The sequence below is a fragment of the Chanodichthys erythropterus genome, chromosome 24, assembly GCF_024489055.1.
Source record: "Chanodichthys erythropterus isolate Z2021 chromosome 24, ASM2448905v1, whole genome shotgun sequence".
Classification (NCBI taxonomy): Eukaryota; Metazoa; Chordata; class Actinopteri; order Cypriniformes; family Xenocyprididae; genus Chanodichthys; species Chanodichthys erythropterus.
This window is the reverse complement of record NC_090244.1, coordinates 9,508,602-9,638,113: the sequence shown is the minus strand read 5'-3', so window position 1 is coordinate 9,638,113 and position 129,512 is coordinate 9,508,602. Positions and strand designations below refer to the sequence as shown.

Here is a 129,512-nt window from a genome sequence, read left to right as displayed (position 1 = left end):
GACTCGAACCCATGAATTGACTCCCCCAGATGGGCTTTCTTTTATAGAAAACCTACTGGACATATACTGAATGAATTTCTAACATATAACATACTGATACATATCAGTATGTTAGATCCGTGCATTAGGTCTTAAAGTGACAGCAGCCTAATATTCTTGCTGCTGTGTTTTCAATGTTAATCAAACAACAAAGGAAAAAATAATAATACTGACTATTTAGTTGACTTTAATAATGTTTTAAATTTAGGCTAGTAGTTTTAGCTGTGGTATCGAAATTGGAATAAAAAATTGTGAATTTTCTTTGGTATCTAATATTTTTTATTTTGTTTTTTGTCATTACTGCCTGTTACATTACTGAGAACAGTGAACGAGACTCTGCGTTCAATCATGCATTGGCGAACTGTCACTTCAAAATGCCAAGAATCACAACACTCCAATCCAATTGGCCGGCGACAGCCTATGACGTCATACGGCGTGAACCGTGATGTATAAAGGGAGCGCCTGAGGAAGCAGTCAACACCTACTCGTCTTTGAGGGACTGTTCAGCAGCCAACCCAAAGCATGGCAGGGAGATGCATAGTCTCGTTCCCTGTTCTCAGGGAACTATGGTTACATACGTAACCTGAGACGTTCCCTTTCGAAAGGGAACTTCAACTCTGCATTCAATCATGCCAAATGCCAAATGGTTGGACAAACGTCCGGCAGTTCCAGAGAAAAGCCGAGAGCAACTCCCCCAAAGGCTGTCAGTGAAAGCATTCCCTATGGCCAACTGCCCGAGCTGAGCCTAAAAGAGACCTTCCAAAAAAAGACTTCCAAGGCTGCTCAAGGCATCTGGGACCAGCAATCCGTGGAAAGAGGTCCCTTAAAGGGAATGTGGTCAGGAAACCCAATGGAACCCCGGCCAGTCACGAGAGGGGAACAAAGTCACCCTCAATGCCACCAAGGAGGCCGCACTAATCTAGAGAAAGCCAAACATAGTCTGGGCCAACCCTGTTTGATATACAGAATCTCCAAAGCGCATTCTTCAAAGAAGAGAGCAGATAAGAGCGATTGCAGAAGAGCAGTAAGCAACTCAAACCCACATGCAGAGATGGGCATCCTGGAGAGCAGAACTCAGCTGAGCGCTATAAACCCTCGTATTGAGGGGAGTATATTCTAGGATCTACACAGCAACTGATAAAGCACTGAAGAGGCTGTGCGCTAGAAAACCCTGGTACAAGGGAGCACAAACCAGCCTAGGGCTAGTCTGAACAGGAGACTTGATAGAAGTCTACAACCAATGACTAGCTTAGGGAGCTAAGCACAATTATGCAGTTAACCCGGAGGGAAGTACGAAGCTCAACCTAACAGACAGACATCTAGTAGGCACATAGTAATGGAGGCCGACCAGAAGAGGCCTACAGCATAACTAAAGTTCTTACAAATGAACTACCATCACACAAGAAACCCAATATAGGTGGTATTCAGGATGGCCCATAAGGCCATTCGACTGAAAACACAGCATGCTGGGTGCATGACCACCCAAGCAATTAGGTATCTTTGAGTGCCCACAAAACAGCCCACCCAACACAATCCAACGAGCAGTGTACTCAGTAAAACACCTTTCTACTTTTTAAGCAAGAGGAGTACAGCGTAGGCCATCATACACTAAGGAAGACCTCAGCAGACCTAGAAGACCTATGACCTCAGCAGACATGTGGCATCAGCTCGTGGCAGTGTTATTATGCTCCAGGCAGAACAAACCATCTACAGAGGAGGTTAATGAGTCAGCCGGAGCCCTGGCCAGCCAGTGACACAAATCCCTTTACTATTTCAGTAAAATAGTCAGAGAGAAAAATCTTGAGAAAGGTAAATGCCAGCATGCTCCCAACGAGCTCACCTGCGAGCCCTATGATTGCAGCCACTGTATTGCCTCAGCACACACGGGGCAACAATCACCAGGCACAGATGCAGACACCTCCTCCCTTGGGAAGAGTGTCAAATGAGAACGGAGTGTCCCAATAGGAGAGACGCTCACAGTGAACAATAGACAAACACACGTAGACAGCGCCCTCAAGCACCGTCTATGCGTTCGCTCCTCTGCAGACAGAAAAACGCCAGAAATGTGTAAATCAAAACCCCTGGTATACGGATGAACAAATTCTCCTGAACGTTTGCAGACATAAAAGGAGTCATTTCCTTCCAGAGTTTGAGAAACAATGGCACGAATAAAACGATGAGAAGATGTGGGATGCGTCCGAAAACCTAGGTAGCTGTCTTGCTGCCTCGCTGTCTTATAAGAGAACGACTTGTAAGGCAGCGTTTGTGCATGAAGGCACCTCACAAAAGTGATTTCGGACAGACTTCTGAGGCAGAGTAACAGTTTAATGATCTGCAGCAATATAGCGCGAGCTTTGGTGAGAACTAAACAAATATTTAATTATTACAGTAGTAATTTCTTGATAGAAATGATATCAAAATTGAGCAGCAAACACAACTTTCAGACGCCATCTTTATTTTTCTAGCTCTACTGTCACAGAATGGAAAGCACAGGATTGTGGGATATCAAAGGCAGCTAAGGATACATCCATGCTTCCTTCAAAAATCGATCATATGAAGGTATCTCATGAGACAGGAAGGGAAGCTAACATTGGATTCGGACTGCCTTGATGCCTTACTTCCTTGAAATGTGTCCTCAGAAGGCAGCATTTTCCAGTTTTTGGACACAGCCAATGACTGCTTCCTCAGGCACTCCCTTTATACGTCATGGTTCGCACTGTATGACATCATAGGCTGTCGCCGGCCAGTAGGATTGGAGTGTTGTGATTCTTGGCATTTCAAACACCTGTCATGAGTGACGGTTCCCCAGTGCGTAATTGAACGCAGAGCTGAAGTTCCCTTTCGAAAGGGAACTGCCTTGTGTGTAATTTACATGCTTACAATACATACATTTTTATTTTTATTTGAGTGGTGATGATTATGTCTAAAAATAAATAGCAACTGGATTTAATAATTTGGGTTCTGTTGTTAATTGTAGCCTTTAGTAATGTGCAAGTAAAGGCTCCATAATAGTTTACAGCATTAGCAGAGATAAAAAAAAAAAAATTATCCTTAAGAAAATTGTAATTATAATTGAATAAATTTAAAGACAGAGACAGAGTTGGTTCAATAAAACATTGTTTAATAAAAAAAAGAGAAAATTGTTTTGTTTTACCTTATTTATGTATTTATTTATTTATTTGTTTGTTTGTTTGCAAGTTTTGTCCTCTATATAGTGAATGAAGAGCATGGAAACTTTAACAGCAAAATCGCTGAGCAATAAATAGCCACCGCAGAATATTTGTGAAATGAAGGCGAGAGTTTCAGAAGGATATGTTTCTCAGAAAACAGATGGTAAGTGTCTGTTCCACTGAACTAAAGGTTCCGCTCTGCTGTGGTGAAAACTGGTTAAACTAGGCTAATTCTAATTTGAAGCGAAAACATCTTATATTTACAACATAATGTGAATTTAGATTAAGTGGGTTTTATACTGTGATTGTATGCAGTAACATTAAGAGAGCATTATATTAAAATCTTAAAGCTGAAAAACCGAGAAGAACAATATACAGAGACAGTTAAGTCTCTAAACAAATGCCTGTGTGACTAACAAGGGTTTGGTACATTGATTTCTAACCTCTTACACTTTGAATGTGTAGGCATATACTTGACAAAGCTCATTCTGATTCAGATTCTTCAAAGACAAAATGAGTCATGCTTTACATTTACAAAGCATGTCAGTTTTTTTCATGACACTTAAGAAATTAAATATATCACACACTGTTGGTAGTTCCTCAGGGGTTTTGATGTTCTGCTGAATCAGTTATGGATAGATTAATAATATCTTATTTTAATTCATTATCAGACATTTCCAGATTTATTGTTTTATATGTCAGGATAAACATGAAAACTGCTGAAAACATATATACATATACCGTTTGTGAGGTAAAGATGATTTTGTGATTGATATACATATGAATACATTTACACATCCTAGTACAATATTTGCATATATGCCATTTGCTGCATATGAAAATGAGGGTACATATCGTAAAACAAACCACAGGCTGAAAGTACAGAACTAGATCTTTATCAGGCTGCGCAGATGCTTGCTAAGGTGCATCACTTTTTCTTACAACTTAACACGACTGTGCATGGTTTTGAGAGAACGACCATGCATGTAAAAAGTTTAACTGTTATAAACCAATCATGATTTCTAAAAAGAAAGTTGAAAATTAATATGGACGGCGTGAAATGCTAACACAGAAACATCTTAGTGGAATAAACCTCACCAGATTAATTCTAGACAGAACGTAGATGACACCGTTTGATAATAGGTTTTTTTTTTTTTTTTGGTTTTGATTTTGATTTTTTTTCACAAGGGCACTAAATAAACCACTACAAAAACACATAAGAAAACTTGTGTGGGATCTTTATAAAAATGAAATATCAAAATAAAAAATAAAATCAAATGTGATATCATCTTAAATAATCTGATAAAACTTGTGGGGGATCTTGATAAAAATTAAATGTACATTTTAAAAAAAAAATTAAATATGTGATATTTAAATAATCTGATAATCATCTAAATAAGCAATTTTTTCATATAGAAAATAAATATATTATTTATTTAAAATTATTAGTACTATATCATAATAATTATAATTGTAATGAGCGGTCAACTGAATGAGGATCCATTTGCAGCTTAATTTAATAACAATCATAGTTGTACAATACAGGGTCGAAGACAGGGCAATGGAGATAAGACAGTAATCAGAGTAGCAAGGCAGGTGTGGGGTCGAGGCAGGTGGCAGGCAGAAAACAATAGTCCATGAAACAATGCAAAGGGTCAGAGGTAGGCAGTAATAATCCACAAGAGAGAGCACAGTCCAAGGTCAAACACAGTAATCCAACCAGAGAAAACGGAACGCTCAGAAATGTCAGCCAGGGCAAGAACAAGACTTCGCAATGTGTCTGTGTGAAATGGCCTCTTAAATAGTTCAGGTAACAAGGTGCAGCTGGGCTCGTGATCAGAGCCAGGTAAGGGGCTTCTGGGAAATGGAGTGTGTGAGTGAAAGTCAGTATTCCGGTGATGGCGACCACTGGTGATGATCGGGGGGGAACCACAGAGGCTGGATTCATTACAATAATAATGCTTAAATAAAGTTTAAAATAAAATCATTATTGTTTTTCATAATTGTAATTATTAGCAACATGGAAAATAGCATAAGATTAAATAATTATAGTTACATACATGACTATGTATATTCCTATTTGCTTTGAAACACCATAATTCCACGAAACATTGATGCATACAGTTGCTGGTCATATTATTAGAATATCATCAAAAAAAAGATTTATTTCACTAATTCCATTCAAAAAGTGAAACTTGTATATTATATTCATTCATTACACACAGACTGATATATTTCAAATGTTTATTTCTTTTAATTTTGATGATTATAACTGACAACTAAAGGAAAATCCCTAATTCAGTATCTCAGAAAATTAGAATATTACTTAAGACCAATACAAAGAAATGATTTTTAGAAATCTTGGCCAACTAAAAAGTATGAACATGAAAAGTATGAGCATGTGCAGCACTCAATACTTAGTTGGGGCTCCTTTTGCCTGAATTACTGCAGCAATGCAGCGTGGCATGGAGTCGATCAGTCTGTGGCACTGCTCAGGTGTTATGAGAGCCCAAGTTGCTCTGATAGTGGCCTTCAGATCTTCTGCATTGTTGTGTCTGGCATATCGCTTCTTCCTCTTCACAATACCCCATAGATTTTCAGGTCAGGCAGGTTTATTGGCCAATTAAGAACAGGGATACCATGGTCCTTAAACCAGGTACTGGTAGCTTTGGCACTGTGTGCAGGTGCCAGGTCCTGTTGGAAAATGAAATCTGCATCTCCATAAAGTTGGTCAGCAGCAGGAAGCATGAAGTGGTCTAAAACTTCCTGGTATACGGCTGCGTTGACCTTGGACCTCAGAAAACAGAAAACAGCTCACAGTGGAGCAACTCCAGCAGATGACATGGCACCCCAAACCATCACTGACTGTGGAAACTCTGGGACCCTGATTTCCAAAGGAAATGCAAAATTTACTTTCATTAGAGAACATAACTTTGGACCACTCAGCAGCAGTCCAGTCCTTTTTTGTCTTTAGCCCAGGCGAGACGCTTCTGACGCTGTCTGTTGTTCAAGAGTGGCTTGACACAAGGAATGCGACAGCTGAAACCCATGTCTTGCATATGTCTGTGCATAGTGGTTCTTGAAGCACTGACTCCAGCTGCAGTCCACTCTTTGTGAATCTCCCCCACATTTTTGAATGGGTTTTGTTTCACAATTCTCTCCAGGGTACGGTTATCCCTATTGCTTGTACACTTCTTTCTTTAAAGGCCTTTGCAGGTGTTTTGAGTTAATTAGCTGATTAGAGTGTGGCACCAGGTGTCTTCAATATTGAACCTTTTCACAATATTCAAATTTTCTGAGATACTGAATTTGGGATTTTCCTTAGTTGTCAGTTATAATCATCAAAATTAAATGAAATAAACATTTGAAATATATCAGTCTGTGTGTAATGAATGAATATAATATACAAGTTTCACTTTTTGAATGGAATTAGTGAAATAAACGTTTTGATGACATTCTAATTATATGACCAGTACCTGTATTCATATCTGCACTGTAAACATAATTCTTAAAAACCTAAAAAGTGTAGTTCTACCTTAATTTTTTAGCAACTCTTTTCAACTTTATATATATAGATAGATAGATACCCAAAAGTGCTTTGATCTGCCTGCATTGACACTATTCTTTATACTTTAGTAATCCTTTTATCGATGGTAACTGCAATCATGAACATTTTGGTGCCTTAATCTATATTAGTCTTAAAAATTTGAATCTCGTATAACTTTTAAAAAAGGTTGAAATTGTTAAAATAATTTTGATGAGTTAAAGTAATGAGAAAACATTAGTTGCCATGACTTACGGTGTGTCACTTTTTGGTGTGAATTAACTGTTGATCTGTTAAGTGTTCTTTTTGTTAATGAATTATACATGAAAGTTTTTACACAAAGTATTACTTCAACATGTTTCCATAATGCAATGGGCATGTACTTTTTTCCTTTGCAAATGCTGACTGGTGGAAAAAGTCGAATTGTGAATTTACCACATGGAATAGATGAATTTATGTGTAATGCGTTTTGGACATGAAGGACGGTACAAGAGTAATACAGAAATGATTTTACACAAAATGTTAAACAAGTAGAACATACATAAACTAAATAAGTATGACACTTTCTGGTAAGGGCATCTGCTAAAAACTGTACTGTCTGAAGATGTGTATCATTGCTGTAAACTTGTGACATCTGCATTTTATCACCTCACAATCTCTTCTTGCAAAAAGCAGAAAGCCAATATAGCAAATGTGATCATCCGTGTAGGCATTGAAGAAGAGGTGGGGGCTGCAGTACATGTCCTTATCTAACCACAGATCTGAGTTTCTATTTTGCTTCACGTCCGAAAGTGCTTAAAAATGTGAAGCAGGCTCGGGTTGTCTCAGACATCTACAACAACTATCAAGTTAACAGATCAACTTCAGATCAGAAATCATGAGGGCATCTTCTTTGTGTTTGGTGTTCGGGCTGGTCCTGCTGATGGCCTGGACTTCTGAGGCTCAACGTAAGTTCTCTTGAAATGTAGTTTTGCTCTTGACTAAATTATTATGTATATGGACATATAGGCCATAATAATTTCACGAGTTCACATATACATATAATTAAATAAAGTAAAGTTACGCATATTTGGCGTGCTGTCTGGGGAGAGGGCTCTGAGCTCGGAATTTTGGCCCGAACCCAGAGTACTCCCCCCGGTGTGGTAAAAGTAGATAGAACTAGAAGTGAGGAGATGGGGTGGAGGAGCGATGCTGATAAACTCTCAGATGAACAGAGGTAAGTCTGCTGAATTTATACCTCTTGACAATGGTTAAGTTGATTAACTGAATGCTCTCCAAGTTTCAAAGAAAACAATATATGACATATGATGCATAAAAGAAACCCAGAAACCAATATGATGATCTGAAGATTCTGCAAATTAACATCAAGAACTACAAATGACATTTATTTTGAAGGATCAACACATTAATATTTAATGTATATTGAATAGGTTTGAATATGGTCCAATTCTGTCCTAGAACAAATATATATATATAAAGATATACACTTTTTTACAGTAAAATACTGGCAACACTGTTGCCAGTAATTTACTGTTGATTGTACAGTTATTTACTGTAATCTACAGTATGTTACTGTAAAGATACCATGCACTAAATTAAAACTCGTGTTGCCTCATTTCATTTGCAGAAACCAACTGCCTCAAATGATCAGAGTGCCATTTAAATTTACAATCTAATTTTTATTATACGCTAATAATATGAGCATATCATAACGATGAACTTATTTTTTTAGAGTTCAATAAAAACATTTTAAATAAAAAGATTAAACAGTCACCATCTGTTAAATAAAACAACATGCAGCACATCATCAATGTCTCTAGATCTTCTCCTGAATCTAAGCACAGGTATAAAACTGGCAATAGTGTTGCCAGTACATAACTGTTTTTTTAACTAACAGTTTGTTACTGTTAAAATACATTTTGTGGGTGTGTCTTTTTATCTTACACCTTTAACCCTTTCAACCATACAGGAACATCCTCTAGTGTCCACGCTACAGAGTAAAAGTAACAGTGATGCTGTGTTGCAGTGAGATAATTAAGTTTATATTTAAGTGATGATTGAACTTTAATGATGAACACCTGCTGTTAACAAGCAGAACCACTGAAAAGAGGAACAAGAACGGAAAAAATACAAGCAGAATTATTACACTTATTACTGACCAGTTTAACTTTACTTCTACAGAAGATCTTATTGAGAATTAATAGAAGTTTATATGTTGATGTTTTGTTGAAAATGTTTGGTTTGATGTTACCATTGAGGAGATCAGCGTTTGCTTTAGATGAGCTCTTTATCCATGACTTTTAATTACATAAGTTTTTTTTTTTTCTCTGGCTATTTAAACTATTCATATATTGATGGCAGAAACAAATATGTGGAGAAAAAAAATTGTTGAGTGCTGATAGTTTTGTGTTGGTGAAGACATAACCTCACATAATCTCGATTCACTGAATTCATACTGTGTTTTGTCCATTGTTACATTATTAAGAAACTAATATTTTACATTATCACCACTGTGAAACTACAGCAAGAGTTCCAACAACAATCAGCAAAAAAGAGTTTATTTTTATTTTAAACGCCATGCACTAAAAACAGCCGCAACATTATTTAGACACACACAGATATCAAAAATCTCAACAATGGTGGCAATAAAGCTGCATAATTTATTCATTCTGCAGTGCATGCTGGGAGTTTTGTACTATACATTGCAACATTAAACTTTTGAATGTCACCATTGTTGAGATTCATATTCTGATTGTTGATGTCTCTGCTGTCCAAGTTCTGCAGGAGCTCATAGTATTTTATGCATTATAAGATTTATGTGTTGTCCCAAATAACTGAAACGTTGCTGGTTCTCATGCTGTTGAACCACAGATATAGTACAGTAAATCAAAGACTAGACAGAAAGAGATCAGTGAATAAGACAAGTCCAAGATGATTACAGAATCATCTCAACAGCCAAACACCTGATCAGCTTTACGTTGACCATTTCCTGCCATAACAAATGTGTTTTATAAACACTCAGTTACAGCAGCCAGAGAACACTAATGTAAAAGAGTCACGATGGTGACTGCAAACTTCAATAAATTTTTATTTTCAATAAAACATCAACATCCATATCTGTTCATTCTCAACAACAACTTCTGTACATGTATGAAAAAAAATAATGTCAAACTGGTTTAAGAATGAAGTCAGTAGTAGTTTTTGTGTTTCTGCTCGTGTCATTTTTCTGGTCTTGTTTCTCTGTCCTTCAGTGATTCTGCTTATCAGGTGTTCATAAAGTGTCTGAATTCACTCACTTCTTTTTATTCTGTCAAGTGGACTATATAGTGAACTAATGTAGGAAATAGTGAATGAGGGTACAGGGTGTGATTTAGAACTCAGCCTCTGAGTGTCGACTTTGAGCATTGTTAACTCACAGTATATTCCTGTAGGCTATTTTCTCGAAGATGACAAATATTACCCAGAATTCTGTTTTCTACAGTATATTACTGTTTTAATGGAAAACGGTTTGTTACTGTCAGAATTTGGCCATTTTTCTACAGCAAGGTCTAACAGTGTACATTTTATCTCACCAACAGCTAAGGCTCCTGCAGTTCCTATGGTGTGTTGCTTCAGTTTTATCGACTTCCCAATTCCAGACAGTAAAGTTGTGAAAGCTGTGAGGACACAATCATATTGTCCTGGCGCAGGCATTGTGTAAGTATATTTAACGCCAAAATATAGGTTATAATTTAGAAAAATTGTCATATGCTAATTTTAAATTGTAGACAAATGATAAAAATGATTTTGCATATATGCTAGCAATAACAACAACAACAACAAAAATGTGGTTGTGAACTTTCCTCCCCCTCAGTGTTACGACACCTAGAACCCAATTCTGTGTGAAACCAGATGAGGCTTGGATAAAGAAGCATCTTTAGAAATGAAAACACAACACCTGTTCACAAAATAATACTGATACTGCTTTACACAACTGCCTTTTCTTATTAAATGTATTTTTTTTTTAAATCTCCTTATCAATACTGCAAAATACTGAATTTTAAACCTGTTGTCATTTCACGCTCAATCTATGCAAATGAATAATAAAAAGCACAGAGATTACCTGGTGTCAGACTCACGTCAATGTGTGCATAAAAAATGATAAAAAATAATGTAAAAGTCTGTATGACTCTCATCAGCAAAACATCTCATGTATAATAATGTCGATAGGCAGAAAGAATAACAGAAGATAACATGGAGGGGGGAAAAAAGAAATTAACTGCCTAAATATGCAAATAAAGAAACACGTTTGCATAAATATAAAGCTGAAAAAGTAAGAGTTTGTGATTATAAAAGGTATACTCTTTGTATAAAATAAGATATTTTTAATATAATGAACTGAGCCCCATCAGCTAAAATTCCAGGTCTAATCTATTAAAATGAAACAAACTGGTTCCAGATCAGCTTAGTAATAGATTTAAACATCTTTTAAATACTTTTTGTATTAAAACAACAAACATTCAACCAGAATATTCTTGTGAGGTTGTCATCCAGGAAACTAGTAGAGGTGGTGTTTATCAAACGTGAATCTGAATTTCTTTAATGTCAGAAAGCATTTAAAGGTGCCCTAGAACTTTTTTTTTAAAAGATGTAATATAAGTCTAAGGTGTCCCCTAAACGTGTCTGTGAAGTTTCAGCTCAAAATACCCCATAGATTTTTTTTAATTAATTTTTTTAACTGCCTATTTTGGGGCATAATTAGAAATGAGACGATTTCAGGTTGTGGCCCCTTTAATTCTCGTGCTCTCCACCCCCAGAGCTCACGCTTGCCTTAAACAGTGCATAAATAAAGTTTACACAGCTAATATATCCCTCAAAATGGATCTTTACAAAGTGTTCATCATGCATACTGAATGCATGCGTCGGATTATGTGAGTATTGTATTTATTTGGGTGTTTACATTTGATTCTGAATGAGTTTGAAGCTGTGCTCTGTGGCTAACTAGCTAACACTACACTGTTGGAGAGATTTATAAAGAATGAAGTTGTGTTTATGAATTATACAGACTGCAAGTGTTTAATAATGAAAATAACGATGGCTCTTGTCTCCGTGAATAAAGTAAGAAACGATGGTAAATTTAACCACATTTAACAGTACATTAGCAACATGCTAACAAAACATTTAGAAAGACAATTTACAAATATCACTAAAAATATCAAAACAGCCATATACATAAACATAGTCTCCTCTTGTGGCCATTGTGTGCACTGCAGTCCAACATTAACTATTGCAGTAAGGATACCACAATTATAATTTTCGGGAACCGAGTTAAACATAAATTGTAACCATTGATCTCTAAGTACAGCGTCCCTGGGAAGGCCAAACAAAGGTGACTGGACTGCGGGATGAAAATAACACCGTTTCGACGACATGGCGACAAACACACTCTACAAACGCAACTCTTGCTCTTCTCCGTGGGAGCAACAAGACCACGCCCCCTTTTTGTGTATTCCTGGTTAGTCAAAAAACTGTTTTAGTGACGTCATTAAAGAAGGAAGTAGAGGGATGTAGTCCAAACTGGCCGTTCGATGAAGGCGACTTCTGTTAAATAAAATATCTCGCTTGGCATTGAACTTTGAGCTTTAATATTTTACAGATTTTATTTATAGGCCTACTTTGAAACATGGGAACACCGAATATCACCAGCAATAGATCGCCAGCAGATTTTGTGGTTAAGTAGAAGCTGTTTGCTTACTATTTGCACCTTATGATTAAAAATAATGTATTCACCTATTTACATAGGAAGTACGCGAGCAGTTGCATTTAGGCGATTATATCTGGGCATACAATTTAATAAATATGGGACGAACAGCGATTTATATGATGACATATTTGTCAGCATTGTGACTCACTGCTGTCACGTAACGTAATATTATTTTTGCAGAGTGTGCTGAGGCAATTCCAGGTAGCCTATTCTCAACGAAGCAAGAGCACAGTTGATGCTGTAATCATATCATTTGGCAAACATTTTACTGGTTCTTTGGCTCTGGAGGATGTTTCATTTGTGGTCATCAGGTTCATTATCATCAGTCACTTACTGCTAAAACGTGCTGTTTTTTCTTTTAAACAGAAATGGGAGATTTATTGTATATGGACCATAGTGACTCTGAAGCTCTGTTGCAGTTTTCAAAGCACTATCACAACAAAAGCTGTAGATATAGGGACTTTTATCACACGCTGTGCCGCAATACCACGTGATTGACTGACGTTTTGAAGCTTCGAACGTCATGCAGTATCAGAAGATCAGGACAGCTGGTTTAAATTTTGAAAATGGGCGCTTTGTTCTCACGCTTTTTCAAACCGCAACTGCTGCAATGATTTGTTAGATAAGGTGGAGAAAACAAGTCTGACCACAGGTATTGCTTATGCGCATTAAGTCAAGTCACTTTTATTATATAGAGCTTTTTACCATGCAGACTGTCAAAACCGTGTTAACATGAAACATTGGCTACACAGCAGCCCTAGATTGTTCATTGTGATAAAGCTTCGAGTTAGAAGCTTTTTCAAAAAAAAAAAAAAAAAAATAGCTTCAAAGGCTTCAGAAAGCTTTGTTTTCTATCATTAATTTCAACAGCTTATTGATGCAGCTGCACTTCCTTAGACCGCTTGGGCTATAAGATTGAGCTAGGGGACTTTGCATGCTCTCGTGGCCATATCACGAAATTAAGAGTTCATACTGCTGTGAGGACCGACAGTGTTGCACGCAGTGTTTTGAAGTGACATCTACATTTACGTGGGATTAAAGCAGTGCCCAAGGAAGTCGACCGGAAGTTGAAGTCGGCCGCGTGCTGCCATCTTGTAGCAGAACTCATAGACAGTAAAAGAAATGGACACAGCGACCCCATTGGAACTCAATTGAGTCAAGTGAAGCCCATTTTTAGCGATTTTTAGCACTTCCTTTTCTGACGCGCAGACTCAAACTAAGCTTGATGACGTCAGCAACCTGTCTGACAGATGTAAATCTTCTAGTAGCTGTGCGTGAAAACTGCCATCGTTAATCTTGCAGAGACGGCGAGCTTGAGCGGGGAGTTCTTTGGCGTGAGTGAGCTGGAGTGATTAATTATTTTGTATAGTATTTTAAAATGTAACGCCAGTACGGCATATTAAGATAATCTCCCCGATTGCCTGCGAGCTTCTCCTCCTGTCTGTACGGTAATTTCTCTACTGTGCGACAGAGAGTCGAGTGGTTATGATGCAATCGTTAGCTTATTTTTACAAAAACTGTTTCTACGGGGCCATAATGTAACATAGAAGGTAATGGAGCCCTTTATACATTGTCGTGTATCTTTGGAAATAAATAATGGACAAATGGAGTCTTTAAACGCCTCAGATGTAAAGTTATTCACTGTCAAAGTGACGCCAAAATGAATGGGGGTCAATGGGATGCTAACGCAAGTGAAGTTCTGCTACAAGATGGCGGCACCCGGCCGACTTCAACTTCCGTTTGACTTCCTTGGGCACTGGCAGAACTTTACTTGCGTTAGCATCCCATTGACTCCCATTCATTTTGGCGTCACTTTGACAGTGAATAACTTTACATCTGAGGCGTTTAAAGACTCCATTTGTCCATTATTTATTTCCAAAGATACACGACAATGTATAAAGGGCTCCAATACCTTCTATGTTACATTATAGCCCCGTAGAAACAGTTTTTGTAAAAATAAGCTAACGATTGCTTCATAACCACTCGACTCTCTGTCGCACAGTAGAGAAATTACCGTACAGACATGAGGAGAAGCTCGCAGGCAATCGGGGAGATTATCTTAATATGGCGTACTGGCGTTACATTTTAAAATACTATACAAAATAATTAATCACTCCAGCTCACTCACGCCAAAGAACTCCCCGCTCAAGCTCGCCGTCTCTGCAAGATTAACGATGGCAGTTTGCACGCACAGCTACTAGAAGATTTACATCTGTCAGACAGGTTGCTGACGTCATCAAGCTTAGTTTGAGTCTGCGCGTCAGAAAAGGAAGTGCTAAAAATCGCTAAAAATGGGCTTCACTTGACTCAATTGAGTTCCAATGGGGTCGCTGTGTCCATTTCTTTTACTGTCTATGGATTAAAGGTGCTAAATAGGATGTTTTGTTTTAGGGATGTCCTGATCCGATCACGTGATCGGAAATCGGGCCCGATCACGTGGTTTCAGACTCGATCGGAATCGGACGTTACCTCCCGATCAGGACTCGGATGATATATGTATTAGGGGTGCAACGGTTCTCGGTAAAAAAAAAATAAAAAAATCGAACCGTATACTGTTCTCCACTTATATGGTTCGGTACGCACTTGCACCGCGGCCCATCTCGAATGATGACGCATCTATTGGTTAATATGGTTTGTTTAAAATAGCAACGTGGAAAACAGACAGAGTTCAGATAATGTATGTTTCAGTCGATGGATTCGCAAAACGTTACAACAACGATAATCAAAAAGCGTGGACAAAACAGTCACTCTTTGTATACTGTTGACTGCGAGTGCTGCTAATGTCCAGTCATTTACGCCGTCATCTCCCGGGTGTTGATACAGGTGAGACCTCAACAGCACACGTTGCTATCTGTGTTTAAACTAACTAATTTAAGCCATGCTTATTTAAACCTTCAAGAACAAGACGCGCGCTGTGAGAAGATTTGTGTGCGCTCATCCGAAGCGCGCACACGCTTATTTCAGTCAGCGCGCAAATACTGAGTTCTCTTTCAAGTCTTGCGCTTCGGCGGACAAATTCATACAAAAATTATGTCAACATGCCCGTCTTAGCGAGTATCCTAGCAAACATAGTCGATTATGTCTTAAGTGAACGTATATTAGTCGAGAAAGACAGCACATGTGTAACATATGTAGGGTGAATTGCCCTAATGTGGGACATTTTTTGCATTTCAGACTTATGTGACATATTGAGATTTGTAGCCAAAACATTAAATTCAAACGCAGTACCATTTAAAAAAAAAAAAAAAACAGGATGTCTCCTGATCAAATCAAAAGAGAAAATGGAGATAACACATTCATAAAAGAAATTATAGACATATTAGTGTTCTTAGTGCAAGTCGTCTAAAAATATCTGGTGCTTCCTAATGTGGGACAGTTGTGTCCCTAATGTGGGACACTGAAAAATCTATGATAAAAGGCCAAAATTTATGATGATGATAATAAGAATAATGATAATAATGATGATAATAATAATGATAATAATAATGATAATGATGATAATAATAATAATCATAATAATAAAAGGTCTATGAAAAGGTCAAAATCTATGATAAAAGGCCAACATCATTTGATTCATGCAGAATAGTAAAAATCTTCTTAAGTTAGTAGTTCTCTTGGTTATGGATGGATTGATTGATAATTGAACATTATCAGAAAAATAATACAATATGATAGTTTTGATGCATTTATTGTAAAGACATTATAGGCAACTATTTTCATAGGCTATGCTGTGTTATATATAGAAAAGAGTTAAATGCACAGTCAGAATTCTTCACTGTTCTCTTTAACAGGCATAGGCTTATTTGTAGGCAAAATATAAAATCATGCAACCTGCAAAAAAAAAAAAAAAACTTGAACAAACTTTAGGCTAGATTTCACCTTGAGTCAAAATTCATAAAAATGCTGTGAACTGCATAAATGTTTATTTGGCATAATGTTTTCTATTTCACTAAACAACAAACACACACAATCATTCTATTATTGCATAACAACACTAAAACACTGTAAATAACCATTTTTGTCCCACAAACCATGCCCCAACACACATTTTTGACTGACTAAAGTACTGTCCCACATTAGGCAATCATACTGTCCCACTTTTTGAAACCACATTTCCTAAAGTGGGACACTAGGAAATTTGATAAAAATATAAAATATATAGCTTACACATACATTGTTATAGTATTTTTTGATGGACATACATTTCATAAGCACATTAGGCAAAAAGATATCATGATTTTTTTTGTTTAAAATTAATTTATACTCCTTAATGTCAAGTTTGTCAAAACTCTATGTCACTGACCTTTGGGTGGCTTTCACACAAGGTCCTTCCTTTTTGATGATTGCTACAGTCTCATATATGACTGGACATTTGAGAAGCTATGTGATTTTGATCACATGGCACCACAGCTTCAGATAACCTATAGTTTCACTGACATTCATGTATTCATGCGGGACCTACAAACACTAAACCTTAGGTGTCCCACATTAGGCAGTGTCCCACTTTAGGGCAATTCACCCTACTGGATCGTGCATGTTTTATAATTTAGAAAAATTGTCATTTGCTAATTTTAAATTGTAGACAAATGATAAAAATGATTTTGCATATATGCTAGCAATAACAACAACAACAACAAAAAATGTGGTTGTGAACTTTCCTCCCCCTCAGTGTTACGACACCTAGAACCCAATTCTGTGTGAAACCAGATGAGGCTTGGATAAAGAAGCATCTTTAGAAATGAAAATGCAACACGTTCACACAATAATACTGTTATTGCTTTACACAACTGCCTTTTCTTATTAAATGTATTTTTTAAAATCTCCTTATCAATACTGCAAGATGCTGAATGTTAAACCTGTTGTCATTTCACGCTCAATCTATGCAAATGAATAATAAAAAGCACAGAGATTACCTGGTGTCAGACTCACGTCAATGTGTGCATAAAAAATGATCAAAAATAGTGAAAAAGACAGTATGACTCTCATCAGCAAAACATCTCATGTATAATAATGTCGATAGGCAGAAAGAATAACAGAAGATAACATGGAGGGGAAAAAAGAAATTAACTGCAAATATGCAAATAAAGAAACACGTTTGCATAAATATAAAGCTGAAAAAGTAAGATTAAAAGTAAATTACTAAAATTCCAGGTCTTATCGATTAAAATGAAACAAACTGGTTTCAGATCAGCTTAGTAATAGATTTAAACATCTTTTAAATACTTTTTGTATTAAAACAACAAACATTCAAGCAGAATATTCTTGTGAGGTTGTCATCCAGGAAACTAGTAGAGGTGGGGTTTAAACATACTAGTGTTTATCAAACCTCAGATCTGAATTTCTGTAATGTCAGAAAGCATTTAAACATGAAGTAAATGTGACTCACTCAGACATCTCCAAAAACTCATTATCAAAGCCTGAAGATCAACTTCAGGTCAGAAACATGAAGACATCTTGTGTTTATCTGGGGATCTGGATGGTCCTGCTGCTGGCCTGAACTTCTGAGGCCCAAAGTAAGTTCTCTTGGAGTCTAGATGATTTATTTATAGATTTATTAAGGTGCACAAAACTTAACACAAGGATACAGTTGTTCTGCAGAGAAATAAGTTAATGTAAAATCTGTTGTTTTCTGAAGATCAGTGTTTATTATTTTTTTTATCTCACCAACAGCTCAAGGTTCTCTAATCTCTGAAAGGTGGTTTCTGTTTCAAAGACTTACAAATTCCACACAACATTATTTTTAACACATTTTGTCAGAGCAATTTAAACAAACTTGTGGCAAATGTGAACTTTTCTCCCTTCAGTGTTTCAATAGATAGAGGCAAATTTACTGTGAAACCAGATACGGACTTGAAAAACAGCGAAATGTGAGTTTTGTCGTTGCAACTCGCAACATTTGTAACACAACATTTGTGTCCAAAACAGTTTATTGTTCAGAACCATCTCCTTTATAAATAAATGAATTTTTGTTCTGTCTCATTAACAGGGGTGGTGTTACAGGATCGACGACCCTTACCTCAACTACTGTCCAAAATCTACCCTGGCAATCCACCCCAGTCCTTTCCCTAAGACCATAACAGCAAATGATTCCCAAAGCCGACCCTGCCGAAGAGAACAGCTCAAACCCCCGACACAGCGGTGATAAACTCATTTCATTTGTTGCAGTGGAGTGTGCAGTAAACATTGGTGAAGAAATTCATTTACCAATAGGAACCATTTCAGGTATTAATTTGATCAAAACAGAGTCAAATATTAGATTTTGTAACTTTATTGTAATAATATTATTTTCCCATTTCAGTTTTTAGAATTAATACTATATTTTTATTTTTCCTATATTATGCCACTGCTTTTGTTTTGTGTATTGATGCTTTGGCAATAATATACATTACCCTACAAAAAGGTTGTAAGATTTTTTTTTAAAGTAATGAATACTTTTATTCAGCATGGACACATTAAATCGATCAAAAAGTATCAGTAAAGACATTTATAATGCTGAAAAAACTTCTAATCATCAAACATCCTGAATAAAAAGTATCACAGTTTCCACAAAAATATTAAGCAGCACATCTGTTTCCAACATTGATGATGATTATATAAAAAAAAGTTTTCTTGAGCATCAAATCAGCATATTAGAATGATTTCTGAAGGATATAAGTTGCATTTAAAATATATTTAAATAGACAAGTCATTTTAAATTGTAATAATATTTCAAAATATATTACTGTTTTTTCTGTAATTTTAATTAAATAAATGCAGACTTAAAAAAACTTACAACCGCAAACTGACCCCCGTCCTCTGTTTTCTAAACAGGATATCACCCTTTGACTATTGTTAGTTTGTTGAAAGCCACGTATACAGCAGAAAGTCTGTCACCTAAACAATTACTGGACATAGGTTCTCACAACTTGAGACAAAAACAAGGAGACAGAGAGCCAAAAAATACTTTACACATCACGTCCGAAAGTGCTTTTAAAAACGTGAAGCAGGCTCGGGTTGTCTCAGACATCTACAACATATCAAGTTTACAGATCAACTTCAGATCAGAAATCATGAGGGCATCTTCTTTGTGTCTGGTGTTCGGGCTGGTCCTGCTGATGGCCTGGACTTCTGAGGCTGAATGTAAGTTCTCTTGAAGTGTAGATTTGCTCTTGACTAAATTATTATGTATGTGGACATATAGGCCATAATAATTTAATTGCAAATAAATGTAAAGCGATATTTAACACTTAAAAATGGATTAAATTAGAAACAAAAGAATTTTACAATCTTTGCAAGTTCCTCAATGAACTTTATATTCTCAAGTTTCAAAGAAAACATAATGAAAACCCAGAAATCAATATGATGATCTGAAGATTCTACAAATTAACATCAAGAACTACAAAGGACCTTTATTTTGAAGGACGTATATTATCAACACATTAATATTTAATGTATTTTGAACCGGTTTGAATATGGTCCAATTCTGTTCTAATATATATATATATATATATATATATATATATATATATATAGATATACATTTTATCTCACCAACAGCTAAGGCTCCTGCAGTTCCTATGGTGTGTTGCTTCAGTTTTATCGACTTCCCAATTCCAGACAGTAAAGTTGTGAAAGCTGTGAGGACACAATCATATTGTCCTGGCGCAGGCATTGTGTAAGTATATTTAACGCCAAAATATAGGTTATAATTTAGAAAAAAATTGTCATATGCTAATTTAAATTGTAGACAAATGATAAAAATGATTTTGCATATATATGTTAGCAATAACATAAAAAAAAAAAAAAAAAAAAAGTGAATGTGAACTTTTTCCCCCCTCAGTGTTACGACACCTAGAACCCAATTCTGTGTGAAACCAGATGAGGCTTGGATAAAGAAGCATCTTTAGAAATGAAAACACAACACCTGTTCACAAAATAATACTGATACTGCTTTACACAACTGCCTTTTCTTATTAAATGTATTTTTGCATCTCCTTATTAATACTGCAAGATGCTGAATGTTAAACCTGTTAAACCTGTTGTCATTTCACGCTCAATCTATGCAAATGAATAATAAAAAGCACAGAGATTACCTGGTGTCAGACTCACGTCAATGTGTGCATAAAAAATGATCAAAAATAGTGAAAAAGACAGTATGACTCTCATCAGCAAAACATCTCATGTTTAATAATGACGATAGGCAGAAAGAATAACAGAAGATAACATGGAGGGGGGAAAAAGAAATTAACTGCATAAATATGCAAATAAAGAAACACGTTTGCATAAATATAAAGCTGAAAAAGATAGTGTTTGTGATTATATAAGATGTATCTTTGTTGCTTTGTATAAAATAAGAATCTTGAGAAACAGATCAGTTTAGGAATAGATTTAAACATCTTTGTAATGCTTTTTTTTTAATTAAAACAGCAAACATTCAAATAATGTCTAGATTTTTTTGTCTATTTATTTATAGATTTATTAAGGTGCACAAAACTTAACACAAGGATACAGTTGTTCTGAAGAGACATCTCAACAAAAAAATTCTGTTTTCTGAAGATCAGTGTTGTTTTTTATCTCACCAACAGCTCAAGCTTCTCTAATCTCTGAAAGATGGTTTCAAGAATGATCATGGGTTCAATGATATATATATATATATATATTTTTTTTTAATTTTGTTATATTAAATATATTTTTCGTATCAGATGAGGCTTATATTTGATCTCCTCTCATTATATATATATATATATATATATATATATATATATATATATATATATATATATATATATATATATATATATATATATGAAAATAAAAGAAGACTAGCCTAAATGGCTTTGTAAATGCAAAGTATGCTTCATTTGACTCATATGCGTACAGGTGTTAGACGCATGCTCAATCTTGAGCAATCTCTCGCCACAAGTTACTACCCATATAAATATATTTGAATTTGTATTCTTGTACTTTCTAACCTCTTTGCACAATCTCTCATGGGTCTGTTCTGTTTATGCAATTTGTATTCGACTAACGTTACCTTGTGAATCGACGCCCCCATGTACAGTTGCCACCTTGTGGATATACCAATTACTGCAAAAAAAAAATAAATAAATAAAAAAAAATAAAAAATAAATGCGCATGTGCGAGCCCAGTTACAAACATCTGACAATGCATGTACAGTACGCGCATACTCTTCTGATGACGATGACACCCTCGCACGTAAAAATGAACTATACTTTGGGCTTAAAACTGCAGTAAAACCAGAATACTAAAACCGTAAAGAAACTATATATGCTCAACAGTCAAAAATGCAAATTAACATTAAAATACACAGAGATTAAAGGTGTCTCGACATGGTGGCATACCACAAATACTGATAAGATAAGAAAAGACAACACAACCATCATCAGCATAACATCTCATGTTTAATAATGTACAGTTAGGCAGAAAGAATAACAGACGAAGATAACAATTGGAGATTGAAAACCGTATACATGTACAAAAAATAATAAGAAAAGAAACATGTCTAGAGCCATGTTCAGGTCTACTATTGAAAAAAACAAAACAAAAAAAACAAGTGTAGAGTGGTTAAAGAAAAGAGTTTTTCCTTTTTTTCCCAAAAAATACTGTTCTACTAAAAATCTTAAGCCAAACATGTACTTCAGAGCGTCTGTGTGGCTTAGCGATCCACGACAGGAAGAACTGAGTGTTCGAACTTGCATAATGACAAACCTGCAAAATATATAATAGTGTGTGAACACATGAGGCATACAGGGACTCTTTGCAATGGGTAGGTTGAGAGTTTTGTGCACGTTGCAGTCTATACACTGTTTGGCATGTGATCGAGCCCGCGTGCCGTCAATCTAAACTATCCAACAGAAACAAAGAGCGCTTCGATTCTCATCAACAACTGGAATGTGAAGTGAGTTTATTATAAAGGGGTGTAAGTATGGCTAAAATAAGATCAGTTTAAATATACTCAACTCGCTTAGGGTTAAAACTGACCACCAAGCCCTGATCCAGGACCAGCCCCAACAACTAAAATGGTCTCGGATCAGTTTAGGGATGAACTGAGGGACACAATAAAAATTATAATAAAACAAAACATGAGCAGACAAATGCCGAAACAGTCTGCAATTTTAAGGCAGAACGTTCGAGCAACATCCTAAAATATTATTGTAATTATTTTATATTCATCCATATCAAAAAATGACTTGCTTGTTATTAATGTTGACAATCATGCCATTTTGTATAACACCATCTATGGTAGGGACACAATTATCTACGTACACAGCCAGCAAATGCTTTAAAAACATGGAAAACAGTTATTGTCATCATTTAGCTGTGCAATAATGTTAAAACAGGTTTTCAAATGTCTATGACCTCAAAAGAAATGCACATCATCATGTCACGCACACCAAGATCAAACTGCATAAAACCATCTATTCATAACTTTGCTTTTCAGCACATACTTGCTTAACTCCAACTCTTTCTTCCAGCCGTCCGTCTCATTCTCCATCACATTCTTACAAACCTACTATGAGACCTTCATAACACTAAGGTGTGTGAATGATGTCTAAAAACGGCCTGTTCTGTTAGGAAATATTACAAACACAAAGTCTTGTTTGTAATAACCATCATTTAACGTTTCAAGGGAATGTTGGTCAAGTAAGATGAGATCATGCACTTGAGATACTGGGAATGGGGTGTAATGTTACAGCCAACCAGAAGATGGTGATAAACTCATTTCATTTGTTGCAAAGGAGTGTGAAATGTACCGTAGCACTTGTGCATGTGTTTCTTATGGGGTCATAGAACATCAGAGCATCAAAAGAGATGCAAGGAGTTTCTGGTTTTATAGAGGAATGGAGCTTCATGATGTCTTTAAAAGATTTTCCCTTTTTTCTTGTTCTTTTCCATTGTCCTGAAAACAAAGAAAGATGAAAAACATTGGTGAAGAAATTCATTAACCAACAGGAACCATTTCAGATATACATTTTATCAAGACAGAGTAAAATATTAGTCATAGCTATTGTAACTTTGTTGTAATCACTAATATTTTCCCATTTCAACTTTCATAATTCTATTTTTTCCTCTTTTTCTTATTATTTTTTCCCTTTTTCCTAATATTTTTCCCATTTCCTATTTCCTATTTCCCTTCAAAACTTTTATTTATTTATTTTATTTTTTTTAAAAAGAAAAGAAATTAATACTTTTATTAAATTGATCAAAAAGTAACAGTAAAGACATTTATAATGTTTAAAAAAATTATATTTCTAATAATCAAATATCCTGAATAAAATGCATCTCGGTTTCCACCAAAATATTAAGCAGAACATCTGTTTTCAATATTGATAATAATAATAAAAAAATGTTTCTTGAGCATCAAATCAGCATATTAAAATGATTTTTGAAGGATCATGTGACACTGAAGACTGGAGTAATGATGCTGAAAATAAATTATATTTTAAAATATATTAAAATATAATTTTGTTCTTCAAAATGCAATATTTCACAATATATTACTGTTTATAATATGTTGTATACAATATATTTAATATATTACATAATACAATAAATTCTCTTATTTTAAATCTTACCTTTTTTTATTAAATTAGATGTTTTAATTAAATATTAATCAATTTAAAAACAGATTTTGTATTACTTTTTTTTTTTTTTTTTTTAAACTAAAACTATTACCTGGTAAAAATTTCATTTTGGCAAATGTGACAGTCAGCCTGCTTGAATCTGCTTCTATGCATGAGTGCAGTTCCTTATTAATAAATATATTTTTACCCCCCCACTAAATGAATTATTTAGTGACTGAAAGACTCTTTTACGAGAGAGAAAGCAGGGCACTGAGGAATTGAGATGAAAGAATAGAGAAAGTCTCACTTTGACGCATCAAGTTTCTGCTGCTCCAGGATGCGTTGCTGGGCCTCCCAGTTGACTTTTTCCTCCTCAAACTGACGTCTCTTTTCCTCTAGCTCTTTATATTGAGCTTCTAGATTCTTCTTCATCTGTTCGTGACGCCGTTCCAACTGCATCGAGGAAGCACAGGATGAACTCAGTTAAGTGTTTGTCATACTGCATGTTAGTCGTAACTAGAAACCGAACACATGCACACCTCTGCCTCAGAGTCCTTCAGTTTTTGCTTCTTTTCTTTGACCTTCATCTCAAAGACTTGCTCCATCTCTGTCTCCATCTTCTTCATCTTCATCACATGCTCCCTCCTCTCCTCCTCCATCTGGGCCAAGGGACTCCTAAGAGTGACATTGAAACAAGGAACTTTTTTAAATGTTAAGTCTAGACGTTTTTACTTAAACAAGAAATGGAAATTGCGATATACATTACATAGGGAAGAAAAGTCTGAGTGAAACTGAGAAAAATGTGGGGCGGCACTTGATTTTGTTCATGGGGAATTGATTGGATTGTTGGATCATTGTGGTTTTCTATTGCTGTGATCTCATGTGAGTGACAGGCAGGGTTGCCAGGTTTTCACAACAAAACCACCCAATTGCTACTCAAAACTAGCCCAATCGCATTTCAGGGGAGGTCAACCGGTAAGAATCATGTTCTGGATGCATTTTTGGCGGGGTTCCAGAGGCTAAATATCATGTTATTTTGGGTCGCTTCAACCCGCGGCAACAGTGTTAAAGTAGCCAAATTCCACGGGAAAACCGCGGACTTGGCAACACTGTTGACAGGTTTTACCTCATCAGAGAAGAGCTATTTTGATTTAATGAGGGCACATGAATAAATAAAAAAAGATGTGCATGAATTAGGGCTGTAACGATATGCGATATGAAACCGAAATCGCGATACGCAGGTCCACGAACCTGTATGGCGATGTGAGAAGGCAGAATCGCAACACACCCCTTCCAACTCTCAGAGTTATCCTTCCTGTCCAGATCCAATGCTGACACATTTTTAAATTACCATAAGTATTAGGGGTGTAACGATTTATTGTAGATGGTGTGTCTCAATCAGCTCTCTAGTTCAGTAAGTGAGCGCAAGCACTTTGGAAAGAAGGAGAAGCGGTGCGGCCGTGCCTTCCACGGGTTTTTAGACGCGATATGTGAACGACCCTTATTCATAATTCTAAGTTCATGTTAAATTTAACATTTTTTTTTCAGTGACAGACAGCCCTATTCAACTGTTAATTTGAATACAGAAGGTTTTTATTAAAATTTTATATTTATTTATTTTATTGAAATGTGATCTTGTGTGTACAACAAGGACAATTATTGAAATGTTGTTTAATAAATCCTGTTTGAATTTCAGTTTCATTTTGTTCAAAATATCGTGATACGCATCGTATCGTGAACTCCGTTTCGAGATACGTACCGTATCGTGACCTGAGCGTATCGTTACACCCCTAGCATGAATTAATTATTTAATAATATTCCATAAAAAAATAAGAATTGTCAATTTTGATTTCATGGTGACTAAGAATTTGTAACCACGAGGCTACAGGTCTGAGATGTTCAACATCGATGTCTTGGATCCCAAGAAATCCAGGATCTCAGTCACATTCACAATCAATGTGTTTCCATCAAAAGTTGACTGATTCAAAACAAAAGCTTCGAAGCTTCATGAAGCAGTGTTTTGAAATCACCCATCACTAGATATTGTTGAATAAAGTCGTTATTTTGTTTTTTGGTGCACAAAAAGTATATTCGTCATAACATTAAGGTTGAACCACTGTAGTCACATGAACTGTTTTAAATATGTCTTTAGTAGCTTTCTGGGCATCCGACTCACTGAGCCATCGGATTTCATCAAAAATATCTTAATATGTGTTCTGAAGATGAATGAAGGTCTTACGGGTGTGGAACGACATGAGGGTGAGTAATAAATGACAGAATTTTCATTTTTGGGTGAACTAACCCTTTAGTTACATGTTACAACATGTACTTACTATAGTAATACTCGTAAATTATGCATAGTAACTAACCCTAAACCAAACCCTAATTCTAACCGTAACTCTATAGTAAGTACATGTAGTTAATTAATATTACTCATTACTTATTTGAGGAAGTACAATGCAACTATGTCACCTTAAAATAAAGTGTCACCAGATGATCTACCTGAATTGAGCACATACGTTTTTTATCTGCATTATTAGAATTTATGCACATCTGATAACACAAAATTCACATAAAAATAGGTGGATGGAAACAGGCTTATGTTGTTTGGTAAAAAAATTGAGTGACATTGAAGTAAAATATAACTGTTTTCGTACTTTGTTAGCTGGCCCTTGTTCTTGGTGGCATCGACCCCGTTGCAGGTGACAGCTGCTAGTTTCTTGCTGCGGTAGTTTTCATAGTGAACATTATTGGTCACGTCCTTCAGGTCCTGCATGTGAGTCCTAGCAACAGAGTAGTTAGATGATAGGTTAAACTATAATCAACGAAGAAATGTAAATTATCTGCAGCCTCAGTATTTTACTTTCAATTACTTGATGCTGGAAACCTGTCAGGACACAGTGTTAATTCACAGCGATCTCATTGCACAGGCCGATTCTCACCTGATGAGCATATTCCTCAGAACCGTAAAGTCACAGTGCTCACCATTCTCCACTGAAACAAGAACAAATGAAGAAGATATTTTAGCCCAATAACATCATCAGAATGACTTCCAAACCCTTCAAAACTTTTGAATCTCTAAAATTTCTTTTTTTTTTTTTTTCTTAATTTTTTAGATTTCATTTAAAATGTCAAAATACAATGATTTAATAGAAAAAAAAAAAAAAAATTCACATGCAGGACTACAACATATAATATTGTAATATTGTTAAGTGCAACAATAAAAGTTGACATGAAATGCATTATTTTTGTGGATGTATACAGTTATGATGAGACTGGACTTCTGTTTTGATTAAAAAAACCCAGTCAACAACAATGTTCAGTAGGGATGCATGATATATCAATACCATATCAGTTATCGCCCCATGTTTTTTTTTAAATTTTTGTTATTATTATTAAATATATCAGTATCGAACAATATTGGATATTTGATCGTGCATGCTAACTTCCCCTATTTTCACATTTTGACAGTATTTGCCATAATTTAATCTTTAAAAACAACAATAATTTAATAAAAGTGTTCAAATCTCAAAACTTATACTGTACAATATAATTTTGTGATACCCAAAATAGCTTATGGATTTTTTCACTTAATTTATTTTAGTTTTTAGCATTTATTTAGAAAAATCATATATAATTATACGACTAGCCATTTATTAATTATCAGCCATAACATAAAAAATAATTAATGGGCTTATCATATCAGCCAAAATGAATATCAATGCATCCCTAATTTTTAAAATACATTTAAAAACAGACATAATACAGTGACAAATTATACATTTAAAGCAAACAGAATCAGACACTGAGGACGGAACATAAATTTAACATCATCAGACAAATGAAAAATCAAAAAACACATGTCAGGTGGTTGTCAATTAAAAGAACAACACATTTTAGTATTTAGATACCAAACAGAATATGCCAAAAGGTTAAACAGTCACAAAAATAAACAACAGGTTAGCAGTTCAGACCGCTGTAATGTGATCATACACAGTTATGTATGATCAAACATCGCTGTCGTCACATGGGATTCTGGAAAAGGACCAGAGACACTGGTTTCTGACAGATGGTTAAAGGATGAAACGTCTTCTGCAAGTCTAACCTGCACAGTTACAACAGTTATAGAGCCCTAAGATGCTTTACCAAGCAAGAACCTTACCTATACGGAGAACTGATTCTGATTGACTGACCCACGTGTCAATCATCTGCTACAACCACCTACCTGTGAGCAGTTGGAGGGGCGGGACTAAAGTCTCTCCTGTAGGAACCCCCACTCAACCTGTGATTTATAGGCTACTAAGACTAAAAATGGTGTGTTGTAGGAAGGGTTACATGGCATAGCGATGACAAGCAGAGATACCAGCCAAATGGAGCTAGGGGGAGGGGCAGGAGGTGGAGTCATGTCTAAAGGGATCATGGGATTTGTCATTTATTTTTTGATGGGACAGCAACAGCAAACTCCTGATGCCGACAGGTATGGACGGTGCCTCAAAAACGCGTCCCATATATCGGATCATAGGTTAGAATAGTGTTGTTCAGAGGTTAGGATGGAAACATTAGCACTCAGTCAACCCCGCATCAGAGTTCAGAGGCAAAAATGCTTATAAATGATGACGCCAAAGTACTTAAATTATGCACAGGGAAAAAAAATTGACCCCAGACTCGAGGCGCATTTTGTATCCCTCAACGTATTTAAATCCAAAATGGAAGTTGGAAATAAGTAATGGGAGGCATGCATGTCTGAATGCAAGGTTTTGTTTAAAAATAAGAGTAGGGCTGGATGATATGTTGAATATTTATGATGTATTTGCAATGATTTTGTTGGCAATATCAAATGAAGCAACATCATAAATACTGAGATATTCAGAGTTTTAATTTAGCCAGTTATGTTTCCTAGGCCTTGCAAATTGGCTAGCTTTGTGTTCCCTCCTCGTCTATGATTGACAAAATATCTGCAGGTAAACATGGCTCCTTATTAACACTGCAACATTAGTAAATATAAATAAACAATGAAAATTGTGGTATTTTCTTTATCTTTTCAAAATTGTTTATTATATTTATAATTTATAGGCTATGCAACAATGTTAAATAAATGCTATTCTTTTGAATTTCAAAACAAAAAATAAATAAATTAATTATTAAGCGCAACCAGAGCCTAAAATAAACACTCGCCAAGCACTAAATGTGAGTAGAAGTATAAGAAACTGTGTCACTCGCCAGTTGGCCGGTAACATTTTTATTATTTCGAACAATGCATGAACATGAACAAACCTGAACGACGCTCGGGACAGTTGACGGGCCAGCGGTGCATTGTCACTATAGTTTAAAAAGACGCAAAAGAGAACTCATTTCATTACTCGAGCGCTGTGTGGAAAGTTTACATCAGAAATGCGCACCCAGAAAGTCGCGTCTCAGACAGCGCACGGATACTAAACGGAGCTCTCCTTCATTTCATCTTGCACTTGTTTTGAGCACACAAATTCACAAAATTATATAAAAAAAAGCAAGTAAATGTAAAAGTAAAAATATGTACAGTATCAGTAGGTTAGATCCATGCATTCGGTCTTAAAGTGACAGCAGCCTAATATTCCTGCTGCTGTCTGTGTTTTTAATGTTAATCAAACAACAAAGGAAAAAAAAAAAAAAAAATCACTCACTGCTCTTGACTGATTAACTTTGTAACTTTATTCGGGATGTACAGTGAAGACTATGAAGTTTTTATTTTACATTAAATCTCTTTAGGCTACCTGAAAACTACTGTCAGACTTGCCTGAAATGCACTGTTTATTTCATTTGTATCTTTGCTCTATTGTATTTCTTTGTGCTTTTGCTTGTAATTTGATTATTTTATATATATATATATATATATATTATATATATATATATATATATATATATATATATATATATATATATATATATATATATATATATATATATATATATATATATATATATATATATATTTATTTTTTTTTTTTTTTTTTTTTTTTTTACTGACTATTTACTTGACTTTAATAATGTTTTAAATTTAGGCTAGTAGTTTTAGCTGTGGTAAAATTGTGAATTTTCACTGGTATATAATATTTTTTTTGTAATAACTGCCTGTTTTTGCAAAAACTGTTTCATGGCAGGTAAAAAATATTTATGGCCAGTAAATTTTCTTAAGTTACCGGCCACTGGCAGGTGTGGCAAAAAGTTACTTAGGCCCCAATCACAACTGTTTTCAACATAGACAATAATAAGAAATGTTTCTTGAATGGCGTATTAAAATGATTTCTAAAGCATGCTATATCGTCCAGCCCTACATAGAGAGTAATTAAGAACATATAAACATGTTAGAGAGCAGCGCTGCTCTATATTCTATTGGGACTGCAGCTAACAGGTTTCTCCATGACTATTTATAGAGCACATATCTGACAATCAGCAAAGTTTCAGAGCAGCAAAAAGGTGAAAGTGGAAGGAGGGGGAGGCCTTAACGAAGAGAGGAGAAATGAAAAATGGTTTTGTTTACCAATAATGCCCTCTGTCAGTCATGGAAAAGAGCAGACAGAAAGAAAAAAAGAGAAAAGAAACAATGACACATAAACAACCGAGGAAAAAAGACACTCGCTCACCAACACAACAACAATTCCAAATGAAAACGTTTTGCAGGGAGGAGAGCGCTTTGTAAAGAAAGAAATGTGGGGAAAGTAAAACCACAACAACAAGTCATTTGTGGCCAATGATGAAAAGAAGGGGTGACAGTTTTTCTCTCTGGAAAACCTTGTACCTCATCGTCCTCCCTTTTCCAGAATCCCTCAGCTGGGAGGGAGATCGTCCAGCCAGCGCATACATTTGTTTTGTATGCACTGGAACAACCCTATTCCCTTAAAAATGGTCCAGTCCTCATGTCAAAGGACGTACCTTCTGCCACACCCCAGGGGTATTGGCGACCTCTGACCTTCCTGCCATTGACTTCGATCACCACGTTGCTACCGACCACGGCCAGAGGCATCTTCTCCTGTCGGTACAAACCACAGTTAATTACAGAGTCTGTATCGACCACACACAGGGAGAGTGAACGGATGCAGGGGGTCTGACTTAGGATCACATTGAACTTTAGATCCAGATCAGGCCAGATCAGACGACTAAATCAGTTCTAGTCAATAATAACCTCAAGCTGACCTAGAGAAACAAACAACATTGTGGATGCTGTTGGGAAAAATAAAGACTTTGCATTTATCATTGTTTTAGCGTTTTGAAATTAAAATTTAAAAATGTAGGTAACACTGTATATGTTAACATTAGTTAATGCTTGAGGAGATTTTCAAGATTCTCCACAGTTAGACTTTTCCAGTTGTGTGAAATTTTTATACAATTACATATTGTCACTTCCAGGCGGAAACCTCATATCAAAAAATATGGAAGAGGATTAGGGCCAAGCAATAACAAAAAAATAAAGCCATCTCGAGATTAAAGTTGTTAAATTTCGAGAAAAATTTGAGATAAAATGTTGAGAATAAACTCGTTAAATTACGAGAAAAAACTCGTTAAATTCAGAAAAAAGTCGAGAAAAAAAATTATAAGAATAAAGTAATTAAATTACGAGAAAAAAGTTGTTAAATTACGAGAACAAATTTGTTAAATTATGAGAAAAATGTCGTTAAATTTAGAGAAAAAAGTTGAGATAAAATGTTGAGAATAAAGTCACTAAATTATGAGAATAAAGTAATTAAATTACGAGAAAAAAGTCGAGATAAAATGTTGAGAATAAAGTCATTAAATTACGAGAACAAATTTGTTAAATTATGAGAAAAATGTTAAATTTCGAAAAAAAAAGTCGAGATAAAATGTTGAGAAACTCATTAAATTATGAGAAAAAAGTCGTTAAATTATGAGAACAAATTTGTAATTTAACGAATTTGTTCTCGTAATTTAATGATTTTATTCTCATAATTTAATGACTTTATTCTCAACATTTTATCTTGACTTTTTTCTCGAAATTTGACAACATTAATCTTGAGATGGTTTTATTTTTTTATTATTGCTTGACCCTAATCCTCTTCCGTACAAAACAGCTACTTTTCAGGTAATGGAAAAAAAACTGGATTTTTTTTTTTTTTTTTGTAAATAATTTAACACTGTTGCTGCATCCGAAATCGAATACTTCCCTACTATACAGCAGGCGAAAAACAGTACACCAAAAGAGTAGTATGTCTGAATTCATTGTATTCTAAGCTTTCTTATAAATTTTTTCCAAAATCTCATGTTATTAAGAACGAAGTGCTGCACACAGGCTATTTAAGATAATATCGGCTATGACTTGACGAAAAATGCTAGACTATTGACTTATTCAAACAACCAGTTCTTCATTTACCTTTGCATTGCAAACAAGCATAGATGGTCCAAAATGCTTGGGGCACTTCATTCATGATAGAGGCAGGGTGGAGATTTTACAGACAGTTTAAGGATCCAATGGAGTTACGGGGTCTTTTTAATACTTTTCATTGGGTAAATAGTTGCGAAACTCACAGACCGACATGAAGGGTGACCGATAGTAATGATTTATGAAATGTGAAGGTATGAGGCTTCCACCTCTCAAGAAACATTAAATAATTTTATTAAATAATTTTAAATAAAATGCCATTGCAAAAAGAAATTTCAAGCAAAGTTGTAATCACTTTTCCAAGCCAGAAAATGAGAATTTTAAGTTTGGTCACACTTTAGTTTCCAATTCTTAGTATTAAGTAACTATGAACTATGACTTACTGCTTATTAATAGTTAGTAAAGTAATTGTTAAGTTTATTGAGTAGGATTAAGGGATGTAGAATAAGGTCATGCAGAATAAGGCGTTAATATGTGCTCTATGAGTACTAATAAACAGCCAACATCCTACTAATATGCACTCTAATAAGCAACTAGTTAACAGTGAGAATTGGACCCCAAGTTTTTTTTTTATACAAATTCCAAAAAAAGAAAAGAAAAAGAAAACAAACCCATAGTATATTTGTAAACTAACATTAACCAAAACTCAGGGATCTCACGGTCAAGGAAACCTTGTTTAATTTTATAAATATACTTTTGTTCATTTTTAGTTAATAATGCATTAACTAATGTTGTCTGTAATTATCTGCTGCACTCCTGGTTTAATCATTTTACTTAAAGTTTAGTACAATGTTTCTTTGACTGATGTTAATGGACTGAATCTTTACCTTTATCTTTCGGATCAGTTTGCTGTCCTCATCGTCCTCTGTGTCGGGAAACTCATAGATCTTGATTTTGTGCTCCTGGATCTCCTTCATAATCTAATGATGAGAGAATAGTAGTATACTTGAGAAAAATGGTAAAATGCAAATGATCAGCATTGAAATGTAAAATCACACAATAACACACACCTGTTTCTTGAAAAGCTGGCACTCTTCTGGTGTGAGCGTATCGGCCTTGGCGATGAGGGGAATGACATTGACTTTGTCATGTAGACGCTTCATGAACTCGATATCAAGAGGCTTCAGTCTGAAAAAAAGATTTAAAAAAAACAATTGAATTGCTTCTAACATTTTAATTTTGTGAAGCTGCTTGTGGTGCCAATACATTATTTAGATGACTAAATTATTGTATAACAAGGTGTAGTACAATACAGTACCCCATATTTTATATATATATATTATATACACACACACACACACACAGACATATACATGTATATATTTAAGAAAAAAGTTAGATTTATATATAATATATTTATATTTATATAAAATATATATAAATATATATTTATTTGAACATGCATATATTTCTTAAATTTATACATGTATGCATGTGTATTTATATATGCATAATTATTATACACAGAACACACACATATTACGTAAACACAGATTTTTATTTTGCAAACGATTAATCGCGATTGCATATCCCTACTTATGATATAGCGAAGCCTCATTTACTGAAATGACGTGACTTTGGCGCTCCGAACCACTGATTCAAAACAAAAGATTTGTAAATCTTCGAAGCTTCATGAAGTAGTGTTTTGAAATCGCCCATCACTAGATATTGTTGAAAAGTCATTATTTAGTTTTTTTTGGTGTACAAAAAGTATTCTGGTCGCTTTATAACATTAAGGTTGAACCACTGTCCTAACATGAATTGTTTTTAGTAGCTTTCTGGGCATCTGAAAGTGTTAATTATCTTGCTGTCAATGCAGGCCTCACTGAGCCACCGGATTTTATGAAAAATATCTTAATTTGTGTTCTGAAGATGAACGAAGGTCTTACAGGTGTGGAACGTCATGAGGGGGAGTAATAAATGACAGAATTTTCATTTTTGTGTGAACTAACCCTTTAAGGTTAAATAAAACCACTACAAAAATGTCCTTTGCAGTGATGCAATAGAACTAAAAACAAGTCAGGCACCAGAAAAGGGGATGAATAAACAGACCAGAGCAGAGAGGCCACTGTCAGCACAGAGCCACCACACAACACTGACCGTTTTCTCATCATTTCCTTCCAAACCAGAAAAATTATGTCATGGAGGGAATGAGGGCTTCACTCTGTCTCTCTTTGCATCACTTTCATTTGGGATTCCAAACAAAGAGGCTGTTCTTTACACTGAGCTGGGTTTGTGTGTGTTTATGTGGCTTTGGGGGCCAGCTGAGGGGCTGTTTATACATTTCAGGAATGTCGAGACTGAAGATGCAACACAAAGGTCACCAAGATATGAATGTTGCCTCATAGTGGCGTCTCAAAAAGGGCACACAAGAAAATGTGTAGGGCTGTTTGAACACACAAGACCGCGGGGTCACTGAATGTAAATTTGTAAGTAAACAGTGCTTTGTTTTTTCTATTCAGAGACTGTAGATGATGAACTATACACTAAAGGATTATAGAGGATTTTCCCACATGTTAATGCCTTTAAATCACAAAACAACGGACAATAAATAAAGATGAATAAAAAACAAAATTAAAGACTATGATTCAATGATGTACAGAAAGATCCTGTGATAAATACTCCCAAAGTATTCTTACATCACAAGAAATATGTCATATTTTAACCACAAATCTTATTTCTGTTCTTTTCCTTAGTAAAACTAAGCCAGACAAGCTAATAAATTTCAAAAATAAACAAGTCAACGCCTATCATACGTCAGGCCCAGTTTAGCAGGCATTATGTAATGCTTTTAGATACGGTGTGGGTAGCGTGCATCTCCATCTGTGCTCATACGTCCTCCGTCTCTCCATTTCACTCGTTAATGCATTTAAATCAGTGCACAGTCACATGTTCTGATGCCTTCATTGTACCACAGTCGTATAGTATTCATGTACAAAATTCCAACATCATCCCACTCCTGAACAAAGTGCAAGATGTGTAAATCAGGACATGTGTGTGTGGTGCTTCTATTTTAAGCTGGTTGATTCATGCCAAGCTTCATTTGTAGAGGGTGCAGTACCTACCCGTGACCAGAGGGGGCGATGAAGTACAAGCAGCAGTGCACCCTGTTGTCAGGCATCTGCCTTCTGTTAACACGAGATTCAGCATTCAGGAAGTCTTCAAACTTACTGTCGATGTAGTTGATGACTGGCTGCCAGCTGAAAAAGGGGAGGCAGAGAGATGAAAGGCAAAGTCAGAGGCAAAGCTTGAGAAGTCATTGCATCACCATCATATATAACATCCTGCATAAACTCCATTATAGTCAAAAGATAAAATAATTTTTTATGTCTCTGACAGGGTCTAAGCGTCTAAAGGCCCTTGAAATTAAACTCACCAGTTGCTGTTGTCCACCGCATCTCCAAAGCCTGGTGTGTCGACGATGGTGAGCGTGAGCTGAACACCCCCCTCCTTTATGAGCACTTTGGACTGTTCCACCTGAAAGAAGGACCAGAATTGTCACAACAGGATACGTGACTAAGCCGGAGACAGCAACCTTGCCTGTTTGTTCCAGATTCATGTGATTGACAGAACATCAATGCTAACTAACCCTAAGCCACAAACATTCATGTGAGTGGAGATTTTGGTTAATACAGTTTGTGCATAAGAGTTTCTACCTTTGCATTTGCATCAAACCAAACGTGAGCCTACAAAGGCCATAGATTACTTTAGAACATAAACATTAAAGATACAATTTGTACGATATTCGTAGTAAAATATCCAAAAACCACTTGGCTAGTGTTATATATTTTGTCCAGCTGATTACTAACAATATCTCTAATGTTTTCAACTACTTGTAAATCATGAGAAAATTCCCATTCTAAACAGTGACATGGGGCAGTGCAGTCGCCTGTCAATGACGTCAGTTACCCTTTGTTACCGCCTTTACTGACGTAGAAACCACATGACAACAGTATCGTGGACAAATGCGGAAGTAGTGTCTAGCGTCCAGCAAACCACTAGCTTGCTTCAAACAGTTCCTTATTTACTTCTTGCACGTTTTATGGTGGATTGTGTTACTTATTTATAGAACATAATTATTGTTTACCATCTGCCGCTGGTTCTGTCGACAAGGACAGCTCCCGTAAATGTAAACGTAAGCGTACGGGCCAACCAAACGACCCAAGAAGAGTTTGGGACAAGAGTAATATGTAATGATGGCATGTGAAAATTGTCTTTTTCAGACACTTACGAAATCCAGTATTGGATAGATTTTGTTACTTACTGTAGAAGCTACAGTGTAGTTATCATAATTTAACATCATAACCTCACAATAAAAATTGTGCTGTCAATACATATGATATGGTAAAGCGGAAGCAGCGCTGGCAATTGTGGCATAATAACTGCTCGTGAGGCGTGTGTTGCGCAATCGCTCCAGCGGCCTCGTTCAGCTCCCACAACACTCGGTCCTGCTCTGCTTCATACTACAGTAACGTTAATAATCGCATCCATTAACATGTTTTCTTCCCAAGTCCTATTGTACGGTCTGTTGAGGTGGATCATGTCCCAAGATTCCACACTCAAACTTGCCGTCATCAAGCTACGCCTTTGTTTTGAATAGGCCTCTAGCGACCTCTAGCAGACAAAATTATTACATACTGCACCTTTAAAGAACACTATAGCCATTCAGCTTATACAAAAGGAGCTAATGACAAATTGGCCTTAAAAAGTTAGTTCACCCAAAAGTGAAAATTCTGTCATTAATTACTCACCCTCATGTCTTTCCAAACCTGTAAGACCTTTGCTTTGCTCTTCAATATTTTTGATGAAATCCATGAGTTTTCTGGCCTACGATACAATGTAACCTTATTACCACTTTTAAGACCCAGAAAGGAAGTATAGACATTGTTAAAATAGTCCATGTGACTACAGTGGTTCAAGCTTTATGTTATGAAGCAACGAGAATACTTTTTGTTCGTCAAAAACTTACGAAAAAAAATAACGACTTTATACAACAATTTCTTCTCTTCCTATGCTGATCACATAGTAAACACAGTGCAGCGCTTCCGGGTTCTATGTCAGAAGGAAGAGAAGAAATTGTTGAATAAAGTCATTATTTTTGTTTGGTTTTTTTGTGTACAAAAAGTATTCTCCTTGCTTCATAACATTAAGGTTGATCCACTGTTGTCACATGGACTAATTTAACAATATCTTTACTACCTTTCTGGGCCTTGACAGTGGTAATAACGTTGCAGTCTATCGGAGGTCAGAAAGCTCTGGCATTTCATCGCAATTTGTGTCTTTCGGGTTTGGAACGACATGAGAGTGAGTAATCAATGACAGAATTTTCATTTTTGTGTGAACTAACCCTTTAACAAGAGATAGGCCATAATGGTCAACTAGTTGTCACACAAATATTGGCATTGACTAGTTTATTTTATTAAAAGTTCCATCTTTAAATTCACTGCTGCTACAGACATACACATTCATGTTTTAAAATAATGTCAAGTTAAAAATTGTTCAACATTAAAAACAAGTAGTCAGTATCCAATTCGTCTTCCAATTAGTCAGAGTAATTCAGGCAACAATGTGCATTAGTTTTCATTCTAGGTTAGGCTATGCATGAGACATCGAGTTGGGATGAGACACTGAAATAGTCATCTCCGATGTCACTATGATTCAGCTTCATCATCTCCTGAAGTTATTTCAGCTGCTTTCAGTAAAAACGCTTATTCTCACAGGCCTGGTTATTTTTGGCTGACCCTCTTTTTCTAAAACTGCACTCGCATTCACACATGCGCAACTTTCTCGTTAACAAAAACAACCACAACCTTTCTTAGTTCTTCAAAAAGAAGAAAGAGAGGGCGAGAGAGACAGAAGAGACTTAAGGAGAAAAAAGTGTTAGAAAGAGAAAACGAGGGAATTGGAGGAAAGAGAAGAGGAGTGAACCTTAATAAAGCTCTTCCATTCTCGCTCATGCTAGAATGTTTATGAGGCACATCGGGCCACTTCAGTTTGCAACAACATAGAAAAAGAAATAAATGAAAATGTAGAAACACAAAGCCACAAAAATGTCAAGACTTTCATTTGATGCAACCAGAGTGGCCCTTGTGTGGCTGCTATCACAAACACTGCAGATTGTTTTGGAATATAAATACTTTCACCGCTGTCTCTGTGTCCTGCCTGAACTGACCACAGAGGACTAGACAGCCACACATCACAACATGGCCTTTGGCCAGACTGACAAATTTATACCACGGGCATTCATGGTGGAACAGCTCAGACAAAGTGCATCACAAAGGCATCCTGCCACCCAGGAGAGTGCCAGAGAAGGTTAAATTGGGAATCAAGAGAAAAGCATGGACATGAGAAATGTTAAAATGTCAGTTAAAATGTTAAAATTTCATCTGTGAAAGTAGTGATGTAGGGAATGTGAAGTCCAAGTAAGATGAAGTAAGTTTTGTGGTAAAAACAGAGAGGTGGTGCATTGGATGAATCTTCCATTGAGTTCCAGTGGGAGCAAGCAAAGCCCCTTTGGTTTTAGATCATCTATCCAAACGAGAATGAATTTGTTTAGATGTTGGGTGACAGATGCCACAGTTGCATTCAAACTGTAAGATGATGTGAAGGTTGTGTTTGGTTGGTTTTTACACAGTGCTGAGAAAGGCAAATAACCCTAAACAAGATCCCAACAAATTATAATTGATGCGTACACATATAGTACGATGAGAACACAGGCTACTCATCTAAAAAAAAAAAGAGAGGAAAGAAATACCTCCTCCTTATTATCAGCACTACCCCATCCCTCGCCAGGTTCCCAACTGGAGTAGGTGAGAGAGAGGAGGGGCATGGTAACAACAAGGACTGGTGCCGTGTGATGAGGCACACCTGAAGATAATGAAGCCTTGTCACCGGCACTGTTAAAACGCTAAGAGTGCCTCTCCTCGGGGGAACAATCTGTTTCACCATGCCTGCATGCTGGTGTCCTTGCAGGTCCAGGAGGTGAGTGGGGAGAGATTCCCACACTACATAGAGCCACCAGAATCATTTGCCTATGCTGCGATGCACGCGTCACCACCGTCAGGTTAAGAATGGCTGTGCTGCCTTGCCACTCAAGCGCCGTGGCCCTTGGGAAGATGAGCCACTGGAGAAGCCGCCGCCCCTCGCTTCCCTAACCAAAGTGGGCAGTGCGTCCGGCTTCCGTGACCTGGTCCTCTTTACCTGGACCAACCCATCTGAACACTACCTTTCCTTCACGATTCCCAGCACTGCGAGGGCAGCAGATCCCCTGTTTATTTGGATACTTTTATACCCTTGGACACTATATTCTCCTTTTTGGACAGTTTATGTTTCTTTTTATGTTAATAAACACCTCTCCGAGGCCTGACGCCACACCCATTGTGTCTGTCATTTGCTCCTCCTGCCACAATAGTTAATTCCCAAATTGCACACTTAATGTGTACTTGCGGTCTTGTCACTGTGTATGTGAAGTCTATGAGGCTGTAGAGTGTCTCATTTGTCATTTAGGTTTCAGAAGGGTGCTCATGGGCCTTCACTGATGCTGTCTCCACAGCAGACTTCTACCCAACAGTCTATGTGGCATTATGTCACCAAAGTGTGGACTTGGAGAAGGACCACATGGACTTGGGGAGGCAGGGTTTGACATGACGGCTGCAGGACACACATGAATTTGACCACCCTATTTTGAGCAAAAGAGGAAAAATGTATGATACCAGTAAGATTTTATTGGTGCATTTGACATATTATTGCAGGGGTGCCCAATCCTGCTCCTGGAGGGCCAATGTCATGCAGAGTTTAGCTCTAACACACTTTCCTGGAAGTTTCTAGTAGACCTTGCAGTATAGTATAGCCCTCTAGAAGCAGAATTTGACATCCCTGTTTTACTGCAAAGTTCTTAAAATCTGGATATTTGACCATTCAAGTAGACTGGAGCTGTACTTGCATGCCTGGGAAGATTTTTTTCAAGATTGCCACCAAGTCAGTAGACTTGCCATGTCATCCAAGCACAACCAAGGTTCAAAACAACTTTGATCTGAACCTTAACTGTGAACTCTGTCTTGAGTGCAGCAAAGACACAGAGATTGTTTGTTCATTATTATGAAAGAGGAACGAGAGTGGCTGTACTTAAATACCAGAAAGGGCTGGGCCACCTCAGAACACGTCCCATCTCTAGGGTGGTGGGAAAGTCAATGCTGGGTGTTGGGTTTCGTGGGAAAATTCTTGACCTCCTACTGAACCCTACAAGCCTCCAGAGGAATCTAGACCCCTTCATATTGCCCCTCCTATCCTCTTTAAAAAACACTCCAATTGAGTCACTCCATCATACCGCAAGCTCTTTGCAGTGTATACTCCCCCATTTCTGATGTTCCAGCCTCAGCATCTGTTCTCAACCTGTTTATCAAATCCATATAAGGTCAAAACTCTGCTGTCTCTTTCCTCTGGTGAGTCTGGGAGCATTTGCTCTGGCCTGGAACTCTCAAAAGGCAGCAATCTGTTTGCGATTGCTTGAGCCTGACTGGTACTCCAGCTGTCTGAATGCATTCAGGTGTTGGCTGAATATGACTTGAAGAGGCAAAAAACAACATTGAGTGCATGAGTGTGATTAATGTGATAAGGCCCAAGGATCCTTCCTTATGGTCATGCAGGTAATCTTATGAGCTGCATAAGAAACTAAGCACTTTAAAAATGTTACAAAACTTTGTTACTCAGCAGGGGGTGTGGCAGGTGGTGGGTGGTGGTCCCAATTGTCTGTGCAACCCCTGGATAACGCAGAGTGGATTTGTTTACCTGCACAGATTGCTTAAAGCACCATGTAGACCATTTTTGACAAACCGTTCACCATGGACAGAGCACAAATTGGTTCCTGCAGCACAACAGTGGGGGCACTCAAGAAAACAGATCTATATTTTATGCTATTCAAAAGTATGCTCAACTGCACTGGTCAGTTAGGTATCGATTTACTTATACAGTTTCTCTTGAATGGTGCACTTTGATTATTAAAAAAGGTTGCCAAATCCTGGTCCAAGGTAAGGATGATAAATCATAATAAGAATAAAAAACCATGTGGTTTCTCTACATCACATTTGGCTGCAAGGCAGAGGAAGATAATGGTGGCTAGAGATAAAGGGTCAAAAGTAAGGGAAGAAAGAGAACAAGGCTAGGGATGTAACGTATCAGTATCAGTAGCAGGAGTTAAAGGTCAGCTAAAGAGGACATACCTGAACAGTCTTCTTGATCCTCTGAGATGGTCCAGGGTAGTCTTTGGAGTACAGGTCTGTCAGAAAGAGGGAATTGATGAGCGTGGATTTGCCCAGTCCAGACTCACCTAGAAAAGTGGCAAACAAAGTTGTGTTACAAAATGTTAAGTTGCCATGCTCAACTAGTGTTATTTAATGCACTAATATAAGCAAAAAAGAGGGAGAGGATGAAATGCCACATACAAGAGACTGAGACATCCATACTTAAAAACAGGAGGTGATGAATATGAGATTCTCCACAGATCCTCAAAAGCTTTCTCACATTTATCCACCCACACAGAAACACACAATTAGTTTGTTGTTTTTGAGCCAACCAATGGCACATGTGGGACCCTGGCCAGAAATTCAATAGTTTCTTCCTGAGGACAGCAATCGAAAGACAGCGGATTCATGGGTATATTGGGAAAATGTTGAGGACAAAAAGGAAGAGTGAGAGAGAGAGAGAAAGCTCTTTTATTCTGAAGGAATAAAACATTGCTTGCTCCATTCTTTCTAGCCAACTCCACATTTCTCTTTACAACTGATGAGCATTAGGCAGTGTCATTTGGAACATCTCTTGAGTTGGGGGAAGGGAACACTTGGGCTCATCTGGCAGAGCAGACCACCAATGCATCACTGAAGTGTATACCATCTTCACCCACTCAAATACACATTCTCACTCCATGTTTTTGACACAAGCTTGATCCAAGGCTTCAAGAGGGGGTGTTGAAAGCTCCTTCTCTCAATAAACAATCTTCCCACAGTCCTCAGCTTCTGAGCTTCCAATTCTTGTCTTATTCATTTACCACACCAGGCCCTACATGGGACAGGAGAAAGGCCTAAAAATGCCAGCCTCATGTATTTAGAAATACAATTGATCATAATTTGGATTTCTTGTTGTGTTCAAGCTTATCACGCAATGCAATTTAGAAAGTAACAAAATGCAGTTAAATTGGAAAATGAGACCCAGATGACCCAATGCTCCCATGATATCAGTTGAGAGTTAACCTTCGACCCTGACCCTGAACACCTCATTTGGATCCTCTCCCTCTCTTTGCCAAAGCAGGAGCAGTTCTCACCATGTCCTACGGAGCCAAAACAGTTTAAAATCTACACACACACTTAAAGATTCTCTGTGCTATGCCAGAGATGACACACAGACACCAAACCCACCCTCTGTCTGCTAAGTAAATTTACTTCTCCTTGCCCCAGGCTACGTTGACTTACCTAAACAAGACAGGGTGACTGGACTGTAAAAGCATCTATGTGTATGTGTGTATGGGGGTTGGTGGTGTTGTGGGAGGACATCAGGGACCAGTGAAAGAGAAGTAAAGGGGGAAGAAAGACAGATAAAGACCCTGTTTACACCTGATATCAAGATGCATTTTGGTCGATTGGATCACAAGTAGAATAAACAGAGACATACCCGTTTACACCTGGTGTCTCTTTTGTCCACTTTCAACCACTTCTCTCCTAATTTTTTCGAGGGGAGGGTCTATGGGCGAGTAAATGTATGGGTTTTTTTTTCCAGATCTTTCAATCTAATGGACAAAATAAGCTTGCGCAATTTACATATGAAATCAGGAATGGTGAGAGAAAATTGTGCTTGGTACGTTTTTCATCTTCAGACCAAACTTGGGTCTTCAGCCGACAAAGTAAATCCCGTCTGAGGAGTGCACTTCCCATAATGTTTACGCATTAAGTTGTTAGGTGGAGAGTAGGTAGGGCTGCAATATCACGTTCATTATCGAAGGCGATTCATCTGCGATATGAACACGATATTGCGTGGCTTGTCAGTGATCTACGGCTCTGTCTATTAAATGCCGCTCCATTTGAAAGCAGGATGGCGATTTAGCGGTAATCAGGGAACCGGCTGACGAAATGCGCGTGACAATCGCATGCGATATATCGCCCAGCCCTATGAGAAGTTGGTCTTTTGTGGGTGGTCTTTTGTGTGCATTTGACCACATGAGCATCCACACTACGAAAGCAATCCAGTCGAATTCGTTTTCAACTACCTCTGGATGTGGTCGAAAGTGGGCAATCACAAATCATTTTAGAGCCTGTTTACACTGTATTTAACGAAACAATCGGTCATTTAAAAAAATAAAAAAATAAAAAAAATAAAAATAAAAATACAACTGTATATGCTTTATAAACACAAATTACCGCCTTGCACGTGCTTCCGCTTTCCGTATTCTTCAAAAAAAAGCTTACGCCGTACGTCCTACGCCTTCCCTATTCAACTTACGGAAAAAAACTAAATCAAAAACCTTAATTTCTTTTCAACTGATGAAAGAAAGACATGAACATCTTGGATGACATGGGGGTGAGTAAATTATCAGGAAAATTTTATTTGAAAGTGGACTAATCCTTTAATACCAGGTGTAAACAGGACCTAAAAAAAGAGAGTGACTGGACTGTGAAAGCATTTATGTGTATTTGTGTGTGGGATGGGGTGGGAGGACATCAGCGACCAGTGGAAGAGAAGTAAAGGGGGGAGGAAAGAAAGATAAAGAGAGACAGAGTGTTGTTTGGTCTGTCTGCACTTACACTGGCATTTTAATGGAAGCCATGTACCAACACATAAGAAAGACCATGGGGGAAAAGCATCTTCTCTTCTCTTCTGCTAATATATGCAAGATGCAATTTTCCCTACAAGAGTTAATAATAGTAATAATAATAATAATTATTATTATTATTTTAATTGTTGTAGTTTACTTTTTATTACATAGCTTTTACTTTTTATTACATAGCTGATAATTTAGGTATGTTTTCACATAAAACTTGTGAAAACATACCTAAAATACGCAAACCACTTCCAGAGGTTAGCTTGTGCTTTAAAGGAACACACAGCAGAATTTGTTCATGAAATCCTGATACCACTGCTTTAATGGGTAAGAATGAGTAGATTAACAAGCATCTCCAGCTCCAGCTATCTCTAACGCCCTATTTCTCCCTCTTTTTCCCTTTTACCCCCTCAGGGTAAAGCCAGACCCAATTAGCCTCATCCCCTCTTTTAATTAAATATCGGTCCGCATGATCTCTGAAAACGAGACACTTCAGTCACACAGCAAGGATCCAGGTCTAGTTCACAGTTGGCTGACCTTTATCAGACCCATGGATGAATGGAGTGAACTCACCTCCCCATCTCATTTTGGTCCCTCTATCATCTGTCTTTTACTACTGCAGCACATGTGCCTCTTCAGCGGGAACAAACAGAGACACTGGAAAACCATTAAATTGAGGAAAAAGTCTATAGTAGTGCTAATAGACTGGCACAACCTCATAGCGCGGATAAATGGACCCTTTTTCCACTGGCTTTATATTGAACCAGACCCAGACAGGCTACCAGGGAAACAGACATTTCCAAATAAAAAGCTCATGCTAGCATCACTTCCTGACCCAGTTTGACACGGTTAGCGTTTAGCTTGAAAAAAAAAAAAAATGGGGCAAATGGTATTCAAAAGCATTTGAATAACCAGTGTTTTGTGCAGTATGCTGATAAAGTCCAGTACCATCATAATGTTTCATTTTATTACAGATTTATATATCAAAAACATCATTAAACATATTTTAGATAGTGTAGCTAGCAGTGCTTGTGGTGTCAAATTAGCATTACATGACATTTAAAAAGATAGTTCACTCAAAAATGAAAATTCTGTAATTTACCTAACCTCATGTTGTTTCTAAGTAAAACAATTAAAAGTCGCTTTTATTAGTTGAAAAATTATCAGATGAAAAAATTAAATGATGCTTAAATGAAAATTAGAAAATAGATTGATATAAAATTAAATAGAAATATTTCAAAGATAATAAAAAGCAAAGCACATAAAATGACTAACATACATTAAAATTATACTGAAAATATAAAAATTACAAATATGAATAAATACTATAATAGTATATAAATAATACTAAAATAATACTGATCAAAGCTGTATGACATTCTTATGCTGAACATAAAATATGATATTTTGAAAAATATCTGTGTTTTTTTTTTTGTTTGTTTGTTTTGTTTTGTTTTTTTCATACAATGGAAGTCAATGGGCTGCAATGTTGTTTGGTTCCCAAATGTTCTTCAAAATATCTAGAAAGAAAGTCATACAGGTTTGGAACAGCATAAGTAAATGACAGAATTTTTATTTTTGGGCGAGCAATAATTTGGAAGAGTCCTTTAAATGGACTTCCAAATATGTATGACAATCAATTTATCAATTTAGCCCTATTCAGATTTGGAGAGAGAAAAAAAAATGTCCTACTCTTATTAATTACTGCTACCCTGAATGGATGGGTGGATGGGAGGACTGGGACAAATAGACAAACTTTCCAGGAGATTCCACACATTCTTCTTGACTTTCATCTTTTTACCTCTTCCTGTCATCATGCTATGGGCCAGAAAACACCCCAGGGCCCATTACTGGGCTCAGATATCCTGACAATCCCCCACCTCCGCCCCTTTTCCACTGCCCTGCCCCCATCTAATCCCAGCTATCCCTTCTCTTCCTCACTCACTCTTTTTCCCCTCATAAAAGGGGCTCTAGTACAATTGCCATATAGTTGCTTAACTCTTTAACAAACAGATAGCAGAAAGAGAGCGAAAGAGAGGCCCACTACCCCAACACATAAACACAGCCAAACTCCTGGCGCAGAGAACAACAGGGCAAACTACTAAATTTAAACTATTTAAAAAAAACCTAGAGCTTTGGAAAACACACGGATCAAGGACTTACTACAGTTACTGATTTTAAAGGACGTGAGAATGCATGTATGGTAGTAAGTGTGTGTGTTTAACTGGTTTGCAGAGAGGGGCTCCTGTAGTGATAAGATCCATTGTTCGGCAACAAAGGTCAGAGTTCATCTCCGAACAGCCGGAGATAACAATCAGCAATGCTCTGTAAAAACCCCCATGGACACACACACACACACACACACACAAAAGTCACCCAAACAGGAAAATCAATTTGTCCTACATAGAAAATAAGATCTATGAGGTGACACATTTGATATTACACAGTGCATGTGCGCAATCAACATACACACTCTAATGTGTCAAACTTCACTCCTGGATGGGCACTGTCCTGCAGGGTGTAGCTCCAACCAGCTCCAAAATACCTGTCAGAAAGTTTCTAGAAGACCTTGATTAGCTTGTTCATGTGTGTTTAATTAGGGTTGGAGCTAAACTCTGCAGCACAGTGGCCCTCCACAAACTGAGTTTGACACCCTTGCTCTATATCAACTCATGCTATGTCTAAACCAGTGGTTCTCAACCATGGTTCTTGCGCCCCTAATGTCTCCCTAACCAAACACTTGATTTAGGTCATCAGCTCATTAGTAGAAACTTCAAGTGACCAGGGTTGAGAAGCACTGGTTTACATTTTGGTTTCCATCCACAAGGAGAAGGAATAGTTTTTCCTGCGAAAATTGAGCTTTGAAGATGCTCTCCCAACTGGAACAATTTGAAAACGACAAATTTGCATTGTGGTGTGGATTGTGAAAACGTAAGTATTTGAAAACAATGAGCCATGTTTAGTCACGTGATGCATACATTCCTGCAAATATGACAGAAAACTTATCGTTGTTGACCATAAATTAAATGGCGATTGAGTGCGACCCGGACATACCAGTGAGTGATGGGATATTCTGCTAATAATATGATCATTCCAGAAGAATAGTGGAAACACCATCAAATGTATCCAGAGTAAGAAGCCTCAGATACAGATATGGTGGAAGCAGGTTAGACGTTCCCTAATGGCAATGCGAATCCTCCACATACACAGCTGGGGTTGCTTGCATTGCATCTTCTGCCTTAAAGGATTAGTCCACTTTTAAATACACTTTTCCTGATAAATTGACTCACCCCCATGTCATCCAAGATGTTCATGTCTTTCTTTCGTCAGTCGAAAAAGAAATGAAGGTTTTTGAGGAAAACATTCCAGGATTTTTCTCCTTATAGTGGATGTCAATGGCTACCAACAGGCTGAAGGTCCAAATTGCAGTTTCAATGCAACTTCAAAAGGCTTTAAACGATACCAGATGAGGAACAAGGGTCTTATCTAGATTGGTCATTTTTGAAAAAACAAAAAAACAAAAAAAACAACCGTTTTTGCTTTATAAACAAAATATCGCCTTGAACGAACTTTCTGTTTCCGCATTCTTCAAAACGCTTACGCTGAATGTTCTACGCCTTCCCTATTCTACTTACCGAACGAATGTGGCACCAGTTTCGTTTTTTTCCGTAGGTAGAATAGGGAAGACCTTCAACCTGTTGGTAGCCGTTGACATCCACTATAAGGAGAATAATCCTGGAATGTTTTCCTCAAAAACCTTCATTTCTTTTCGACTGATGAAAGAAAGACATGAACATCTTGGATGACATGGGGGTGAGTCAATTTATCAGGAAAAGTGTATTTAAAAGTGAACTAATCCTTTAAGCTACAGTCTATGTTTCTGCGATGTGCATCATTTTCTTGTTTTCTGTTCTGAACCTGTAATATTATACACACAGCTTTAATAAAACAATAAGAAATGCTTCAACTGTTAGAATATTAGTTCTCCAAATGGCATTGTTCTCATTCATAGCTGTCTTCACACAAATAACAGTAGGGTAAGATACACCTTACACATGATATTAGTGGGCTGGTCATTTCTTAGAAGGTCCAAACAAGCTTTACAATAATCTACACTAGAATTTAAAGCACTTTTTGCATGTTCTCATTATGGATCTGAAACCTGTGGTTGAAATGACGCAGTTCGTTTAAACACGTCACTTCCCAAAATGTGACCGTGTTGAAATGCGGCTTTACAGTTTTTCTGAGTTGGATTGTATTGACATAGCAAAGCAGACTGCACTGGAAATGGAATAGCAAAATCTTAACTACTTATAATTTTTAATACTGCCAAATCTCTAATTATTTGTTTCTAAAACCCCATCTAAACACAAATCTGTCCAACACAACGAAACTCATCAATGGCTTCCGTAGAGTCTGAGAAGATTGGCATAATGGTGTTACTCTACTTCATAGACTTAAAGCTGTTGAGAGTTAAGAATAAGTCTGACGGAAAACGAAGACAAAAACAAATTCAAAATATTCACATATTCAACTTGAATGAAACTTTCTTTTAAAGTTTGTTTGAAAACCCAAAGATACTCTAGTGTTTGTGTTTGTGCATTGGCGGATACATTAGCATGTGTCGGCTAAGTCCGTCTGACAGGCTTAGCTCCATGACCGGGTTGTTAGATGACCTGTTGGCAGGCCAGAGAGGGGAAGCTTTGGCTTCATAATCCAGGGATTAAATATCCTCCCTGTGTGTTTCTGTGTTTCAGCCAGGGACCTTTCAAACAGACCTACAGCATGGTAATGTACGAGAAAAGTAGCAGCTCCTATAGCGGTAGCTACGCTAACACAGCCACACTAGACAAATTGCTGCCGTGTTGTAGAAAATATCTGTGAATGACATGGAATTCAACAACATGTCATGTCTGAAGACTTCAGCTACCATTTACCGATCACTTTAAAACATCTCAAGTTTTGTCCAAACACAGCTGTCGGAGTAGTTATTGTGAAGGAATGCAAAGAGCGCAATTAACGAAAACATGCGTGAAATCGTTATTTTTTTCTATTCGTTGCTTGTACAGGTGTAAATTCTCCCACACAGCTTGAGTAAGGTGAAAAAGCGATATTAAAAGAGACCGTAAAAAGAAAGCCATATTTTAAACAGGACTAGAAACTTCAAGGCCTGCTTTACCACCTCCAACAAGCTTTAGATAATTCAATTTGAAGAAGAAAAAAAAAAAAAAAAACGAATCTCAACATCTCTTCACATTTTCCAACTCTTTCTCCCTGAAGAAACATTTTGCCAGCTGGTTTGAGAGGGAAAGCTCAAGAAAGGAAATGCTTGTGGAAAAAAAACACAAGGGAGAGCGAGAGCGAGAGAAAAGACAGGAAACAGATTTTTTCCTCCCTGAAATTTTGGAGGGAAAATTGGAGTCGACAGCCAAAGCCCTGTAGTGTCTGTCAGGATGAGTGACAAGAGAACAAGATGATAGTTTTCAGTTTTGTTCTTTAAAAGGCCATTGAATGGACAGTTTTAAGTAGAGAGAAAACCCAGCTAGCTGTATTAGACACTGAGATAGTCAAGATGACATTACAGCAAATTCCGCATGTTAGGAGAGAATTTATGGAGGTGCAATCTTGCTTCAGAGGAAAAATGTGGCGGAAGTGCATTTTTTTATTTGAGAATGCAAACACTGTTAACAGAAAGACATATGATTTGCAGTGCTATTATTTAGTGTAAAAAATACACTTTCAAATGTTTTTGGTAAGTAACATTAAAAAAAAAAAAAAGTAATTAATACTTTTATTCAGCAATGATTAATTAAACTGATCAAGTGACAGTAAAGACATTTACATGTTACAAAAGATTTCCATTTTAAATAAATGCCGTTTCTTTCCATAAATGCATAAAACCTTCTATTTATCAAAGAATCCTGAAAAACAAAATGGTTTGAACAACATCAGAAATAGTAAGCCACACAACACTGATAATAATATGAAATGAGCAGCAAATCAGCATATTAGAATGATTTCTGAAGGATCATGTGACACTGAAGACTGGAGTAATGATGCTGAAAATTAAGCTGTCATCACAGGAACAAATTACATTTTAAAAGGTGCTGTAGAATGTCTTTTTAAAAGATGTAATACAAGTCTAGGGTGTCCCCTGAATGTGTCTGTGAAGTTTCAGCTCAAAATACCCCATAGATTTTTTTTTACTAATTGTTTTAACTGTCTATTTTGGGGTATCATTAAATATGAGCCGATTTAGGCTGCGGCCCCTTTAAATGCTCACGCTCCCCGCCCACGGAGATCGCGCTTGCCTTGAACAGTGCATAAACAAAGTTCACACAGCTAATATAACCCTCAAAATGGATCTTTACAAAGTGTTCGTCATGCAGCATGTCTAATCGCGTAAGCATAGTATTTATTTGGATGTTTACATTTGATTCTGAATGAGTTTGATGGTGCTCCGTGGCTAAAGCTAACATTACACACTGTTGGAGAGATTTATAAAGAATGAAGTTGTGTTTATGAAACACAACGATGGTATTTGAGACTCACTGTATGTCATTTCCATGTACTGAACTCTTGTTATTTAACTATGCCGAGATCAATTCAATTTTTAATTCTAGGGCACCTTTAATATTTTATTATACAAATTGAAATATTTCACAACATTACTGTCTTTACTGTATTTCTGCTCAAATAAATGCAGACTTGGTGAGACTAATTTTGAAAATATTTAAAAATCTTACTGCCCACAAACTTTTCAATGGTACTGGATACAGTATTTGAAATGTGACCAATCAGTATTCAGTATGCAAATATAGTAAAAGATAAGACTAAACCCAATTCACTATGCAAATATATGTAAATAAAAAGACCAATTGCAATTCCGCATACAAAATATTTACATTTTCAAACTGTTATCTGACATTTCTTAAAGCATGATGTTCACAAAAACAATGAATAGCCCAACTAAATTGAAATTAACTACAAAAGAGTTTGAATAATAGTTTAGGCGTGGTCCCATTTACTGTGTTGTTTGGCAAGATTTTTCATGGACATTATCCAGTCATTTCAATTAGAAATTCGGGTGGAAAGATTTTTTGCAGATTTCGCTTGTGTTCAACCTGGTAATTCAAATTCGCCGTGCTGACCAACAGAAAGCTGCTTTCTAAGTAAATAAGACTGCTGTGCTTTGTCTCCTGACACCAGTAGCGTACAAGCATCTCAATAGGCCGCATTATCAAACAGGAAACCCCAAACTAGACAACTAGCCTATAAACAGAGGTAGGGAATGAGTTGACAGACACAACATGAGTAACAACTTGGAAGAGGAATTGAGGAAGAGAGAACTAAAGAGGATATTTTGCACCAGAGCTCGAAAGCAAACCCAATGCAAGCGCTAACAGACACACACCCGGTTACTATGGTGAGGCGCTCCACAGCAGTTATGTCACAGAGATCCATATTTCCAATATGTCTTTAGTAACAGCATCCAAACCACAGAGAGTATTGATCCACTAAACACTCATCATCCATCTACTCTTGTATGTGGGAATAAACTCATTCGTTCATCAGCAAAAAAACAACAACTTTTATTCAAAATCACAGATTATTCACTTAAAGTAAAAACCCAAAAAACAGAAAGCTCATTTGATGCCATTCTACCATTTGTGGTTCTCATGTATGCAAAATAAGACTATCAATTATCATTGTCATCTTTACTGTGTTAAAGACACTCTTTAACATGTTTCATTTGCATTTTATTTTTATGAATTTGTAGGCCTGTTCTCACTCCTGTTTCTATGGAAGCTTGTTTCTGCCACAGAACAAACAAAAAAAGATAATTGCAACTTTTTATCTCACAATTGTGACTTTTTTCCCCTCACAATAGCGTAATATAAAGTCACAATTGTGAATTATAAAGTCACAATTGTGAATTATAAAGTCACAATTGTGAATTATAAAGTCAGAATTGTGTGATATAAAGTCCAATTCTGAGGGGGAAAAAAAACTGACATTTTTTTCAGAATTGGGCATTTATATCTCGCAATTCTGACTTTTTTCCGCACAATTCGGAGTCAGAATTGTGAGATATAAATCTGCAATTGCGAGTTATACAGTCCAATTCTGAGGGAAAAAAGAATTGCAAATTTCTCAGAATTGCAAGATAGAAATTCACAATTCGTAGAAAAAAGTCAGAATTGAGAGCTATAAACTTTTATATTTAAGCAATTTGTATCTCACAATTCAGACTTTATAACTCAATTCGGACATCATCTCACGCAATTCGGACTTCATCTCACGCGATTCGGACTTCATCTCACGCGATTCGGACTTCATCTCACGCGATTCGGACTTCATCTCACGCGATTCGGACTTCATCTCACGCGATTCGGACTTCATCTCACGCGATTCGGACTTCAACACTCGCAATTCGGACTTCATAACTCGCAATTCGGACTTCATAACTCACAATTCAATTATATAGTAAAAGATTATATAGTTATATAGTAAAAAAACAGATAACTGTTTATAAAACTTCATCATTCATTTTATCAGTAATGTATTCTAGTTTCACAACGTCAAATTGAAATGTAAACCTGTCAACCCTGTTAGCATTAACTGAGCATTTCCTGAGCATTTCCTGAACATTTCCTGAACATTTCTTTAATGTTTCCTGAAGGATTAGTAAGTCATGGGAACGAATTGTTAATTTGTGGCCACGATATACATATTTTTTTCCTGTGTCTCATGTGCGGGGTCCTTAGAACGCAATTGATTGACCCACTTTTTTTTTTTACTTTTTTTTTTTTTATTGAAAGGTATAAAGTCCAATTCTGAGAGAAAAAAGAATTGTAATTTTTTTCAGAATTGCAAGATATAAACTAACAATTCTTAGAAAAAAGTCAGAATTGAGAGCTATAAACTCACAATTTATATCTCGCAATTCAGACTTTATAACTCAATTTGGACATCATCTCACACGATTCGGACTTTATCTCACAATTCGGACTTCATCTCACACAATTCGGACTTTATCTCACAATTCGGACTTCATCTCACACAATTCGGACTTTATCTCACAATTCGGACTTCATCTCACGCAATTCGGACTTCATCTCACGCGATTCGGACTTCATAACTCGCGATTCGGACTTCATAACTCGCGATTCGGACTTCATAACTCGCGATTCGGACTTCATAACTCGCGATTCGGACTTCATAACTCGCAATTCGGACTTCATAACTCGCAATTCGGACTTCATAACTCGCAATTCGGACTTCATAACTCGCAATTCGGACTTCATAACTCGCAATTCGGACTTCATAACTCGGACTTCATAACTCACAATTCGGACTTTATCTCACAATTCGGACTACATCTCACACAATTCGGACTTTATCTCACAATTCGGACTTTATCTCACAATTCAGACTTTATCTCACAATTCGGACTTTATCTCACAATTCGGACTACATCTCACAATTCGGACTACATCTCACAATTCGGACTACATCTCACAATTCGGACTACATCTCACAATTCGGACTACATCTCACAATTCGGACTACATCTCACAATTCGGACTACATCTCACAATTCGGACTACATCTCACAATTCGGACTTTATCTCACACAATTCGGACTTTATCTCACGCAATTCGGACTATATCTCACGCAATTCAGACTTTATCTCACGCAATTCAGACTTTATCTCACAATTCGGACTTTATCTCACAATTCGGACTTTATCTCACAATTCGGACTTTATCTCACACAATTCGGACTTTATCTCACACAATTCGGACTTTATCTCACGCAATTCAGACTTTATCTCACGCAATTCAGACTTTATCTCATGCAATTCGGACTTTATCTCACAATTCGGACTTTATCTCACAATTCGGACTTTATCTCACGCAATTCGGACTTTATCTCACGCAATTCGGACTTTATCTCACGCTATTCAGACTTTATCTCACGCTATTCAGACTTTATCTCATCTGATTTTTTAGTAATGATCATGATTTGTGATGATCATGATCATCATCATTCAAGACATGACTGTGAAAGAACTTAAACCCTCATGTTTTGATGTCAGTAGCATCTTCAAATGTCAACCCTGTTACCATGATTATACAGTAAAAAAACGGATAACTGTTTATAAAACTTCATCATTCATTTTCTCAGTAATGTATTCTAGTTTCACAACCTTGAGCACAAGACTTGCAATGTCAAATTGAACTGTAAACCTGTCAACCCTGTTAGCGTTAACTGAGCATTTCCTGAACGTTTCCTAAATGTTTCCTGAAGGATTAGTAAGTCATGGGAATGAATTGTTAATTTGTGGCCACGATATACATATTTTTTTCCTGTGTGTCATGTGCAGGGTCCTTACAACGCAACTGATTGACCCACTTTTTTAATCTGAAATAATGTCTAAAATCTTACAAAAATATACTCACCCCCCCCCCCCCCCAAAAAAAAACACTTTATCAAACTGGAACAGGCACCCGTTTAAAGAATGACATACTCAGAGGTGAGCAAAAGAATTTTGCGACTTACCGACAACCATGAGAGTGAACTCAAACCCCCTCTTCACGGACTTCCTGTACACCTGGTTGGGGAGGTTGGCGAAGCCGACATAACCCTCCAGATTCCTCTGCTGGAAGAGAACACAGCTTTACTCCACATTCCACTGATTAGAGAGCAGAACGGCTCCTCCATTACTGTTATCCCTCTCAAAACAGGGCTCAAGAAGACTTCAGAGGAAAGATATTAAAGGCTATGCTAACATTAACATTAGTTACAGTGGATAATGACTTGGCACAGTCAAACTCCTAATCTAACATGCAGGGATACCACAACAAAGGATAACATGGAATTTTGCTAATTTGAGGATAAGTAAACAGATCTGCGTTAAGCACATATGAAAGTAACACACCAAAACTGCTTGCCCAAACACAACTTTTGGAAACCAAGAAGCTGGGGAAGGGAGGACACATGGGATCTTGTGACAAACAGACATGAGGTGAAGCCTGTTTCACATGCTCATTTACGTTTCGTATCAAATCCATCATCAACTCAATGTCGTCATGGAGACAGTGAATTTCACTCCAGATCACAGCCAGCGCCTTGTCCAGATGCAAGTTCTCCTTCTCAAGCTCCTCCATCCCTTTCTCTCCGTCACTTTCCTTCTCTTGTAATCTCATGCTCTCGGAAGCACAGCGCTGAAGCACACGCTAGGCAAGGCAAACACAATTGATCGCTCTGCTTTGGCTCCGCTGAGCTTCTCATGCATGGTAGGCCAATGGAAAACTAACTATTAGGGGCCATGCAGATCATTTTAGAGAGAGACAGAGAGTTTGAATGGGGAGGGCTACGATAACCGGGGCGAGTTAACTCTTTTTGGCCTGAATGAATGACTATGACCACAAATATCACAAATAAGCCAACAGATCTTTTGGGAAACCATGGTTCATGCAAAAATGTAAATTTTGGAAGAAAGAAAATCGTTGGGGATGCATGTTACATTGGTACCATATCGGTTATTAGCCAATAAATATTCTAATTTATCGGTATTTTACGTTTAGATTAACTGTCGTCACTTGATGCTCACTTAATAATTAATTACACTAATAATTTAATAAATAATAAATAATTGAAGTGTTAAATGCAATATTTAAAAAAAAAAAAATCAATTTTTTTTATATTACACATCATTCTTCACTTGTAGCATTTAAAATGATTGATTTTAGATTTTTCATTTTGATAAATTATATGATATTAAATTATATTACATATTATATTAAAGAGGTTGTTATATTAAAAGTTGGCGATATAAACGATATAAAGCTGATGTATATGATATTACGCGATTACATGCATTACAATTGCTGCAATGAAATTTACATTTATTTGACAAATTTCCTAAATAATTAAAGGGATAGTAAATTTGAAAATGTGATGTTTATCTGCTTACCCCCAGTGCATCCAAGATGTAGAGGACTTTTTTTCTTCAACTTCCGGCTAGTGAGGTCTGATCGCGCTCTGACAACGGAAGTGATGTCTCGCCCATATACTTCAATGAGCGCGAGACATCACTTCCGTTGTCAGAGCGCGATCAGACCTCACTAGCCGGAAGTTGAACGAAGTTGGACATAGTGGTGTATTAGAGGTAAAAAATTATATAAATACTGTTCGGTTTCTCGCACAATCCGATCGTTTCGTGTCTTAGGACATCAATGTGTCGTCACGAGCCGCAGGGTTTTATTTGGATTTGTTTATGGAAGTTTTTTCGACTCTTATTGTTCAAGTTCCCAATCACTGCTATTATTTGACTGACAGACGGCAGCGGTTGCAGTTAAAAATCATAATTTGCCTTTGACTGAAGAAAAAAAGTCACCTACATCTTGGATGCACTGGGGGTAAGCAGATAAACATCAAATTTTCATTTTTGGGTGAACTATCCCTTTAACTGTAAAATGAATGAATATAAAAAGTAAAACTAAATAGATTTATGCTTTACAACAATAGGATTACAGATACAAGATGTTGCCATTTTTCACAAATATGAAATAGTTTAAAAACATGAATGAAAAGGAAGTAACCAACGGCGCACTCAGTAATCTTGTAATATTGGGAATAATATTACACTGGGAATAATATTTTCTCAAAGAAATGGTAACATTAATTTTACGTTCACATCCGCGCTCAGGTGCTCGGGTTCTTAGTGCTGTCAAAATAAAAGACATGTCACTGTCAAAATAAAAGTGCTTCTGACCCTTGACAGCCAAACAGAAAAACTTATCAATTAATGTCGTACAATTTAAAAAGGCGAAATAACCATATTTTTATATAAAGAAATTTACAGGTTATCAGCCATAACATAATTAAAATTATCAGAAAATAATCATTGGGCGTGAGTAAATAATCAAACAGAATTTGAATATCAGTGCATCGCTTAAAATCATACCGCTTTGGAATGACATGCATAAATTTTGACAGAATTTTTGTGTGAACGATCCCTTTAAAAGAACAATATATCAAAATGGATTTGATACGAAACCTCTGACAGTTAATGGACACTCGCATCCCACAACACAATTGCATCTTCTTCAAATTCATACTATATAATTCATACACCAGTCTATAAATAGCCATGCTCTGTGAACAGCTCAGGGCATTTTCCATGCTTTCGCTCTTGAAGCGCTCTTACGTAACTGTAAGATTGATGTCATGGCCCAACATGGCAAACAACACAACAACTGACCAGATGAGTGAATCAAATCATTGATTATTGAACCCCTCTCCATATTAGAGTGAAGGATGCAAATGCGTAGGTGAGTGTTCACAAGCTTCAGACTAGGTTTAACATTTGTGCAGTTCATTCATCCTTTGAAGGATGTATAACACAGCTGATATGAGGACCATAAATATACTGGCGCCCAAAAAGCACTGAAGCATTAGAAAACAAAATACCAAAAATATCAACTGGCATCTGCAAACACATGATGCCAGACCTTTTCTCGTAACTAACTTCACTTTTATGAGCACTCATTTTTACCCAAATGGCCCCATGTTGATTTAAAGTGGATATTGGAAGTGAAGTTCACACAGACGGGATTGTGATATATGCTCGGTGACAGTTTTTGGCTGCTCTTCTCTCTCTAACCCTATTGAAATGCATCTCCACTCACTGCTCTCCACAAGAGATCTAGGCATCACACTTAGAGCCTGTCATTCTCATTTGCTTCTCCGAACAGCTATTAACAGCCCAACTATTTACTCTAAAAACACATTTGTATGCATCTGGAATCATGATCATCTGTTTTGAGGTCAATGAACAACGGTAATCAACATATTCAACACATGTGTGTGTATGGTCTGACACAACAATAACAGGGCCTTAAAAAAAATTAGGTTCATTTTTAAAATTCACATCTTCACACATGCCTACAGCATGGCAATTTGGAAGCCATTTTTGACCTCATCTTGTTTAATGGTGTTAATAAGTGATAAATGTAACACATACTTAAAAATGTAGACTCTGAAGAGTTTGTATCTTAGTTCTTTTATGGTTTGGATGAAAATACAATGTTTTACTACATAAGCATGTGGCATAATTCACTTTATCAATAATACACAAGAACCAGTGAGCTTTTGATCAAATCAAGGAACCCCAGATTATGGTAAGCTATTTTAACATTCAGTTCTATAAAACAAGTAACATCTTTTTTTATTATTATTTTACATTAATAGTACTTATTTTTACGAAAATCCCACTATAGTAAATGTTTACTTAAAAAAGTTATCTAATAGTGACTAGAATTGTTTTAAATACTAGTACTAGACATAATATTACTATTTCTTTACTCATATTTAAACATTTGCCATTGAATTCTATGGGGATCTGTGGTTCAGATATCAGCTATTCACTGTATTCCAACTGTTGTTGTTACCAATAGCATTTTTACTAGTAACTTAATACTAATAGTTGATACCTGAAGCACAAATCACCACAGAATTTGTAATTTGCTACCTATAACAAAGAAATAGTTACTTGCCACTATTTGTATAGTGATAAAAAGCAAATAAATAAACAGTTGTATGTAATTGGTGGATCCAAAATGGTCAATATTCATGTTAAAGGGTTAGTTCACTGAAAAATGAAAATTCTATAATTAATTACACACCCTCATGTCGTTCCACACCCGTAAGACCTTCGTTAATCTTCGGAACACAAATTAAGATATTTTAGTTGAAATCCGTTGGCTCACTGAGGCCTTCATAGGGAGCAATGCCATTTCCTCTCTCAAGATCCATAAAAGTACTAAAAACATATTTAAATCGGTTCATGTGAGTACAGTGGTTCAATATTAATATTATAAAGCGATGAGAATATTTTTGGTGTGCCAAAAAACCCCAAAATAACGACTTATTTAGTGCTTCATGAAGCATCGGAGCACAAATAGTTCAGTGATTCGATACACTGATTCATTTGTGCTCCGATGCTTCCTGAAGCATTGTTTTGAAATCGGCCATCACTAAATAAGTCGTTATTTTGTTTTTTTTTTCCGCACCAAAAATATTCTCATCGCGTTATAATATTAATATTGAACCACTGTACTCACATGAACCGATTTAGATATGTTTTTAGTACCTTTATGGAACTTGAGAGAGGAAATGTCATTGCTCCCTACGGAGGCCTCACTGAGCCATCGGATTTCAACTAAAATATCTTAAATTGTGTTCCGAAGATTAACGAAGGTCTTACGGGTGTGGAACGACATGAGGGTGAGTAATAAATGACAGAATTTTCATTTTTGGGTGAACTAACCCTTTAATCATTTATGGCTTATGATTTATCAATATTACTTTTGATTTCATATATTCATGTACTCCTATTCCATATATTAATCCTCATAATATTTTCAAGTATTTACTCTTTAATGTACCCCTTTTATGGTTATTCTTATTGTATCTTTAAGAGTATGTATGCTTGCTATATTCAATTGTTCTTCAAGTGTTCCATTGTGACAGGTTATGTCAACACGTTTGTGGTTAGATATTGGACGCCTGCCAAGTACCGCAGAAGAGATGATGTTTTCAGAATTACTTGCTCATTTGAAACTGATGTACCTAATATGTCTGTTTCCATTTCTGCAACCAAGACATAATGGATGTCTGTTTGACCTTTTCTTATTAGACCAAAACATAAGTGGGATGTAAGTTTTCCTATGCTTATGGTATAAAACGGACTGTGTCTTTGATAGTTTCGCTTTTTTTGGTTCTCGTATCTCTTCGGCTTCTTCTACCTCTCATTTCATTCTGCAAATGTCTTAATTTTAGGGTTGTCAAACGATTAATCGCGATTAATCGCATACAAAATAAAAGTTTGAGTTTGCCTAATATATGTGGGTGTACTGTGTGTAATTATTATGCATATATATATAAAAACACATTCATGAATATATTTGAGAAATATTTACAAGAATATGTAAATTCATTTTTATATAATTTATATTATATATAAATAAAATATTTTGTACATAAATAACATATTTCTCTTAAATATATACACATTAATTTGTGTGTATTTATATATACATAATAATTACACACAGTACACCCACATATATTATGCAAACTCAAACTTTTATTTTGTAAACGATTAATCACGATTAATCGTTTGACAGCCCTACTTGTTCCTTCTTTCTCTATATTCTGATCTTCATCTTCATCTATTAGATACAATACTCTAGATTTTATTATTAACTATTAGTTACTTAATTAATTTGTCTCTATAATTTTTTTAATTACTAAATTTGTTATTCCTTATTCAAATTTGATTATTGCTGCCTGGATCTCATTGCTTCAAGTTTTTGCATCACTGGTTACTAATTGAATATGTACTGGATAACATAACACTGGAAAATATCTATTGAATAGTTATTGGTGAAATTAAATAAATCAAAAATAGACGCTAGTTAGTTTTAAGCAATAAATGTGAAAACGGCTTGCCATATCAGATGCTGATTAGGGGACAGTCACACGAGGAATCAATTCGCCCACTACCATGCAAATCCATGAATCAATGAGCCAGATGTGCTTTAAATGTATTTTCTGTAGAGATTTAGATAAATGTATGAATATTGTACTCACTGCAACGCTGGAAACAGCTGAGTCGGGTCTCTCGATCATCGTCCTGTGGTGGCAACACCCACTCTCAATCCCAATAGATCAGGCATAAAAAGATGAGTCGACTCAGAAAGGGTCGAGTGCAGAAGCGATGATGAACTCTTACAGCTGATTCTGATTTGGACTAAATGAGCAGATTTTTAGGGGAGGTAAACGTGCACGGGACAAAAACAAGCATGCGAGCATCGGCAAGGGAAAAATGTTACAATGCTGCGAGCATGAAAGGCGATTGTCCTCCTCCTGGAGAATTCAACCCCTATTGGTCAGCGACTGGCCACTTGTAGTGATGTCATAGTTTCCGCCCACTCTCGCATTTCATTGGCTCACTGGATTTTTACAATGGATTGTGGTATTTGTAGTGGCAAGCACGTGGACGTAGGAAGAGCGGAAAAGATGCAGTTTACCTCGGCAGATGCATGAGAAATTCTTCAAAACAAAATAAAATATTTTAAAAACAAATTACGTCGAGATCTCAGACAGGAAAATAAAAAAGGACAAACACTTTTAATTAGGCTATCAACAGAGCAGATTATGAGGAGTTTGTCCGTCCAACATTATGTTTTCATTCAGGTTTTGTTGAATAAAGAAGTGTTATGATGGTGTTTGGGAGCTTGTGTTGTCACGCCACCTCTGTTAATGAGGAGATAGAACAAAAATGTGGTTATTAAAAAAAAACGAGAGTGGTTTAGAAGTATAAACAGCATAATTGTTGCTTCGTTTTCAGTGGCGAAGCTCACATTTTTCTCTTTATCTGGTTTCACACAAAACTGGCCTTTAGGGGTCGTAACTCTGAGGGGAAAATGTTCACATTTGAAATGTTTGTTTAAAGTGCTGCCATAGGCTAATAAACATGTTAAAATTACGTCGAATCGGAAATTAAACAACACCTTTGAAAGACTGAAAGAGCTTGAGTTGCTGGAGAGATAAAATGTTACATTAGTCTGAGCAGAATCCTGTAAATTCAGCAATTTAGAGATTATTCAGCTTAGAAATACTCAAATGTGCTTCAGAAACAGAAGATTTTACAATATATATTCTGTGGAACAACAGTTTTGGATTGTATCCAAGTGTTAAACCACATTGTTTTTATTACTTGGTGAACTCTATCATTGGTGAATCAGTTTTTGTGTTGAAAGAACCCACCTCTGAACCAGTAAGACAATCTTTTCTTCAACAACCTTTCTCAGAACCCTCTTCCTCTTAATTTGGTGTTGTACAAGGAGCTAAAATGAATGAAAAAAATGTTGCTTAGTAGTGTATTTCACACAGGAAATACCTCCTAAGCATCTTAAAGCGATAGTTCACCCAAAAATCATCAAAGTCATCGTTTACTCACCCTCAAGTTGTTGCAAACCTGTATTAATTTCTTCAGCTGATCCCAAAAGAAGATATTTTGAAGAATATGGGTAACCAAACAGTTGATAGGCCCCGTTGACTTCCATAGAGGACTTGCAAGAAATGCTACTTGTCCAGTGATAAGACTTCAAAATATCTTCTTTTGTGTTCAGGAGAAGAAAAAAATCATTTTTTTGGGTGAACTATTCCTTTAAAATTGGCCTAGTGCTCTGCTGGCGAATCAGCTACTGTTCATTCATTAGCATCTGTTGGATCATGCAAGTAAAAATACATGCTCTGGAATTCTAACTATTATCATAACTAAAACATTTGGCAGCTCTATGGTTTATGTGATACTGATTATTTAAAGATAGAAGTTCTTTTACCCTTGGTATAATATTATTTATGTTGTCTAAAGCTCCCAGAAGCGACTGGAAAGCGAGTATAGAATAAACATTTTTCAGTTACAGTTACATTTTTTTAGGGAAATTAAAATGATTTCTATATATACACTCAACAGTTTAGCTCTGCAAGTTCCTCACATAAATGTAGAGGGTTGCACAATGAGGGTTGCGTCTGTGGTTGCACAATGTTAACTTTTGTGAATGACCAGAATACAGCCAATGAGAATGTGTTTCTATAGTCTCTATCAGTGTGTGTCCTCACAGCACCTCAGACCAATAGCTAAGTTAACATGGGTGCAATTCAAAATAGCATATGGAGCATGCATGGTGAATGTGACTTAACTTATACTTTGATCAACATTCTTGTTGATCCTGGAACAATATTCCAACCAACCAATCTGATTTAAGAGATAGGTTTACAGTTAAGTTAAGTATAGGCTTACAACCAGGGTTAATGGCTTCTACACCATTCTTATTCACCCATATCATTTCCCTCTGATTTTACGGATAAGTTGAGTAGGATTAGATTTAGTCCAGGGAGTGAATTTCAAGGGAGGATGGAGTTCCAGTTCAAAATGTAGATGTTTTATCCACCTAATAGCCTCCATGCATTTTGCAAATTTCATACATAAATATAGTGGGATTTTCTGCATATGGTTTAAAAATCTAAAATATATCCCCAATTATAGGGTCCACCCAGTGAATCTCTGCCTTTTCCACCATTGTATTTATTATAGAGGTCTGGTGATTGAAATGATCTGTAGTCTAATGATGCCCTCTAGTGAAATATTCAATAGCAGTTGTAATGTGTCCTGTTTATAATAATTATAGGATATTCTATTACCTTTAGAAAATGAATGTTAAAATGTTCCATAAATAAAATGTCTCATAAAATTAAAAATTAACTTTTTTAGAAATTTTACTTGAAGACAACACTGGCATCAATGGAAAGAAATAAATGCAAGATTTTTTAAAATCAAAATACATGTTTTTTTTTTATTATTTAAATTTTGGTAGTACATTTTAGCAAAACTAACTGACAGAATCTAAACTCTTAAGTACAGTACATAAGCAAATACTAAATAAAAATGCAGATAATTTAATAATGGACAATGAAGAAAATCTTAACATATGACAACTTCTATGCACTATTCTCTAATATTAATAATACAGCTTATTTAAAGTTCATATCAGTATATTTATTTTTGACACAGATAATGAGATCAAAACATTTAAATAATATTAAATTATGTTACAATTCAATATTACAGGTTTATTTTACAATTATGGGGTTGTATGTGTGTGTGGACATGTAGAAAATTTCTTCCAAGTTTCATTTTGGTGATTTTGAAGCCCTTTTCTTGTCTATGTGGTTTTTGTTCAGCTTGGCCCAGCTATTTTCAGGGTTCATACAGAATTGTCTCTTCTCAACTGTTTTGAACCTATAGCAGATTACAGGCAAAAGTGTTAAAACAACACAAATGTGAGTGAATTCTAAATGTTAGTAGCAATATTGGTGTACATATTGAGAGGATACTCACACAATGTATCTGACTGGGCAAATGTTACTTGTCCAATGATAAGACTCCAACTTTTTCTCTGGAATTCTGATGTTTTTTTCACTAAAGCAACAGATACTTTTTGCTAAATCATCTGCAAGACCTGAAAAAATGATAAGGTTTCCTTTGAAATTTGAGCCTTAAAACGATTTATATCCTAAGAAAGAGAAAAAATATGTCAGAAGCAGACACTCACCAGCTGAGGTAAGTTGCACAGCACAGCACAGCATCAGAAGCAGTATTGCAGTCTTTAATACAGTCATCATTCTTCAGGTATAATAAACCACACAAGAGAGAGTGAACGTATGTGGTGTATTGTCAGCAGTCCATTATATAGAGACGGCGATCTAATTTTTGTGTTGAAAGAAATCCCCTATGTTTATTCTATGGACCAGTGACACAGCCTTTTCTAAGTATACTGTCTCTGAACCCTCTTCCTCTTTTCTTGAAGCTGTTATATGTGCTAAAAATGCATATGAGCGAATACAATGCAGTGCATTTCAAGTAAATACCCTCATTCAATTCAAATGACGTCCTACAGATTCCTTAAAATGATGCAGCTATTCTTGATTTCTGTGTGTGCCTAAAATAACTTTTGTGTGATAAAAACAACTTTCAAAAAAAAAAATTTGTATTGATAAAGCTGATCTTCTGCTGTAGAATCACAGTGCTGCTGTAATCAATAATGCAAGTCTAACTCAGAGATTGGGCTCTAAATGAGTACAGTGATTCAGATCAAATAACGAAGTGAAACAAAATTTTATGTTAAAAAGTCAAGGGTCAAGAGCTCAACTAAAACAAACCCTGACCTCGATGATGGTAACTTAAAAATAGTGATTTTCTCCTTTGGTGATTCTGCTTGTTATCATCAGGTGTCTTCAGTAATGGTCAATCATCACTCAATTAAACACTTTTTTATCTCATTAATGCTTCAGTGGGTGGAATAAAAATATGGCAGGACTTTTACTTTCTGACCCCTGGACTTCCCACCTCTGGTAATGCAGCATGAGGCATGTCACCTTTGTTGAGATTTATATTTCTACATAAGAGGTTGAAAAGACCCTTGCGCAGCCTTGCAGTGATCAACCTGAAGCTTTAACTTGCACCCCCACTGACGCTAAGTAGGGTTGAGTCCAGTCTATAAATGGATGGGAAACCTCCTGGTAGACTGGGTAGCTGCAGGAAGTGGTGTTAGAAAGGCCAGTGGGGGTTCTAATGCCCCAGTATGGTCGCAATAAGCTGTACTGTAAAAAGGGTGTCACCCTGGTGTAAAATAGCCCATACAACACCTCCCATACCCCCCAACGCCCCAGTACAGTCACCATAAACTGTATTGAATAAAGGGTTAAAATAAACCCCACAAAATAAGGGGTGTAACCCTGGGGCAAAAACATTTTTTTTTTACATTTTTTATGTTCAATTGATTCCCTTTAAGGCTGTGGCTAAAGTCAGCTGTAGTTCTTGTGTTTCTGCTCATCTGTTTATTTCTTCTTACCTTCAGTGATTCTGCTTGATAACTTAATGCTGAGATGATGCTATAAATAATATATAATATATCTGTGTGCCAGATGTGGGCCGGATCTGGGCCGACAGAAAGTTGCTGTGTTTCTTGTTTCTGTCCCAAACAGAGGTGGGAAGTCCAGGGAGTCGGAGCCGGTAGATGTAGGCCCCAAGCAGTTTTACGCCCCTGTTGTTCCTCATGTGTCCAGTAGGGGGAGGCTGTATATTAGTATATGAGCCTAGTCATATATCAGAACAGCGGACCATATCACCAAAGGAGAAAATCACTATTTTTAAGTTATCATCATCAAGGTCAGGGTTTGTTTTAGTTGAGCTCTTGACCCTTGACTTTTACATATTAGGTTTTGTTTGAAGCAGTATTGTGATTCTACAGCAGAAAATCAACTTTTACAACACAAAAATATTTATGTAATTTTAAAGTTCTGATTTAAAAACACAGACATCAAGAATCAGCCTGTGAATCTCAACAGTGGTGAGAGTAATAAAGCATGTTGCAATGCATTCTGGGTGCAACCAATCAAAATTCATCCATGCCTCCCATCATGCATTGCTGCATGAATAAATTATGAGCTGAATTGTCTTAGTAATTTTCTTTATTCTCACTATTTAAATGTTGCTGTTTTTCTGTGACTTTTTAGTAGCTTGTTTTCTAATGTTCAGAGTTGATCTGTTTATCAGAATATGTTGCTTGTCACCGTTGTTGAGATTCATACGCTGATTCTTGATGTCTGTGTGTGCATAAAAGAGTTTTTTTTGTAAAAATGATTTTCTGCAGAATCACTCAGAGACTGGGTTCTAAATGAGTTCATATCAAATAATTATTGTGTAAAAACATAATCAACACTACCTGATCATCTGTCAAGATTGCATGCCTGGTTGGTTTTAACACAGTTAAAACTGCCCAAACAAAATCTGATATCTAAAAGTCAAGGGTCAAGAGCTCAACTAAATCAAACCCTGATCTCGATGATGGTAACTTAAAAATCGTCCCAAACAAAAACAAGATTATTTTTCTTACCCCATTTTTCTTGTCAATTTTACTTAGCTAGTAAAAGCATCTAGTGGCCTGATCTTATCTAATCTTTTTTTTTTTTTTTTGATCATGGACGTAATGCACTTCATTTCAATTTATTAATTCAGCTTAATAATAGTGTCTTTGTAATGTTTTGCGGCATGAGGCATGTCACCATTGTTGAGATTTATATTTCTACATAAGAGGGTCTGGTTGAAAAGACCCTTGTGCAGCCTTGTAGTGATCAACCTGAAGCTTTAACTTGCACCCCCACTGAAGCTAAGCAGGGTTGAGTCCAGTCTATAAATGGATGGGAAACCTTCTGGTAGACTGGGTAGCTGCAGGAAGTGGTGTTAGAAAGGCCAGTGAGTCTGATCAACCTGTGGTCTGTGTGGGTTCTAATGCCCCAGTATGGTCGCAATAAGCTGTACTGTATAAAGGGTGTCACCCTGGTGTAAAATAGCCCATACAACACCTCCCATACCCCCCAACGCCCCAGTACAGTCACCATAAACTGTACTGAATAAAGGGTTAAAATAAACCCCACACAATAAGGGGTGTAACCCTGGGGCAAAAATAATCCCTTCTTTACATTTATGTTCAATTGATTCCCTTTAAGGCTGTGGCTAAAGTCAGCTGTAGTTCTTGTGTTTCTGCTCATTTGTTTTTTTCTTCTTACTTTCAGTGATTCTGCCTGATAACTTAATGCTGAGATAATGCTATAAATAATATATAATATATCTGTGTGCCAGATGTGGGCCGGATCTGGGCTGACAGAAAGTTGCTATCTGGGATAAGATCTCGTAACCAAATAAAACCGCAGTCATTGACATCTCATAACTGAATGAAACCGACTGATATTGAGATCTCGTAACCAACTGTTTCCTGCAATACTGACAGTCACTGAGATCTCGTAACGGTATAAAATCGACCCATATTGAAATCTCATAACCCAGCTAAACCAACCGTCATTGAGATCTTGTAACCCAACAAAACCGAATCTATGTTCACGCGAAGCTGGAGCTTGCCATTGAGACCTCGTAACCCAACAAAACTAACCGTCATTGAGATCTCGTAACCGGATAAAACCAACCATCATTGAGATCTCATAACCAAGCAAAAGCAACCGTTACTGAGACATCGTAATTGAATTAAACTGATCATCATTGAGACATTGTAACCCAGCAAAACCAACCCAGCAAATCCGACCATCATCGAGATTTTGTAACAGAAAAAAATTTACCGTCATTGAGATCTCGTAACCGAATAAAACCGACCCGTCATTGAGATCTCGTAACGGAAAAAATTGACCGTCATTGAGATCTCGCAACCGAATAAAACCGACCGTCATTGAGATCTCGTAACCCAGCAAAGCCGACCGTCATTAAGATCTCGTAACTGAATGAAACCAACCGTCATTCAGATCTTGTATCCGACCATTTCCCGCAATACTGACAGTCATTGAGATCTCGTAACCGAATAAAACCGACCGTCATTGAGATCTCGTGACGGAATAAAACCGACCATCATTGAGATCTCGTGACCGAATAAAACCGACCATCATTGAGATCTCGTAACTGAATGAAACCGACCGTCATTGAGATCTTGTAACTGAATGAAACCAACCGTCATTGAGATCTCGAAACCGAATAAAACCGACCATCATTGAGATCTCGTAACCGAATAAAACCGACTGTCATTGAGGTCTCGTAACTGAATGAAACCAACCATCATTGAGATCTCGTAACCGAATAAAATCGACCGATATTGAGATCTCGTAAACCCAGCAAAACCAACCGTCATTGAGATCTTGTGACCAAATAAAACCTACCGTCATTGAGATCTTGTAACCCAACAAAACCGACTATCATTAAGATCTCATAACCAAATAAAAACAACCACCAGTAAAATCTCGTAAAATTGACAGAACATAAATCCGAATAAAACCAACTGTCATCGAGATCTCGTAAACAACTAAAACTGACCATCATTGAGATTTCGTAACCGAACACAACTGAATAAAACCCAGCAAAACCAACCGTCATTGAGATTTCGTAGCCGAATAAAACTGACTGTCATTGAGATCACAGGTGGAAAGTCCAGGGGTCAGAGAGTAAAAGTCCTGCCATATTTTTATTCCACCCACTGAAGCATTAATGAGATAAATAAGTGTTTGATTGAGTGATGATTGACCCTTATTGAAGACACCTGATGATAACAAGCAGAATCACATAAGAAGAAAATCACTATTTTTAAGTTACCATCATCGAGGTCAGGGTTTGTTTTAGTTGAGCTCTTGACCCTTGACTTTTTAATATTAGATTTTGTTTGGGCAGTTTTAACTACATTAAAACCAACCAGACGAGCAAAGTTAAAAGCTGATCAGGTGGTGTTGGTTAGGTTTTCTCAAAATCATTATTTGATCTGAATCACTGAACTCATTTAGAGCCCAACCTTAGATTTACATTATTGATTACAGCAGCACTGTGATTCTACAGCAGAAGATCAACTTTTACAATACAAAAATATATATATTTTTTAAAGTTCAGAAATTTCATTTAAACACACAGACATCAAGAATCAGCCTGTGAATCTCAACAGTGGTGAGAGTAATAAAGCATGTTGCAATGCATTCTGGGTGCCACCAATCAAAATTCATCCATGGCTCCCATCATGCATTGCTGCATGAATAAATTATGAGCTGAATTGTCTTAGTAATTTTCTTTATTCTCACTATTTAAATGTTGCTGTTTTTCTGTGACTTTTTAGTAGCTTGTTTTCTAATGTTCAGAGTTGATCTGTTTATCAGAATATGTTGCTTGTCACCGTTGTTGAGATTCATACGCTGATTATTGATGTCTGTGTGTGCCTAAAATGTTTTTTTTTTTTTATTGAGGTAAGGATAACTTTCAAAAAAAGATTTTTGTATTGATAAAGTTGATCATCTGCTGTAGAATCACAGTGCTGCTGTAATCATTAGTGTAAATCTAACTCATAGATTGGGCCCAAAATGAATTTGGTGATTCAGGTCAAATAATGGTTATGTGAAAACATAACCAACACCACCTGATCATCTTTTTTCTTTGCTTGTCTGGTTGGTTTTAATGCAGTTAAAACAGCACACACAAAATCTAATATTAAAAAGTCAAGGGTCAAGAGCTCAACTAAAACAAACCCTGACCTCGATGATGGTAACTTAAAAATAGTGATTTTCTCCTTTGGTGATTCTGCTTGTTAACATCAGGTGTCTTTAATAATGGTTAATCATCACTCAATTAAACACTTATTTATCTCATTAATGCTTCAGTGGGTGGAATAAAAATATGGCAGGATTTTTACTCTCTGACCCCTGGACTTTCCACCTCTGATCTCATAACGTTCCCAGAACATTCTCAGAAAGTCCCCACTGGTGTTATGGACATTGTCTAGTAATGTTCCCAGTACGTTCAGAGACAGTCACAATGTGGATGACTCACGCCATGTAAAATAAATCACTGTATTTGTCAAATCCCTATTTATAAAACGTTGCACCTAGTTTTTAGATTATGATGTTTTAAACTTTGCTATTAAAAATGACTGTGTATTTTCTCAGTTACTTCAATCCTTCCTCCACAATTATCCCACTGTGCTAAAAGAATACATCTGAGATTTAAATATAATTGTGATTGCCACAATTTGTACATAGCTATGTTTCAAAAGTGAAACAGTGTGTAACTTTAAAAAACTTGACGTAACTTTTATGTTAACTGAGGTGGTTACAAGAAGAACTTGTTTAACTTGTTCCAAACTTTGTTACCTGACATATACTGAAAATTTCTGTAGAGAAAGACATGTTTTCACTTTGAGAACAACATGAAATTATTAGTTCTCTTCTGTGTGTTGTCATTTCCAACAGCTGTTTTTACAGGTAGGATTTCATTAGATTTGCCTTCAAATCAGATGAATTCAGGTGTTTAATTTCATTTCATTTGTACATGCTTATTTTAAACATTTACAAAATGTTATTATTGCTTCAGTTTTGTGTAGGATCTCAATATACTGACTGTTTCTGTATGAATACAAATGAAAATGTCTTTGTGTTACCTTCTCTCACAGGTTCTCACTCCTTTCAGTTTCTTGTAACTTACATTGAAGGAGAGACACCATTTCCTACACTTAGTGTCCTATTTATGTTGGATGACATTATAGTTGGATATTATGATTCAGAGTCAAACAGCTTCATTCCAAGAGGAAATACTACAAATGAAGATGAGGAGGTTGATTTTATAAATTATAGTATAATTAAATATTTGCATCCTTTTATTTCAGGAAAACTAACAGAAAGATTTTATAACAAAACAGAAGGTAAGTTTATTTGGAAAGAAAATACAACTGAAATAAAAAAAGATCTATCAGATCAGATCTATGCTTATAAAGCACTGATCCTGGGAGTCATGAGGTCAGTGAGACATGAAACAAGATGCTGGAGTTTGTTTTGACATCTGATATTCTTCTCAATCTAAACAGGTCCTGTAGTTTTTCAGATACTGAGGCTGTGTGAAGTGTTGGACAATGACAAACTCGGGCAAATGATCACTAAGTATGCTTTTAAAGGCTCTACTACAGAAGAACTGTGTTTTATTGATGACATATTGACATATCAAGGCATAGAAAAACCATCAACACTACTTATGGAGATATACAAATGGCGGCATGTAAATATTTGTTACCCACGCTGCACAACGAATCTCAGGAGTTACCTTAAAAAGAGAGGAACTCAAGGGAAGAGGAGAGGTACTTTTCCACTGTTTTCTCTCCTGCCTTTATATGGACTGTCAGAAAAGCAATTACATTTTTTTTTTTTTACATCATCTGGTATGTGTGATTTTTTGAGTAAAAGATATAAGGAAAGGCACACAAAAAGATAAAGAAAATGAGCTTAAAAATTAAATCTCACTTGTTTCTTTTTCAATGAGTGAACACCCCGCTAGAAATTATACGTTCCCAGAACATTCTCAGAAAGTCCCTACTGGTGTTATGGACGTTGTCTAGTAATGTTCCCAGTACGTTCAGAGACAGTCACAATGTGGAGTTCTTTTTCCACCATATAACGTTCCCCAAACCTTAAAAGAACTCCACGTCATGACCGTCTCTGAACGTTCTGGGAACGTTACGGTGCCAGGTTACCCAGCTAGAAATTATATGTTCCAGAACATTCTCAGAAAGTCCCTACTGGTGTTATGGACGTTGTCTAGTAATGTTCCCAGTACGTTCAGAGACAGTCACAATGTGGAGTTCTTTTAAGGAGTTCTTTTTCCACCAAATAACATTCCCCAAACCTTAAAAGAACTCCATCGTGACCATTTCTGAGCATTCTAAGAACGTTACTAGACAACGTCCTTAACACCAGTGGACGTTCTTTTAAGGTTTGGGGAACGTTATGGTGGACCTTCAGGGAACATTCAGGACGTTCTGGGAATGTTTAGGGGACTATTACTATAGGACGTTCTGTTAACTTCCCAAATGTCCTCTTTGTAACGTTCTCGCACGACCATAAAATAACCAAAATAGAACGTCCCCCTAAACTCATACACTGTAAAATGTAATTAGTTGAGTTTATTTAGAAAGCTTAATTAAACTGTTGGGTTTACATAAAAAACTTAAGGAAACCGATTGCCTTAAATTTAGCAAGTACACTCAAAAAAATGATTCTAGCTGCTTGTTCAGTTTATTTAAATAAAATAAGCTGAACCAACACAAATCTTTAGTTTTTTACTTAATTGGCATTCGCACTCAATTGTATTATGTTAAATGAAATTAAATTTGCAAAATGTTAGGTCAACCTAAACCATTTGTGTTGGGACTACATGAATCATTTATGTTGCATTGATTGAACCTGGGCAGTGGATTTCTAGTTCCCAGCATGCTTTGCGTAGGGAAAGATTGGGACAGTAAATGTTGAATTTAAGTGCTGTTTAATGTGTTTTTTAGTAAAGGGAAATACCTTTTAAAGTTTGAAGTTCAGTTATATTTGACATTTAAAAGAGTTGTTATGTTGATTTTTTGAGGTTACCATTATGCTGAAGTGTAGACCTTGTGGTTAGGCTCTAGGTGGCTACGTAAAACAAATTTATATTGATCTCAACGAGCATTAACTGTGCTCAAGCCAGTAATGAGAAGTTCTTTATCTGATCGTTACTTGCATGCTATAAATGTTACTTAGCATATGAAAAAGTGTTATTGTAGTTTAGTTTTTATAGAAATATAAATAAATTAGTTTGAGGGCCAGCACAAAATTTACACAGTCTATGGTCATCAGCTTTTCCCCTCTCAATGGTAATGAAACATGTATGTCTGTGTACAACAGCTACTCAAAACCTAAGCACAAGCGCACATCTTCACCGTGATGGTAACAAAAAAAAAAAAAAAAAAAAAGCACTGGTTGGATCAACAAGAATGAATTATGTTCAGGAAACATACACAGAATACGTCAAATGAAACTGGTGTGATCTCATTCAATTAGGATGAATTTCACTGATTAGTAAAATTAACCTAGCTTAAGTTCAAATAAATCAGTTCAACTGTGTGGAAATAGGTGTCATAATTGAATTAAGTTAGACCAACAAGTTATTTTTTTGAGTGTAAGTTAACTCATCATTTTGAATTGATAAAACTGCCACACAGTACAGAGTACTTAGAAATCTTGAGTATTCACTGTAAAATGTAATTAGTTGAGTTTACTTAGAAAGTTTAATTAAACTGTTGGGTTTACATAAAAAACTTGAGTAAACCGAGGATTGGTAATTCAATTTTACAAGTTCAGTCATGTTAAAAATCTTGTTCACATTATGTGGAAACTGCCTTAAATTTCTCAAGTATTTTTTACTCAAAGTTGCAACAATGGACCATACATTTATTTGTATTTATTAAACTGGAGATACTGTTGAAAATAATAAAGTTTGATGTCACCATCATGGTGGAAAGTGTTTGCTTTAGTTGGGCTTTTGACCTTGACTTTTAACATTAGTGTTTTTCTGGCTGTTGTGACTCAGTGTTTGTAAGACACAGTTGTTATGGTGAAAAAAGCCAAGAGAAATACTGGGATTGATCTGTACTTATAATGTCATCATCAAAATTCCACAGATTTCATTCCAAGGTTTGTACTTGATTGAAATTGTGCTTTGTTACTATAAACAATTAGATAGTTTATTGCTGAAAGTAGATCAAGAGACTGAGCATATATGTTTTAATATTATATTTGGCAAAAAACATTTGGGACTACTTTTAGACACACAGAGACATCAATAGTCAGCGTATAAATCTCAACAACGGTGACATGCAATGCATGCTGGGAGCCATCATAGTATAAAACTCATCCATGGCTCCCAGCATGCATTGCAGCATGAAGCATGTGACCGTTGCTGAGATTTACACTGATTCTTGATGTCTCTGTGTGTCTGTATAGTCCAAAATGTTTTTTGACTAACATATTAAAAATATGATTTCAACAGTGCTCCGTCTCTTGCTATAGTTTCATTGATTATTAAAAAATACTTATTTGTTTTTAATGACAAACCACACTTTTGATCAAGTATAAACCTCAGGATTAAACTGGGTATTCTATGATACCATCCGGAAAGATGCAAGAGATCAATCCCAGCCAGAGAAACACAAATGTTAAAAGTCAAGGTCAAGAGCCCAACTAAAGCAAACACTTTCCACCATGATGGTGACATCAAACTTTATTATTTTCAACAGTTTCTCCAGTTTAATAAATACAAATAAATGTATGGTCCATTGATGCAACTTTGAGTAAAAAATGCTTGAGAAATTTAAGGCAGTTTCTACATAATGTGAACAAGATTTTTAACATGACTGAACTAAGTACTCAATTTGTAAAATTGAATTACCAATCCTCGGTTTACTCAAGTTTTTTATGTAAACCCAACAGTTTAATTAAGCTTTCAAAGTAAACTCAACTAATTACATTTTACAGTGAATACTCAAGATTTCTAAGTACTCTGTACTGTGTGTTAGCTAGTTTTATCAATTCAAAATGATGAGTTAACTTACTTGCTAAATTTAAGGCAATCGGTTTCCTTAAGTTTTTCATGTAAACCCAAGAGTTTAATTAAGCTTTCTAAGTAAACTCAACTAATTACATTTTACAGTGTATCGGGAATGTTACTAAATGACCAACAGAGGACCATGTGGGAACATTCTGTTAATGTCCCAAATATCCTCTTTGTAATGTTCTTTTTTGACCATAAAATAACCAAAATGGAACGTCCCCCTAAAGTCATATAAGGAAACTTGAACTGCAGCACTTTCAATACCAAAATAGGACGTTTTAGGAACATCCTGAATGTTCTGTAAAGATTCAGAATTGTTGTCACCTTTTGAGAACTTTTAGGGAACCTTGCGCAAGATCCTGAGAACATTGCCCTCTTGGGCATGCGCTTAACCTTCACAAGATCAAGGTCGTTAAACCTAAATATTACAATGTACAAATTTGATGCTGTAATTTTGTAGAAATGTTGTATTCATTATTCATGCTTTCCACAGTAAAGCCGCGGGTCAGACTCATTCAGAAATCAAACTCAGATTCTGGAGGGTTTCGTGTGAGTTGTTTGGCGACAGGATTTTACCCTCGTCACATCAACCTGACCCTGTTCAGAGATGGACAGCCTGTATCTGATCATGAGATCACTGGAGGAGATCTGCTGCCCAATGGTGACGGGACGTACCAGATGAGGAAGAGTCTGGAGATCAGTGCAGACGAACACAAATACACCTGCTCTGCCACACACCTCAGTCTGGACAACAAACTGGACGTCACTTTAGGTAATCAGGTGTAAAACAAAACAAATAGCAAATGCATCTTTAACCTGTTTGTGACCTTTACAACATTTTTGATTTTTCAGAATTTGATCCTGGTGAACCATTTAAATCAGTGATTCCCTCAGTGCTGATAGTTTTGGCTCTGATGTTGGTGTTTGGAACCGGAGTCCTCATATATAAATGCAGGAGGAGACGAGCAGGTAGCATCTACAAAATAAAAATGATCCATTTAGTATAGATGTGATGCATTAGATTAATCCTAAGTAATTTATTTATTTATGATACAATGCTTGATTGACATTAATAATTCTGCAGTTTTTTTTTTTTTACTTTCTTTGATGTTCTAGCTTCATCTAAAAGTGATTATTCAGCTGCTTCTAGTGAGTATTTGGTTTTAAATTTTATTTATCTTATAAAATGCTCACTAATTCTGCTAACTAATTCAAATTAAAATTAACATTATTTTGTTTTCAGCATCTGAAGACAGTTATAAAACAACATCAACACATAAAACACAACAGGAGGCCCGATAGATGAGTGAAACATTTCTGAACTTGTAAATGTCTATCTATCAGGAAGACTTCTAATATAAAAACAATGGGATTGTTTGGGCCAATGTACTTTATTGCAAATATGTCAGTGAGTGTAAATATTTACATTCTTTAAATTCTTATGTTGTCTGACTTGTTTTTTGATATGTATCTTTATATATGTATTTGAAGATTTGTAATTGTACATGCTTTGTATGTGATTATTATCATTATTCTGTATAGTTTCAATAACATGCCTGTATGCCTGACAGTTGGTATTAGATACTGGAAACCATTTGCAGAGTGTTTCTTATATAACAGGGAGGGCAGTTGTGCTGCATATGGGATCAAATATGACAATACTTCTTGGTGTTCAAAAAATATGCTAATACGTTTTGATGAATGGTGTTACAGTCCCAGATATCACCTTAGGGCCTCATCCTTGCTTCAGTTCTGGCTGGGTCCCTGGCCCAAAACTAGCCCACACACTGAAAATGGACACAAAAAAGTATCCTCCGACCCAGATATGGCCCACACCCTGTATAATGACTGTTATTTTTTAATATTGCCCAGATCTGGGTGGCACACTGAAAACTTAAATTGTTTAATGTGACCCAGTTCTGGCCCAGCCACTGTAAGACAGATCTGGCTGAAAGATGTCATGATCCTCGGGCCAGATGTGGCCCAGAAACCATTTAAAAAGATGAAGGGATTTTAATTATAAAATTAACAAATACACTTTAATATAAACATGTATTAACAATGAACAAATACACTACAATATACATTAAAATCTGGCTCATTTGGGGGACCAGTCCTCTGGCCAAATGAACAAACATGGTGTGGTTATGATTCCAGGCTACATCACAAGTAAGACTGTGGATTGATATCATTTAGAGTATTTCATTCAGCTCCTTCTGCTTGAAAATTGGGATAGATCATGCTAGCATGTGATGGGAGGGGAACTGAAGCTGGCCTTCGTGTCTTTGCTGAGGATCTGTGGCGATGGCTGTTGTGTCAACGAGGTCTTCATAGGCAGTTTGTCTCTAGGGCTCGTCTAGTTGTCATAGTCTTCGCTGATATTCAGGGCTGCATTATGGTCATCTTAGGATAAACTTATTATTACAATAATAATTAATGTATGCGTAATTCTTAAATCAGTGAGTTTTGCATATGTTACCTCTTTTCTTTGCTGCTGGCTCTAGTGCTTAGAGGGTATGCACGTGACGTCACAGTCGACCGTTACGAAGGACTGAGCAGCAGCATTGGTTTTCAGCGTGAATGCCGCGAAAAACACACAAAACACATCCAAAACGGGAAAGAGCTTTGCGACTGACTGTACAGATAGCTTTGACACAAAATCTGAGGTATATTTTTACAGACTGCTGAAAGCTACAGAAAAAAAGAAGCAAATTTGGATCACTGCAATTCAAACAGCTGGACTCCAGCAGAGAAACATGGATTTGCAGTTATCATTTTGTGTCAAAATGTTGGATTTTGGGGTAAAATCATACCCTATATATTGTATTGTTATATATTGTGTTGACAACTCATCAATTAAATATTTTCCATCTTATAATCTGCATAATTGGGAGTTTTTAAATGAACACTGACAAAAACTATACAAGTTTTAGGGCTAGACGATATGACGAAATATATAACATTGATATAAGTGATCACTCCGATTTAGACCTACCTATATTGTAGTTATATAAAGCGTTCACAGGCAGATTTGCTTTATGTGTTTCCCCGGCGTTGAAATCAGGTACATATAAGTGTCAGGAAACACGATGGCTGCATGTCAATATCCATGGATTAGGTTTCTTTGACATGTCATAAAGAACACTTTCGAGCCCAACCTTTAGTGTTTACTCGGGTTTTCACAGTTACCCCTATTAAATCCAGTCACGCAGCAGGTTCTTTTGCCACTCAGTCCAGCTGAGGGAGCGCGTTCCGGCGGGAAAGTGACGTCTATGCATACCCTCTATACCTTAAAGGGTTAGTTCACCCAAAAATGAAATTTCTGTCATGAATTACTCTCCCTCGTGTCGTTCCACACCTGTAAGACCTTCGTTCATTTTCAGAACACAAATTAAAATGTAAAAAAAAAAAAAGTGAGGTGAGGCTTGCATTGACAGCAAGATAATTAACACTTTCAAATGCCCAGAAAAATACTAAAGACGTATTTAAAACAGTTCATGTGACTACAGTGGTTCAACTTTAATGTCATGAAGCAACTTGAATTTTTTTGTATGCCAAAAAAAAAAAAAATAAAAAAAAAAAATAACGACTTTATTCAACAATATTTAGTGATGGGTGCTTTCGAAACGCTTTACAAATCTTTTGTTTTGAATCAGTGGAGCGTGAAAGTCATGTGATTTCAGAGGCTTCCTTACGTCATAAGTGTTTTGAAATTTCAATGGTTCACCACTGGGGCCTGACTTTAGCATGCTGATGTAACTGAAAATGACTTTTCTTTTCTTATCACTGATTCTAACAGGCTCTCCCTTGCAGTTCCTTGTAACTTACATTAAAATACCCAATACATTTATTATGTATTATTATGAAGGAGAAGGACCACCATCAGAAGACACCTTTAGACATTCACTTTTATTATAAAAAGTCATTTTAATGTCCACAAAACACTCCAACTTCACATTTGTATAAATAGAGAAAACGGTTTTAATGCAGCTGGTGTACAATGTAAGATAATTTAAACAAAATAAATATAATACAATTTATTCTAGAGTAATAAAAAGCATTATAAATAATCTCTGTAAAGAAATACTACATCAGATTCCTCATTCTTCAGCAGTATCTGCTTACACGTTTCAGCCCTTAGTGATCTATGAGTCTGGTATTAAAGTGTGTACTGAATGACCTGTCTATGTCCCATTATATATTGAAGGAACGAGGCGTTCATTGACTAGACATTTACAGAACTCTGTTTCAAAGAATTGACATTGAATGAGGATCCTTTTTTTTTTTTTTTTGTCTGTTCCTTGTCTTTCTCAAATTAATTTTTTTCTTATATTTGGCTCTGGGAAAGTAATGTTTTTCTTGTAAAGGCAACCTTGCTAGGCATAAAAAAAAAAAAAAAAAAAAATATATATATATATATATATCTATTTTTAAAAGTGTTGTCAACTGACACTGTTTTTCAATGGCTGATTCTGACATGATATCCCAGAGAGCATGTCAAAATAATGCAGATTTAATATATAAATTTAATAATAATTCAAATAATGATTAAATGCAAATTAATTAAACGTTAAACACGGAATGAAAAGGAAAATTCACCAAAAATAAAAATTCTGCCATTACTTTATGAGTTTCTTTCTTTTGTTGAACACAAAAGATGATATTCTGAAGAATGTTCACTTCTTATTTCACATCTTACAAGTTATGAAGAAAGTGTAAACTGGCATTAGGACGTAGCGTAAGCTTTTTGAACTGCAAGAATTTTACACTTTTTTCTTCAGTTGAATACGGGAGGTGGTCTGGTGGAAGCTAGATATTTTACTTCATAACTTGTTAAATATGGATTTGTTATTTATTTATTTATTTTTTACACAAATGCATCATTTCACTTCAGAAGACATTTATGGATGGAGGCATTTTCTTCAGCTCATACTCGTTTGGTATCGCTTATTGCCATTATAAAGCTCAGATGCATCGGGATATTTATTAATATTTCTCAGATTGTGTTCATCAGAAAGAAAATGGTCAAATACACAGAGGATGGCTTGAGGGTGAGTAAAGCTTGGGATAATTTTCATTTGAAAGTGAACTAATCCTTCTTAACATAATGGCTTTGTTTATGCATCCAAGTCTGTAAAAAAAAGCAGCATAAAGCATCATAAAACCTGTATGCATATTTCAAAACATCTGAAGAAATGTGAGGAACAGAATGAAAGAACATTAGAAATCTTGCCTTACTTTATTATAGTCATGGTCACAATTGACTTACATTTTAAGAAAAGGGCATCTTGAACATTCTGCAATTAATTTGACTTTTTGTGATCCACAGTAGAAAGAAACTCATACAGGTTTTGAAAGACATTTCGGTGAGTAAATAATCACACAGTTTTGGTTTTTAGTTGAAGTATCATTTTATCTACCACAAAGTCAAATATTCAGAGAAAATATTTCAGAGTGGCATGCAGAGAGCTACTTGTTTTCATTATATAGCCTACTGAGTATATGAGAGGTATTCCTCCAATAGATATTCAAGTAAATGCACTTCTGAGGATCAACATATCATGGTTTGAGCTGTTTCCATTCCTCATCCTCTTTCTACTTCAGTTTTTTCTCAGTGTTATAAGAAAGGGCCCAACTCATGCTTTCTTCAAGTGGCCTTACTCAGCGTTAATTGTTTGAATATTTCACAGGGGCAAATATTCTGAGAAAGAGAGGATGTCCACCAGACATTCACATGTATAGAAAATGGTGTTTTTGCATCGTTCATATTTTAGACTTGACTTTCCCTATTGCTTAATCTCTTTACTACGGTGCCCCCAAAGGGACATGGTGAAGGAAAACAATATGAGATGGGAGGAAAAATTGTGTCAATGCTTTTGCATTTTGCAAGCAAATGTAAAGTTTCTCAGGGGAAAAGCAAAACTTTGGAAAAGCAAAAATAACTCCACTTCTCCTCAGCTGTGAAAATAATTTCTACGTAAAAACAAAACTTGCATTTGACCCTGAGAAGAAAGAAGGAAGCAGATTTCCTGTGAATACATGGTGTTGCGTCGTGTTACATGGTTTTAAAATTGCCCCCTCAGCATTTTCTTACATTCTTTCAATGCTTCGTATTATGTCACAATTGCAGCTCCTTATTGTATTGCGTATTCTGTACTCTGTATTATCTGACTGCAACAGACTGAACATTTTGCTCAAGATCGGCCTTGCTAGTCTCAAATTAAAGGTAAATTTTAAACACTGAGCATTAAACATCAAATGATGTTTTATTAACAAAGTTTGGGAGGAGCACGTGCAAATGATCTATCAATGATCTATATACATATGACATCAATGAAATGACAGGTCATTTTTTTTGTCCAAAGGCCTTAATAATAATAAAAAACAATATCCAAAGTATGACATCTAACTAGATCTCTTTGATTTAATCCAAATTAGGTTTTAATTATATTTTGCTACATATAAACGAATGTTAAAGATTTTGAAGTGTCAAAAGGTCATTCGGTTTAACCGTCCAAAGACCAATACAGCCATTTCATTTGTGATTAAAATATCCTAAAATGTAATAAATGTATATATTTTTTATTCTGGCATAATTTCATAACATCATATATCAACATAGTACAAAATGGTATTAAAATTATGTGTAGAAGTCGTTGCTTTATGTGAAAGAATGTACTGGAAAAATGAATTTCATTGATGTCATTTGGAGTAACCAATATAAAGGGACCATTTTGGATCAAGTCATGCGGTCAATATCGTGTGACAGGATGTGACATAATTCAGACGCCTGCAAAGGACATGAAGCAAGTAACTAATTCTCTTTTAATTATTTGAAAAAATTACATTTTCACTTGCTCATACGCATGTCCCAAAACATCAGGTCATTCGGTACAACCGCTATAAAACATGGAAAATGTGGTAATATTTTAAAAACTTGTACTAAATATAAAATGTTTGATTGTCATTTTGCTAGCTAGATATCGGCCTGTTAGCATTGTTTGAAAATATTGTCATGCGGTATAACCAAAAGTGTAATTCGGTAAAACACTCAAGGGTCTGAGTGTATCGCCGGCGATACCACCGCGGTTTTTTTCTTACCAGTGTGAAAGAGACTCAAAATACTCTGTCAATGTTGCACATACAATTAAGAGTTATACACCATTTTAATCTGTGGAATGTCTTCTTTCATTTGTGTACACTCAGAGTAAAAACAAAATGTTGTGTTTTTTGTAAAATAAAGAAAACTATCATGATGCGTGATCTCTCGTCTCCCTCTGAACGAAGTCCAATCTGATAGTTCTCAGAAAATGAACTGTAACTTAGTGAATACTAATCACAAAAAAATTAGACTTATGTCTAAAAAAACATTGAAATGGTTTTAAATCGTGCAAGTCAAATCGAAAACAAACATTCTGTGTTTATGTAATCTGTATGAAAAGAGAGCCATGTCAGAAGTCTGTGATTCAGCTCATTATCTGCTAATGCGGCCACGCCCACGGAGTCAGCGCTATTCAGACGCAAATTCTGAATCAATACATGCATTCATCGTCTCAATTGTGTATTTATTCTCTTGAAAAGTGTTTTGAATAGCCATAGTTAGCGATCTCTGGCCTCTGTTAGTTCGGTTAGTTCCTGGATTGCCTATTCTTCTTTAGCAGGCATTTGTGGACTAAAGGTGTACAGAGCGCCCTCCGGCTGCAAGTATGAATTGAAAATACAGTATCCAGCACTCATAGTAATGACAATAAATCCTGAATAAATATTACTCTTCTGTATAGAAAAATTGACAAACATATGAGAATCCATCAATATTTCTCCAAATGTGCATGCTTTTAAGCTAAAAGCCTATATGAAATGCCATAGAGGTAAAATAATTGTTCAGACACTTTGCATCACAGAAATACATTATATTTTAAAGAGTATAATAGAATACCATTATTTTAAATTGTAATAATATTTCACAGTATTGCTGTTTATGATGAGCTGAGACATGATCACAGAGGGTTTTTTTCACAGCCTACCTGACTGAAAGGCCTCATTAATATGCAAGTAATTTCAGGTCATTATTATGTGATTCTTTTGTTTTCTCATGTGTAAATGGCCCATTATTCATGATGCCTCCATTTGGCCTTATTTCAGTGACTTAAGTTTTTTGTTTTTTCAATAACCACGCATAAATGTTATTCCTTCAAAAACACAAACATGTACATACATGTTCCTCACATATTATTGTAGCCTAGTTTTTTCCATTAATATGTTTATGAACAACTGAAAAAAGCACAAATGTCAAGGCATGTCAAAACTTCTCCAGGGCCCCAAAAATCCTCAGACCCCTGAGGGTTAAACCGAATGACTTTTTAGTTGACAAATTTTGTCAATCTTGTAAAAAATGTCAAAAGCAGCGTTAATTAATTATATAAAAAAACACGATCTCATTGTTAACACTTAATAAAACATCAAAATTAATTACATCTTCATTGTGTTTTTTTTAACACTTTTAAAAACCATATTCGTCAATGACCCAAATACACACTCGACTCACCTAAATTCCTCAACAGTTTTCAGCATCCCTCCACCTCCCTGATTCCTCACTACTACCACAGCCAGGAATACGGGGGAGTTTGGGCCAAATCCCAAGAATCGCCTTCATTGTATTAACTCAAATATTTAATTTCAATGAACTAAAAATTTTAAGGTAACCAGGTAACTTACTTCTTAAAGTTAAAACAACAATTCTCTTTGATTCATTACAAAGTGACATCGCCAACTTCTAGCCTGGCAGCAGAATACAGCATTTTAGTTGTTTTCGCAGATCCATATGAACGGGGATAATTTTGACAATGTTTCGTCTAGTTTTCAAAGGAAAAAACTTTTCTATTTTTAGTACATTGTTGTCATGTAAACATATACCCTCAGAGTAAAAAACAATTTCCATCACATGATTGCAATAAAATGATTAATAATGAAAGGTTGACACACAGTAAACATTGTTTTTCAATGTCTTTTTAAAACATTTTCAGTCATATAAATGGTATGAGGTATTGCTTTGTCACTGTTGTTTAGAAGCAACTTGCCGATATGGATGCAGTATGTATGCAAAGTATACAGATATTTTTATATATTTACTCAGGAGGCCCAAATAAGCCCTACACAGCAAAATCCCCAGAGTTAAATCAACTTTGCTCAGAGTACATTTGGTCCCTCTCTAAATAAAGTTAAAATAACACTGAAGCAGAGTTCAATTTAGTGAGATAATTAAGCAATTAATTAATGATTGTGCATTAGTGATGAACACCTGCTGTTAACAAGCAGAATCACTGAAGAAATAAAAAACACAAGAACTAAAAGTGACTTAAGTCACAGCCTTATTAATTGCTTAATTATCTCCTTAACTTTAACTCTGCTTCAGTGTTACTTTAACACTATTTAGAGAGGGACCATATGCACTCTGAGCAGAGTTGATTTAACTCTGGGAATTTTGCTGTGTAGAGGTCTCCAGAGGTATCTTTTCAGTCTAAACCCCGGCCAAAAGAAGGTGACAGGAATGTCAACTTCATACACAAACCTAGTATATGCAAATAAGTTAAATTGCCTATCTCTTGTTTTGATACTGGTGATGGTGTTGGAAAATGTGCAGATTTACAGTACTTAACACCTAAAGTGCAGACAGGATTGTCATTACTGTGGATGAAGTCAGATATGTCTTACCAGTTTAAAGAAAGACAGTTTGTCTGTAAGTTATTTAATGAAATTCCCATTTGTGCAAAGATCATTGGCTTAATGTTGGAAGAGTCTTTTCAGATAGTTCACAACAAAAAATATGATCAGACTGGCTCGTGCTTCTGATCCCGCACGCATTATAGTGAGTAACAACTTGTAACATCAAATAAGCATTTTAGAGCCATCAGTTTAATTAAAACTCCTTGCCTCAGGCATTTTTGCTGCTTAACCAGGAACAGTGATGTGATAAACGAGAGTTTATTGTATATGAACAGTAGCCTATGTCTTTATATACGTAAATTGTGATGGTAATACGTGATGAAGCTGACCTTATGGATGCAAAATGAATTTCTGTGAATACTAAAAGCTATATTGTATCAAGATTTTATTTGTATTACCCATTTACTTTTATTTCTGACTTTTAAACAAAAATAAGATTAAATTCCATTTGGATAAAAAAAGAAAAACATCTCATTATAATCATTTATATTTTATTAAAAAGCTCCAATCACATATCACATATTTTACATTAAAAAAATCACATATCTTATTAAAAAAATATTCATATACACATGAGAAATAGTTGTCAGATATACAATATGAAATGCAGTTCAAATTGACATGTAGCTTGTTTTAGACTCTTGTTCTCTTGTCCACTATAGCAACATGTCCGCTCACCCAGGGGGTCTCTGGATCTACACAGATATCTTTCCCTTTAATCGTATGAAACCTGAGGGGAAAAGGACAACAAGATTTAGATTAAAGTGTTTCTTTAATGGAGTGTCTCACTCAGATCGACTGTAGAGTTTGAAAAGGAAATAATGTCTAAGATGACACTCACACAATAGCATGTTTGCATTTGCTGGTCCAGGAGTAAGACTTCACCTGCCTCACAGGAATCTTCACATCACTGAACTCCAAACAGCACACTGAATTTGCTGCATCAGTTGCAATGGTAGCTGAAATATGAAGACAAAAAGGCCTATCACAAATCTATATCATGCTCATGCAAAAAATAAAAGTTTTCAATTAGATCCTAAGTTGCTCTATTTTTTAAAATCACCTATTGCAACAAATGAAACTAAACTTTCCACAAAGAAATGCGAAAACTATTTATTTTATGTTAATTAAAATCAAAGAGTCCTCACCGTTTGAAGTCATCTGCAGAGAGCAGAAGATCACCAGGACCAGCAGAAACATCAGGCTTCTCATTCTTCAAGATGTTTCTTCACAATGACAGAAAGAATCTGTAGAGCTTGAAGATCTCAGATCTGACGTGTCCAGAATAATGTCTGAGCTCCTTCTTATATTCAAAGTTAGAGAGGAATTCCTTGTAAATCCATTTCTGAGTATCAATATTGTAGTATACAACTTCCTTTACCTCGTCCTTTTTCTGCTTTGTTGCTCATGTATGAAAGTGGAAGGTACTTTTCCTTTAGATTCACTGAAATGTGCTTCAGAAAATCAACACACGTCTTCCTCTTTTCAGTTCACTTTGCAATATGACAGACAACAACCCAGCCAGCACAGCATGAGTGTGGTGTGTCATCTGGGCTGTCTAACTTCTTCCATGGAGGCCCCACATGGGTTAGCCCAGATGAAATGAACACTGCTTAGTGCGCACACTACAGGCTGTTAAATGTAACACAGAAACTTGCTGGAGTTAATGAGATAATAAGATGATAACGAGCAGAATCACTGAAGGACAGAGAAACAACAAGAACTACAACTTCAGCCACAGCCTTCGATGAAATCATCTGAAGATAAAAGACATTAAATCTCTCAAGATCTGATTAAACATTTCCACAAACAGCATTACCAGCTTCACTTATTACTAACCAGACTGACTTTATTTCTGACATACATCTACAAAAGTTGTTATTGAGGTTTAGATGTTGATGATTTGAAAATAATGAAATGAAATGAAAATAATTTTGTTTTGATGTTACCGTGATCGAGGTCAGTGCTTACTTCAGTTAGGCAGTTTGACTCTTGACTGTTTTAGTGTTAATACTTTTCTGGTTGCTCTTGCTGTTTGTTATGGCAAGAAAAGCAAGAGACAATGTTAAGTAGGAATGGGTGATACCACTTATTTTGTATTTGAGACCGTTACCCATTTAACATTATATTTGAAAAACATTTTAACATTCAGTTTGCCTTAATTGCAGTTTATTAGATTATATTTTTGTTTACACATGGTGAAAATGTTTACTTGGTAAACCATGGAAAATCTACAAATAAGCCTACTATGCCTAGCTGAACTATGGTCAATGTAGTAATGGTTCATTTTCATAAGCTGCCAGTGACAGACTGTTGCACACATAAAATGAAACATTTGTATTCTGACAGAACATCAATATGAACTTTTAACGTTCAGTTTAAATAAATGTAATTGCACAATCTATAGGCAACTATTTCATTTTGTTAATTTTGAAATAACTACAAATAATAATACTATATTTTTCTGTCTTCTCTTAGGCTAAGCATTGTTCTAGGCTGCATCAATGGTTTCTTACGATACTAAAGGCTGTTTGAATGAAGTGTCAGCAGTGAGCGAACACTCTCTGTGATTGATTGGTTCGGACTTGCAGCATTTGCGTGTTCAGATGAGCAGGAAAATACTTCTACAACGAATTATTCGCTAACATATGTTATTTATCCAATTCAATACATATTGGTATTGGTATACATACATGGGTGCTTCATACAAAACTAACAGAATGCATTGCAGCATGAAGCCTGCCACCATTGTTGAGATTCATACGCTGATTCTTGATGTCTGTGTGTGATTAAAACTTACAGGAGGTTCGAAGTGGTGTTTAGTGAACAATGTGTTTTTCAAATTTTCTGAGTAAAACAGTTTTATGATTCTAGAACAGATGAAGCTCAAAGTTAAGCACATTTTGTTCATAAAAAGCTCAGTCATTAGACCAGTGAATTAAGCCACTAAATGATGATTATATTCTTAGCAGCTGACCATATTGTCTCTTGTTTTTCTTGTCTTAAAAAACAGTTAGAGCAGCCTTTTTTCGGGCTGCTGAAGCACCTGCCAGCTCCTCCCTAGCGCCGCCCATGCTCTCTACAATGGATACAGTATACAGATGCCCATTCGGTTTCTGACGTACTCCATGCGCTTGTGTCTGTCAACAACAGGATGGAAGAGTAAAAGAAAGTTCGCTTTGAAGCATCCAGTTTAAACAGCTCTTTATATACTTTATATAGCAGGGATGGACAACTCCGGTCCTGGAGGGCCAGTGTCCTGCAGAGTTTATCTCCATCCCTGATAAAAACCTTACTTGCCTATAACTTTCTACTAATCCTAAAGACCTTGATTAGCTGGTTCAGGTGTGTTTGATTAGGGTTGGAGCTAAACTCTGCTGGACACTGGCCCTCCAGGACCGGAGTTGTCCATCCCTGTTATATAGTGTCAGAAACAAGTGGACGGTTTATTTTAACCCCTTAGCATTCCTAAGGTTTATTTTGAATGGTATTTGTCCCACCCAATCACATAAGACTAAAAGTCTAATAGAGAAGCAACAGTTAAACTAAAATATGTAAATGTAATGACAAAAAAAGGGCAGGTTTTTTTTTTTATTCACATTAAAAAATAGGTGCTTCTGAGTTAAACATTCACTTTAAAATGCTATTTTTATTCAGACTAAAATGTAAATTTATCTTTTCCAACTAAAACAAGAAAGGAGGAGAGTCTCTGGAAATTAGGAGTAAGGAGATCCACGGGATGCTTTTAAGAATTCACAAGACAACATATCTATCTATCTATCTATCTATCTATCTATCTATCTATCTATCTATCTATCTATCTATCTATCTATCTATCTATCTATCTATCTATCTATCTATCTATCTATCTATCTATCTATCTATCTATCTATCTATCTATCTATCTATCTATCTATCTATCATCTACACCAGATACATAGACTTAAATACAAATTTTATTTTCAAAATGTGTGCAACAGAGGATAAAACAATACTCCATGATGATAAAAATTATAATTTATTTTTATTAAAACAACTAAATCCAATCACATAAATTATTTTGTAAATAAAATAGTTTTATATATACATCAGCACAATATACAATGAGAAATGCAGTGTTCAAACTGAAACAGTGTAGCTTCTTTTAGACTGTGGGGCTCTGAGTCTTTGCTGTAGAAGCAGTTATTGTTTTTGTAGCAGCAGATGTTTTTCTCTGGTCCACTTTAGCAACATGGCTGTTTACCCAGGTGGTCTCTGGATCTACACAGAACTCTTTCCCTGAAATCATATGAAACCTGAGGGGAAAAGGACAAAAACAAAATTTAGATCAAAGTGTTTCTTTAATGGAGTTTGAAGATGAAATAATGTCTAAGATGACACTCACACAATAGCATGTTTGCATTTGCTGGTCCAGGAGTAAGACTTCACTTGTCTCACAGGAATCTTCACTTTAGTGAACTCCATACAGCACTTTGAATTTGCTGCATCAAGTGCAATGGGAGCTGAAATATGAAGACAAAAAGGCCCATCACAAATCTATACCATGCTCATGCAAAAAATAAGACAAAAGTTCTTATTTTTTAAGACAAAAAACAAAAGTTTTAAGACAAAAGTTTAAAAGTCCTATCACAAGTCAATACCATGCCAATGCAAAAAATAAGACAAATGTATATATATATATATATATATATATATATATATATATATATATATATATATATAGATATATATATATATATATATATATATATATATATTATATGTAACATATATATATGTTAATTAAATTCAAAGAGTCCTCACCGCTTGAAGTCATCTGTAGAGAGCAGAAGATCACCAGGACCAGCAGGAACATCAGGCTTCTCATTCTTCAAGATGTTTCTTCACAATGACAGAAAGAATCTGTAGAGCTTGAAGATCTCAGATCTGATGTGTCCAGAATAACGTCTGAGCTCCTTCTTATATACAGAGTTAGAGACGAATTCCTCATAAAGACATTCAGGTAAATCCATTTCTGAGTATCAATATTGTAGTATACGAGTTGTTTTTAGTTCTTCCTTTTCGTCATCCTTTTTCTGTTTGTTGCTCATGTCTGAAAGTGGAAGGTACTTTTCTTTGATTCACTGAAACGTGCTTCAGAAAATCAACACACGTCCTTCTCTTTTCAGGTCTGCCGTGCTCAGCATTAAATTAAACTTGCCTTGATCTTTTGACATATTGAGGTCTTTGTACCATTAAAACATCCTGCAAGTTTTATAGTTTAAACCATCCTCCTCATTATAAACAAAGCATCTAAGATGACACTCACACAATGGCTCATCTGGGACAGTCGTTGTTGGTCCACTAGTAAGAATTCACCAGTCTGACAGGAATCTTCATATTGATGAACTCCATACAGCACTTTCTGGGAGCTGAAATCTGAAGACAAAAAGGCCCATCACAAATCTATACCATGCTCATGCAAAAAATAAGACAAAAGTTCTTAGAATTAGATCCTAAAATGCTCTATCTATACTTTTAAATCACCTATTGCAACAAATTAAACTAAACCTTCCACACTTAATTAAAATCAAAGAATCCTCACCGCTTGAAGTCATCTGCAGAGAGCAGAAGAGGAATTCTACATAAAGACCTTCATGTAAATCCATTTCTAAGTATCAATATAGTAGTATACGAGTTGTTTTTAGTTCTTCCTTTTCGTCATCCTTTTTCTGCTTTGTCGCTCATGTATGAAAGTGGAAGGTACTTTTCTTTCAGATTCACTGAAACGTGCTTCAGAAAACCAACACACAGCTTCTTCTTTTCAGTTCTTCCGTGCTCAGCATTAAAGTGGTCATGAGAAATTAAATTTGCCTTGATCTTTTGACATATTGAGGTCTTTGTACCATTAAAACATCCTGCAAGTTTCATAGTTTAAACCATCCTCCTCATTATAAACAAAGCATTTATTTAATCAAGCTCCAAAAGCAGCTCATTTTGTGATGTCACATGGGCAAATACATTAGCAGAGCAAGACACAATAGGCCCCACCCACTGGTGTTCAGTCACATGACGTCTGACATTCGCCTACACTGATGTCGTCTCGTCAAAAGCAAATAGAAGATTAGAATCACTGTGTCTCTCTACACTGGATACAGTATGGATAGTTCGCAAATAAAATATTGTTGAGAGATGAAACAGCCAACTGTATTAGATCTGACAGCAGCTGCATTAAATGATTTCATAATGCTTTGTCTGTAAATTATGTTTTTTCTGCAAATATATGTTTTATGCAAAAAAAAACCTTTAATAACATTATAAGTGAACCTCAGATCATGTTAAAGATCATATTAAAACAATTTGTTAAACTTTACTCTGTTATAAACATTATTTATATAATTTTTTACCTCTAATACACCACTATGTCCAACTTCGTTCAGCTTCCGGTTAGTGAGGTCTGATCGCGCTCTGACAACGGAGTTATGTCTCGCGCTCATTGAAGTATATGGGCGAGACATCACTTCCGTCACCAGAACGCGTTTTTTGACCTCACTAACAGGAAGCTGAACGGAGTTGGACATAGTGGTGTATTAGAGGTAAAAAATTATATAAATAATGTTCGGTTTCTCGCACAAACCGATCGTTTCGTGTCTTAGGACATTAATGTGCCATCACGAGCCGCAGGGTTTAATTTAGATTTGTCTAAGCAAGTTTTATTTACTGTTATAGTTGAAGTTCCCATCTACTGCTATTATTTGACTGAAAGACGGCAGCGGTTGCAGTTAAAAATCATAATTTGCGTTCGACTGAAGAAAAAAAGTCACCTACATCTTGGATGCACTGGGGGTAAGCAAATAAACATCAAATTTTCATTTTTGGGTGAACTATCCCTTTAACTTTAACTGACTTTCGGGAAAACAGCCAGGGAAGCCAGGACAACATATTACAGCCTCCGGTAACACCAGAGCAACAGCCCCTCTCACCGGACATGTTATCCCTCTCTCCAGCATCCCCTCCCCTCTTCTGTGCTTCTCAGGGGACTGGTGTACGCTGGAACCAAACTCTCCCACTCTTTTGCTGCGAGCCCCCAGATATCAACAAAAAAGCGTCAAGCCCCGAAACCACCAAAGCCTGTGGGCCCAGCTCGACCTCCCCCTCCTCCTGCGAGAGCTCTTCGGCCCCTGCCACAACACGAGCGCCCTCACCCTCCTTCATCTGTTCTAGGTGAATCAAAAACAACCGATAACAGCTCTCAGTGATGTGTGTCGGGTCCCGGCTATGATAACAGTGACTTTATCAAATTTTTACAGAACAAGCGGGAACCCAGTGTGCCTGCAGCTTTCTCTATTTCTGTTTTATTACGTTATAGAAAGCCTAAGGCCTTTTCAAATCATTTGGCAAACCCATTTAATCTGCTACCTATTACACGTCAAACTATGATTACTGTAGAGACCGAAAGTAAGACTGTTAAGTTAGCACTTCTAAACATACGCTCACTTAAATATAAATCACTTCTAGTCAATGACTTAATAACCACAAACAACCTAGATTTTATGCTTCTAAATGAAACATGGCTTGAAGACAGTTGCAGTTCAACAATCCTGAATGAAACAACCCCTCCTAACTTTACTTTTATGAGTGTCTGCAGAGCTGTTAGGAGAGGTGGAGGTGTAGCTGCTCTATTTAAAGATGTCTATCAATGCAAGCAAGTGTCATTTGGTGATTACTTGTCTTTCGAATACTTGGGTATTGTGTTAAAAGGTGCTCCTCGCATTCTACTTATAGTTATCTACAGGCCTCCAAAATACTCTCCAGCCTTTGTGGAGGACTTTACAGAACTGTTATCAGCAATTTCCTCAGAGTTTGACTGTTTTGCTATTACTGGGGACTTTAACATCCACATAGAAAATGCAGAATCCATTATGGCAAAAGAAATCATAACTGTTTTGAATACTTTTGATCTGACTCAGCATAGACATGGACCCACACACAATCGTGGACACACTCTAGATTTAATTATCAGTAAGGGTCTAAACATTTCATCCATTGTTATTAAGGATGTAGCGCTATCTGATCATTTCTGTATTTTCTTTGAAATATTGATCTGTCCGACTGTTGAAGCTAGATCTGTCTCGGTCAAAAAGCGATGCTTAAATGAGAACACTAGTGCACTGTTTATGAAGGCTATATCTTTAACACCAAGCATATCTGCAGACTCTGTTGATTTTCTCCTTGATTCTTTTAACTCAAAAGTACAGAACGTTATTGATAACATTGATCCTGTGAAAGTCAGGAAGAAAAGTGGCAGACAAAAAGCACCGTGGAGAAACTCAACAGCAGAGCAAAATATGAAAAGACAATGCAGAAAAGCTGAGCGCATGTGGCGAAAGACAAAACTTGAAATCCATTATAACATCTATAAAGATATTCTTCATGCTTTCAATGTGGAATTAGACAAAGCTAGACAGACCTTCTTCTCAAATATTATAAACAGAAACTTAAACAACACCCGCACTCTTTTTGCTACAGTAGAGAGACTAACAAACCCCCCAAGTCAGATTCCCAGTGAAATGCTCTCAGACAGCAAATGTAGTGAGTTTGCTTCCTTCTTCTCTGAGAAAATTAATAATATCAGAAAGGCGATCAGCACATCCTTGAGCTGCACTGGGGTAAAACAGATCAGATCACAACCTCAGAAAGTAGCTATTATGTCTGATTTCGAAGCAATTGATGGTAAAATTTTGGAAGAAACAGTACAGCACCTTAAAACATCAACCTTCGCCCTTGACACACTTCCCACATCTTTTTTCAAAAGAGTGTTAAACTGTTTGGAAGCAGATCTCCTAGAAGTGGTAAATGCCTCACTTCTCTCTGGGACTTTTCCAAAATCCCTGAAAACGTCTCGGGTTACGAGTGTAACCCTTGTTCCCTGAGTAAGGGAACGAGACGCTACGTCGGATGACGTGATGGGAACCCTCTGTATTTTGTGTTCGTGAAGCACCTCTGTATCCAACCAATGAAAAGACGTGACGTCAGAGACGGGTGACGTCACGGATCAGGAAGCTATAAAGCACACCTGAACACAAAGCACGCCAGCTTCTGTAAAATGTCTGAAGCAAGCGCACCAGGTATGCAGGAGATACGGCCATGTGACGTAGCGTCTCGTTCCCTTACTCAGGGAACAAGGGTTACACTCGTAACCCGAGACGTTCCCTTTTGTGGGAACTATCGACGCTACGTCGGATGACGTGATGGGAACGCAATCCCAACTACGCCGTCTCTCCGAGTGCCTGGCTGCTATCTTGTAGCACCCTGGCCCCCAGAGTGATGTTAAGGTGAAGATTGTAAAATCTGATAAAGGTGTGCTGGGATGACCATCCAGCCGCACCACAAATGTCGTCCATAGAGCTCTGAACGCGGCCATACCTCTCGTGGAGTGAGCCCGCACCATCAAAGGACACGGGCGCCCCACCGTCTCATACGCAAGTGAGATGGCCTCGACCACCCACTTGCTCATCCGCTGTTTAGATGCTGGGCCCCCCTTCTTAGGGGACCCATAACATACAAACAATTGTTCTGTTTTTCTCCACAGGGCAGCTCTGTGAACATACGCATCTAATGCTCTTACAGGGCAAAGCAGATTCTTCCTTTCCTGATCCAAGTTTGCGAAAGGAGGCAGGCAGAAAGCCTCAAGTACAATGGGGCCTGGGACCCTCGTCGGACCTTTGGAACATAGCCCGGCCTGGTATGCAGAAAGGCTTTCACCATACCAGGTGCAAACTCAAGACAAGATGGAGCGACTGACAGCGCTTGTAAATCACCAATTCTCTTCAAAGAAGAGACGGCCAAGAGACAGTTTTAAGTGTCAAGAACTTGTCTGACACCTCCTCTATTGGCTAGAAGGGAGCCTCAGCCAGCCCTTGGAGCACAATAGTGAGGTCCCAGGTCGGGGTCTTTGTGCCAACCACAGGTCTCAACCTGAGTGCACCACGGAGGAAGCGTACTACTAGGGGGTCTCGACCCAGCGAGGAGCCCCCTACAGGGATATAATGAGCCGAAATAGCGGCCACATAAACTTTCAGCGTGGAAGGGGTTAAACCTTCCGAGAACTTTTCCTGAAGGAACTGAAGCACGTCAAAGACAGAAGAATGGACCTGGTCCAAATTATGCTGTTCACAACACACAGAGAACAATTTCCATTTATATAAGTACAACTTCCTCGTGGAGGGAGCTCTGGAGTGAAGGATGGTCTCCACAACCTCGGTTGAGAGACCAGTTCCTATGAGCCTTGCCCCCTCAGGGGCCAGGCCCACAGTTTCCACATTTCTGGGCGGGGATGGAGAATCATGCCGCCCGCTTGAGACAGGAGATCCTGCCTGAGAGGAAGCTCTAAGGGAGAGCCGTGAAGTAGAGACATTATGTCCGAAAACCATATTGTGGTCGGCCAGTAAGGGGCCACCAATATTAGGTCGACCTTCTCCTGGCGAACCTTCTCCAGAACTCCCGGGAGCATTGAGACTGGGGGGAACGCATACAGATGTAGCCTCAGCCACGTCTGTAGCATGGCATCCAGCCCTAGAGGTGCTGGGTGCTGAAGTGAGTACCACAGAGGGCACTGAGCTGACTCCTCTGTGGCAAATAGATCGACTTGAGCTCGACCGAAAGTTTTCCATATCAACTCCACCACCTCGGTGTGGAGTTTCCATTCCCCCGGTCTCGCGCCCTGCCTCGACAGGGCGTCCGCTCCCACATTCAACCGCCCGGGGATGTAAGCTGCTCTCAGCGAGAGGAGCTTTCCCCGGGACCAGAGGAGGATGCGACTGGCCAGCTTGAATAACAGGCGAGACCGCAAGCCCCCCTGATGGTTGATGTATGAGACCACCGCAGTGTTGTCTGTGCGGACCAACACATGGTGATCTCTCAGGTCTGGGAGGAAGTGTTTTAATGCAAGAAACACCGCCATCATCTCCAGCCGATGTATGTGCCAGGAGCGCTGATGGTCCTCCCAGAAACCCTGAGCCAAGCGACCACTCATGATCGCCCCCAGCCCGTGAGGGAAGCATCTGTCGTAAGCATTACACGACGACCAGAAGTCCCCAGCACGGGTCCCTGGGATAGGAACCAAGGCTTCTTCCACATGACCAGAGCACGAAGGCATCAGCGCGTGACTTTGATCATGCGAAAAAGGATTTCCCCTCGAGGAAAACCCCTTGGTCCTGAGCCTCCACTGTAGGGGTCTCATGTGCAGAAGGCCAAAAGTAATAACGTTGGACGCAGCTGCCATCAGACCCACCAGTCTCTGAAACTGTTTTACAGTGAGTGACTGGCCTAACTTCACCCCTTTCACAGCCCCGAGAATGGAACTCACACGAGCAGGGGACAACTGCGCCTGCATCGTGGTGGAATCCCAAATTACACCTAAGTAGTTTGCAACCTGACTCGGGACCAGCACACTCTTTTTGGCGTTGAGCCTCAGCCCAAGCCTCTTCATGTGCGACAGAACAACATCTCGATTTTGAACTGCCAATTTTTCTGTTTGAGCTAATATCAACCAATCGGCGATATAGTTCAGCACGCAGATGCCCTGGAGTCTCAGCGGAGCCAGCGCTGCATCCACGCACTTCGTGAACGTGCGGGGTGAGAGGGATAGGCCGAACGGAAGAACCCTGTATTGGTAAGCTTCGCCCCCGAAAGCAAACCTGAGGAACTTCCTGTGTGAAGGATGGATGGATACATGAAAGTATGCGTCTTTCAGATCTATCGCTACAAACCAGTCCTCGGACCTGATCTGAGGGATGATCTGTCTGAGTGTAAGCATTTTGAACTTCAGCTTCTTTACGGATCGATTTAGCACACGTAAATCTATGATCGGACGCAACCCTCCATCCTTCTTCGGAACAATGAAGTAGCGGCTGTAAAAGCCCGACATTTTGCTGGGAGGGGAAACCCTTTCTATAGCCCCTTTTTGCAAAAGCGTCGTTACTTCTTGCTCCATCACCAGAGACTGCTCTGGGGTTACCACCGTAGGAAGCACCCCATTGAACTTGGGCGGTCGTGAACCGAACTGAATTCTGTAGCCCTGTTCTATCATGAGCAGCACCCACTTCAAAACATTCGGGAGATTTTTCCACTCTTCTAAATATTCTACTAAGGGAACCAGTCTCTCGAGACTGGTCTCTGGTGTTTTTTGAGCACTTGGCTCGTCTATCTGACGCGGCGCACCGGCAGACAGACGAATCACGTGCTGGCCGACCCTCCTCGGAGGATCGGTGGAAACTGCTGTGCCCTGACTCACGCTTGGTGGCAGGGTTGACAGAACGGTCCCCTGAGGGCACCGAGGAGGACCCGATATCCGAATCCCCCCGGAGGGCTGCCCTCAGAGATCCTGCACTATAAATGTCAGGACCTCTTCTTTGAAGCCTTCCGAGAGATAATGACGGTCCTCAGATCCGTCCTACCTCCGGACTTTTAAATTCCTCAGAATTTAATGTATTCAATATTTCATTTAATCCTCAAATTAAATGCAGCCAGTTCTTATATAAATATATATTTTTTGAACAGACTGAATATATTTAGAATACAAAAAAGAATTATAGCTCGTAATAATTCGCAAGGTATTTTAGGGAAAGAGAGAAAGGGAACTCCCGTCTACTCAGATCCCTTAATATATACATACACATACACACACATGCATAATTACGGACATGTGATATATGCGCAGCCTCGGCAAACGCAAGACCCGAGCCGTATTTTCATTCTTGCAGACTTAATCTACGCGCTGCCTCGGCAACGCGAGATCCGAGCCATATATTCTTTAATGAAAACTCAGTCTACGCGCTGAGATCTGAGCTATATACTTTAATGAAAACTCAATCCACGCGCTGCCTCGGCAAGCGCGAGATTCGAGCTTTGCAATAGACTTTTATTCCCTCGAGAATAAAGCCAACAAGAGTGGAGCTACAAAACTCCCGCTAGTGCATACTTTTCTTCGGGACATTTTTATGAATGAACACTGTCACTGTCAGTTGTGAGCTGACGTGCACGCTCCACTCCCAGCAAACAACACATAAATCGTGTGTATCCCAACTCGCTTTGTAGTGTAGCACAGGGGGAAAATCAAACTGCTGTTCACGATTGATTTGTTATAAACGTGTGATTTTGAAACACGATATGTGTGAGTGACTGTGAGGTGGCGATCCTCAGATCGATATCACAATATCCACCTCCTCAGAGCTGGACATGTGAGTATCGGTGCCTCAACCCGGGGGAAGAAACCGCAGAGCGTGCTTCCACCTGGGAGACGGCGCTGAACCTGGCTGGTGAGGGCAGAGAAAAGGCGCGCCCGTCTGTAATCCCTCTGTCAGATCCATTTGTGAACCCCACGAACGGAGCCTCCGCCCTGCCTAAGCAGAAGCGGGACCCGATCCGCGGGGAACACTGGAGCAGTGTCCTGAGAGCGAGTTTTTACAGTGCACACAGACGCTCCCTCGAGAGCTGCCTGTGCTCACTCCCATTTCACTGCTGTTTCTCGCCATAATACGTGTCTTTTTTATATATAAATATATGGATTGGTGTGAGATACTCTTGTCCTCAGACGAAGAGATCTTGACTTGTTTATATGTAATAAGACAAACAACACCAAATAAGACACACAAGATACAGAGAGCGCTTGCTGAAGACAACAGAAGCTGGCGTGCTTTGTGTTCAGGTGTGCTTTATAGCTTCCTGATCCGTGACGTCACCCGTCTCTGACGTCACGTCTTTTCATTGGTTGGATACAGAGGTGCTTCACGAACACAAAATACAGAGGGTTCCCATCACGTCATCCGACGTAGCGTCGATAGTTCCCACGAAAGGGAACTGCAGTTGTTAAGCCCCTCCTGAAAAAGAGCAATCTGGATAACACCATATTGAGCAACTACAGACCAATCTCAAATCTTCCTTTCATAGGCAAGATCACTGAAAAAGTTGTTTTCAATCAGCTGAACAAGTTCTTAAGCTTGAATGGATACTTTGATAGCTTTCAATCTGGTTTCCGACCGCATCACAGCACAGAGACAGCACTCATAAAGATAATAAATGATATTCGCCTAAACACAGATACAGGTGAATTATCAGTGCTGGTTCTACTCGACCTCAGTGCTGCGTTTGACACTGTTGATCACAACATTCTTCTTGACAGGCTGGAAAACTGGGTTGGGCTTTCTGAGATGGTCCTTAAATGGTTCAGGTCATACTTAGAAGGGAGAGGTTATTATGTGAGTATCGGTGACCATAAGTCTGAGTGGACATCCATGACATGCGGAGTCCCTCAAGGTTCAATACTTGCACCCCTCCTGTTCAACCTATATATGCTGCCACTGAGCCAAATAATGAGAAAGAACCAAATTGCATATCACAGCTATGCAGATGACACCCAGATTTACTTAGCCCTATCACCTAACGACTACAGCCCCATTGACTCCCTGTGTCAATGCATTGATCCAGTGTTGGGGTAGTTACTCAAAAAATGTAATTAGTTACTAGTTACTAGTTACTTCTGTAAATTGTAATGAGATTACTTTACTAGTTACTGCATTTGAAAAGTAACTTCACTACTTATTACTTTACTTTACTTTTTCTCAATTTACCATGTAGATACAGTACATGGACAAACATCATAGCCCTATCATTACTTAACCTTTCTGCATAGAGTTTATTGTATAAATATTGAACCAAGAACAATAACCCCATCTGCAGAAAGAAATATGCCTCACCGTAAACAACAGAAATAAAGAAGGCTATGGTGGGGTCATTTTAAAATGGTGTCAACACACAAGTTTCAAAACACAGGCTTTGAATCGCTAATTCAAAAGTGAAAGTATAATGCTCACGGCCGCACGGGCATTCATAACCGCACAGCACCAGTGGACACGCACGTACTGTTATGAACGCCCGTGAATGCATTTTAATGATGGGTTCATTAATGATGAGTTTATTATTATTATTATTATTAATAAAAAACCCAACAACAAAACAATACAATCAGTGACAAACTCGCTTAAATAGGCGCTCAGTCAAAGGTGAGGCGAAATGGGCAAAGTTAGGTGCGACTCTCGTTCAGCCCATTTTGAATTGAGCAGACGCGTTCAGTTCTGTAACTGAATGGTCACATGCAAAATAAAGAAATAAAATATTAAGTTTTGTTGCCAAATTTAGATTTTTTTATTTGAATATTATTTAGTCTATTTGTTTCATTTGTAATGATTTAATTATAATTTAATTAATTGCTAGTCATCAATTTGCAATTCCCTTGCGAACCTCCGTTTGGGAAACCCTGTTTTTTTTTTTTAGAACATTATTTACATTCATTCCTTGGCGACGCGTCATGCAGCCAGCGTTTATTTTGTTTTTCCTTTTTATTTAAAATATTCACAAACTTGTTAACTAGGCTATATCATGAATTATATGATATTTTCCGATTGTCATATATGTGGAAGTGAATGTGTTTTGTTTAAACACCTTTATAATGATCAGTTGATAAAACAGAGGATCTGTCGGATTTACATTACATAAATTCATAAATTTTTCTCGAAATAAACGGAAGTGGATGAACTGGGATAAGAGAGTAAACTTTGTTTACTATACAAATAAAATTGCCTTGCCTTGCCTTTAACTGTACTAAATCTGAAGATTTTATGATCAAATTTGAATTTTGCTATCACTAAATATTAGGTGTTAAACCTTGAGCCCTTTCTTACAAAGTAAACCCAAAGACCCTGATTAACTGGTTCAGGAGTGTTTGATTAAAGCTGCTAAATCCACCATTGTTAAACTCACAGTTAGCACTAAACTACTGTTTAGTTAACTTTAATAGAGAAGCAACAGTTAAACTGCTTCACAGAACTAAAATATGCCTGCGTAATGACAAGAAAAGGGAAGCATTTCTGATATTGACAGTAAAAAAAAAAAGGTGGGAGTTAAAAATTCACTTTAAAATGTTATTTTTACTCAGACAATACACATTTATCTTTCTAACTAAAACAGGAAAGGAGGAGAGTCTCTGGAAACGTCTAAAGATCCATCCAGAGAGCCACGGGATGCTTTTAAGAATTCACAAGACAACTTGTGTTCCTCAGAAACTTAATGTACATTTTCTTTCTTTCCTGATTTTTGTTTTAGGATACAATTACATAGCAAACAATTCATTGCAAATTGTAATCTTACAGTTGTAATCCTTGTAATCTTTTAGCAACAGTTGACATGAGTTTTAGTATATAATAAGGTTTTATTATCTTAAATTTTACATTTAATGATAACCCTTTAACATCTTTCTCACTGAAAGTCTATCAGACAGAAACCTCCACCACAAAATGGCAGCAAATCTCATTCTTCAAGATGTTTCTTCACAATGACAGAAAAAAATCTGTAGAGCTTGAAGATCTCAACAGTGTTGCCAGTATTTTACTGTAAAAAAGCCTGGCAAGGTCTAACAGTGTAGCCTTACATATCTGATGTGTTCTGAATAATGTCTGAGCACTTTATTAGGCCTATATACGAGATAAAAGTTTCTTTAAAAGACATTCTTGTAAATCCTTATGTGATAGGAAGGTCTGTAGATCTTGTTTTGTTGTTTTGTGTGGGATTTTTTTTCTGTTCCTTCACCTCTTCATGACCATATCTGAATTGTTACCTAAAACTCATGCTCTAAGAAAACAAAACCACTTCTTCTATTTATAGTGGCTTTTCTTAGTCTAATAGAGGAACTAGAATAATTCAGCCTGAAATAAAATACACATTTAAGTCAGTAAAGGTACAGCTAGTTACGGTAAGAAAAAAGGTGTGATCTACTTGTGAGCTTATACTACATTTACTATGAAATGTTATTTTCTGTCAAACTAAAATAATACTGAAACACGTTCACAGGGTCCAGAATACCATGTGTGTTCCTCAGTACTTGTACTTTCATTGCAAATTGGAATATCTTAAAATGAATTATCTAAATACTTCGGCAAACTTTATTGGCCTATATTTTTAAATATTTTATAGTTATAGCATAATGAAATCCTATCAGCCTGAAAGCTTTCATCAGTAGGTGGCAGTAGAGGACTGCAGAACAGTACCAGGAATGGACACTGAATATCAAAAGCTATTTTGTTCTGTACTTGTATTAATGATCAGCATTTTCATATGCATATTTATTAGTCATATTTAGACAATTACCATAAATCTCAATGAGATATTTAAAAAAAATCATAATTGTAACAGCGCTAAAAATTCACCACCAGATGTCAGCCGAGAGCTCCTCTTTTTTAGGTTCTGCCAGTATGAAGGAAACTTGTTTCTCTCACCCATCCTACTTCCCAAAACCATGCATATATTTCTCCAGACACTTTTATCTTATTTCCCTTTTGAAAAAAAGCTGGAATCCAATTCATTGTGAAGGCATTTTATTTGCACACAAACTGTAATATTGTCAGTTTAAAACTTTCAGTATTTCATGTCGGGTAACTGTTATAGTAATAGTTATAGTCACTGTTGGGGTAACGCATTACAAGTAACTTGAGTTACTTTAGCCCAGGAGACAATGGGCCTACAGATCCAGTTCTGGCTGCATCTATAATTCAGATTTGTAATCCCCGTATCCGCTTACATATATTTATATATAATCTATTTTTAATCTCTATAATAAAAATGTATCATTCAGATTTTGATCTCCATATCCATTTACATATATTATATATATATATCTTCCAAGGGGTTTTTTCCCTCCTAGGACTTTTTTTCCCAGTGCTAGCACGCTGGGTTTTTCTCCTAGGGGGTTTTTCCACCCCTGGGAGTCAGCCGACATTGGCTTAATGTAGCACCATCTTGTATATGTTACATATTACCATGCTTGTTTGTACAGCTTATTTTTAACCACTTCCCTTTTTTCTGTGCTTCTAATATGTAAAGCTGCTTTGAAACAATTACCAATTGTAAAAGCGCTATATAAATAAATTTGACTTGACTTGACTTGACGTAATCAGATTACTTTTTCAAGTAACTAGTAAAGTAACGCATTACTTTTTCAATTTACAACAAAATATCTAAGTTACTTTTTCAAATAAGTAACGCAAGTTCCTTTTTCACATTTATTGACTGACAGATCTCCTGTCCCCATGTTGAGAGAAATAAAGTGCAGAAGGTGTTGTGTGCGCTGTGTGAACATGATGGTTATTGTAGTTTTAGACTAAATGTGAACATGCATTTACTTATCTCACTTGCATGAAAACATTCAGTATTCCTCAAAATGAATAAAAACAGTGAAATGCAATCTCAGAATTTTTGCAAACCTGTAATAATTAACTATATTAAATTACACAAATATACTTTATGTATTAAATCTCAATTATTAACCAATGTCTTTGCTGCTGATCTTCAATATACCTAATTCAACCATACTAATAAGCAAAAAATACTTTAGATTAGAAAGGTTTGTTTGAGCTGCGCCCTCTACTGTACAGGTGTAAATATGCTTTTCCTATAGCCTATAGGCTTATTCATTTCACTTTTGGTGTGAAAGGGCCTTTTTGCCAAAAATATAACTTTTTTGTTGTTATTAAAAACAAACAAGCCCAGCCCCAGTGAGAAAAAGTAACGCAAAAGTAATGTAACGCATTACTTTTCAGAAAAAGTAACGAAGTAACGCAATTAGTTACTTTTTTAGGGAGTAACGCAATATTGTAATGCATTACTTTTAAAAGTAACTTTCCCCATCACTGGTTATAGTTTGATACATTTTGTTGAAAAAAGAGCTGATAACATGCATTAAAAATGTAATTTATTAAAGTCGCAAGCCACATTGTAACCAATCACATCAATGTGCTGGCGAGCTTTAGCTCACATATCTCACATCAGCTGCATAAATTAAACAACTGTTGTCGCATTCTACATGTTGCCACTTCTTCTTGAGTCTCTCCATCATTGTCTGACTTGAGTTTGAACATAAAAGGCTAAACAGTTTCTGACATTTTCAGTGAGTCTTCGTGAGGTAATCGGCGCTGCTAACACTTACTTAACACGAGCTCTTGAAACCCCGCCCTCTTCTTGAGAGCAGTAGCTCATTTGAATTTAAAGGGACACACAAAACATCTGTGGGGTATTTTGAGTTAAAATGTAACATATACACTTTGGGGACATCAGAGACTTATTTTACGTCTTGCAAAAGTGGCATTACATCACCCCTTTAAATTTAAATGAAACGTTTATTTTCAAAATGTGTGCAACAGAGGATAAAAACAACACTCCAGGACGTAAAAATCATAATTTATATTTTAATAAAACAACTAAATCCAATCACATAAATTATTCTGTAAATAAACTAGTTTTATATATACTTCAGCACAATATACAATATGCACAGTTGAACAGTGTAGCTTCTTTTAGACTTTTGTTCTCTGGTCCACTTTAGCAACATGTCCGCTCAACCAGGTGGTCTCTGGATCTACACAGATCTTTCTCCCTGAAATCATCTGAAACCTGAGGGGATAATGACAAAAACAAGATTTAGATCAAAGTGTTTCTTTAATGGAGTGTCTCATTCAGATTGACATTGCTGTATTAAAATAAAATAATATCTAAGATGACACTCACACAACGGCTTGTCTGGGACAGTTGCTGCTGGTCCAGTAGTAAGACTTCACCTGTTTCACAGGAATCTTCACATCAGTGAACTCCATACAGCAGTCTGACACATCAGCTGCAAGTGGAGCTGAAATATGGAAACAAATAGGCATATAAATATATACCATGCTCATGCAAAGAAATTTTTCAATCACCTTTGTTACTTACTTATTACCTAGTTGCTATATCTATACTTTTAAATCGCCTAATGCAACAAATGAAACTAAACCTGACATTAATCATCTGAAAACAATTTATTTTATGTTAATTCAATTCAAAGAGTCCTCACCGGTTGAAGTCATCTGTAGAGAGCAGAAGATCACCAGGAACAGCAGGAACAGCAGGCTTCTCATTCTTCAAGATGTTTCTTCACAATGACAGAAAGAATCTGTAGAGCTTGAAGATCTCAGATCTGATGTGTCCAGAATAACGTCTGAGCTCCTTCTTATATACAGAGTTGGAGAGGAATTCCTCATAAAGACATTCAGGTAAATCCATTTCTGAGTATCAATATTGTAGTATACGAGTTGTTTTTAGTTCTTCCTTTTCCTCATCCTTTTTCTGCTTTGTCGCTCATGTATGAAAGTGGAAGGTACTTTTCTTTAAGATTCACTGAAACGTGCTTCAGAAAATCAACACAAGACTTCCTCTTTTCAGTTCTGCCGTGCTCAGCATTAAAGTGGTCATGACATGAGAAATTAAATTTGCCTTGATCTTTTGACATATTGAGGTCTTTGTACCATTAAAACATCCTGTAAGTTTTATAGTTTAAACCATCCTCCTCATTATAAACAAAGCATTTACTTAATCAAGCTCCTTATATTTGCATATGCATTCCTCCAGAGCAAGACACTGATGACTAGTTATACATCATCACACAATAAGCCCCGCCCACTGGTGTTCAGTCAGAAAGCGGCTGACAATCATCTACACTGGATGTGAGCATTGCGTCAAATGCAAATAGAACCCATAATAATCACTGACGCTGTTCACGAAGAAAACTTTTTTTGAGAGATGAAGCAGCCAACTATTTGATCTGACAGCAGCTGCATCAAATGATTTCATAAGGCTTTGTCTGTAAATTAAGATTTTTTCCACAAATATATATGTTTTGTGCAAAAACAACTTTAATAATATTGTAAATGAACCTCAGATCATATTAAAGATCATATTAAAACAATCCATGTCATCATTACCCCTTTCACTGTACTAAATCTGAAGATTTTATGATCAAATTTGAATTTTGCTATCACTAAATATTAGGTGTTAAACCTTGAGCCCTTTCTTACAAAGTAAACCCAAAGACCCTGATTTACTGGTTCAGGAGAGTTTGATTAAAACTGCTAAATCCACTATTGTTAAACTTACAGTTAGTTTAGTTAACTTTAATAGAGAAGCAACAGTTAAACTGCTTCACAGAAATAAAATATGCCTGCGTAATGACAAAAAAAGGGAAGTTTTTTTTTTTTTTTTGTATTCACAGCAAGAAAAAAAGGTGTGATTTACTTGAGAGTTAAAAGTCACTTTAAAATGTTCTATTTATTCAGGCAATACATATTTTTCTTTTCCAAATAAAAGAAGAAAGGAGGAGAGTCTCTGGAAATTTCTGAAGATCCATCCAGAGATCCACGGGATGTGTCCTCTATGGTATGCAATATGGTATCAATGAGGAAAAAAATATTTGTGTTGTTTTTCCTGTTTAAAATTGGACACTTTAACAATATTAATAAACATTTTCATCAATTTTTTTATTCATTTATTTTTTATTCATTTATTTAGATTTATTTATTGAAAACATGAATTTCTTTAAAGGAACACTCCACTTTTTTTTGAAAATAGGCTCATTTTCCAACTCCCGTAAAGTTAAACAGTTGAGTTCCCTTTCGTACTCTCCCTTTTTCCCTGCTACTGAAGCCTTTTCAATAACGCAGTGTAATTGCATCGTCATTGGTTCACTCATAGACAAGTTGTTGAACCAATGACGGCGCGGCATAGCTGTGCGACCTATGGCGACAGAGCGCGCAAACTTTCCTGCTGAAAGGGGTGGGGTAAAGGGCTATATAAGCGATCGTTTCGCCATAGGCCATTAGTCCTTTTTCCTTCAGCGACGACTCTACTTCTCTTCGCTGATCCTCACTGAAGCCTGCTCACCGAGAAAGAAGCTCACTGCCTAACAAGACGCTCTGTCGCCGTCGAAGAGGCCCCGCAGGGGACCCTGCTGACTCGCCGGACCCAGCCAGCGCCTCCCGCTCCTGCTACCGGCTGCTCCTCAGCGTGTCTCCTGCCGCCATCCGGGACGTCATATAGAGTGTCTTCCTGCGGTTATAACAGCCGCTCTTGAGCACTTTCCAGCGGTTTTCACCGCTTTGAGCCCGGCCCTCGCTGTTAAGAGCCTCCCAATCGCCGTTTTCACGGCGCCTGGCATTTCTAAATGCCACACCACTCCTGTGGTACGTGCAGAGCCCCTCTGCACTAAGAAGACGGACACAGCGAGTGCGTTGGATGCCTAGGCAAGTCCCACGCGGAGGACGCGCTCACCGGCGGCTCATGCCCGCACTGCGAGTGCATGAGTCTGGCATCTCTGTGCTCCCGAGCCGCCTTCTTCAAGGAAAACGACCCCGCCGTTCGCGCCCTCCCGTCCCCCTCTCCTCACGAGCCGGCGAGGAAGAGACTGCGGGGCAGAACAGTTCAGTGCATGGAGATGAGCAAGCCCACATCGGCCCAGTGCCCGCAGTCCTCACCACCATAGATTGCTCAGAAGAGAAGGGCTACGAGCATCTGCCGCCCCTGGATGAAGCAGTGGCCGCTCACCTCGGTCCTCTCGTGGATGTGGGATGGAAGACTAAAAGAGCCCTCCCGTCCAAACCCTGCAGGACCACCTCTGCCCTAGCAGGAAGAGCTAACGCCTCTGCAGGCCAAGCCACTTCAGCTCTTCAGCCATCTTCCAGGTGTTCAAGGCCAAACTTCTCCGCTCCCTGGATGAGTCTGGCATCGATGCGCCTGCCTTCAGAGACCTCCACAGCGTCACTGATTTAGCCCTGCGGGCCACGAAGGCCACGGCCCAGGCCATTGGCAGATCAATGGCCAGTTTGGTAGTGCTGGAACGTCACCTCTGGGTCAACCTGACGGAAATCAAAGACCAGGATAAGACGGCCTACCTGGATGCCCCCGTGTCCCCGTCAGGGCTCTTTGGACCAGCGGTGGAGGGATTCACGGAGTGTTTCACGGCTGCACAGAAGTCTTCTCAGGCGATGAGACACTTTCTGCTGAAATGCTCAAGCTCTGCGTCTGCTTCCAGTCGCTCCAGTTTGCCAGAAGACCTCCGCGTTTTGGCGGGGTTATTCAGACTTTGGTAGAAGCGGACGACGCGCATGTCCTCCGAACCGAGGTTTTAACTCTGTTGACAAAAGGGGCTATAGAAATAGAGAGCGAGTCGGGCTTCTACAGCCGCTACTTCTTGGTGCCAAAGAAAGACGGCGGTCTCAGGCCCATTCTGGACCTCAGGTTATTGAATCTTTCCCTCATGAAGCGAAAGTTCAAAGTACTGACGCTGAAGCAGATCCTTGCGCAGATTTGCCACGAAGACTGGTTCTGCTCGCTGGATCTGAAGGACGCTTACTTTCACATCCAGATAGGCCCCATCACAGGCGATTCTTGAGATTCACGTTCAAGGGTGTGACCTTTACGAAGTGCATGAACGCGGCTCTTTCCCCTCTGAGACAGATGGGAATACGCGTTTTGAACTACCTTGACGACTGGCTCATCCTGGCCAGCTCGCGTACAGAACTGGAACACCACAGATCTGTGCTCCTCAGCCACTTACAGTGCCTAGGTCTCAGGGAGCATCCCACTCAACGTATTTCGTTCCTGGGTGCAGTCTTCGACTCTGTCCGTATGACGGCAGTAGTCTCGCCAGAACGCACTCTGGCCATTCAGCAGCTCGCGGCTTCCATCAGGAACAAAGCCTACCTCCCTCTGAAGCTGTTCCAGAGGTTGCTAGGGCTCATGGCTTCCGCCTCCCCAGTCCTCCAGCTTGGCCTGCTTCGCATGCGGCCTCTGCAGTACTGGTTGAAAGTTCGGGTCCCTCCACACGCTTGGCGTCACGGACGCCTGCGCCTCAAGGTCAATCAGGCCTGTCTAGCAGCCCTGAAACCCTGGATGAACCCTACTTGGTTCACTCTTGGAGTACCCCTACAGGCGGTGTCACAAAGAATGGTACTTTCGACAGACGCGTCCAACTTGGGTTGGGGCGCACTGTGCGAGGGCAGTCCGGTCTTCGGCTCGTGGACTCACAAGGAAAGCCACCTTCACATCAACTGCCTCGAGATGCTGGCAGTGACACGAGCCCTCCATGCTTTCCAGGCTTATTTGACGGATCGCCACGTCCTAGTCCAGTCGGACAGTATGACAGTGGTCTCCTACATAAACCGACAAGGGGGTCTTTCGTCCAGCCGCTTATGCGCTCTGACGAAGCGCCTTCTGGAATGGGCATCCCCAAGGGTTCGGTCGCTCAAAGCGACTCGTATACCTGGGAAGAACAATCTGGGAGCAGATATGCTGTCTCGGAACAACGTCCCCTCGGACGGGTGGATGCTCCACCCCCAGACGGTTCTCACTATATGGGAGTTCTTCAGGAAAACAGAGGTGGACCTCTTCGCCTCAGAAGACAACTCTCATTGCCCAACTTATTATTCGAAGGAGGACGATGCATTGGCCCACACTTGGCCTAATACCCTTCTTTATGCCTTTCCCCCGATCGTCCTGATCCCTCAGGTCATCGGGCGAATCAGGGAAGACAAGCACAGAGTTCTGTTAGTGGCCCCACTCTGGAGGAGCCAGATTTGGACCTCAGAGCTGTTCAGGCTTTCCTCAGCAGCTCCATGGCCGATCCCACTGAGACGAGACCTTCTCTCTCAGGTGAACAGAACAATCTGGCACCCGCAGCCGGAGCTTTGGGCTCTACATCTGTGGATCTTCGACGGGAGCCGACTGACCTCCCGAGGAATGTGCTTTCCCAGGCAAAAGCCACGAGACGCCTCTACGCCCAGAAGTGGTCGGTCTTTGTTAGCTGGTGTTCCACACGCAACATAGACCCAGAGGAGTGCGATGTATCTTCTATACTAACCTTCCTCCAGGAGCGTTTGGAATTGGGGCCGGCCCCCTCCATGCTCAAGGTTTACATAGCAGCAGTTGCAGCGTTTCACTCGCCCATTGCTGGACAATCAGTAGGGTGGAACAATCTGGTTATAAAGTTTTTTCTCACCGTTCCCCCCTGAGACCTTTCCTTGGTCCTCAGGCCCTTAACGCTCAAAACCGCCCTGCTACTGGCATTGGCGTCGGTTAAGCGTGTTGGCGATTTACAGGCACTCTCCGTGAGCCCTGCATGCCTTGAATTCGGGCCAAATGACTCTATGGTCGTTCTGAAACCGAGGGTTGGCTACGTCCCCAAGGTGCTCTCAACGCCATTCAGATCACAAGTTATTTCACTCTCTGCGCTCCCCCGTTCATCGGATGAGCTAGAGCTGGAATCATTATGCCCCGTCAGGGCTTTACGCGTCTACGTCGAGCGATCACAGTCTGATCAGCTATTTGTCTGTTTTGGTGGCCGCACCAAAGGGTCTCTGATCTCAAAACAGCGTCTTTCACGATGGATTGTCGACGCTATAGCTCTCTCTTACTCCTCTATGGGCGCAACTTGCCCCATCGGAGTTAGAGCCCATTCCACTAGAGGCATGGCTTTGTCCCGGGCCTGGTCCAGTGGAGTCTCAATCAAAGACATCTGTGAGGCGGCCGACTGGTCTTCGCCGTCCACTTTTGTCAGGTTCTACCAGTTGGACGTTCCGACCTTACAAGCTCGGGTCCTTTGAGTGTAAATTCGCGGCCCTTAAGTGTTCCGCTTTTTGCACAACCTAGGAGTTCTCTCCTTTTCTAGTGTAACAGGGTAACGGCAGCTTCGGCCTTCACTTGTCCTTGGTCCCCCTTACGGCGTCCAGTCATGTTCTGTCGTTCCCAGAACATTTTAATAAAACAACACCTCATTAAGAAGTTTTGAATGAAAAAAATTAAGTCAGAGTGGTTTGTAATAAGTGAAGATGCTGAGATCTAGAGAGATCTGTTAGTGTTTAATGTTCTGTTTCTGTTATCTGAGTTTTGTGAGGTTATCATTGTGCTGAAGAGTAGAGCCTGTGCTTCAGTCAGTGAAGTCACTTTTAAAGTGCTGTCAGCTAATGATTTACTGCAAGTGATTTGCATTTTAAAGAAAAGGTTTCATGATAACAATCCAGGAAATACCTGCAAAGATTTATTCTTTTTTTTTTTTTTGTAGGACATTTAAGAAAATATTTGTTAGTCAATTTAGCTCTAATTTTCAATTAAATTTTTTGACAAGGGCAGCAGGGACGTTCTGAGAACATTTCCAAATAAAATATATTTCCCTAAACGTTCAGAGAACATCTTGAATGTTCTGTGAAGGTCCAACAAATAACATCCCCAAACCTTAATAGAACTCCACATCGAGACCGTCTCTGAACGTACTGGGAACGTTAATTAACACCAGTGGGGACTTTCTGAGAATATTCTGGGAACGTAAAATTTCTAGCGGGGTAGGCCACGATATCCATTTTTCCAAAAGACATTCTTGTAAATCCCTTTCTGGGTATGAAGACTAGAATTAGTTATTGTTCTTTTCTGCTTTGTCGCTCATGTGATCATGTAATAAATCAGTAGATCTTAATTATCCTATCTGAAAGTATCTGAATACTAATTGTTTCATAACATTAACGTTGAACCACGTTAAACATGTTTTCAGCACCTTTCTGCAGGGCACTGAAAGTGTTAAATAACTTGCTGTCAACTGAGCCATCAGATTTCATAAACAGCATCATAATATGTGTTCTGAAGATGAACAAAGGTCTTATGGATGTGGAACGACATGAAGGTGAATATTAATGACAGATTTTTCATTTTTGGGTGAACTAACCCTTTCAAAATGCACTTTAAAATGTTAGTTTTAAACAGACTAAAACATTAATTTATCTTTTCCAACTAGAAATGAGGAGAGTCTCTGGAAATTTCTGAAGATCCAGTAAAAGACAGCAGAACAGAACCAGTCTATTTACTGTAGATGTTTCATTTTTAATTTTCTATTAATTTTAATATTGTAGGTACTTACACAAGAAGGGAAATTATTAAGTATCTCATTCAGACTGAGTTGTCCAAAAATATACTAAAAACAAATCTGTTTAACAACACATTTTCCTTCTTCACAAAAGGGAAATGTGTTGTTAAACAGATTAGTTTTTAGATAGACAGTTTTAGACAACTTAGTTACTGAGATACTTAATAGAAATAGTTTGTTTCTTAACATCTATTAATATATAGATCCACCAGATACACAGACTTAAATTTAAATAAAAAATGTATTTTCAAAATGTGTGCAACAGAGGATAAAAACAATACTCCATGATGATAAAAATATTTATATTTTATTAAAACAAATAAATCCAATCACATAAATTATTCTGTAAATACAATAGTTTTATATACATCAGCACAAAATTCAGAGTTCAAATAGAAACAGTGTAGCTTGTTTTAGACTCTTGTTCTCTTGTCCACTATAGCAACATGTCCGCTCACCCAGGGGGTCTCTGGATCTACACAGATATCTTTCCCTTTAATCGTATGAAACCTGAGAGAAAAGGGACAAAACAAGATTTAGATCAAAGTGTTTCTTTAATGGATTGTCTCATTCAGATTGACATAGCTGTATTAAAATAAAATAATATCTAAGATGACACTCACACAATGGCTCGTCTGGGACAGTCGCTGCTGGTCCAATAGTAAGACTTCACCTGTTTCACAGGAATCTTCACATCAGTGAACTCCATACAGCACTTTGCATTTGCTGAATCAATTGCATCGGTAGATGAAATATGAAGACAAAAAGGCCCATCACAAATCTATACCATGCTCATGCAAAAAATAAGATTTTTCAGTTGAATAAGTTGCTATATTATAAAATCACCTGAAACAAATGAAACTAAACCTTCCATGAAAAATCTGAAAACAATTAATTTTATCTTAATTAAAATCGAAGAGTCCTCACCGGTTGAAGTCATCTGCAGAGAGCAGAAGATCACCAGGACCAGCAGGAACATCAGGCTTCTCATTCTTCAAGATGTTTCTTCACAACGACAGAAAGAATCTGTAGAGCTTGAAGATCTCAGATCTGATACTGCAGGTCCTGTTCAGGAGTCCGAGCAAACAGATGAGAATTTACCTTGATAGAAGAGGAGAAAATGAAGAGGACACATCTGATCTGTCTGATTATTTACACCGTTCAGTTGGTGTCTGTTACTTCTCAAAAGCACAAATCAAATATTTAACAATCTTAATTGATCTCAGTGTCATTTTTTCCAAACAGTTCAATTTAGAATCAATAATATAAAATAATCACATTCTATCACTTGTATACCTCTATGTTATAAACAATTCACAAATGTTCCCATAAGAGTGGATTTACAACAGATTTATACTCTATGCATGTCGTCCTGGTTTAACATGTTTAACAAGAAAGTGTGCAAACAGAGTAATGTGTCTTTGGAAAGGCTAAATGGTCCAACAATAAAGTGTCACACTTATTGAAAATGAAATGAAAATAATATAAAATATGAGAAAACAATGCTCAAATAAAATATTAGACTACACAACAACTTGTACTTAATTGTTAAATTAATTAAATCTGTTGGATGTTTTTCTTTTTTTTCCCCACATAGGGCATATATAAACCATTTATAATAAATACTACAATATTTACAATATTTATAATAAAGAAACTGGAAACGTACAACGATTGGGAAACAAACACACTTTGAACACTAAAACATGGTCACAAACTTAAGAATCATTTAACCCTTACATAACTTTAGCATGAACAAATATGTCACCAGGAATTACAATAATACATCAATACTATTCAATGTATGGATCGCTGGATCATCAAAAGAATTACTTTTGTCATTTTAGATTCTTGGATTATCTCACCAACACCACGGTTTATATTCACAATCCATATGCAATAGTCAAAGTATCATTCTGTTTTAAACGGTTTCTTTTTAAATACGTATTTCACCTTTAAGAAGAGGGAAAATGAAGAAGCAGGAATCATGTCCTCTCTGTCACTACTCCTCTGATGGTATGAGGAAGCTGGCGCAGTTTGTCTGCGATCTACCAGTATTCATCTGATATGAACATGCCAAAATAAACTATACTGAATTGTCCATAAAAAGTCACTACACAGTCAGCATTTCACAACTCCACACAGTAAAATCCACATTTAGTTGCTCTCTGTGTTAAAATAACACTGAAGCAGAGTTAAAGCTAATGAGATAATTAAAGGGATAGTTCACCCAAAAATGAAAATTTGATGTTTATCTGCTTACCCCCAGGGCATCCAAGATGTAGATGACTTTTTTTCTTCTCTTGAAAGCAAATTATGATTTTTAACTGCAACCGCTGCCGTCTGTCAGTCAAATAATAGCAGTGATTGGGAACTTGAACAATAAGAGTCGAAAAAACTTCCATAGACAAATCCAAATTAAACCCTGCGGCTCGTGACGGCACATTGATGTCCTAAGACACGAAACGATCGGATTGTGCGAGAAACCGAACATTATTTTTTACCTCTAATACACCACTATGTCCAACTTCGTTCAGCTTCCGGTTAGTGAGGTCTGATCGCGCTCTGACAACGGAGTTATGTCTCGCGCTCATTGAAGTATATGGGCGAGACATCACTTCCGTCACCAGAACGCGTTTTTTGACCTCACTAACAGGAAGCTGAACGGAGTTGGACATAGTGGTGTATTAGAGGTAAAAATTATATAAATACTGTTCGGTTTCTCGTCGTCACGAGCCGCAGGGTTTAATTTTGATTTGTCTAAGCAAGTTTTATTTACTGTTATAGTTGAAGTTCCCATCTACTGCTATTATTTGACTGACAGACGACAGCGGTTGCAGTTAAAAATCATAATTTGTGTTGGACTGAAGAAAAAATGTCACCTACATCTTGGATGCACTGGGGGTAAGCAGATAAACATCAAATTTTCATTTTTGGGTGAACTATCCCTTTAAGCTATTAATTCAAGGATGATTGAACATGCTGTGAAACACTATTGCAATGGCTCAAACAGAAATGATTTTAAAAACATAAAAAGGTCAAGACCCCAACTAAAACAAACCCTGACCACCACGATGGTGGCATAATTTATTGACCAATAAAACACCAACATCTAAACCTATGTTAGTTCTCAATGAGAAATTATTTAGACATGTGACAGAAATAAAGTCAATATGGTTAGTAATAAGTAAATCATATCTTGAGAGATTTAATGTATTTTACGTTCAGTTGATTACAATGAAATGTTTTCGGCTGAAGTCACTTTTAGTTCTTGTGTTTCTCTTTTCTTCAGTTATTCTGCTTGTTAACAGCAGGTGTTCATCATTAACGTTCAATCATCCCTTAATTAATAACTTAATTATCTCATTAACTTTAACTCTGCATCAGTGTTATTTTACACTATTCAGAGAGGGACCAAATGTTCTCTGAGCAGAGTTGATTTAACTCTGTGGATTTTACTGTGCACACTGTTTAGAGAAAATAACCCCGTTAATTCTGTTAACTGAGCCATGAACAATTCACACAGTTGTGTAGCCTTACATATCTGATGTGTTTCTGAATAACGTCTGAGCAGCACACTATTAGGCCTACATATGAGATAAAGGCCTATATGTTTCTTTAAAAGACATTCTTGTAAATCCTTATGTGATAGGAAGATTGTAGATTTTGTTTTGTTTTGTGTGTGTGGGTTTTTTTTCTGTTCCTTCACCTCATCATGGCCATATCTGAATTGTTACCTAAAACTCATGCTCTAAGAAAACAAAACCACTTCTTCTACTTATAGTGGCTTTTCTTAGTCTAATAGAGGAACTAGAATAATTCAGCCTGAAATAAAATACACATTTAAGTCAGTAAAGGTACAGCTAGTTACGGTAAGAAAAAAAGGTGTGATCTTCTTGTGAGCTTACACTGCATTTACTATGAAATGTTATTTTCTGTCAAACTAAAATAATACATGTCTAAACATGTTTGAAACACGTTCACAGGGTCCAGAAGATGTGTGTTCCTCAGTACTTGTACTTTCATTACAAAATGGAATATCTTAAAAAGGCCTACATTTTTGCATATTTTATAGTTATGTAGCCTAATGAAATCCTATCAGACTGAAAGCTTTCATCAGTAGGTGGCAGTAGAGGACTGCAGAACAGTACCTGGAATTTACACTGAATATCAAAAGCTATTAACCATAGATATTTTGTTCTGTTCTTGTATTAATGATCAGGATTTTCATATTTATATTTGCCTTCAGTAGGTTTAGTCATATTTAGACAATTCCCATAAATCCCAATGAGATATTTAAAAATCATAATTGAAACAGCGCTAAAAATTCACCACCAGATGTCAGCCGAGAACTTTTTTAGGATCTGCCAGTATGAAGGAAACTTGTTTCTCTCACCCATCCTACTTCCCAAAACCATGCATATATATCTCCACCAGAGGTGTATAGTCCAGGGGTCAGAAAGTAGAAGTCCTGCCATATTTTTATTCCACCCACTGAAGCAGTGTTAAAGTTAATGAGATAATTAAGTGATAAATTGAGTGATGATTGACCATTATTGAAGACACCTGATGATAACAAGCAGAATCACCAAAGGAGAAAAATCAAAATTTTTAAGTTACCATCGTGGAGATGAGTGTTTGCTTTAGTTGGGCTCTTGACCCTTGATTTTTTAATATTAGATTTTGTTTGGGCAGTTAACTAAATTGTAGCAGACAGACAAATAAATGAAAAAGATGATCAGGTGTTGGTTATGTTTTCACATAATCATTGTTTGATCTGAATCACTGAACTCATTTAGAGCTCAATCTCTGAGTTAGATTTACATTATTGATTATAGCAGCACTGTGATTCTACAGGAGAAGATCAACTTTTAAAAGTATTATTCTATTTCAAACGTTTTTTTTTTAAATACGTATTTCACCTTTAAGAAGAGGGAAAATGAAGAAGCAGGAATCGCGTCCTCTCTGTCAGCGCTCCTCTGATGGTATGAGGAAGCTGGCGCAGTTTGTCTGCGATCTCCCAGTATTCGTCCGATATGAACATGCCAAAATAAATTATATTGAATTGTCCATACAAAAGTCACTACACAGTCAGCATTACACAACTCCATTTGATTTTTTTTTTTTTTTTTTTTTTTCCTGTTCCTTCACCTCTTCCCCTTTTCTGCTTTGTAGAAAGTATTTTTCTTTTAGACAAATTGAAAATGTGCTTCAGGAAATCAACAGGAAAACAACTTCTTCATTTCAGGCCTGTCATGATCAGCACTAAATGTAATAAATCAGAAGATCTTCAAGATATCTGAATTATTAACTAAAACTCATGCTCTAAGAAAACAAAACCACTTCTTCTATTTATAGTGGATTTTCTTAGTCTAATAGAGGAACTAGAATAATTAAGTCAGGAAAGGTACAGTTACGGTAAGAAAAAATTCATTACAAAATGGAATACTTTAAAATGAATTATTTAAATACTTTGGTAAACTTTATAGGCCAACATTTATTTATTTATTTTGGTAAATATTTTATAGTTATGTAGCCTAAAGAAATCATATCAGCCTGAAAGCTTGCATCAGTAGGTGGCAGTAGAACTGCAGAACAGTACCAGGAATGGACACTGAATATCAAAAGCTATTAACCATAGATATTTTAACCATGCATATTATGTACTTGTATTAATGATCAGGATTTTCATATTTATATTTGCCTTCAGTAGGTTTAGTCATATTTAGACAATTCCCATTAATCTCAATGAGATATTTAAAAATCATAATTGTAACAGTGCTAAAAATTCACCACCAGATGTCAGCCGAGAACTTTTTTACAATGCATTCTGGGAGCCACCAATCAAAATTCATCCATGGCTCCCATCGTGCATTGCTGCATGAATAAATTATGAGGTGAATTGTCTTAGTAATTTTCTTTATTCTAACTATTTAAATTTTGCTGTGACTTTTTAGTAGCTTTTCTAATGTTCAGAGTTGATCTGTTGATCAGAATATGTTGCTTGTCACCGTTGTTGAGATTCATACGCTGATTATTGATGTGTGTGTGTGCCTAGAAGAAAAGCTATTTCAAAAAAAAAACGTTGTATTGATAATGTTGATATTCTGCTGTTCAGAAATGGCAGTAAAAGACAACAGAGCTAGTGAATTTACTGAAGATGTTTCGTTTTCTATTAATTTTTTTATTGTAGGTACTTACACAAGAAGTGAAATTATTAAGTATCTCATTCAGACTGAGTTGTCCAAAATATACTAAAAACAAATGTTTCACATGACATTTCTTGAAGAAGGGAAATGTGTTGTTAAAACAGATTAGTTTTTAGTCAGTTTTAGACAACTTAGTTTGACTGAGATACTTAATAGAAATAGTTTGTTTCTTAACATCTATTAATATATAGATCCACCAGATCCATAGACTTATATTTAAATAAAAAATTTATTTTTCAAAATGTGTGCAACAGAGGATAAAAACAATACTCCATGATGATAAAAATATCATTTATATTGAATTAAAACAACTGAACCCAATCACATAAATTATTCTGTAAATACAATAGTTTTATATACATCAGCACAAAATTCAGAGTTCAAATAGAAACAGTGTAGCTTGTTTTAGACTCTTGTTCTCTGGTCCACTATAGCAACATGTCCGCTCACCCAGGGGGTCTCTGCATCTACACAGATATCTTTCCCTTTAATCGTATGAAACCTGAGAGAAAAAGGACAAAACAAGATTTAGATGAAAGTGTTTCTTTAATGGATTGTCTCATTCAGATTGACATAGCTGTATTAAAATAAAATAATATCTAAGATGACACTCACACAATGGCTCGTCTGGGACAGTCGCTGCTGGTCCAATAGTAAGACTTCACCTGTTTCACAGGAATCTTCACATCAGTGAACTCCATACAGCACTTTGCATTTGCTGAATCAATTGCATCGGTAGATGAAATATGAAGACAAAAAGGCCCATCACAAATCTATACCATGCTCATGCAAAAAATAAGATTTTTCAGTTGAATAAGTTGCTATATTATAAAATCACCTGAAACAAATGAAACTAAACCTTCCATGAAAAATCTGAAAACAATTAATTTTATCTTAATTAAAATCAAAGAGTCCTCACCGTTTGAAGTCATCTGCAGAGAGCAGAAGATCACCAGGACCAGCAGGAACATCAGGCTTCTCATTCTTCAAGATGTTTCTTCACAACGACAGAAAGAATCTGTAGAGCTTGAAGATCTCAGATCTGATACTGCAGGTCCTGTTCAGGAGTCCGAGCAAACAGATGAGAATTTACCTTGATAGAAGAGGAGAAAATGAAGAGGACACATCTGATCTGTCTGATTATTTACACCGTTCAGTTGGTGTCTGTTACTTCTCAAAAGCACAAATCAAATATTTAACAATCTTAATTGATCTCAGTGTCATTTTTTCCAAACAGTTCAATTTAGAATCAATAATATAAAATAATCACATTCTATCACTTGTATACCTCTATGTTATAAACAATTCACAAATGTTCCCATAAGAGTGGATTTACAACAGATTTATACTCTATGCATGTCGTCCTGGTTTAACATGTTTAACAAGAAAGTGTGCAAACAGAGTAATGTGTCTTTGGAAAGGTTAAATGGTCCAACAATAAAGTGTCACACTTATTGAAAATGAAATGAAAATAATATAAAATATGAGAAAACAATGCTCAAATAAAATATTAGACTACACAACAACTTGTACTTAATTGTTAAATTAATTAAATCTGTTGGATGTTTTTCTTTTTTTCCCCCACATAGGGCATATATAAACCATTTATAATAAATACTACAATATTCCATGAAAAAAAAAAAGATTTGTAGCAGAAAATGTAACAGATTCTTGGATTATCTCACCAACGCCACGTTTATATCCACAATCCATATGCAATATTCAAAGTATTATTCTATTTCAAACGGTTTCTTTTTAAATACGTATTTCACCTTTAAAAAGAGGGAAAATGAAGAAGCAGGAATCGCGTCCTCTCTGTCACCGCTCCTCTGATGGTATGAGGAAGCTGGGCGCAGTAAGCTGCCAAAATAAACTACCCTTTGAATTGTCCATACAAAAGTTACTACACAGTCAGCATTACACAACTCCACACTGTATAGAAAATAACCCCGTTAATTCTGTTAACTGAGCCATGAACAATTCACACAGTTGTGTAGCCTTACATATCTGATGTGTTTCTGAATAACGTCTGAGCACTTTATTAGGCCTACATATGAGATAAAATCCTATAGTTTTTCTTTAAAATATATTCTTGTAAATCCTTATGTGATAGGAAGATTGTAGATTTTGTTTTATTTTGTGTGTGTTTTTCTGTTCCTTCACCTCTTCCCTTTTCCTGCTTTGTAGAAGGAACTTTTTTTAGACAAATTGAAAATGTGCTTCAGGAAATCAACAGGAAAACAACTTCTTCATTTCAGGAATGTCATGATCAGCACTAAATGTAATAAATCAGAAGATCTTCATGATATCTGAATTGTTACCTAAAACTCATGCTCTAAGAAAACAAAACCACTTCTTCTACTTATAGTGGCTTTTCTTAGTCTAATAGAGGAACTAGAATAATTCAGCCTGAAATAAAATACACATTTAAGTCAGTAAAGGTACAGCTAGTTACGGTAAGAAAAAAAGGTGTGATCTACTTGTGAGCTTATACTACATTTACTATGAAATGTTATTTTCTGTCAAACTAAAATAATACGTGTCTAAACATGTTTGAAACACGTTCACAGGGTCCAGAAGATGTGTGTTCCTCAGTACTTGTACTTTCATTACAAAATGGAATATCTTAAAAAGGCCTACATTTTTGCATATTTTATAGTTATGTAGCCTAATGAAATCCTATCAGCCTGAAAGCTTGCATCAGTAGGTGGCAGTAGAGGACTGCAGAACAGTATCAGGAATGGCCACTGAATATCAAAAGCTATTAACCATAGATATTTTGTTCTGTTCTTGTATTAATGATCAGCATTTTCATATTTATATTTGCCTTCAGTAGGTTTAGTCATATTTAGACAATTCCCATAAATCTCAATGAGATATTTAAAAATCATAATTGTAACAGCGCTAAAAATTCACCACCAGATGTCAGCCGAGAACTTTTTTAGGTTCTGCCAGTATGAAGGAAACTTGTTTCTCTCACCCATCCTACTTCCCAAAACCATTGCTGCGTCCGAAATCGCATACTACATGAGTAGGTACTACATTTGAATTTGAACGTACTTCCCGACCGTTAAAACAGTACGTTCTATATAGTATGAATATGGGTAGTATGAATAAAATTCGGACGTACTACATCCGCCATGTTAATGTTGTCACTTGTCATGCGTCGTCACAACAGCGCGCAAATTTAAATATGTCAAAGTATAATCACCTATTTAGCTAGGAAATTTTACCTCAGAATAAAAATACATCTGTGAATATCACGACAGAGGCTGATTTGAAGCAACGAAATTAAGCAATTTATTGTTAAAATGAATGCATATAAAAATACACGAGAAACAAAAGACATGAATCAATAAACAAACTTGAATACATTATATATAAATAGTGTGTAGATAGACAGAGAGGGCGAGAGAAATGCACAACATGGCCTAAATATATACAATATATACAAATAAATACAATGATAATAATATACATATTCTAAAAAAAAAAAAAAAAACTACAAACTTTGAGCCCTATAAACTACTGCTGCCTGAATGTTGCTGTCCGTTAAGTTTTCTAATCTCATTAAACTGCTTAACAACGAACGTCTCCGTTAAATAAAACAGTGTTAACAAGCGGATGTAACGTTATCTCGACCTGTTGGTTAGCTTGATGTGCTGTCAGTAATAATGATTAAACATCTTTTTACAACCGACTCTTAATCTTCTCATTACATTGTTTAAACTTTCAATAAGTCAGCCGTTTACTTACATTATGTTAAACAAGTGCAATTTAACTACAATAAACAGTTTTTCCCTGAGGTACTGAAGGACTTGAATGAGCTGCATATCGCCGCTTTCCGCCATTTTTGAATTATGAAGAATCCTCTCTCCTGTGGCATCACGGGATAGCGCAGCGTCCATCGAATGCCTACTACAGAATTCGGGCGGAAGCAGTAGGTCATCCGGGTACTTCTCGCCTACTGTTTTTCGAATACTATGAATTCGGACATACTACTCGCCTCGCATACTGTTTTTCGCATACTATATAGTAGGGAAGTATGCGATTTCGGACGCAGCACATGCATATATATCTCCAGACACTTTTATCTTATTTCCCTTTTGAAAAAAAGCTAAAATCCACTCCATTGTGAAGGCATTTTATTTGCACACAAACTGTAATATTGTCCGTTTAAAACTTTCAGTATTTCATGTCGGGTAACTGTTATAGTAATAGTTATAGTTTGATACATTTTGTTGAAAAAAAGATGATAATATGCAATAAAAATGTAATTTATTAAAGTCCTCCTGTGGTGAAAATCTGACGTCACAAGCCACATTGTAACCAATCACGTCAATGTGCTGGCGAGCTTTAGCTATCATTAACTGACCGCGCAAGGGAGTGTCAAAAGAAGGTTTTCCCGCTATATTTTTCTGTTGATATGAAAAATCCGCTATATTTAACAATATGGCGAGTGTATGATGAATATTACAATGTTTTGATGAACTGGGCCTATATGCTTTCTCCAGCGTTTTAAGGTTACTGAATTTCAGAAGGCAGACTGAGATGGCGAACGGGAACATGGTTTGTGTAACATTAGCAACACATTATTAGCTGTTTTATAACGTAGTCAATCATATTAATTACCGTTATGTGTCAGACGTTGTAAAAAGCGACCTGTGCAGCGTTTACCTCAGTAAGTTGACCGAGCAGTTCTCGTCTGAGCTCGTGCGAGAGAGTGGAGGCGGGGCTAATTATCATATTCATAGATCCGTGTATATTAAATGAGGCAAGGGTGTAGTTACATTCAAGCTATTATAAAGCATTAAGATTTTTTTCATAGTAAACAAAAACGTTTAAATATGTCATTTTGGTGATCAGAAATTAGTTTTAAAGGATATAATGACTGACAGGGGACTTTAATAACATTTTCATAATGTACATTTAAATATTTATTTGTCCTTGCACCATTAAAATGCATTAAAATGCACATAAAGTGAAATGTACAAGTAGCCTACAGTATGACTGTATCACTGTATTGATTTTTTTATGCCTTTCAATGTAAACAATATAAAATATGCATGTAAAGGATGTACATTACACATTATATGATACTTTATTATATTAGTGAGTGACCAGCTCTCAACTCTCAAGGGTCCTTGGCCTGAAAAAGTTTGAAAATTGGCTAAATGCACATCATACCTATATCGCTGAGAGAGGAAAGAAACATTATGATTATGTAAGCCATCAAAATAAGTCTCTGAAACCTCCTAACAATCCTAGTTTTAGTCTTAATTCTCATTTTCTGGCCCCTGCCTCTACTATACATGGTCAAATCATACAGATAGCTATACACATACAGTATCTGGAACTAAAATGGGCCGTGTTACTTCCTTTTACCAACATGACGTATGTTTGCAGTGAGAAAAGAGAACTGAGTATGGTTATATTTGAAGATTCACCTTCTCAAATTCAACAGTGGAATGACACATGACCACAAACCACTGTGGTGGAAAACGATCACTCACTGTACGTCAGACTCATAAGGTCATAAACTTTCCATGTGGTGCACACAAGTACAAAGCAATGGTATCAGTGGTACACATGGTGTCTCGTGCCAGAATGACGACTTTTTAAGCAGCAGTGAAATCAATTATGATGTAAACAGTGCTTCGCACCACCCACTCTGCTGTATTAGCATAGTTTCCGCCCTGAGCGAACTGTACACAGTCCGCTATTGTCTCGATGCCAGAGCAGCTGTAGTGACTAGAATGTCTCTTAAGCAATTGAGGTGTTTTGCTTTGAGTGAACATAACAGTCTTCATTTAGGAAGGATTGTTTTTGAAGGGAATGCGGCAGATCTAATATACACACATGCAATTTCTGTCTCTGCTGTTTACGTTCACAGACATAACCGACTGTGTTTGTGAACTTTGTGTTTTTGACATAACCTTGTGTGTATTTGACAGCTTAAACACAAGAAGACATGAAAGAGAAGTTAGTTTAATACTCGCGAGATGTGCCGTCTGATAGCCAGTTTTCTGTGCGTGTGCTTCAGATGTGTGCGCTTAGAAAATGATAAATTAGAAGTTTAAAGGTGCTCTATGTAAGAATGACAGCTAGTGGTTGAAATGGGTACTGCAGTCCAAATTCAAAATATTGTTTGCCCCGCCCCCTCCTCCTCAGACTCGATGCTCACGCGGGTTGCCAGTTTGAGGACACGCAACAGGAGCGAGCTCAATTGACATTGGAAGGCGAGGAGACATACACACTGTAAGATAATTAGCTGATTTATTGATTTATGATAAGTTTATATCGCGATTTAATATGGCTGTAACTTGCTGCATGTGTTTTCCGCCAACTGGCAACCTGGTGTGGCGAAATACTATTGGGTAAATTGGCAAAGTGCGGTCTTGCACAGACAAAAACAAAAATAGAAATTCCGACGCAAATTTCAAAGTAAAATAACTGGCGTTAGCAATGGTTTTCAGAGAAACGAGTATGTGGACTCAGCATGTTTAATAAATATCTGCAACCATATCATGGTATTTTTATGCTTTAGTACAGTCAGAAACTTACTTAAAGCAACTTTAAAATGATATAGCTTTAAAACACATGCAGATAATAAACTTTCATGATGAAGAAAAACTGCAATGTGCGTAATCATGATATAAATGATAATCAAAACCAAGCAGATGTTTTGATAGTATTTGCCAGAGTTTCCATGCAGGCAGGAGCCAGGAATGAAGGAAGCGCATTCCTGGAAAGGGGGCGGGGAGCAGCAGCTCATTTGCATTTAAAGACACATGCACGAACACAGCATGGTTTTGCATGCGTGCAAAAATGGATATTTACAACAAAATGATCTGTGAGGTATTTTGAGCTGAAACTTCACAGACACATTCTGAGGACACCTGAGACTTATATTACGTCTTGAAAAAAGGGGCATAATAGGTCCCCTTTAAAGAGCTCGAGCATTTAAAGAGACAGACAACAGAACTGCAGCAGGTGCTGATAATAGACAGAACGTTATCATGTGTCGGTGTGGATGCTAATAGTTACTTTAGTTATCATTCTTAGTATGAACGGGCCTTATGATTTTCACTTGCCAACAGTTTTGTGGAAATCGCCAACAAATTCCCAAAATCTGAGGCAAATCAGTGCTCGTTCACGTGAGTGACTATAACATAGTGTATGATCAAAAACGTGATCTGAGACAAGCGCAGATGTGTCATCGATGCCCGAGAGATATTTTGCATGCTAAACATCTGGACGTGTCTGTGACTCCTACTCCTACTCATAGTAGGCGAAAAACAGTATGTGACAAAAGAAGTGTGTCCGAAAATTCACAGTACTCATAAAAGAGTCAGCAAAAAGTACCCAGATGACCTACTTCCGGTGATATTCTTAAGTGTGCATACGATACCATTTTACTATCCCATTTTTTTAGCGGTCACAAAGGGGTTACTTATTCAAAATAAGTACCTACTCAAGAGAGTATGCGATTTCGGACGCAGCCAGAGTCATGATTAGGGTAATCATCGCAGATTTCATCAGTCCAATCTTTCTAATGGCTTCCCAGACAGCAACATATTGTGGCCCAGATCCGGCCCACATCTGGTACATGTGGATTACATGTGGACCAGATGTGGGCCGGATCTGGGCCGTCACTATGTTGCTGTCAGGGTTGCAATCACAAATCATAAATCTTATTTAAAGCTTTTAGGTAGCAAAATCATTTTTATAAATGTTAATGGCCTCTTAAATATGCAAATATGAATGTTAAAGGGTTTTCAGCTGCACAGAAATCTCGAAACTGGACAATGTGAACTGTGTGAATCATGGCAAAAGGTTATTTATAACACAAATGAACAAGAGTGAAAAAGCCAAATTGAGACCCGGAAAGTCTTTATTGTGAGGAGGTTAAGTTAGCAAAAACTTACATAAAGAGAGATCTTCATCATTATATGTTTTGTCTCTAATGACACAATACAAAAAAATTCAAACTCAATACATTTTTCTTCAATAAACTATACTTTGAGCTATAGGCTAATAATCTGCAGTGCTGTATTCTTCAGCACAAAACACTCTCATTAGAAATACATTAGTAAAAACAAATGACAGAACATAGATAAATCCAAACAAAGTACATTCTGGATTGTTTAACCCAATAGCTTCAATATGCTGATCAGTTAGTGACAATGCATTTGTCGGCGGGTACAATAATTGCATTTTTTCTTTTTTTTTCAGTTTTGCTCAGACTCCACACTTGTCCTATGCTTCCAAATCAGAAGTTCAGAAGTTGAAAGACGCAGGTCAACTTGGTTACAAGGACCCCTGTCTCCCGACACGCTTGCTGTCAATGGTCTGGATGTGATTCTGTACCCATGAGTCAGCGGGATTGGCACACACCTGACGGCCCTTTACGGTCTTGAACCTGTAAAGAGAATTTCAGTACCGTTAAACACACATGAACTTGCTCTGTTGGTCAAATTAGTTAAAATCTATTTAATCATAATTAATATAATAAACATAATACTAATGAATATAATAATAATTATTACTATTGTTGTTGTTGTTATCAACAACTATATTAGTAATATAAAATAAATAAAGCATTATTAATATGACAAACAAACATAATAATAATACCAAATTAATAAAAAATAAATAAATAATATTATGAATATAATAAACTTAATGATAGTACCAAAATTAATAAAACAAATATAATGGATATAATAAATAAAAATATAATAGTAATTATTATTATTGCTACTATTATTATTAGTAGTAGTGAACAATATTAAACATAATAAGAATATTAATATAATAATAATAATTATTATTATTATAGTTATCAACAACTATATTAATAATATAAAAATTAATAAAATACATAATTAATATTATTAATATAATAAAAATAATACTAATATTAATATAATAATATTTTTTATTGTTATCAACAATTATATTAATAATATAACAATTAATAAAATAAAGCATTATTATTAATATTATAATAATAATAATAATAATAATAATACACAAATTAATAAAACAAAAATAATGGATATAATAAATAAAAATAAAATAACAATAATAATTTATGAATTATTATTGCCATTATTATTGCATATTATTATAAACAATATTAATAATATCAATATTAATAAAATAAATAATTGATATTATTAATATAATAAACATAATTATAGTTCCAAAATGAATGAAACAAAAATAATGGATATAATAAATAAAAATATAATAATAATAATAATAATAGTATTTATTATTATAATTATTATTATAAACAATATTCATAGTATTACAGTTAATAAAATAAACAATTAATATGATTAATATAATAAACATAATAATAATAATAATAATACCAAAATTAATAAAATAAAAATAATGGATATAATAAATAAAAATATAATAATAATAGTAATTATAAACAATATTAATAATATCAAAATTAATGAAATAATTTATATTATTAATATAATAAACACCCCCCCCCCCCCCCCCCCCCCCACACACACACACACACACATACACAAAAACACAGATATATTGTTGTTACACTTACAGCACGGCTTCTTTGGGGCACTGCTGGCTTGTCATGCTGTAATCGGCCACTAGTTTGATTGGCAGAGGACGGTCCGTGAAGGAGAAACAGCATCTTTGAGGTGAAACACGCATTCCTGGATGACAAAAAACACAAGCAAGAATTCTTTGTTAAATTCTTTAACATTTTGCTTTAATATAAAACTGTACATTTTGTTACCAAAAAGTTCAAAATACAAGTAGACTATGAGTTACTATTTAAACGTTTCACATGTTTTGTACTAAAAACATCTAATCTATCCGTCTCCTCATCTTACCTTCACTGAGGCTAACTGCGCACAGAAGCACCGCCACTGCGGAGATGATGGTGAAGCGAGAAGCAGTCATACTGGCCGTTTTGTTTAGCTAGATCAGTGGAGGAACAGGGAGTCTGTTGAAGCACTAAAGCTGGAATTGCTGCTGTATGGCACAAGCTGTCAGCTTTTATACACATTGTTCTGTAGTGGGGAGATCCCTTTATGGGTGGATTTTGAGGAAGGGGGATTTTGATGTAAAATTCACCCACACAAGTGAGAAAGTACAGCAGTAGCTGTTGTCATCCCACACGTGATTCTGACCGTCACAAGTCCTGATTAGGCTTGGCTTAAACAATGCTGTAGGCTTGACAAGGGACAGCCCTATCAAAAACCTTTCACTTCCTCTTTCGCTACAGTGGCTTGGGGAAAAAAAAACATTTGAGTACTGAACACACTGTGCCATTATGCTAGAAGGAAATTAGATGCAACATGAATTTTGAAGAATGCATATGGCATCCCAGAGGGGACACATTTGTTACTTTTGCCAAATATAGTGGATTTCAAACAGAAAAACGAAGATATAATAGTTTAGTAAAATATAACAATTTGGCTGGTGAGTCATGGACAGATTTTTCATTTTTGGGTGAACCTTCCAAGTCAAATTTTAAATAATTATTATTGTTATTATTTGCAATATTTATAAATTAAACTAATACAAAGCCCCTAAAGGAATATGGCGATGGAAAAAAATAGGCAGCAGCTATAGATTACTAAGTGAAAATCGCATATTTTCTTAACAATAGATGATATATAAGTGTAAATAGCTGTAGATACTATTTACACTCAGTGAAAATGGCATTATATTCTATTTACACCTTGTTAAAGTATATTTCTTTGCAATAAGAGTAAATATAGTAATTAGATGCTATCTATACTTTATATTGGCAGATACTATTTGCATCTCAGTATTTTTGTACATTAACAGAATGCAACAATATCATAGAGTGTAAATTATTATATTTATTAAAATTATTAAATGGATGCTGCCTTATTGGGAGAATAAAAACCAACCCCAATAAACACTTTTAATATTATTAAACACTCGTTCGCAGTTTATTTCCACTTTTCATTTTTATTGAAAATAAATGCGAGCTTGGCAAAAGGCGGATTCGAACCAGCGTCAAAAGCCAGGTTTACAAGACCTATACTTGGTACTACTATGCCACTGAAGATGTTTAATAACATATGTCTTTTTTAAAACTTGATTGGCCCAACCAGACATTAGTGGGCGGAGCTAGTGTAAATAGCATTTGCCAATAAGGGACGCTATTTGCACTTAGTGTAAATAGACACAGAAAAATTGTCAATACTTTTGAGTTTAAACTTTTAAGCTTTTTGTTAGTAAAGCAGAATTTCTTGAGGGAAAAACAAAATTTCGCAAGAGAACACAAAAGCATTGGAATATATCTCCCATTTTCCATCATCATGTCCCACCATTATGTCTTCATATAATATTAATAATAATAATAATAATCTGTACATCTTACACTAGCTTATCATGTAGAGTCATCAAGGAGCCATTATTATTATTATTATTTTAACCATATTGTTGTATTATTGTTACTAGTAGAATTAAGCATTTTTAATGTGATTAACTGTATATACATAGTAAAATCCCCAGAGTTAAATCAACTCTGCTCAGAGTACATATGGTCCATCTCTAAATAGTGTTAAAGACTGAAGCAGAGTTAAAGTTAATGAGATAATTAAGCAATTAATAAGGCTGTGACTTAAGTCACTTGTAGTTCTTGTGTTTCTCTTTTCTTCAGTGATTCTGCTTGTTAACAGCAGGTGTTCATCACTAATGCACAATCATCACTTAATTACTTGTTTAATTATCTCATTAACTTTCCGTCTGCTTCAGTGTTATTTTAACACCATTTAGAGAGGGACCATATGTACTCTGAGAAGAGTTGATTTAACTCTTGAGATTTTGCTGTGTATGTAACTTAAAATAAAAACAGTAGCATCTCATTTTGATTCTGAATGGATAATACTCTAGTTGGCTAAAACCTATGAAATGTTAAAAGTTATTGTTAAAT

At 36.8% G+C, this 129,512-nt stretch overlaps 8 protein-coding genes across 12 annotated transcripts; 1 reads left to right on the top strand and 7 right to left on the bottom strand.

Annotated features, from left to right (window-relative positions):
* Positions 1 to 21,589: 21,589 nt before the first annotated feature.
* Positions 21,590 to 61,177, bottom strand: septin15 (septin 15). Of its 2 annotated transcripts, none has more exons than XM_067379074.1 (13): positions 60,904 to 61,177; positions 54,805 to 54,904; positions 41,650 to 41,756; positions 35,808 to 35,908; positions 35,497 to 35,631; positions 33,442 to 33,559; positions 33,259 to 33,351; positions 30,970 to 31,066; positions 27,003 to 27,054; positions 26,718 to 26,843; positions 24,600 to 24,735; positions 24,368 to 24,513; positions 21,590 to 23,396 (listed from the first exon to the last, which is right to left on the bottom strand). In XM_067379074.1, the coding sequence occupies exons 1-13, from the start codon at positions 60,940 to 60,942 to the stop codon at positions 23,357 to 23,359; spliced, it is 1,290 nt and encodes a 429-aa protein (XP_067235175.1). In that variant the 5' UTR covers positions 60,943 to 61,177; the 3' UTR covers positions 21,590 to 23,356. The 2 variants fall into 2 exon arrangements, with proteins under 2 accessions (XP_067235175.1, XP_067235176.1); XM_067379075.1 differs by having other exon boundaries at positions 54,805 to 54,901.
* A 2,527-nt stretch (positions 61,178 to 63,704) lies between these two features.
* Positions 63,705 to 64,570, bottom strand: LOC137015510 (monocyte chemotactic protein 1B-like). Its single transcript, XM_067380527.1, has 3 exons — positions 64,434 to 64,570; positions 64,220 to 64,340; positions 63,705 to 64,120 (listed from the first exon to the last, which is right to left on the bottom strand). The coding sequence occupies exons 1-3, from the start codon at positions 64,501 to 64,503 to the stop codon at positions 64,012 to 64,014; spliced, it is 300 nt and encodes a 99-aa protein (XP_067236628.1). The 5' UTR covers positions 64,504 to 64,570; the 3' UTR covers positions 63,705 to 64,011.
* Positions 64,571 to 65,452: 882 nt separating this feature from the next.
* On the top strand, positions 65,453 to 76,408 carry LOC137015621 (major histocompatibility complex class I-related gene protein-like). Its single transcript, XM_067380670.1, has 8 exons — positions 65,453 to 65,478; positions 65,806 to 65,945; positions 70,866 to 71,114; positions 71,277 to 71,543; positions 75,315 to 75,593; positions 75,674 to 75,790; positions 75,938 to 75,970; positions 76,065 to 76,408. Exons 1-8 carry the CDS (start codon positions 65,453 to 65,455, stop codon positions 76,121 to 76,123), a joined length of 1,170 nt encoding a protein of 389 aa, XP_067236771.1. The 3' UTR covers positions 76,124 to 76,408.
* An 8,644-nt stretch (positions 76,409 to 85,052) lies between these two features.
* Positions 85,053 to 85,972, bottom strand: LOC137015512 (monocyte chemotactic protein 1B-like). Its single transcript, XM_067380528.1, has 3 exons — positions 85,693 to 85,972; positions 85,386 to 85,503; positions 85,053 to 85,274 (listed from the first exon to the last, which is right to left on the bottom strand). Exons 1-3 carry the CDS (start codon positions 85,754 to 85,756, stop codon positions 85,178 to 85,180), a joined length of 279 nt encoding a protein of 92 aa, XP_067236629.1. The 5' UTR covers positions 85,757 to 85,972; the 3' UTR covers positions 85,053 to 85,177.
* Positions 85,973 to 88,688: 2,716 nt separating this feature from the next.
* On the bottom strand, positions 88,689 to 104,597 carry LOC137015620 (uncharacterized). The gene is made up of 9 exons (XM_067380669.1): positions 104,457 to 104,597; positions 104,138 to 104,255; positions 103,933 to 104,023; positions 94,623 to 94,692; positions 91,573 to 91,743; positions 90,129 to 90,141; positions 89,348 to 89,412; positions 88,929 to 89,046; positions 88,689 to 88,839 (listed from the first exon to the last, which is right to left on the bottom strand). Exons 1-9 carry the CDS (start codon positions 104,518 to 104,520, stop codon positions 88,689 to 88,691), a joined length of 861 nt encoding a protein of 286 aa, XP_067236770.1. The 5' UTR covers positions 104,521 to 104,597.
* Positions 104,598 to 111,729: 7,132 nt separating this feature from the next.
* LOC137015360 (monocyte chemotactic protein 1B-like) lies at positions 111,730 to 112,773 on the bottom strand. Its single transcript, XM_067380267.1, has 3 exons — positions 112,272 to 112,773; positions 111,968 to 112,070; positions 111,730 to 111,854 (listed from the first exon to the last, which is right to left on the bottom strand). Exons 1-3 carry the CDS (start codon positions 112,333 to 112,335, stop codon positions 111,758 to 111,760), a joined length of 264 nt encoding a protein of 87 aa, XP_067236368.1. The 5' UTR covers positions 112,336 to 112,773; the 3' UTR covers positions 111,730 to 111,757.
* Positions 112,774 to 117,556: 4,783 nt separating this feature from the next.
* LOC137015217 (C-C motif chemokine 2-like) lies at positions 117,557 to 119,405 on the bottom strand. 4 transcript variants are annotated; one of them, XM_067380021.1, is made up of 4 exons: positions 119,326 to 119,381; positions 118,473 to 118,610; positions 118,169 to 118,271; positions 117,557 to 118,055 (listed from the first exon to the last, which is right to left on the bottom strand). In XM_067380021.1, exons 2-4 carry the CDS (start codon positions 118,534 to 118,536, stop codon positions 117,959 to 117,961), a joined length of 264 nt encoding a protein of 87 aa, XP_067236122.1. In that variant the 5' UTR covers positions 118,537 to 118,610; positions 119,326 to 119,381; the 3' UTR covers positions 117,557 to 117,958. The 4 variants fall into 4 exon arrangements, with proteins under 4 accessions (XP_067236122.1, XP_067236123.1, XP_067236120.1 ...); XM_067380022.1 differs by having other exon boundaries at positions 119,239 to 119,371; XM_067380019.1 differs by having other exon boundaries at positions 117,558 to 118,055; positions 118,473 to 118,646; positions 119,326 to 119,405.
* A 6,036-nt stretch (positions 119,406 to 125,441) lies between these two features.
* Positions 125,442 to 127,604, bottom strand: ccl35.1 (chemokine (C-C motif) ligand 35, duplicate 1). The gene is made up of 3 exons (XM_067379838.1): positions 127,432 to 127,604; positions 127,137 to 127,251; positions 125,442 to 125,975 (listed from the first exon to the last, which is right to left on the bottom strand). Exons 1-3 carry the CDS (start codon positions 127,499 to 127,501, stop codon positions 125,864 to 125,866), a joined length of 297 nt encoding a protein of 98 aa, XP_067235939.1. The 5' UTR covers positions 127,502 to 127,604; the 3' UTR covers positions 125,442 to 125,863.
* Positions 127,605 to 129,512: the final 1,908 nt, after the last annotated feature.

Excerpts from the sequence above, each read along its gene's own strand:
- LOC137015512 (XM_067380528.1), bottom strand. The coding sequence starts at position 85,756 with ATGAGAAGCCTGATGTTTCTGCTGGTCCTGGTGATCTTCTGCTCTCTG. Across the intron at positions 85,504-85,692 it reads TCTGCAGATGACTTCAAACG|CTACCATTGCAACTGATGCA; the intron begins GTGAGGACTCTT and ends TTCATATTTCAG. Across the intron at positions 85,275-85,385 it reads AAATGCAAACATGCTATTGT|GTTTCATACGATTAAAGGGA; the intron begins GTGAGTGTCATC and ends TTTTCCCCTCAG.
- LOC137015620 (XM_067380669.1), bottom strand. The coding sequence starts at position 104,520 with ATGAGAAGCCTGCTGTTCCTGCTGTTCCTGGTGATCTTCTGCTCTCTA. Across the intron at positions 104,256-104,456 it reads TCTACAGATGACTTCAACCG|CTCCACTTGCAGCTGATGTG; the intron begins GTGAGGACTCTT and ends TCCATATTTCAG. Across the intron at positions 94,693-103,932 it reads AAGTGGACCAGAGAACAAAA|CATAATTTGGACCAGGTCCA; the intron begins GTCTAAAAGAAG and ends TGTTGTGAACAG.
- LOC137015217 (XM_067380019.1), bottom strand. The coding sequence starts at position 118,536 with ATGAGAAGCCTGATGTTCCTGCTGGTCCTGGTGATCTTCTGCTCTCTG. Across the intron at positions 118,272-118,472 it reads TCTGCAGATGACTTCAAACG|CAAATGCAAAGTGCTGTATG; the intron begins GTGAGGACTCTT and ends CAATTGATTCAG. Across the intron at positions 118,056-118,168 it reads TGTCCCAGACGAGCCATTGT|GTTTCATACGATTAAAGGGA; the intron begins GTGAGTGTCATC and ends TTTTTCTCTCAG.
- LOC137015510 (XM_067380527.1), bottom strand. The coding sequence starts at position 64,503 with ATGATGACTGTATTAAAGACTGCAATACTGCTTCTGATGCTGTGCTGT. Across the intron at positions 64,341-64,433 it reads TGTGCAACTTACCTCAGCTG|GTCTTGCAGATGATTTAGCA; the intron begins GTGAGTGTCTGC and ends TCATTTTTTCAG. Across the intron at positions 64,121-64,219 it reads TGCCCAGTCAGATACATTGT|GTTCAAAACAGTTGAGAAGA; the intron begins GTGAGTATCCTC and ends AATCTGCTATAG.
- LOC137015360 (XM_067380267.1), bottom strand. The coding sequence starts at position 112,335 with ATGAGAAGCCTGATGTTCCTGCTGGTCCTGGTGATCTTCTGCTCTCTG. Across the intron at positions 112,071-112,271 it reads TCTGCAGATGACTTCAACCG|CAAATGCAAAGTGCTGTATG; the intron begins GTGAGGACTCTT and ends CAATTGATTCAG. Across the intron at positions 111,855-111,967 it reads TGTCCCAGACGAGCCATTGT|GTTTCATACGATTAAAGGGA; the intron begins GTGAGTGTCATC and ends CTTTTCTCTCAG.
- septin15 (XM_067379074.1), bottom strand. The coding sequence starts at position 60,942 with ATGATCGAGAGACCCGACTCAGCTGTTTCCAGCGTTGCA. Across the intron at positions 27,055-30,969 it reads CCCCTGGGGTGTGGCAGAAG|TGGAGAATGGTGAGCACTGT; the intron begins GTACGTCCTTTG and ends TTCTTGTTTCAG. Across the intron at positions 24,736-26,717 it reads AACAAGGGCCAGCTAACAAA|GAGTCCCTTGGCCCAGATGG; the intron begins GTACGAAAACAG and ends TGTCACTCTTAG.
- LOC137015621 (XM_067380670.1), top strand. The coding sequence starts at position 65,453 with ATGCCCCAGTATGGTCGCAATAAGCT. Across the intron at positions 65,946-70,865 it reads TGTTGTTCCTCATGTGTCCA|GTTCTCACTCCTTTCAGTTT; the intron begins GTAGGGGGAGGC and ends CTTCTCTCACAG. Across the intron at positions 71,115-71,276 it reads ATTTTATAACAAAACAGAAG|GTCCTGTAGTTTTTCAGATA; the intron begins GTAAGTTTATTT and ends CAATCTAAACAG.
- ccl35.1 (XM_067379838.1), bottom strand. The coding sequence starts at position 127,501 with ATGACTGCTTCTCGCTTCACCATCATCTCCGCAGTGGCGGTGCTTCTG. Across the intron at positions 127,252-127,431 it reads CGCAGTTAGCCTCAGTGAAG|GAATGCGTGTTTCACCTCAA; the intron begins GTAAGATGAGGA and ends TTTGTCATCCAG. Across the intron at positions 125,976-127,136 it reads TGCCCCAAAGAAGCCGTGCT|GTTCAAGACCGTAAAGGGCC; the intron begins GTAAGTGTAACA and ends TTCTCTTTACAG.